The sequence below is a fragment of the Akebia trifoliata genome, chromosome 12 (assembly GCF_017979445.1).
Source record: "Akebia trifoliata isolate Shusen 1 chromosome 12, ASM1797944v1, whole genome shotgun sequence".
Taxonomy (NCBI): Eukaryota; Viridiplantae; Streptophyta; class Magnoliopsida; order Ranunculales; family Lardizabalaceae; genus Akebia; species Akebia trifoliata.
In genome coordinates this window covers 23,942,182-24,086,360 of record NC_141386.1, presented here as the reverse complement: position 1 = coordinate 24,086,360, position 144,179 = coordinate 23,942,182, and the positions used below count along the sequence as shown (strand labels likewise).

Here is a 144,179-nt window from a genome sequence, read left to right as displayed (position 1 = left end):
CAAAATTCTTTTTCAAAGTTCTTAGAATCACTACACAATCGCGGGGTTTTAGCGACAACATTTTAGCGACGGTCAAAATTCCCGTCGCTAAAACTCTTTTTTTTTTTTTAAGAAAATCAATTCTTCGCGGAAAATTTCCCAAAATCCTTCGCGCGTCGATTTGAACGTAGCTCTCTGCTCTCTCTACATCACACGAAAATTTTCTTTGAACATCTGTCTTTGCTCTCTCTACATCTTCTTCTTTGCTCTCTATGTAGGGTTTTCGAATCTAATGGCGAAAATTTGGCAGAAGAGGTATCGTCTCTATCTCTCTCTCTCTGTATGTATGTATGGCGAAAATCATCTCACTCTCTCTACTCCATGTATCTTCTCCTCTCCTCTCCAGCTAGGGTTCTAAGGTTTTCGGTATTAATGGCGGAAATCGATCTACTCTTTCTAATAGGTATCGTCTTCTTCATCTCTCTCTCTCTCTGTATCTTCTCATTCGATTATAGCGATTTAAGCAGATTGATTTGAAATCAGATGGTAATTTTCACTTTGGTTTGATTGGAGATCAAACTGATCTCAATTGTTCCAGTTTATAGATTGATTTAAATATCAAAATGCTCAAATCAATTTTAGATTTGCTTTTCCTTTAAATATTAAAACCTCCAAATCATGTTTCAGATTTTGATTAAAGATCAAAGAGCTCAGTTTGGTTTTCTTTGATTGAATTCTTATATTTTCTGTATATTTTCTCCAAATATTTGGGATGAGGAATATATGATGCTAATTTTCTACACTATAACAGAGTGGATACTCTATTCTTTTTGATAGTTCAACCATTTAAACATGTAGAACAAGTTCCATAGTTTATTCGTTCAACCATCTCGACTTTTTCGAATGTATTCTGCACTTGCCTTGTCCTTCATATTTATTTCCTTGATGTTTGAGTGTATATCTTAGATCAGCCCTTTCAATTTGAGTAGTTTTGGAAAAAATTTCTAATCTAAAGAGCATCAAATTATGTCATAGCATTGTGTTTATTATGAGGGCTTTTGAGTAGAGAGGGCTTAGTTCCCCATGGCTTAGAGTGCACTTATTCCTGATGCAGGGGGTAGTATAGGGGCTTTGTAGTGTGCTTACTGTCCGGGGTTCTTACTTTAGGACTTTAGGTGTTCTTATGAAAAGTGAAAGTAACTAAACATTCATGATTATGTATCTACGTTTACGCAAAAATTGAAGAACAAAAACAACTACTTATCTCAATTCAAAATGATGCAGAGGCTTCAGCACATAATGTAGTTTAGTTCATAACTTTCCCATTTACTTTGGTTGAAATATTTTTTTACTGCTAATATACACCTTATTCAATCAAATTACACAAAGGTAGATAAATCTTTCTACATTATTTTTTCTATCCCCACATCTCTCACGTGTTTCTCTATTTAGAGAGCCCGACAAACACCTTTTTTCACTGTACTTAATAGCTTTGGATGTCATTCCACTCGCTTACTGCCATTTCTAGTTTCATTCCATTCTTCACCAGCACATAATGTACCTTAGTGTTTTATTACAACACTTACAATTGTTAGCATCTACAAATGAAGTTAATTTGCCAACACTGTTTTTCTCTTGTTTATAAGTCAATGTGCTTATACTCAATTCTAAAGATTTTATAATGGTTCAATGATGAAAATTTTCAATTATTTTATAGAGACCCTCTACTCATCAGAGTCTATGTGTTCTTATCATTGATATGATAAGCTTGGTGTGCCTAGGCCAAGTTATCTATAAAGAAAGGTGCAGAAAGACTGTCCATCACAGCAAACTGCTTACATGAGATGGTTCACCTATGTAATCAGTTGTCTTGAAAGGCAAACTGCAGGCCTGTGTCCAGCAAACATTTTTTTTCCTGAAGATCCTTTTGTAGTGAATGACATTTTCTTGACAATCATAAACATTCTTATTTAGAAGAAAATTTTAAAAAGGAATATAGCAATCCATTATTATTTCAAAAGATAGACAACAAATCAAAGGGAATTATTTTTATTTTTATTTTTTTTTGATAAATAAAAGCTATCCAATCAAACTCACATAGATAAATTTAACTAAACTGAAAATCAAAACCAAAGAAACCAGATAACATAGGTAAAATGCCTTCCAATATAGACTACTGGCATCATCAATGTATTCTAAACATATATAACATGAACATTTTATGGGCTAGTGGTTGAAGGGGGAGGGGAGAGGAAAGGGATTGAAGGAATTGTGGTTGGGATGGTTGGAATTGTGGGCAAAGGATTTGCAGGCTGTGGAGGCAATGTGACCTTTGGAATTGTGGGCATTGTAGGCAATGTAGGGAGTGGAGGTAATGCAGAGTTGGGCAAAGAAGGCAATTGGGTGCTTGGCAATGGTGGCAAGGTTAGCTTGGGCAATGTTGGAATAGTAGGCAATTGGGTGCTTGGCAATGGTGGCAAGGTTAGCTTTTGACAGACTCAACAGTGTACCATTTTCAACTTTGCGATACCATTAACATCTATAGTCAAATTTTCTGAACCAAATAACTCCATTACTTCCATCCTAGCTTTCTCTTGCCAATCTGTGTTGAGGGCTAGAAGAAGAACAGTCCATGTGAGTAAAGTAGAAGTTGTTTCATGCCCAGCAAAGTAAAATGTCTTGCATTCATCAATCATGTCATCTATTGAAATTCTCTTGCTTTCATCGTCGTCCTGATTTGCCTTTACAAGTAATCCAAGATAATCGCAACCATAGTCATCTAATTCTCCCATCTTTATCTTCTCCTCCCTTTTGCTGGAAATGAATATGTAAATGAGATTTTAAAGCATGCAAATATGCAGGAAATTAATGCTAGTCCTTGTATGAGGTGTTAGTGAATCTAAATTGTTTTAGTAGTAAATAAAGCATAACTTCTTGTATATGCTTTTCCACAATTAGTACATAAAACATAATTATCTGAATAAATAATTCATTTTTCTGTTGCACGTTACATTTGCAGATGGAACCTGGACAAAGTTCATTTGGTGAGAGGACAAAGTCGAAAAGAAAAAGAGGCCGCACTCGATGCCTCTCATTACAGAATCTAAAGTCAGGAAAAATGTTTGAAATAATGCGAGATAGCCATGGACAACCTGTGGGGAAGCATGTGGCTAAGCTCCAAAGATACTTGGGTATATTGGCCCGCGATGGCCATATGTTTCCCCTTGACATCCTTGATTGGCATGCAATGCCAGAATCAATGAAGGAAAATGCATGGCAGACAACATTGGTATAAATTAATTATAATATAATATTAGATAATTATGAGTTTAGCATTGAACAATTTTGATTCCATAATTTTCAATTTTCAATTGATTTTTGATACAGGCCAAATTTGACATCCCGCCCACACTTAAAAAGTTGTGTTACAATCTATCGGCAAGAAGTGGAGGGATCATAAATGTAAGTTGAAAATTAAATTCTATGATAAATACAAAGATGATGCAATTCGATGTGCCAATCGTCCATCCTATATTTTGGAGGCTCAATGGTATTCTCTCGTAGCCTTTTGGAATTCGGAGGAGGGGCAGGTACATTTTATATTTGAAATTTATACATATTGAGTTTTAAAAAGTTGCAAACAAATTATAAGGTACTCTATATCTCATATATTTAACTTCTCCCAAATTATTTGATGTACAGTCTCGAAGTTATAGAAATAAGGCAAATCGTGCTCAACAGACAATGACCCATACGATTGGGACGAAGAGTATAGCTTGTATTAGATATGATGAGGTATATATATATTTTTATTATGTTGTCTATCAATTCCGTGCTCAATTATGTATATTATAAACTAATCTTGTTATCATTGTTTTAATGTGATGCACATAGAAATTAAAGAGTTCAACGAATACTGAGCCAAGTTGAGCAATCTTATTTCTCATAACACACAAGCCCAATGATTTGGCCATGACGGAGAAGATTGTAAGTTTAATTTTAGATAATTTTCATCAAGCATTAATCAATTATGTTAATATCTGAATTTGAAGATACTAAGAATTTTTAAAATATTTTGCAGGACAAGATAAAAGAACTTTTGAGTTTATTACCAGAAGACTCTCAAGATATTACAGGTCGAAATGATGTATTATCTCAAGTCTTGGGTCCTGATAGACATGGTCGTGTTCGTGGTGTCGGCCTGGGACCGACTCCTAGCAAATTATTTGCATCATATTCTGAAAATTCCTCTAGCGATTCTGTTGAGGTACATAGGTTGAAGAAGAAATTAGAGTCTCTAGAGCAACAACAAATTGTGAGAGATGCTGAGGTGGAGAGACTGAACGAATTGATCATTACTCTAATGAGAAAGGTAAATTCTCACTGATAATAGAATATGTTGTGTTTTAAAATATTTTATTAATAAATAAATAAATAAATATTTATTTATATGACTAATTTGATTAATGTATATGAATTGTAGGTTGATGAGCAGCACAATCAACCCGACAATAATCAGTGTCCACAACAACAACCATGATAGATAGCTTTTGTTTTTTGAGTGATAAACATGGATTTATAAGCATTGGCTCTTAATTCAATCGACTTATCATTTTGTTGTACTTGTCTCTTAACTAATTTGATTTACTAAGTAATTGAGTTTAATTGACAGGTTGTATAAAAATAGGTATTTAATTACAAATTTTAAAATAAAAGAAATTAAAAAAAAAATAAACAAATAAATCTTATTAGCGGTGGCCATTACCACCACTATAAAGCATTCAAAATTGTATTTATAGTTATGGTAAAAAACTAATTTGCGACGGTTTTTAACCATCACCATAGATCTTACTCATATCTATAGCGACAGTAATACACTATTAGCGGCGGTTTCTGACCGTCACTATAGGACTCACTTATATTTATAGCGACGGTAATACAATATATTAGCGGCGGTTTTTGACCGTCACTATAAGATCCACTCATAAGTATAGCGACGGTTATACAATCTATTAGCAGCGGTTTTTGACCCCCGCTAAAAACCTAAAATTTTGTAGTGAATCCTATCCTTTATAATCCCGTGGTATTAGATCATTTTTTTGGACGCTACAAATTGATGAGGTTAAGAGCCACTCTAAGGTATGTTGAGTGACAAATTAACTTGTCAATTTGAATTTTATGACATGGATCCCCAATTTAAGGATTTTTGGAATTTCATATTAAGTTTTAGTGGTGAAAACCAACATATAGCTAAACCTAATCATTAATGACAACAAAAAATGTTACCACTAAAACCTTATGCTTTTAGTCGTAAAAAAAAATTGTCACTAAATCTCTTCATATGGTCATTATGTTAACTCCAAAAATTTACAATCATAAATTAGTGATAAAATCTTATTCTCGTCACTAAAGATATGTTTTAGTAGCTAAAATCAACTTGTAGCTCAAATTTATCATTAATAACAACGAAAAATGTTACCACTAAAACCTTACACTTTTAGTGACAATAAAATAAAATTTGTCACTAAATCTTTTCATGTGGTCATGCATTTTAACCGCTACATTTGAGTTGTCACTAAATATTGTTACTGTAACACTTATAGTGGCGACATTTTGTTATCGCCACTAGAAGTTATTATTTAGTGAAAAGATATGCATCGTGGCTAAAAGTGTGGTTTTAGTGGCGAAATACAACCATAACTAACGACTAACCATTAGTGATAGAAAACATCTTGCCACTAAAATCTTATATCTTTAGTGGCACAAAATATAAATTGGCACTAAGGGTATGTTTGATTGCACATGGAAAATAGGGTGGAAAATCAATTTCCATGGAAAATGACATTTTTAAGTGTTTGATTGCACATGGAAATGGAAATTCATTTTCCACCCCATTCCAAAAGTCCACTAAATCATGGATTTCACTTTCCCACCCATATGGGTGGGAAAATGAAATCCACCCATATTTTCCATCCTCAATTCTTCCCTACCACCACCACTACCACCACCACCACCACCACCATTACACTAACCTCATCGTCGCCGCCGTCGTCATCTCCGTCGCCGCCGTCGTCACCGTCGGCTCCGTCTCCGACCATCTTCTCTCTCTATCTTCTTCTTCTTCTTCTTCTCCTTCTTCTCCATCACTCACCTCCTTTGGCACCACCACCACCACCACGTTTTCCCCCCATCTTCCTCACTTACCTCCGTTGTCGCCACCGCTACCGTTGCCGTCGCCGCCGCCACCGTCGCCACCATCGCCGCCACATCCTCCCCTTTTCCTCTTCCTTGTCATCTTCTTCTTCCTCTCCCCCTCCTCTCCTCTTCTTCTTTTTTCCTTCTCCTCTTCTTTTTTCTCATATTTTTTCCATGATTTTATCCAAGTGAAATCAAACAATGGAATTTGATTTTCCAACCCTACCTATTTTCCACTACTAATTTTCCATGGATTTCAAATTCCATGGAAAGTGACTTTCCATGCAATCAAACATACCCTAAATATCTTGATGTATAATCTTAAAGAGCGCAAAAATTTACATCCATAGCATTAGTGACGCATACTTTTGAGTTGTCACTAAAAGTTGACGTTATAATATTTTTAGTGACAACATATTAATTTTGCTATTAAAAATTACTTTTTAACTATGATATATAAATCACGACTAAAAAAATCATCACTAAAAATCAATTTTCTTATAGTGGGTGGAGGATTGGAACTTTCCTCCCACACCTCATCCACATAAGCCACAATCCAAGAAAATTTTCAAAGGAACAGATTTTAAGAATTAATTTCTTAGATTGTGACTTATGTGGAAAGTACTTTGGCATGGGGAGAAGGGTTTAAATCCTCCGCCCTAAGGGCATACCATCAAGTCTCAAACCACTTATTTGAAATATAGTTAGATAAGGAAAACTTCCCATTTATTCTCTATGTATTATGGTCTAAAAGTTTTATTCAAGTGAAATTGTTGTAGTGGAAAAACGTGTGAATTTCGAATAGCTCATGAACGTAGTGATGTGTGAAACATGAGCCTCGCTCAAAGATACGTGCACGCATACTTGGGAAGCTACGTCCTAATCTACCAATATATGGGCCATTGCCATTAGATTAAGGGTTAAATGGCTGCCCATGTGTACCTCAACATTAAAACGCCATATATTTCAGATCTTCATTAATAGTGTCCCCATTTAGCTTCTTAAAGTAGCAAAGGACCAACAAATTTAAATACAACCAAATCAAATGTATCTATGTTCTTAAAACACGTTCACCTAAACTTTCAACTCCAATGATTTAAATATCAAGTTGACTTTGATGTGAAAAGTTGTTTGAAACAACTCAATGAGTGAACTCAAACATTAAACCATAGTCATATTCTCCGGTTTGATTAGAATCTTGGCAAAGTTAAGTTTGAAAAGAGAGAAGTTAGTTTAACTGTAAATTTTATAGTAATATTGAAAGAAAGATTCTATTCGCACACCAACGTTTACTTTCAACACACCAATTCTTTTGAAATTCAACAGTGGTACCTAAAGATTTGTGTGTCGATAGAAGCTCTCTATTTAAAACAGGAGATGATCATGGACAAGCTCCAATAGTTTGCTCTTTCCCATAAAATATTAAAAAAAGTATATTATTATTTATTTTCCTTTGGAAAAAAATGGATTTTTATTTAATTATTTTTTTAAACTTTCTGACATTTATGAATATCATTGTATAATAATGACATTAAAACCTTTTTGCTACTTACTAGAACAAGAGAAAATCACACGGAATTCAAGATAAAGGCCAATAGGATCTTCTCAAGTATCCTCTTGTGTGTTACAAAAGATAATTGATTCATTCATTTGAGTTAAAAAAAACACAAACCAAATAGTTGCATCCCTGGGGTGGTGAAGGACATGGAATCTTGAGTACATAGTATCTTTTTTATTTTTATTATTATTGTTTGTAAGCTTATTTTTAAAGAATTTAGTAATTCGGTTATGACAAGATTTAAATGCAGGTCTCTAATATCATCACCCAAAGACTTTATTACCAACTAAACTAGTTGGCAGAATTTTTTTTTTTTTTTTCAAAAACAAAGTCCTCAAGCGTATTACCATTATTGAACTCATGTAATTCTTATGCATGTTGACTTGACAGAATTCTACTTAAAAACTCTAAGAATTGATGAGATGGCCAAGACTACACTCTAGGAAACCAAGGTTTTTAGCTCTAATCCTCCCCCTTAATGGTCACTCTTAGGGATTTATTCTAAAAATAACTTGGTATGTGTGGGAGGAGGGCACCGTTCACACCTTGAGAATTAGTTGGGAGTCTAGATATCTCAGTTCCAAAAAATAGAAGTATACCTAAAAGCATCGCATATTCGCATATTCATCGAATATGCACTTGACCTAAAATTTTATGAACATATATAATGGAAAAGAAACTCCCATGCCAACTACAGATCCCAATATTATAATAGGTAATCATATTAAAGAAGCGGATCCTCTGTAGCGCAACAATCCTGTAGCTGCTTGTAGCACTCTCTCCACAGATGAGAGAACATGTGTAAAAAAAAAAAAAAAAAAATCCTGATCTGCCTTTATTAGTCATGCTTTAGATCTGGTTTAAATTAAAAAAAAAAAAAACATTTTTTTTACTGATACAAGTCCTTGAAAATGGACAGCCACTGAACTCCCACAATTTGAATGGTGAAATTTAAGTGTGCTGCTGATGTGGTGCTCTTTCAATCATTTAAACCACGTTACAGGGTGCTATAGGAGATCCGCTTCCTCATATTAAAGGCAAATGTACATAATCTACACCATCAAGAATGGAAATTAGGACATCCGCTTTCTCATATTACAGACAAATGTACACAATCTACACCATCAAGAATGGAAACTACGTAATTTACAATTGACTTGATTGTCCGAATACATTTAGAGACTCAACCACACAATTAGATAGGAAGACTAAAAGTACAAGTCAGACAAATTAAAAGATCCACAGTTCCACACTATTGAAAAATTAAATATGATTATTTTTTTATAAAGATTTTTATAAATAAAAATATATTTGAGACTGCACAACAGCATTAAAAACTTCGAGTAATGCTAGAGTTACTTTGCATGACACTGCGTTCGACACTAAGCTGACATTATGGTATGCACGGGAACCATAGATGCTTTTCACTCTTATCTCAAGGAAAAGCATATGTGATTCTGTGCACACCTCCACGCCAATGCAATTTTGAACGCAATGTCGTAGGAAGTCCCTTAATTAGCATTTTTCTTAAATTATTTCGAAGGGTGAAACATCATCATCCAAGTCTTATCCCAAAGATTTGATATCTACTAAACGATCCATGTTCCTCCAAACATTTGAGATCAACTAAATCACCGAGTCAACTCAACTTGATAGACATCCGAGTCAAGTCGAGTTTTGCATAAATTACAGAACAGGGCAGAAAGAGCTAATTTCATTTTTCAAAGAGAACGCACAAGAACAAGTGAAAGACAAGCCGCTTAGAGACGACCACTACCCTTCCTTCCATAACAATCTTTTTCTTTTCCCTTAAAACCCTTCATTTAGAAGATCCACTCATCTCTCTCTTCTTCTTTTTCACCTTTAACTTGAGCACCTCTGGTAAAGTTATGGCGAAGATATCACAGAAAAAACTGAAGAACACTGCAAACAACAACAACAACAACAGTTCTGCAATAAAAATGAAAAGAACAAGGAAGAGTGTCCAAAGAGGTTCTCCTCCTCAAAGAAGCTCGATCTTTCGAGGAGTCACAAGGTTGAATTAATTTCATTAATGGGTTCATGAGAATTTAATTTCTTTGTTTGTTGTTGTTCGGTTGTTCCTCTTTTTCTTATAGAAGATGGCATTTGGAGTATTTCAGGCATCGATGGACGGGTCGATATGAGGCTCATCTTTGGGATAAGAATTGCTGGAATGAGTCACAAAAGAAGAAAGGAAAACAAGGTTCATGATCATCTTCTTCTTGTTTATTTACTTATTTTCTATTATAAATTAATTTTCAATGGTATTAATGTGTTAGTTTTTATTGATTCATGTTATTTTTTATTTATTTTTGTTATCCTTTATGGGCTTGCCATGGTGGTTGTGGTGGTCAAATCCAACTGAAGAACAGTTTATCTTGGTAAGCTTGATTGGTGTTTTTACCTTAATTCATTCATGTACAACTTCTTTTCTTTTTCATAAAATAATTTTCCTTTACAAGACACAGAAAAAAAAAAATGAGAAAAGAATTTTACACTTCTGTGATTTTGGTTCCTCTAGGGGCTCATGATAATGAAGAGGCAGCAGCACATGCTTATGACTTGGCTGCATTGAAGTACTGGGGTCAAGAAACCATCCTTAATTTTCCTGTACTTCTCTATACTCATTGCCTGAATTACATTTTATTTTAAGTTATAATGTTTCTTCTTTTTTCTGTTTTTTTTTGTTTTTTTGTTTTTTTTCATTTTAGAGAGATCTAACTTACCATAATTTTATGTCTGAAGTTAGGGACATACAAGGAGGAGATAAAAGAAATGGAGGGTCAGTCTAAAGAAGAATATATTGGATCTTTAAGAAGGTAATCTCAATTTTTTTGTAATCAGGAAAATCAGAAGGTAGGTGAAAATTTAAGGAAAATAAATAAGAAATTATCTATTTGAGGTAAATCAAAACACAATCGAAGCAAAATTAATACATTTTTAATGGCACCAGCTAGCATAGTTGGTTGTTGGTAGTTGAGACAGTGTCACCAAATTTGTTGAAATTTTGCTAAAAATAATCCCAATAATGGACAAGTGGATTAAATTGATGAATCAAGAAGCTGATTAATTGTCCCCTCCCTCAACCTCATGACTCTATCTTTCAACATTCAAATCTTAAGGACAAGATAAGATTTATTGAGAAGATGGTGTCAATGGTTTTTTGGTAAGATGTCCAAAAATTTCATTTGTATAACCTTTGAAATTATCTCAAATATTTCCCAAAACTTTAAGAGATTTATATGAATTGACCCCCTATTAACCACTTAGCTATGTGGTAAAGGCTTGAGGAGAGTTGAACCCATGACCTACATTCAAATCCCGTTGAACCCATTTTCACCTCCATTAGCCATTAATCCCTTGCTTACTAGGTAAAAATAATAATAATATATATATATATATATATATATATATATATATATATATATATATATACATAGGGGAATGCTAAAGTCTAACACCTCATGAGAACGATAGTATTGTCAATCACATTTTTTTTTTTCAAATAATATCTTTCTTCATTTTGTTTTTTAGTGAAAAAGACTAAAATGCCTTTAATATTTATTATGTCGATAAACATTTATTATTTAAAAAATTAACATACCATTGTCTTTTTTATTAAACGACAAAATGAGGAGGGGTATTATTGAAAAGTGAATTTGATGGACAATGCTAATATTTTCATGAGGACTTGGACGTTACCATTCCCATATATATATATACATTCTCCAACATTTTATTTTTCCAATAAAATCCCTATTCATTTTAACAATCAATGCCAACCTAATAATTACATTTATTAATGGTATCACAAATGTATTTATTGTGTAAAAAACTAACATGTCCTTGTCTTTTTCTCTAAAAGACAAAACGATGAGGGGTATTAGTGAAAAAAAAGTGTTGAACAATGCTAACGTCCCCATAAAGAATTGGACGTTAGCATTCCTCATATATGTAAACTAAAAAGGCTTATCCAATAGAAAGACAAAAAAATTTCCTCCCAAAAAGCTAAATATATTTATTGGTCTAACTTGCAGGAAAAGTAGTGGATTTTCTAGAGGAGTCTCAAAATACCGAGGCGTTGCAAGGTATATATTACATCAATAAATTATTAAATAAATTTCCCACCACGTTTAAAAGAATTTTGGTTATCCTTCGAAGGTGCCATACAACTTGCTAAATAAGTTGGTTAAAGTTAGTGAGTGTTTACACCATGACTTGAGGTACAAAACCCACCTTCACCTCCTAATTACCAACCACTAAATCACTTTAAAAATAAAAAAGAACATTAAGACATGAGAATTCAAAATACTAATAACTACTTTACATTGATTTACTAATGTGATCATGGCAACATGATGTGCTCTTATGCGCAGACATCATCATAATGGGAGATGGGAAGCTCGAATTGGCAAAGTATTCGGCAACAAATACCTCTATCTTGGAACATATGGTAAATTTTCCCTTCTCAATAAATTTCAACTTTTTTGTAGGTGGGAAATGATTGGAATGTGAAACACACCCAAAAAGAAATGTGGTTATGCAACTGTCCATTTCTATCAAATGTTGACACATCGATATGAGAGACATGCTTTATTAGTAAACTGACAGCTAGAAAAATCAACAATTGAAATAATAGATAGAATGATTTGTTCATCATCATCATCATCATTGAAGCCTCATCCCAAGAAACTTATGGTTGTCTGAATGAATCCTAGTCCTCCGTTCAATTCTATCTAAAGTCATCCCTTCCATTATTCTAAGTATGTTCATTAATTTACACTCTCAATACCTGGACCCATGTATTTTTGGGTCTAATATCACTTTTTTATTTCGAAAATATGTTATACGTGCCTTATTTTTATTTATTTTGTACAAAGCAAGCAAGGAAAACCCCCTAATAGATCACAAACAAAAATCTTCAATCCACTCTTGATTCCGTTACCATTGGAGGGTTCGGATGGGACCAAGATGTTCAATCTCTTCCTTGATATTCCCTTTTTCAATCTAGGAGCGACATCCTTACTCTTGAACTCAACTCCAATTAATCTCTTTCCTCCTAATCAAATATGATCCATCGTATAATGGGATTTGTATTCAACTTCCATTGCATGTGACCAAACCATCTTCTTAGGTTATGACATATTAGCATTACTCCTTTTCTTCTAGAAAACATGTTTTTCTTTTACGAAGGTTTGGAAAACTGGACTGATGATTGGACCGAAAATTTGTCTAAGTTAGCTGGACCTACTTAGACATGCCATCCTATGTTTTGCTAAATATTAGAGATGCCCCTCCATGTTTTGAAAATGATGACATGCATCACTTGACCTTAGTCTTCTACATAGACTAAGAGGAAAAGACTTTAACACCCTCATTCTCAATCTCTAGTCAAAAGCCCGGTTTTTTCTTCTAAAAATCGATCACCTTTAATCTTATTATATAAAAATTTTAACCTTCTTCAACTATTGCACGATTTTATTTATTTTAAGTCTTCAACCTTCAAATCTCAAGGTAGGAGAGAATTTTGAAAAAGTATACAATGAAGACACCTTGGGTTGAAAATCTAGGATTTTGTACGAAGAAGACAAGGTAGAAAATGATGGATTAAAATAAGGTTGAATAGGTTAAAGTTACCTTAGAAGTTGAAGAGCTTGAAGATGACTTATTTTGAGAAAAATAAATAAATTTTTGGAGAAATTGAAAATAATAAAATTTGAGGTAGAAATCTAGGATTTTATGTAAAGTGTTACTTCTAGGTAGAAAACGATGAATTGAAAATTAATTACTTGAATAGATTTCTATTCATAAAAATCTAGAGGTTGAAGATGAGGGCATTTGAGTCTTTTCCCTTTAGTCTATTTACAAGACTAAAGTCAAGGGATGCATGTCATCAATTTTAAAAAATAGTGGATATCTCTAATATTCAGAAAAATGTAAGGGTATATTTAAGTCTCCTTTAAAAAAAAAAAAATTAAGAACCGCCAAATCTGTTAGTTGGGAGAGGGTTACGAACTACCAACGGCTAAATTTTCAAATTTCAACCCTCAGCGGGTCGGCACAATATTTAAAGCACAAAATTAGAAGTTTCCAATCTGATAATTTCTATTCCAAAAATGACCCTAACAAATTTTATATTTTACCTACAGCTACCGAAGAAGAAGCCGCAACGGCCTACGACATGGCAGCAATCGAATACCGTGGACTTAACGCTGTTACGAACTTCCACCTAAGCCGTTACGTCAAATGGCTCCCACCCAATTCCAATGATCCGAACCTGTTTGACCCTAACTCGACTCCAAACCCGAATCATAAGTTCGGGTCAGGCTCCATCAACTACGAAAGCGTCCAACCACAGACGGTTGGAGTCACCACAACACCTTCTTCGACAGCTGTGGGACTTGTGTTTCAATCTTCGAAGTTCAAAGAAATGGTTGAGGTGACGTCAGCATCCGATTGTTCGTCAACGCCACCGGAATCTGACCCACCTCGGTGCAGCTTCCCTGAGGATATACAGACCTACTTCGAGTGTCAGTATTCCGGCAGCTATGCTGAAGGAGATGATGTTATCTTCGGTGATGTCAACTCGTTCTTGTCGCAGATGTTTGAGTCTGAGCTGTTGGACGAGTCAATAACATACTCGGCGATTAATGAGGAAATATAGATACAGTAAGAAACGAGTTATGAATCGGAAAATAATAGCGTTCGAGGGTCTCCATCAAACGAACACTTGAAATGTGATATTACTCCTAGGGATTCTCATCAAATGGACTCCGAATTTTTTTTCAAAAATTGGCATCAACCGTATATTTGATGGATAACCTTAAACAAAGGTCTCAAATTATTGACGTTAAGTCATATATGTTGGCTTGTACTTTTGAATTTTGAAAAGGAATATTTCTTCTTCATCATCTATTATTTTTTCTTTTTTCTTTCTTCTTGTAATTTAAATTAAATTTAGAAGTAACTATTACAAGGGGTGCAACTTGGTTTGGTTTGAGGTCAAATTGGAACCGAACCAGCATAAGTCGATTCCACTGTATAAGAACCAGAATTGAACCAAATCAACCCAAATTAAACTGAAGTTGGGTTGGCTTGGTTTGGTTTGATTCTACAGGTTGTCAATATTCTATAAATTATAAGTAATATTTTTTAATGTAAAAAACAAACATAAAATTTTATACAATAACTCACTAATCTATCTATAAAAGGTCAGTAGTTTATCCATAAAAGATCACTAATATGTGTCCTAACTCCTAAAATAATTCATAATAATAATTATATATATATATGGGTCCCGCTCACCAACAAACATTTTGACAAACATTTTGGCAAAACATTTTTCAAAACATGGGTTAGAGGTTTTGGAATGGGTTGATTTTTGGTGAGGATGATCTCTACGGTGAGGAGATCATCCTCACCAAAAATCAGCTCATTCCAAAACTTCCAGCCCCAATTTACAAGTTGAAAAATCGTGGACCGTCTATTTTTTGTAAACCATTTTTGATGGGGTTAGAAGTTTTGGAATGGGCTGATTTTTGATGATGATGATCTCCTCACCGTAGAGATTATCCTCACCAAAAATCAGCCCATTCCAAAACCTCTAACCCATGTTTTGAAAAATGTTTTGCCAAAATGTACGGTCCACGATTTTTCAACTTGTAAACTGGGGCTAGAAGTTTTGGAATTGGCTGATTCGTAGAGATCATCATCACCAAAAATCAGCTCATTCCAAATCTTCAAACCCATGTAGGACAAAAATGGTTGGCTAAAATGTTTGGTGCTGAACAGGACCCTATATATATATATATATATATATATATATATATATCTATATATATGGGTAGCGCGGTGTTCTTTTGACAAAATCCTAAACAACAATCTAGACAAACCATTTTGTCTTATATGGGCTAAATTTTTTGGAATGGCTGATTTTTTTGTGAGGATGATTTATATAATGATAAAATCATCCTTACAAAAAATCAGCAAGTTCTGAAATTTCTAACCTTAGTCTATAAGATGAAGAATCCTGAACCATCAATTTTTACCGTTAGTTTGTAACTACTTTTCATAGGGTTAGATGTTTTAGAATCGGTTGATTTTTTGTGAGGATGATCTACTAACTATAGATATCACCTTCACAAAAAATCAGTCCATTTCAAAACTTTTTAACCATATAAGACAAAACTTTGTCTAGAATGTTGGCTAGGATTTTGGCTGTTGATCCCTTCCCCCTATATATATATATATGGGTTGGGTTCCGTAGACCCCCATTACGACCCCCATTGCGGCACACCATTTTGTCTTATATGGGCAAAAATATTTGGAATGGGTTGAGTTTTTGTGAGGATGATCTCTATGGTGAGGAGATCATCCTTGCCAAAAATCAGCTCATTATGAAACTTCTAGCCCCATGTTTATAAGTTGAAAAATTTTAGACCGTCCAATTTTTGTAAATCAATTTTGATGGGGTTAGAAGTTTTGGAATGGGATGATTTTTGGCCAAGATGATCCCCTCATCACAGAGATCATCCTCACAAAAAATCCGCCCATTCCAAACATTTTTTCCCATATAAGACAAAATGGTGAGTCGTAATAGGGGTCGTAGGAACGCCATCCTACATATATATATATATATATATATATATATATATATATATATATATATATATATATATATATATATATATATATATATATATATATATATAGGAGGTTGATTCTCGGTTTGATTCGGTTCTATACAAGCTTGATTTGAGAATCGAACCAAATTGATTGGTACTCCATTTTTGTAACTTGGAACCGAGCCGAACCATCCCAAAACTATCAGCTCTCGGCTTGAACCGAACCAAGTTGCGCCCTTAACTATTACTATATATCTTTTTAACACAAAAATTTGATTATCTTATTAGGAATTTGGAGATTAAATAGAATAACACTATAATGGCTTTAAAATTCACATCGATTCACATTTATTTTTTTATGATGAGAATTTCAGACCTATAGGCCTAACTAGTAGGGGTGAGGCAATTGACCTCTTTGAAAATTGTAGATGCAGTTTTTCACTCTACCTCGAGATTTCCCTTGAAAACTCTCATCTCGGTGGGTGGTCTGCAACAGGACCACTCTAACGATTAAGTTAGAATAGTGCCAAACTAGTAAAGAGTTCTCAGAGTAGATTTTTTCTAACCTTTAATTTGAGTTGCATCCTGGTATTTATAGAGTTCCTGATTGGCGGATTTTCAAAATATTTTCAATGATTTCTTTCAAAGTTGTTGCACCTGCTCTTTGACCTGACAGCTGCAGGAGCTGTTACACCTGCCCTGTCAGGGCTGGGGTAGTTCCAACCGATCTGCCAGGTTAAGTGTTGTCACATCTATCTTGTCAGCGGTAGCATTGTCATGCCTGTCACATCTGCTCCAAGTGCACCCGACCTGTATTTATGAAGCTCGGTACTTCCCCTCACAGAAACTCGGTGGGTTGGTAGCTAAATCTCAGGATTGCCACGTATTAGGAGCTCCGAGAATTACCCTCCACAAGAATCACATCTCACCCAAATCCCTCAAGTACATGCAATACCTTACAAACCACACATACCATATAAGTAAAGAAAAGTCCTTGTGGATGGCCAACGAGAGGATTTGAACTCAAGACTTCTCCCTTTTTTTGAAAGGGACATCGATTCACACTTTACTGACGTGTACGAGTGAAAAACATTTGTGGTTTTGTGCACACCTCCACACCAGCAAAATGTAAAGTTTAAAGTCACTCCAACACGATTCAATTAAATAACATGATCAAGTATGGTCAATCATGATAGATGTGTTTAACCGTCTTTGATCATGATAGATTTGTTTAACCGTTGTTAACCTTGGTTATATAATTATGTAAAGGAAACTTCAAAATTCAGATTTCTTATCTTTCTATAAAGATGCAATGGTTTAGATTCACCAAAAGTATTTGTGTTCATCATGAAAAAGTGGAAATCTCTCATTTGAACACTTAGATGTAACATAAAAAATAAAAAAAAGAATTTATTTTTAACACTTTTAAAACTCGATAATGTGGTTTTATTCTCTCTTTGGTTGGACATAAACATGCAACAGGGATGATTAGGATTTTCACTTTAATATTTGTTATATTTTTGCATCTCCTTCTCTCGATTTTGCTAGAGCGATCGATGAGTTGGGCAGATCTTGATAGCACATCTTAGGAACTAATTGACCTATTATTAAGCGTCTAGGTGCACCGATATGATCATAATCACAACTAGTGTTAGATCATAGCTGACTTTCTTTAATTCTAGTACAAATATCACCATGGGTGAAATTGACAAGCTTTAAATGTTTGGCCTTTCATCGATTGGGTATCCATCAAAATCCCCACCACCTATGAGATTGCGAAAGGTTCATCAAAATCCCACCTTTTAATTATGAGAGAATGATGCATCCTTTCTTAGTAACATGCATTGAGCCTTCCACTCAAGAAAGGACATCAATTTTAAAGAGTCGTGATATTGACGCCCACCATATACGCTCTCATCGTCATCTTAAGAAATTTAATAAGTGGGCGTAAAGAGTATTATGAAAAATTAGGTGGGTGAAATGAGTAAATGGGTGCCAAGGGCTAATATGATTGGTGCAAGTAGCACGACTCTAATTTAAAACGTTCACAAAAAAATTAAATAATTAAAAAAAATGCCTATAATTTTTATTTAAAAAAAAAAAATTCTTTAACACATGAACATTGTGACTAGACAGATATTGAAAGATTTTACTTGATTCAATTTATTGACCAAATTAAAAGGGTATCGATCCCCTCCCACTTTTGGTCTCTTTTGTATGCTCCCCACTGGTATAAGTATAACCTGTCAACAATAAGGGTATGGTTGATTGCACATGGAAAATAGGGTGGAAAATGCATTTTTCATGTATTTGATTGCATATGTCCATAGAAATTCATTTCCCACCCTAATAAAAAAGTCCACCAAATCATAGATTTATTTCACTCTTCCACCCATATGGGTGGGAAAGTAAGATTCATCTAAATTTTTCATCCCCAAAATATCTTCTTCTTTTTCTCCACCACTAGACTCAACTTCACCGTCGTCTTCGCCAGCATCACCATCGTCGTCACTATTACTGGCCACTTCTCTCTCTCTCTCTCTCTCTCTCTCTCTCTCTCTCTCTCTTTCTTCTTCTTCTTCTTTTTCCCTTATTTTTGTCACCACCACCACCACGTCCTCTCCTTTTCTTTCCCACCATCACCACACAATCATAATCACCACCACCATCATCACCATAGTTGTCGGCAATGCCATCTACAACCACCCTCATCCTCCTTATTCTTCTTCTTCTTTCTCCTCATCCACCCCACCCATTTTTCACTTCAAGTTTTCTATGGATTTCAAATTCCATGGAAAATGACTTTCTATGCAATTAAACATACCCTAAGAAGAAAAATCTCGAGTTAGTTAAGATTCTAGCCCAACTACAAAGAATCAGCCATCGTCAAAAAGTTTGGATACGTGAAAATAATATTTCCTAGCCAATAAATAAAGATGCCATCAAGATGATATATTCCTCAAAAATCAAATCACAAAATGATGAAAGACATTTTTACTACTCCAACATATGTTTTTTCCTTAGTAAACCCCGTCGAGCTTTTGTCATCCTTCCATAAGCCAAAATTGAGACGTGCCACTCAAACTAGGGTATATTTTGAAAATCACGGAAAAGAATGGGAAAATCGTTTTGAAAAAAGAGAAAAGATAATTAAATAAGAAAAGGTAGTTCCAAATAGAGTTTAGGCATGGCCCTTGAACAGACTCAAAAAACCATTAGAAGAGTCCAACCAAATAGGTGAAAAGTGGAAGAAAAAAAGTGATATAAAATAAGCATATTTCTTTCTCCCCCTCACCAAAAAAAAAAAACAAACCTCCAATTCAACCTATTCCATCACGTCAAACTCCATAATTTTGATTTATACCATCAATTCATAAATGCACGCCAGCCTACATGTAGTCCTTCAAATTAAAATTTTGAGAAATTATTTAATCCATATTCGACATCATTTCATACGTGAACTTGTTGAAGATCACGTCATTTATCTAGAATATGTTCCAACCGAGAGTCAATTTATCGATATTCTCACAAAATCCTTGGATTCGATGCGATTTAAACATTTTCAAAAATTCATTGGGGTGTGCTCACTATGAACCCCCGATTCAAGATATTGGCCCAATGCTAGATAACACTCCCGAATATCCTCAATTTTTGGTTTTTCACCTAACATGGGCAAATTCAAGTCCTTGGACTCATTTCTTGTGCGTATTAGTTATATTTGAGGTTCTGACTTCCCTCGCGTGAAAATTTATTAAAAATCCTTTTCACGTCGTTTTCAGGCTTTTCGAGCAATTTTTCCGGAACTTGTGGGTATTGGTAGATTTAGGTTCATAGACCCCTCATTAGTTTCTTTTTAAGCTTTTATCAATTTCTTTGTTCATTTTGGCATTTTTTCTTTGTTGGTGGGTTTCATGGCTAAAAGAGGGCAACCCCCGCCAAATCCGCCATCTCTCCGCTCCGTTCACGCTAAGAAGTCCGAGGATGTGGCTTTCTCCTCTCGCCTCATTCCTCCATCTTCTCCTTCGCTTCTACCCTCTCAAATGCTTGACGAGGGTTCTGATTCTGGTGGAGACCAACATGAGGGTTGTGATAATTATATCACTCGGTGTTCATTTCTCAAGAAACGCTCGATTGTGTGTGAAATCAACGTTGAAGAAGCAACTGTAGACATGAGAAATGTTCACCTTTGAACCTCAATGCTACGTTGTTTGGAGTCGCCACTATTCTTTTTTGTAAATGGGTGTGAATGGCACCCGAATCGATTCTTTTGAAAACCATTTTTTATGGCATTGTAGTGACTCTCAATCATGGAAAAGGTATGGTCTACCTAAGATCTAAGTAAGGGGATTCGGTTAGAGAATGGGGAAGGTGTTAAGCACCCCATTCTCTCCACCTAAGGTGGTTACCTTTAGATTTGACCATTTTTGAAAATGATTAAAATAACAAGTAGAATGCATGAGATGCATGAAGTGGGTGGGTGCATATAGTGTGTATGTACCTCATTGGAAGAGGTTTTGATGTTAGTGTTGACATAAGAGATATCTTATGGAAAAAGACATTCTATGGAGTCAACACACTTTTGCATGAGTTGAAATGTTGGTTTATGATTTTAGAGAAGTTCCATGAAAGGAGTTCTCTTAGATCTATAACCTTAATGCATGCATGTTTAGCTAGAAGCTTAGTGTTTTAACCCCATCAAGAGAGTTACACATTTCTTCATCATAGCCAACATGTGTGATGTGTGTGCATAGTGTACATTATGGTGCATGATATGAGAATGGGTTTAAAAGGGCTTCAACCTCCATCCTTTCGACCAAACCGCCTCAAGCATTCCATGCCCAAGGTTGAGGTTCAATCTACTCGGGATGAAGGAGAGTTCTCCATTACATCCTAAGGGTTTCTAAAAAAGAAAAGAGAGGATTAGAATAAGAAGATGCAAGATGAAAGAAAATAACTAAATAACTACTATCCCACCTTGTCCCCTTGGAGGTCTTGAATGAACTTGAGCTTGAAAAGTGAACTTGAGAGTTAAAGGATGTAGTTGAGGGTGAGTTGAGAGAGTTGAAGGTTGAGAGATGAGAGATGAATAGAGAATTGGGTAGAGTTTTAGGTTGAGAGATGGGGGCTTGAGAGCATGCCTTGCTCATAGGAAATGAAGGTATTTATAGAGTTTTTGGAGAACTTTTGGGGATAAAGTGGTCCAACCCTAAAAATAAAGAACATGGACATGAGATTTAGGTTATTTCTTTTTGGATTTTTCATTTGTATGAGGGTAAAGATGACATTTGTGAAGAAACCCTAAAAGCATGCTTTGATCCTTGGTTTTTTGGTAAATAGAGGTGAGAGGACAAAAGTACTTTTGGGAGGGTGAATGGGGGAGTGACATGTGTAAAGGTGGAGTAGTAGGTAAAAAGTAAATCTTGATTTATTTGTAAATAACTCATAAAACAAGGGTGGAAGTGTAGTTTTGAAATTGACCAATGGGAAAACAAAAACACATTTGGGAGGGTGAATAGGAGGATGACATGTGTAAAGGTGAAGTGGTAGGTGAAAAGTAGACTTTGGTTCATTTGTAAATAACAAATAAAGCAAGGGTGGAAGTATAATTTTGAAATGGACCAATGGGAGAACTCCATGTATGTACTTGAAGATTCCCACCTTTTGAGGGTATAATGGGAAGTTCTCTCACCTTTAGGGATTATTACCAAAGACCAAATAACCTTTTTGATTTGACTAAACTTTTTGAGAAGGGCATTCTTGAATTTTCACAAAGGAAAAGTTGACCCTCCAATTAGATGATGCATTGGGTGTTGGAGGCTTATGAGATATCAACATGTGTCATCTTGTGAAGGGGTGAGAGAATGGACTTGGAGTGGGTTTGGTTTTGGGCTTAGAGAATGGATTTTGTTTTGGGCTTAAGTTAGGCTAGAAAGTAGATTTAAGTTATGGGTTTAGAGTGGCAATGGGTATAGGTTGGGCTAGGTAATGGATTTGGGTAATTGGGTTTAGAATGGCATTGGGTTTTGGGCTTAAGTTGGGCTAGGTAGTAGACCATGGTGAGGGTATGGGTGATAGACATAGGTTTAGGGACAAGGTATGGGCATGCGATGATATGAGATGATGCATGTATGCATGAAAATGATGCAAAATAGCAATGTGGGTCCGTCGAAGAACTTGAGTTCTAAATCGAAATTAATTCGAGAAAATTTGGATTTTCCTATGGGTTCGTGCAAATTGGGGTGTCTACAGCAACCACTCACAAATTCAACATGATTGATATGCTCCATCCTATGGGTTAGGAAGAAATGATCCATTTTGGTGGTAATATTTATCTAATGTGTGTGCTCAACTTATATGCTAATATGACAGAGTCAACATTCAATTCTCTGTCTCTCGTTGTCACCATCTTCCATCTTCGACCGCCTCTCCACACAGTGGTTACTCCCCATATCATTAGTAGATTATTATGGGTCCCTATCACTGATATGCCCATGCCTAAGTCGAAATCCTATTACTTACTTCGACAGAACCAACTCCAACAAGTGTTAGGTGGCGTAGTTGGTGGTTTATCTTTGTTGGATGTATTTGTCTTTATCTATGTCGGATGCTTATGTTTTATTCTTGTAATGGGGATATTTATGTTATGTTTAAATCAGTATGATTGACTTATTATCGTTAGATCATGATATTTTGGTTGTTTATAAGTTTGAATTTTGATATTTTATAACATATTTGAAAATAAACAGACTTGATAGATTCATCGTCAGATACATTTTTTATATCTTCATCATCGGAAGAAGAATTGATAGATTCATCGTCGGATGAGGACTTGACAAATTCATCATTAGATGATAGTCTTGAAATATTATCAATTGGTATGGTAGTAACTTAAATTTTACTTCAACGCGAACATGTTTTAAATAAACAACCCAAAATAAATTGTGATTTTACTGGGAAAGATTATATAAAATATATTTTATCAGGAATAATTCTATATGTCATGAACAATTTAGAATAGAGAAACACATTTCTTTAGAAGTCTCGTTGGCAATGTTCCTAATGATATTAAGACAAGATACAAGTATGAAATTGATTGCCAACCGATTTTAACATTCAGAAGAAACTATAAATAGGCATTTTCATAGAGTTTGGAGGTGGTTCTACATTTATGTATGTCTCTTATCGTGTCCTAATACTCGAATAAGATCCTTCCCAAAATTCAAACTAGTCGAAAATACTAGCATTTCTTTAAAGTATCTTATCACATTGTTTTATTAACACCAATATATATTTTTCTAATTCATGTATTTTCTTATGTGTTATTATTTCAATATGAAGAAATGTGTGAGAGTGATAGATGGTACACATATATGAGCATGTGTTCCAACAACAGATCAACTTCATTTTTTAGGTCGAAAGGGTATAACATAGAATGTGTTGCCTGTATGTTCTTTCGACATATTTTTTATATATGTCATGATTGGTTGAGAAGGACAAGCAAATGACTCAAATATATTGTTGAAAATCATCATTGACTCCAATTCAAGTTTTCCATACCCACCAGAAGATCAATATTTAAGGTATTAATCGAGATAGTACTTTATTTACTTAAATATTTTGTAATGATTGTAATTATTCATTTTGATTGTTAGATAAATATCATCTGGTTGACTCTAGATACCCATTGATGGACTACTATTTGACATCATATAGAGGTGTTTGTTATCATTTACAAAATTTTCAAAGAGATGAATGGGAGAAAAAGAAGAAAGAAATGTTCAATCATTTACATTATTTTCTACGTAATGTGATTGAACGGTGTTTTGAAAACGCAATGAAAAATTTTGCGTGACATACATTCGTATTCATTTGATACACAACGGAATATTATGATTGTTTGCGTGAAATTATATAATTTTATTCGAAAAGAAGGCTTAGCAAATGAGAAATTTGCCTAATATGATCAAAATGATTTTGTAAAAAAAAGATTTACATCTTTAGATCATAAAAATCTATTTGTGCATCCACATCATCAATCAAATAAGGTTATGGAATAAAATAGAGAAATAATAGCAGAAACTATAAAAGAGGTATATGATCGGGATGATATAATGTATAAGGATGACTTGTCTTAAATTTTGTATTTTAATTTAAATGTTGTAAATATTTGACTTGTTATTCATGTAAGATGTTTTAAATTTATCTATTGTGATTTTTCATGCATTTAAAATCTTTGATTGTAGTTTTGATGACATTTGGTTATTCGTGTAGTTGAGAGCTGGTTATTATTACTGTTAGAACCAAAGAAAACAAAGGCAAAAATTTTTATAGGTGTCCGTCTTAGAAGGTAATAATTGACAATAAGACAAACATAAATTTATCATATTTCCTTTACAATATATCTATTTTTTATTATAACATGATTAAATTTATTTCTTTTTTAATTTTATAATCAAACTAGAAGATTTTTATAGGCTGGTGAAGTTGAAGTTATTGGCGAAGTTGATGTGACTGATAAGCATGTGAAAAAAAATGAACAACAAAAGAACACCAAAGATTTATGTTTTTATGCATCAATATGATGCAATATATTACAGTTCATAACAATTTTAATTTTAATAATTGTGTTAATTATGATGTTATTTCTTAGATAGATAGATGTATATTGCATGTATAAGATTTATTTAAAGGGAACGGATCAAGGGACGTATGAAAAGACATATGTAAAAACAATGTAACATTAATAAATTTTCAAAATATGAGTTAGAAGTTTCGGATTGAGCCGATTTTTTATGAGGATGATCTCTATGATGGGAAGATCATCCGGAAAAAAAATCAGTCCAATCTGAAACTTCTAACCCCATTAAAAGTGATTTAGAATGTGGACCATTGATTTTTTGCCAAGTTTTGCCAATAATTTGTAAATCACTTTTGATGGATTTAGAAGTTTCAGATTTGTTGATTTTTTGTGAGGATGATCTTCTCATCATAGTGACCATCCTCGCAAAAAATCAGCTCAATCCAAAACCTCTAACCCATATTTTGAAAAATCATTGTTTTTACATATGTCCCATGAACCACCCCCTTATATATATATCAATCAGGATTTGGTATGTATGAGACATATTTTTAATATATATGGTAACTCAACAAGTGATAGGTGTAAACATCCAATTTTTAGGAGAAGTGCTATCAATTTGTTTTTTGAAATTTTGAGTATACTTGGGTTTAAATACACATTATATTAATATTTATTGTTAAAATATCTAAAATAATACAATTTGAAGACATATTGTGACACTAAAAGATAACAAACAGAAACATGTAGAATACAAGGATATTCTGATTTTTTTTTCAGAAGCCAAGATAAGTCAGTATGGTTCCCAAACACACTTCTAGCACAGAAGTATTTCTGCCAATACTTCACAAAATTGATTCCTAAACGCCCTTTCAGCGAAGAAGTACTTCTCCAGCTCTTTCACAGAGTATTCCAACTCCTACTCTTTGACAAAGTACTTCTGCTTTTGATATCCAAACAGGACATTTGAATCTTTCCCATATTTCAATTGAATCTTCGTATCTGAATCTTTTCAATTTAACCCACACATGAAACCAACTTTTCTGTTGGAAGGTTTCAAAAGAAAATCTATTCTTTATGACATTCACACCCTTGAATCCAATGACTGGTAACTACTCAAAATTCTAAGTAATTTGGATTTCCTTGAAAATGCTACAAAGGGTAACTCAAATATTCAAACAAATGTGAAGGGATATAAAGTCTAAATCAGAACCTATCCGACTCAGTTCCAATATAACAACTTCAATACATAGCTATGAATGTATAAAAACTCAAAGATCAGAAACCAAAACAAAAAAAAATTCAATTCAACTTGAGATACAAAAAATATAATTCCATGCAGAGAAATGTAAATCAAGGCTTTGGTAGAGTTAAAAAATAATAATTAGATTTGGTAATCTAACAAAATAATTTTATCAAAACTAGTTTGAAATCAATGATTTAGCTTTAATAAAATCTAGTAGTTAAGATTAAAACATCTAATTATTTTTGATAAATCTCTTTTAATACCATGAGAATGATAAGACTGAGGGGATAAGAACCTGTATGCCTGAATTTACATACAAAAGTAATAAAAATGTGAAGAAAGGGACATGATACAAGGCAACGAAGTCAGGCCAAAGCCTCCAAAACAAGGAGCTCTCAAGAGGCCACAGAGGTTCTAATTCATATTCACTAAAAACTTTTATTTGTTTACTTGGACAATTAGCAACAAATCAAAGCAACAATAAAAAAGAAGAAACCCAACTCACATCAGAAAATCTACTAAAATGACTACTACTCCTTTTGTAGATTTCTTCATACAAATCGAAAATTCTCACCATCATATTTCCTTCCTTGCTGCAACAGAATCAAAGATGGTAATGCGAATACGCCACTTCACTAGCTTTCTTTGCTCCTTAGTATAATACATTTACCTGCAACAAGCTTTGCTTGTCACCTCTCTTTTCTCTCTTTGCCGCCCAATCACCAACTCTACTTTGTGTGTTTCGGCCGAACGTTTGAGTTCCTCTTTTTATTAACTCGTAATCTCAACCACCTCAGCAACATCACCTTCACTATCACTGTAATCTCCCCAACACTTGGTTGGCTTTTTGATTCTTGTCTCGCTGCATGCATCTTTTGCAACTTCAAGGTCATCAGAAACACTAACGGGCGGAGTTGGATTTTGTTCAACATCGGGACTAGTTTTTTCACTCTTTACTGACTGATCTTCTTGCTCGTTCTGCTTCTCATGTTGGTCTTGATTGTCTTCCTTCCCTTCTTTTGAAGGTTTTTCAATTACGACATTTTCTTCTTCACCACCTTCTTTTTTATTATCTTCGACTTCAACAGTGACAAGTGTCGGAGATTCAAGTGAACTGCCAGGTGATGCTGGAAAACCATTAGGTGACACTGGAATACTATTTGGAGATGATAAAGAACCATTCGGTGACGCCGGAATACCATTTGGAGAAATCGGAACACTGTGTAGGGATGCCGGAAAACCATTGGGAACCCATGGTTGGCCAGGTACAAACTCGGCCGCATGCGGATTCATTACTCGAGGAGGACTAAAGTGATTCCCATCCCCGGATTGTTCACCATTCTGGAAACCGGGTTTGTTACGAGGGACTCGATTTCCAGATCTATAACCCCCTGAAAGCCGGGGACCATATGGAACCCTAGCTGTCGCCGACTGCAGGGGAGATTTTCGAATGGGATTAACTGTCAGCATTGGGGGAATATTCACTGGTGGGGGCAAAATTCCTACATGATCTTTAAAACCCGGTGTAGGAATCGAACCAAAAACAGGAATTATGGAGGGGCTGAATGGAGGTGCAGTTGCAGAAAGTTTCTTGATCGTTTCTTTCCCTGTTTCCCCTTCATCCTGCTTTTCTCCTTCCAATGTTAAAGAATTCTCATTTCTGCTGCCCTTGGATAAATCCTCAGGACTTTCACCTCCGTCAGCCACCTCTTTCTGAGAAGTTGTGTCATCTTTTTCAGGAAGCAAAGCAGTACCGTCTTTTAAGACAGATTGTGTTTCCACATTGGTGGAAACAATCGAGCATTGTTCAATGGTACTACCGCCTGCTTCCGAAACTTCAGATTCAGAAGAGATGGTGTTTGAAATGGAATCCTTCAAAGAATCCAAATTCTCAGGTTGCACCACTTTAACTTCCTCAGCTTTCTCTTCTTTTCCTTCAACAGAAACACTCATCACAGCATTCTTCGCTACCGTTTCTTTTTCTTCAATTATAGGACTCTTTATTTCCTCAGCAGAAACAAGAGGCGGCTTCTCTTCTTCACTGGCACTCTGAACCCTTTTCTCATCTCCATGTTTTACAGCTGTCTCCTCATCTTGAACAGGTTCTGTTACTGTTGTTTCCTTTGGCCGCTGTTGTTCTGTCACAGCCTTCACTATCGTCCCAGGTGGAGCCAATGCAACTTCTTTGTACGACAAGAGTTTTCCAGCCGACTGTACATTAACAGGACTAGTAATAGTTGTAGATTTGGGAGGTTGACAAGTGCGAGCAGGGCTAGATGGGGTTGACTTTGCATTAGCAGATTTCTCTACCCCGCTTACTAAGGTTGCAGTATTATTTACTTTCGGACTGAAACTTAAACTCTTGACCAACTTCTTCGGAATAGTAACAGGAGCAGACGCAGTGACAGCAGTAGCAGCAGAAGCGGAAACCTCATTTGGGAAAGTTCTTGGGGACGGAGAGTTGCTTGCCCTTCCCCTGTATCTTGCAGATTCTGGGGCATTCATGGAATTTGTGTTTAGTTTTGCTAGACTTGGTCTCCTTGAACCAGAAGGCTTACGACTTGCAGGTAAGCGACCCTTTGGAACAGCTTCTTGCCATCCTTCATCGGAGGTATCATCTTGTGTCAGGTCTTGCTGGTTTAATGTGGATCCATCCACTAGACCAACAATGGCTTTCCCATCGCCAAGTTCCGCTGATTGAGCTTCGGTTTTGTTTTCTTTATCACTTGAGGTCTCCGTCACAGGGTATGTTGGAGATAAAGCTTCATCCTTTTGATATTCGTCTGTGACTGTTTCCCATGGGTCTTGGCCTGGTCTACCTTTGATCTATTGTGACACAGGAGAAGAAGTTTTGATTTGTATAATTTAACTAAAAGAAGAAAACCAGGACAGTTAAAGGATTCTAAGGTTTCCTTTGAGAGAGAATACCTTTGCACGGGCTTGCTTCTTTTGAATATCCCTTCCTTTGAGATCAGTGTCTGGGTTTATGTAATCCAAAAGGTCCGATACACTGGTCCAATAGAGCAAAGGACCTCAAATCTCAAAGTAAGCAAATAAACCAGAAGACATCTAAAGGTGAAAGCTGTTTCTTCCAATTCAATGACCATTATTGTTGGCAGGTAAAGTTAAATATTTTCTTTTATAATAACATAAAAACCTAATTAACCATAAGTTCCCTTGGACAATAATGACAGCACCTTTGAGGTTAAATATCCATTACATAAATAAAAACAAGTAATTTCCGACGTCCTGTAAATTACTAAGAAAAAATAAAATAACACAGACCCATAGGAGGAGAAATAAAATATAAAAAAATCATTTAAAAAGCAAGGCCTACAACTATTACTGAAGACAAGTTGACTAGAAACCTATGAAGGGAAACTGATCACCTTTGACGTGAGCAACCTATGCATTGATCTTGATGCAAATAGCCCAAAAATCATCAGTCACGTAATATATATATATTACTTGACTGATGATTTTTGATGATGGGGAACCATAGGCCTGACTAGCAGGGGCGAGGAAACTGGCCTCTTATTCTACAGGTCAAGAATTAGAAATTGCACATCACTTATAATCATTACCTTAGGTGACCTTTACTGGCAATAGAAGCATCTGGCTTTGGAGTACCATTGCGTGCAGCTTCTTGCTGTTCTATGGCCTTGGACTCAAAGTACTCAAGCCATGCAGCAGCATCCTACAAGAAGACATTGCTAAGGTTATGTATAAAACTGAGGGACAAAAATCATTACAAAAACTTGAGATCTGATCAACAGGCTTTGAACTTGAGATTACCTGTGTACGGAGATCTTCCTTTCCGAGCTTGGACTGCAATATCTGTAGTGTGGTCTGCTCATGCTGAACACTTAATGAGTAGGCTTCCATCAAGGAAAGAGCAATCGCAATAGCATGATAACTGGCAGCGGTCTGTAAAATTAATTCGAGCAAAGCAGATTAATCATGTATCCTAGATAGAAGCTATTCATATCTGTTAACCATCAATTACTCCAAAAGACCAATCTGTTGGAGAGGGGGAGAACTATGAATATAAGAAGGCCATGGGGCTTAAATGGGGTATGACACACCCAAGAGTGGAGGAAAATATACACTCAACACTCCCCTCATCCATAAGGGTGGAAAGAATCAAACCCATGACTTATACGAACCTAGCACTCTGATAACATGTTAACTAACCCACTATTCCCAAAGACTGATCTGTTGGAGAGGGGGAGAACTACAAATATAAGAGGGTCACAGGGCTTAACTGGGGTATGACACACCCGAGAGTGGAGGAAAACATACACTCAACAATAGAGAGAGCGAGCAAGCGAGAGAGAGAGAGAGAGAGAGACCTGTATATGATCAGCTCCAAGCAGTCTTTGGTTACACTTGAGAGCCTCGTGCAGATATCTAAGTGCAACATGGATGTTACCCAAGCCTTCTTCCATCATAGCCACATTAATATAAGTGGCAGCCGTATTTGGATGAGAGGGTCCACAAGTTAAATGTAAAAGGTATAATGCCCGATTTACATACCTGTTACCAGAGAAAAGCAAATATGAGACGTATTCCAATTTCCATTTCCATTTTTGCTGAAAACCTTAAGAACAGCTCACTGATGTTTTGCGTTATTTTATTTTTTTAATATTCAATTGAACTTTTAACATTCTTGAACCTGCGGTTTGATGCTCTTGGGCTGCACAATTTACCGAGAAAAGAATAACAAATTCCAAGTTATGTAACAAGGAAATTCATTCTTCTGAAAATATGTCCATGTATTAGAAAACACTGAGACACTTATCTGAGTAAACTTTAATTTATCAAAATCTAGTTTCCATTTGTTACTAATTTACTTTGTTTTCGTGTGCAACCTGAAAAATGTTTTGTCAAGTACGTTATTTTGCATCAATTCATGTGCCTCAGCTACCTAAAGTTGTAGTAATATGGCGAAGTGATATATGTGATACCAAATTGGAGTTGTTTGGTTCAGTGCCTGACACTTACTAACTGTATCTAGCACTAATATATGAGTATCTAAGTTATATGAAGTACAACTTTCCTGCAGTTTATGCTACCGTGGAATTTTTCTTCTTATTCATGCAAACTGTTATAATGCAAGTATATTGTTATTGCATAGAAAAGCCAAGCTGACAAAATATTAAAGAAGGGATCTTAAGATCAATATATGAAGCATATGCACAGCTCTGGAAAGAAAGCATTTTTGGTACATTTTGAACTTTCTTATATGAACTTTAGAGGTTAGGATTTTTTAAACGCTTCCAGGTTTAGTATGAAAACCTTCACCAACTGATGCTTTATTACGTGAAACTAGAAGTTTGTAAGCTTTCACTGCTGGAATTATAATGAACCATAGAAATATACATAGTTAAGAATTTACAAGTAAAACATCAATCTATGTTCTTGATATTATTTCTCTAGAAGCACCAAAGTTTAAAGGGGACAAAACCTCTGTTTTTTTAATAAAGATAAGTGATAGGTAGAAACCACTAACATTGAGACTTGAGAATTCCAATATGCTACAAAAAAAATATATATCACAGAGTATGTCCCACTGTGTTTACCAATTGTGGAGCACTCAAGTAATAAGGTCGGATATACCCAGAATGTAGAAATTATCAGGTAAACAATTGTAGATAGCAAATTGTTACACAGAGAGAAACTTACTTCAAGGCCAATTCTGTGTGTTGAAGCCGATAGTAGAAAACAGCGAGATCCCCATAACTTTTCATTGTATCTGGATGATCGAGACCAAGTTCTCTCTCATTGATATCCAAAGCCTTTTGCTGATAGATGGTTGCCTGCTCAAAGAACATAATAACATTCATATATTGAATAATGGTGTGTGTATTATATGCAAAAGAGGCAATCCCATGCTAAAAAGCAGTCTTGAAGAGCTTCAAATCTTACATTGAAGAAATTAAAAAACAATGCTTGGAAGACAAAAAGACATGTAAGCAACTTTTTTTCTTGAATAAGTAAAATTTTCATTCATAAAAAGCAGTCAAGGTGATCAACAAGAACAAGCAAGACACAACCACAAGGGCCCACACAACCAGGATATTAATTGGATGAAATACAACACACCCAACGTTCTGGTTTGTGGAGCTTGATAGTACTGGTCAACAAGGAGGTACTGTAAATCAAGCCACACCTTTACAAGAGTATTTCATAATTTCACTAATATTATGCAAAACCCTAGTTAGGTTACTTGGGGTGTTTATATTCTCATTTTGGTGAATGAGTGTAATTTGTAATTGCGAGTTTTCTCTTCATTGTGGAATCGGTGTGATCCGTGGGCGTACCTCAATCTTGAGGGAACCACATAAAATCTCTGTGTTTCTTTGTGTAATTGCATCTTGTATTTGTTTTTCAATTCATTTTCTTGGTTAGATTGCACCTATTTTCTTAACAACTGGTATCAAAGCTAAGTTTTAGTTTGAGTGGGGGTAATGGCCGAAGAGAAGGTAAGAATCGAGAAGTTCAATGGTCCGAATTTCGAACTGTGGAAGATCCAAATTGAAGATGTTCTTTATCAGAAAGACCTTTATCGTCCTCTAATAGATGAAGACTGGGAGATTCTCGACAGGAAAACCCTGGGTACCATTCGATTATCTCTCGCTCCATCTATGGCTTTCAATATCTCCAAGGAGAAGACTACAACAGATTTGATGGCTGCTTTGTCAAGGATGTACAAGAAACCCTCTGCCTCAAACAAAGTTTTCTTGATGAAAAGGTTATTCAACATGAAGATGGTCGATGGTGGAAGCATGGCTGAACGTTTAAACGAATTCAATACAATCATAACACAGTTGGAATCTGTTGAGATTATCTTTGAAGATGAAATCAGGGCCCTTCTTATTTTATCTAGATTACTCAATGGTTGGGATAATCTGGTAATGGTTGTGAGCAATTCTTCGAGTTCCAATAAATTGAAGTTTGATGATGTTCTTGACGTCATCTTAAACGAGGAAACTTGTAGAAAATCCTCGGGATTAGCTGCTACTTTAGGTAATGCTTTGAGTACTAAGAAAAGATAAAGGAAGTCTAACAGGGGAAACCAAGGTAAAGATCGATCAAGCTCGAAAAGGGGCAAGTCCAGAACACCACTGACAAAAGGAAATGATTGTTGGAATTGTGGGAAGAAAAGCCACTTCAAAAGGGATTTTAAAGCTGTAAAGAAACATGCAGAGATAAAAAATCAAGAAGGTAAAGAATTTGTTAAGCTTTCTGATGGTAGTGATTCCGATGATTTGATCTTATCTGTTGCCACACATGATGACACGTGAGTAGTAGATTCTGGAGCATCATTCCATGCTACTTTCTATAAAACTATGTACAAGGTGATTTTGGTAGAGTGTATCTCAGGGACAATAAGCCTTGCAGCATTGTTGGTAAGGGTGATGTGTAAATGAATCTGTCGAATGGGAAGTCTTTACAGTTGAAAAATGTGAGACATGTTCCACAGTTGAAGAAGAATCTGATTTCAGTAGGACAACTTGCAGAGTTGGGGATACTCACCACGTTTTCAGGTGAGACTTGGAAGATGACCAAATGGTTTATGGTGGTAGCCCAAGGAAAGAAAGAGGGGACTCTTTATGTTACATCTGGGACCTACAGTTCTATAACTGTGACTTCTACAAGAGTGGATATTAATACTTGGCATCACAGGCTTGGGCACATTAGTGAAGAAAGGGATGAAGGTAATGTACTCCAGGGGTAAATTCTTTGAACCTAAAGGAGATGAACTTAGACTTTTGTGAAGACTGCATCTTTGGAAAACAAAAGAATGTGAATTTCTCAAAAGTTGGAAAGACTCCAAAATCAGAGAAATTGGAGTTAGTTCACACTAATGTGTGGGGGCCAACCAAAGTTTCTTCTCTTGTTGGTTCTCGTTATTTTATCACCTTCATTGATGACAACACAAGAAAGCTCTGGATTTATTTTCTAAAGCAGAAGTCTAATGTATTTGATGTGTTCAAGAAGTGGAAAGCCTTGGTTGAGAATGAAACTAGATTGAGATTGAAGTGTCTTAGGTCAGACAATGGATGAGAGTATTGCAATGATGAGTTCGAAGACTAGTGTGCACAAATTAGGATTAGAAGACAAAAAATCATTCCTAAGAAGCCTCAACAGAATGGGATCACAAAACGCATGAATCAAACCATTGTAGAATGCACCAAGAGTATGAGGGTGTATGCTAGGTTGCCTAAGTCATTTTGGGCAAATGTTGTGAACACTGTTGCATACTTGATCAACAGAGGACCCTTAGTTCCTTTGAAGTTTGTTCTGCCAAAAGAAGCTTTAACATGAAAAGAGGTAAATTTATCCCATTTAAAAAAAAATTATTATACCTCTTATGTCTAAATGGATTCTAATGAAAGGAGCAAGTTAGATCCTAAGTCTAAGAAGTGTATTTCATTGGGTATGACATTGATGAATTTGACTATCGATTTTGGGATCTTGAAAATCGAAAAATCATTAAAAGTAAGGATGTCATATTTAATAAAAATGCAATGTACATGAAGAATGTGGAAAGAAGAAAAGCTCATACAAATTCTAGGGATGATGGGCATGTTGAATTTGATAATGCACCATCTTGGGTCAGTGGATGAAAACAAACAAGAAGAAACTCAAGATCCTCTTACTCGGGTTCCTCTACTTGAACTTAAAAGATCTACTAGAACTACACAAGGAAATACTCCAGCTCGGTATATTTCTTCTATACATTATTTACTGCTGACAAACAATGGTGAACTAGGGTGTTATAATGAAGCTATGGAGGCTGAGACCAAGGTTAAGTGGGAGCAAGCAATGGATGATGAGATGGACTCATTATCCACAAATCAAACTTGGGATTTGGTTGAACTACCCAAGGACAAGAAGACTTTGCATAATAAGTGGATTTACAAGCTAAAAAAAGAACATGATAGGACCAAGAGATACAAGGCCAAATTAGTTGTGAAAGGGTTTTAACAAAAGGCAGGTATCGTTTATATAGAGACTTTCTCTCCTGTTGTGAAGATGTGTACCATCAGATCTGTTTTGAGTATTGTTGCAGCAGAAGACTTATATCTAGAGCAGCTAGATGTGAAGACAGTTTTTTCTTTTTTTATGGTGACTTGAATGAAGATATTTACATGAAGCAACCATAGGGATATGAGGCACTAGGAAAGGAAGAGTTGGTATGTAAGATGAAGAAGAGTTTGTATGGGTTGAAATAGGCACCTAGATAGTGGTATATCAGGTTTGATAACTTTATGCCTGGTAGTGGGTGTAATGCTGATCATTGTTGTTATTTCAAGAAGTTTGATGACTCCTACATCATTCTTCTCTTGTATATAGATGATATGCTTGTTGCAGGATCAAGCATGGCTGAACTAACAAAGTTGAAGGAACAACTTTCTAAGGAGTTTTCTATGAAGGACTTGGGTGCATTAAAACAAATCCTTGGTATATGGATCAACAGAAATAGGAAGAACAAAAGATTGTAGTTATCTCATACAGAATACATTGAAAGAATATTGAAGAGGTTCAACATGGATCATACTAAACCAGTGAGTACTCCTCTACCAAGTCATTTTCTGTTTTCAAGAAAGCAAAAAAGCGACTACAGATGAGGAGCGGGAATACATGTCAAAGGTACCATATGCTTCAGCAATTAGTAGCATCATGTATGCCATGGTCTGAACTAGACCAGACATTGCACAAGTAGTGGGAGTTGTGAAAAGATTTATGAATAATCTAGGCAAGGAGCATTGGAAGGTTGTGCAGTGGATTATGAGGTATTTGCGGGGTACCAAAGATCTATTTGCAGGGGTATGTTATGGTGGAACAAAGATCAGTATGCAGGGGTATGTTGATTCTAACATGGCAGGAGACCTAGATGGCAGAAAGAGCACTACGGGCTATGTCTTTACATTGGGTAGTGTAGTAGTGAGTTGGGTTTCAAAATTACAGAAAATCATTACTCTATTGGTCACCAAGACCGTTATTATTGAGAAGTTGAAGACTTGTTCAACTTCTATTGATCTTCAAGCTTGGAAGACAGGGATGATTCACACCAAGTTTGTTATGGAGGTACTTATTAGATGCAGCATATTTAGTGGGAGATATTCTTGATCAATATCCAAGTGAGATTGTTGTGGTTTGTGGAGCCTAATAGTACACTGGTCAACAATGAGGTATTGTAAATCAAACAACACCTTCACGCTTGTCGAGTTGATGGTAGTTTCGTAATTTCACTAATATTATGTAAAACCCTAGTTAGGTTTCCTGGGATGTTTATATTTCTCGTTTTGGTGAAAGGGTCTAATCTGTAATTACAAGTTTTCTCTTCATAGTGGAACAGTTTGATCCGTGGACGTACCTCAATCTTGAGGGAACCACATAAAATCCTAGTGTTTCTTTGTGTGATTGCATCTTGTGTTTGCTTTTCGATTCGTTTTCTTAGTTCGATTGCACCTATTTTCTTAACACCCAATCCCCAGGTCGAGATGTCCGAGACAGAAATTTCTTCTCTTCTTTTCTTGGTAGGCAATTGGGTGCAGGTCCCACTCAGACTTTACGAACTTACCAAGTTGGTACCTTCCAAGAATTTTAAAAATTAAAAGTTTTTTATTATAATTCCTCTATTGTATAAGCCTTGAGATTAATAGATAGGGACTCTTCTCATGAGATGAAACAGGGGCCTAAATTACACAGAAGAAAATCATGGCATGATAGTTGATACATGCAGGGAACTTCTTGTTGAACACACGATAGTTTATACTATATTAAACTGCGAAGTGCTTGACATTATTTTGGTTAAGTACATTGTAACACTCATGAAAAAAAAGTATGGGTCCCAAGTACATACCTGATTAAAATCACCAGTGTGGTAGAGCACTACAGCCAAAAGGCTATATGCTCCTGCTGTCATTCGATGGAAAGCACCACAGACTGCAACAAGCTTCGAGAGTGCCTTTAAATTCATTATGAAAAATTAGGGTTTTAAAAACAGGCAGACCACCTAAATAATTCTCCACAAAGATACAGACAATTCCAGAAGAAGGAAAAAAAGCGATGTTGAATACCTTAGTACCAAAGTTAACAGCATCTTCCAGCTTTCCTTTGTCCAAGGAAGTCTTGGATGATTCCAAAAGCGTACGCCCATCTGCCGATGAGCATGCTACATGCTGTAGTACAAATTTATAGTGGGTTAAAGCTTCCCACATCAATGCGAGTATAAACTATGAATGGCTAAACATACAAAATAAAAAAAACTGTATACTTTCTAATGTAAGCAAAACATGCTACCTTATAGACAGGGACCATGCTAACAATATCTGACTTCCTAAAAGGAGATGGAGTGTCCATATCATAGTCCCTAGGAATAAGCTCGAGTCCAACCTGTTCAAAGACATGTTTGTTCAAATTGGGCAGAAAGTAAATTGGCCTTAAGAAAGACCTAAATTTTGGAGAGAGAAAAAATATGAGATAAAGGTATTGTACTTTGTGGCAAAGCCCACGAAGAATTGCGAACTTTCTCAACTCTTGGCAACTTTCATGGTTCCATTGCCACCCAAACCTCTTCAAAAGGAAGGTTTCCACCCACTTGGATTTTAGATTATCATCATTACTTATATCAGAATCAGTATTTTCAGCGCCTTCAGCTCCCAGCAAGAAATTCAAGCATCCGGCAACTGATCCAGCCAAGTCAGCTACATCATCAACCGCTGCAACAACTGCTTGCAATATGTGCTTATAGGCTCGAACAACCATCTCATGTATGCAGAGTGACTGTACATGAGGGAGCTTTTCTGCAAGTTCAACCTAATGGGATGGAGGAGAAAAAAAAAGAAGGAAATCTTACATTAGAAGTTTCAAATAACTGAGCACCTTCTTAGTTTCAAATAATCTGCATGAGATGCACTACAGATATATAAAACCATCAAAAAAAGAGAAAAGAGAGAGATGCAACATAGATATATTCCAGGAGTTAAGGACACTATTATGAATGAGACTCGATGTGTGGGTGATTAGTCTGTTGAGCAGTGAATCTAGCAGTGTAACTGTAACACAAAAATAAAGTTCAACATCTAAAAAAGTAAAGATCCTTAGCTTTCCACAATCTCAAAACTCCCAAAAGAGATTTTTATTGACCAACAAGAGAATTTGTTACCAAGCTCTGTAATCTGTACAAGTGTTACAATTTTGTTTTTCACTATTTCTGATGATTCGCCAGCTGATATTTCCATATTAACTAGGAAAAGTCCAACTAATTAATATTTTATCCATAAGAAACCAGGAATATTCAAGATTTACAGGCAATTTAGCCATGTAATGTTATTTTTAAAATGAATATAGTATTTGAATCTCTCATTATTTACTTATTTCTCTTCCACATATCTTTTGCATTTGTAGCACATACCTCCCAAGTTTGTCAGTCCTACACTCCATGCTGTTTAACCACATATAAGCAAAGCACTTTTAGGTAGTTTACATCAACAATCACCTGGATATAATGGAGTGATGGTATGCCATGGTGTTGCAACCCACAATTCTACTTCAACAAAATTTTAATCAACTATAAGTTAGTTGATATTTTCCCATTGTAAATATTTGTTTGTTGAGTCCCCAGAAACACTACATAACTGAGAACCATTGAAAAGCTTTTGAAGAAAGCTTCCAAGAAACCTAATTTTTTTTATGAATGGAAAATTAAGTAAGAGTTATTTGATCTTGAAACTTGATGAAAAAAATAAAATAAAATAACAAAAAACACACATTAGCGGAAGATATTGAAGAATTTACCACACGTCCCAAAGAACAGATTTGCAAGCCCCTGGTATGCATAAAATCTGTCAATGTCCTCCCATCAACTGGTGAAAGTTCAAGGGAGCCAAAATCTGCAACCTAGTAAAAGTTGAAGCAGCACCCAATCAAATACACAAACTCCCCAAGAATCTCAAGGCCAAGGAATTTTTCACCATCAAGGGGAGCTAATCTTACCAGTTTCGGAAGTGCGGTGTCAGTATAGTATTTATGTGCCATATCAATCAACTCAATTGGAGACTGCCAAAATGCTCACACACAAAAAAAAAAAGTCAGACCAAAGATAAAATTGCAATAACATTATACTACAAATGATAAAGCAAGGAATATTTCTCCAATCTACACAAGGTCTACGAGACGAAAAAGAAAAGTGAAAAAAAAATGAGCATAAGTCGAAGCAGAAGGACAAACCTTAAGGTGAAGACCAGTTTCTGACTCTTTCAAACGCAGAAATGCTGCTTCATGAAGCAACTGCTTCAACATCGATTCATTTTCCAAGTATTGTTTTTCTAATTCCTTCTGATCAACAATATCAGAATTTTTGCTCATTTCAGAACCATTACAAGCAGTATTTTCCTTTCCCTGCTCGGTTTTTCTGCTCTTGTCATCTATCTTCTTCTTAATTTCCTTCAGTAGTCCACCTTGCTTTCCAAGACCCTTGACAGTTGGCTCAACTTTTGCTTCTTCAGCTTTCTTAGACTCAGTCTTCCCTGAAGCTTGGTTTTGCAAATGTTGCATCCAACATGCACCTAACTCCCATCTGATTGACGTCCTCTGTTTAGGGGTTTCACCTTGCAACTTCTCCAGACTCTCACCTACTACTTTCCTCACCAAAGACCTGGCGGACTGTAAATCTTCAAATTCTGCATTTTGTGTGCGTTGAACGATACTAGATGATTGAGGTGTGGATGACTTGTGCAACAGCATTCTCAAGCTGAGAAGTAATTAACAAAGTAAACGAAGATCGGTAAGCAAAGACTAAATTATCCTAAATTTGAAAATAGTGTCCAAGCTTTTGGAGTTCTCTAAACGGGTTATACCTACAATATTACATTTATTTTGTGTACAGTGAACTTGAATATGAAAAATGGGTATTTTAGGAATACCACCCTATTGAATTGGTGATATTAGTTTTACCCCCTTGCAAATGCAAGATTAGGTATACCCCTCTTGACATAAGGTTGCTTTTTCTTGATGATTTAACAGAGAAATTTTAATTTTTTTTCAAAATGCTCTTCAAATACTTGAATTACGAAATCAAATTTTGGAAAAAGTCCAAATTTTGCTGTTAAATCATCAAGGAAAAAAAAAAAAAGCAATGTTGACTTACGGTCAAGGGGGTAAAACTACTCTTGCATTTTGCAAGGGGGTAAACCTAATATCACCAATTTAAAAGGAAGGTGTTTCTAAAATACCCAAAAGTAATCTATGTATAAGGAACTCCTGAAGTACCATAAATTCGATAGTCTGGTTTATAGTGATATCAAATACCTATTGACGTTCAAGGCATTGGCTCCTCCCTCAGCCTGATCCTCAATGTCAATGTCCTGGGGAATAGGATGCCCCTCCCAGTTGACTTCAACAGGAACTTTAACAACAGCTGTGTATCCACAATGTCTAACAACCACAACACTTAATGTAGCAGTATCCTGAAAGATAAATACACTACTTAAGGGTTTAAAATAGTTAAATCAGAAACTCGATTAACAAAATAAAATTAGAGGAGAGGAGAAGAAGAAGTAGAGAAGAATCAAGAGAAAGGAGAAAATAGACAAGGGCCGAACTAGAATGGTTCGGCCCCTCCTCAATATGATTTATTTATATTAAAAATATTTGGGATCCACCTACACATAACTTAAGCAGTGGGCCCACACTCCCCCTCAAGCTAGAGTATACATATCAAAGATGCTCAGCTTGGAACATAAAGAAGAGAAAGGTGCACAAGTTAACCAAACAACTACTCCAAAAGACCAATCTGTTGGAGAGGGGAGAACTATGAATATAGGAGGGTCACTGGGTTTAACTGGGGTATGACACACCAGAGAGTGGAGAATAACATACAGTCAACACTCCCCCTCACCCATAAGAGTGGAAAGAATCGAACCCATGACCTATACAAATCTAGCACTCTATACCAAGTTAAATCGGAAACTTAATTAACAAGAGAAAAGTAGATGAGAGGAGAAGAAGAAGAAGAAGAATCAAGAGAAAGAGGGTCGAACTAGAATGGTTCAGCCCCTTCTCAATATGTGGGGCCCACCTACACTTAACTTAAGCAGTGAGCCCACAACTTAACAAACACATACGAAAATAATAAAAAGGACTCTAACAAACATGAACTGCTTCGATAATTCAAAATACAAAGCATCTAATATATGTTGGCCATTTTATATTTAGAAAAGAAAATAAACAATTTTACGTACATGAACTGAGGCACTTTCATCTGCTGTTATCCCTTTAAGTAAATTCCTCTGAGCGAGCTCCTTCGGTGACATTCCCGGGCTCTGACTTCCATCATTTTTACCATCTAATTTTGCACTTGCATCAGGAACATCTCTTGTTACCGTAATCCTTAAATCTCCGATTTGTGCTTCATGCAAGATTGAAGCGGTAGCACAATTTTTAGAATATTTATTACTGTCAATAATAGACTGGATTTCTTTAACGGCTTTAGATACCGAAATGTCAACGAATAGACTGTGAAGTAGAAAAGCTTTCCTATCTCGTATTTGTCTCTCCTCTGCAGTCTTACAAGGCATAGCAGCCAGAATCGAGAATTCTCTTGCCCAATTCCTGTAATCATGCTTCCCATTTTTTCCTTGACCCCCACCATTTCCTCCCCAACTTTCATCCTCCGTGGGAAGTAGTGGAAAAACAGATGGGTTATCAGCGACAACAGGAGGGGCAACCCACGTGTTTGCCCGGAAACCGTAAGGAAGATTCCCAAACTGAAATCAAACAAACATAACATAGATTCATCTTCATTGAAAAAGATATAAACTTGAGAATGTATAAGCTTACCTTATTGTGCTCTGTGAAAGCTTTCATAAGTGATTTATAAGCCTGAAAAGTAAATTTGAATCAAACAAACACTTAAGATACTAAACAAAGAACAACTGAAAGAAACAAAAAAATTCAGCATAATCTCACTGTGTCGAAGGCGCGGCTTATCTGCTGTAACAAAGTGACAAGGGAGTGACTAAGGAGAGGCCTCTTTGAAGCAGGGTAAAACCCTTTGCGGGAGGCAACAATTGTCAATGGTTTCCCATTGCAAACTCGAACCTGTACACACGCCCATAGTAACCAAATTCAGATTTGGTAGTTATCAGTGGGGTTCAATTTGGTTAATGCAGATAAATTCAGGAAAGTTTTGGAAAAAAATTGGGAAAATTTTGGCAATGTACAAATGATTTTTTGGGTTTCTTACCAAAGACCTGTCTTCTTCTTGAGATTTGGATGTTGAAAAAAAAAAAATTGAGGATAAAGAATAAAAATGTGACCATATTTATTAATCGATAAATCACCCGTTCATTCTTCGATTCACTGATTTAATCAGCTAGTCCCTTATTCCGAGATTTTACGAATTTTTCACCTTTGTTCCTACCCCCCAATTCATACATTAACACCACTACCAGCCAATTTTTTTTTAATTTTTTTTTTTTTTTTAACTTTGAAATTCAATTCTTACCAACCACCATTAAAAATAAAAATAAAAAACAATTCCCAAGAACTAAAATGGGAAAAACTCACATCGATTTGAAAGAAATCGGCATCAGTTTTATCCTCAAGGAACGGACGTGACGACCTCCGAATGTCTACAAAAGAAGAACCCATAACACAATTAAACACAGAAAACCCAAATTTAATACCTTTAAAACATCAACAGTGTAAGGTGAGGAAACCCACATTGAACAGGAGGCGTAAGATGCGAAAACGAGAAGAAATCGTAGAATTGGCCAAGCTTTGGTGGAGGATACATTGAACCTAAGTCACCCTTTTCTGTAGCCTCCTTAACGGCGTCAATTGCAACTGAAGCTTCAGACTTAACGTCTTTACCGTTAACTTTAACGTCACTCCGTCCTCCTCCTCCTCCTCCTCTGTGGTTCCCATTATCGGTGGAATTAGATTTCTTGGTCCCAGGTTTGTCTGCGAGCGAGTCACCAAATACTTCCCCATCGGTCGAACCGGGTTCTTTTGGGTTCGCTCGGGCGACATTTCTTGGAGAAGAAGAAGAAGAAGAAGTGAAGGAAGTAGTGCAGGCAACGATGTCTAGAAGTCTTCGTACGTGATCAATGGCGAGCTGTTCAGTGTATTCTTCTGTAAGAATAGAAAAGAAAAGAAAAGGTTTTGTATTTTAGGATTTCGGCCGTTGGATTTCCTGTAGCATTATATTAAATTATGACCGGATACATAGTAACATTTCGGGGCCAAATGTTGTTAGTTACCTTCGACCATGGAAAGAAGAGGAGGTTTGAGGGAGACGATATCAACGGTCTCTTTCAATCTGGCCCCACGCACCTGTTTGATGAGGAGAGATAGTTAGTTTGTAGGAAATTACTACTTTGCCCATTCGCTATTCTGCGCTGATTTGGGTAATTGCTAACGTCCGCTGAAATCTTTTAATACAAAAACAATTAAAAAACTATTAAGCAATGGTACTTTATAAATAGAAAAAATTGCTTAATAGACCCTACTTTAGGGATGTCTTTCTAAATACACCCTGAGTTTTGGGGCAGTATCTTAAATAAGCAGTTAGTAAAATATTTCTTTCTTAATACCCCTCATCCTGACCGTCTAGATTGATGATTCAAATGGTTGAGATCAACCATTGAAATCATAAATCCCTACCATTTTGAATGTTTGGATCGATGATTCATCTTCAAAATTAAATGGACCATCAAGTTACCTTGAAAAATTACGAGGATCTAAAAAGAAGTCATTCCTGTAAAGTGCATTAAGTAATTTTTCCTTGTAAATAATTTCTTAGAATTTCTTATATTTACAAAAATGTCATTTTTTAATAACCTAAACATCTAGATTGTATAAGTGCAAGATCCTAGGATCAAGATTTAAGTGTGTCTCGATAATATATATACTACTAATAATTATCTCAAGGATATGTCTCTATCATTGGAGTTTGTACTTGCACAATCGAGCTCTTATGTCATGTGTTAGAAATAGGGTTGTAGCCTGGGTGTGTTGGCCCGAATTCAACCCGATTGATGGGGTGAACCTGGACTAAGTTCTGTAGAAAATGAGTTGAGCCTAGTTTAGAATATCTAAACCCAACTTCAATTCGGGCTAAGCTCAAATGGAGGGATCGAACAACCCAACTCAACTTAAATCTGATGCTTATTTACTAATATACAAATGTTTTCATAATTATTATATATTTTTAGACTTGATGTTTTGATTTTATGGATTTAATCCTTCGAGAAAGTAGAATAGTTTATCCTTTTTGGACATGTCTCGAATGTCAAGTATTAGCGTCGAAAACAACTTGACATAATCGCACATCATGTCAATTTGGTGGAGTTGCCTCAACTTTCTTCAGGTAATAAACTCCACATTCTCGGGAAAGAGCTAACTCTTGAGGTCACGCTTAAAGTCGTCCCATGAGTTGATGACGCACTGACCATTCTCAATCCCGGCATACTTGGTGCATCACTATACCTTATATATTATTAATGTGAACTTTGATTAAATATGATTTATCTACATATTCTCAATGATGGATTTGGAGGTTGTATGTGATTTTATTTACTGCTGGTTTTGCTTTAGATGTTATATTTTTTTTTTTAAGATATAAAATTTATTTATAAATTAAAATGAAATTAAGGATATTCAACAAGCCAACCTATCCAACCTGCCCAAAATTACCAAATTCAGGTTAACCCAATTTTAGAAGATCGAGTTTGGGTTGACTTTGAGTTAGTGAGCTCAAGCTCAATGGTCGGGTTGAGGATTCTACCACTAGGATTGAGCCTGGATTTACCCTCTAACCCAACTAAGTTGCCGTTCTAGTTGGAAACAAAGGCATCTCAAATATTCACCAAAATATAGAGGGATACTTCCAAATCACCCATACGGATATTCCATGTTCGATATCTTTGATAAGAAATTAACGTTACTTTTATTTGGTCTAACATTGCCAATGAAATGAGAAAATGGCACATGGGAAGAGAGGTAAAAAAAACAAGAACATAAGAAAGGAAGGGAATCAATTGCATAGGTAATAATATGTGTCGTAGTCCCACATGTCACTAGGACACAATTAAAGAAGGTACATAAATTTCATCTTTAAGACCTAGAAAGTATCTATTGTTAAATATTCATATAAATGAAATTGGATCAAAATAATCCCAACACTTGCGTACTCAAAAAAAAATAAAAAATGAATAGCATTCCACCCTAAACTTAAAAAATATATTGAAATCTAAATTCAAAATTATTGTCTTTTAGGTTCTATTAAGTTTTTGGTATGTAGTTTATTTTTCTTTGAATAAAGAATTTTTCTTTTTTGTTTGTGTGTGTAGAGAAGTAATAGTTTTTAATGCAGACCAAACAAAGTTTTGGCAAACTGAGGAAGAACTGATGGTCCTTGAGATTCACCTACTCATATCCCAAGGACCACACTACTTGTATAGTGTGGGCCTCACTCGCACAATTATGGCTAGGCAGAAGGCCAGTGAAAGTGGTTCCTTTAATTGTTTTATTCATCGAATGTACAAAATTAAAAGAGCCTTTCCCTAACTTAGGGCTTCAAATTATCATCTTCTTCATTTTGAAGATTCCGAACCACTTTTGAACTCTTGTCAGATTCATTAGTATTTATAAAAATAAATAAATAAATAAAAGGAGAGATATGATAGATATATATTAGAAAAGATAAACAATGATAAAGATCAAGCTTCAAAAATTCTCTTTGGACTCTTTTGAATATGTGAACAGTGATATACAGACGAATTCTTCATTATGAAGCCCAGTTGGAATTTGGTTCAAAGGTTTCCAGTCTCTAAATATAGAGATTTAAAGTCCGGAGTGGCTCTTAAAAGCAACTCTAGTGTAATTATTATTTTTATTTTATTTTTACAAATGGTCATTTTATTTCCTTATACTTTTTGAGTGAAATAATAAATAGTAAACAAAAACATATCCAAAGACAGCTTATCATGGTTAAAAAAAATTTGAAAAAGGAAACTTGTAAATCTATATATTTTGCCAAAATTACTAAACCAATCATGTTATTTTAATATTTATGAAAATGGTTATTTATTAATTTTCGTAATTATTATTTTTACTAAAAGGTTTATCTGATGTATAATTAATTTACGAATAATTTAATGAATTAACCTTTATCCCCTTAAGTTTCATGAAAAAGGTATATAACTGAGTGTAAACTGTGACAGTAAAATATATATCCATTTTGAAAGAAAAAAAAATTATAAAATTTTGTATGACCATTTTTCGTAAAAATGACAAAAAAAAAATACTGGTTTAGTAATTTTTGCAAAAACACACTTATATTAGTAAAAGAACATGGTATCCAAACACAATCCTATGGTAGTGATGGGCTTATCTCTTGTTCATCTAGCTTCGCTATTATAATGAGAGAGGGTGATTATTGTTGATTATAGTTCACATTACTTAATATTTTTAAATTGTAAAAGTGTCTTTCATTCAATAAATTTATTGATGTATTTGAAATATTATAAATACAAAAAGATTTTCATATTTTATTATTGTATTGAGAAGTAATAAAATGTAGAAAAACACATTCTTTTATTTTTGAAAATTCTATTTCTAAGTAACAAAATATACATCAATGGGAATCTACATTTTTTTAGGAGCCATGTATCCCTTCTTTAATATATTATAACAAAAATTAAGACCAATGAGAGTTGGGCACAGGGGCTAAGGCATCCCTTAGAAAAGGGAGAGATCTTGATTTCGAGCTCACCCGTTGGCCATGGTATGTGTGGTTTGTGTGGTATTGGATGTACCAGAGGGATTTGGGTGAGATATGGTGCTTTAAGAAGCTAGTTGCCTCTCCCTTGTTAGTCGGGCTTACAGGTCCGAAACCCATCATCAAAATTAATAATAATAATAATAAATTAGCATATAATTTATCAAATGGTTCATAATCATTAATTATTACCTTTTTCTCGAAGTTTTGTTCTATTATTATTATTGTACTTCAAAACTATCAGAATGTCGGATCTTTTAATAGGAATATGGTTAAGCAATATGGCGTACCTCGTGAGATAAGGAGTAATTGGTCATGTGACATGTCTCAACATGGACAGTTAAAAGCTTCTTCACATCCAGGATCCTATCTGTCGATATCCCCTGTGGTCCACAAAATAATTAATTTTAGCTTACTCTCACAAATTCTCATATTCCAAAACAAAATTCTAGATTCTAGAACCAAATGGCTTAGATGAGTAAATACTTCCTAGGGATTTCATATACATCATACCAAAATTCTCCATAGTTTTCCAAATTAAGCCAACGTATAATTTGATGATTTATTGATTAGTCACATAATAAGGTAATAACAATGTTACTCTTCAAACTCAAAATTATATCTTCTTCAACCTTCAAATCTCCATGATAAGATAGGGGTTTTGGGAGGTTTAAGATGATGGATTTTGAGAAGATACCCAAAAATCATCATCAATTTGATTTCAAAATTTTTACAAAACCTTCTTGAATTTATCAGAGTGTTTTATGAAAGCAGCTCCAGTATATTACAAAGAGTCGTGCTGGAGTGACCTAAAGATTGTACCTCATATCGAACATCCTCATGTGAAAGTGTACTTCTTTCCTATACAGTTTCACGTCAGGATGTGCGATATGAGGTCACTCCAACACAATTGTTCTACAAAACATATTGAATCAACCATAATCTTTTTAGCATTTATGAAAAATCATATATGTAATTTGATAATTATTTTACTTTTATAGGTCACATTTTCCCTTTATAACATTGAGTACAAAGGGTAAATAAGTACATAACAAATGTGACTCATAACATATATCCGTTTATGTAATTTCTCCACGTTGTTGTGTCACTGTTAGCTGTGTAGTCTGTAGATGAGTTCGTACCTTAAGCGTGAGTTGAGAGTAATCCGGAGTCTCGACAGTTATGTCAAGTACAGTAGGAAGAACTGTAATATTTGGAGAGAAAATAAAAATTATAATAAAAAGGGAAGAAAATTATTACTGAAAATTAGAGAAAAATATTAGAAAAAACGAATTTGAAGAAATGTGTTGCAGAGCAGAGATGTTACCTTTCTCCTCCTTTTTCTTTTTCTCTCCCTTCGTTTTGTGAGGTTTCGTTTTTCCTGTTTTTGGAGCCATCGCAGATCTCCCACGCGATTTTCTCCAATTAATTCTTCAAATTTGAAGAAATTTTAATCCAAAAAACTCGAGTTGGAGCTATTTTAGGATCGAAGATCAGCTCTGTAGTATCTAATTTCAAAATTTTGATCCAAAACCTTTCAGAAATCTACCAATTCGATATGAAATCAATTCTCCTTCAGAACACAAATGGAGAAGAAATTAGCTAATTAACAAGAGAGATTCATCCGAGAAGCCATAAGATTCAGAAGTGCTTGATTTTGAGTTCTTGTTTGTAATTTGTAAATGTAACTGAATTGAAGTAGTTCTCAGTTCTCACACTATTTTGTTGAAGTAGAGAGAGAGAGAGAGAGAGAGAAGTACAGAAAGTGGGGTTTTGGAGGGAGAGCGAAGGATTGTGAGAGAGAGAGAGAATGTGTAACAAGAGATAGTGAGAGAGGATAGATAGATGGATAGGATAAGGTAAGGTACCCACAAGGCCACACCCTCTATAAACACATGAGAACGTGAGATTAGAGAATTGAGGCCTCTCGTTTCTCTCTTCTTATAGATCACATGTCTCTCTCATTCGGATTTTTCTAACCCCAATACGACCTTAAGTTTTATGCACAACTTTAAATAAATGGTCTATATAGAATGAAAAACACAAGCTTCCTAGGGATTAGTATTTGTAGGAATATCGTTCCATCTCGTTTGAGACTAGTTTTTTTTCTTTCTATAATATGATCGTTACTCTCGAACAATTTTTCGACATAAAAGCCTTGAACTAATTTTAGAGTATTGGTGATTCACACATAATACCACATTTGTTAAAGATATTTAGTCAAAGTGATTGTTGTTACATGTATTTGTATTTAAATTTCTTTTGAAGATGAAATGCAATTAGCTAATTATCAATCAACTAAAATTATCCCAAAAAGTTAAGATGCATGATTTGATTCCCCACGAAGTGAATAAGTTGTGCTTTATCTTATTGTTTATAATAGCCATAAGAAAAGGAGTGCATGTATCAATTTGGTATCAAAGCCATTCAAGAACATAGAGGATCCAAGATCAAAGTCAAGCTATGAGAGAGGTTCTATAACAATTAGCATCCCCCAATGTCAAATACGAGTAAATGATAACCAATCAACGGTCTGAAAGTTCTCCAAATCACCCAATGAGAGAAGAAGTTGGTTCATTTTGTCCAAGGTAGATTTTCCCGATTTGGTGGTGGAAACCCTTCTAGATGTATTTATCAAGCCGAATATTTCTTTAACTATCATCAAACCACTCTTGATCAAAGGCTTACGATCGTTTGTTGCAATTGAAGGACCAATTATGGAGCAATGCCCAAATATTATCATCGAGGAAAGGTTCATCTAAGGAAGGTGAATTAATGCATGCATACATGTTGTTTGTGTGGGTTATGGGTGGTACCTTGATTAGGCATGATTAAGGGTAGTTTAGAGGAGTATTTTAAATAATAAGAAACTGAAATGTTGGACTAAGGAATCGGGCATTGGTAGTTTTACTGTTTAATAGGTATTAGTAGGGTTTTATGCTATGTGTATATGTATTGAAATTACTTTTTTTTCTTTGATTGATAAGTATGTTTTTAATGAGTTAAGTGACTTGATGTTGGCAGGATTTGAACCTAGGTTTCTAGTATCATCACCTAAAAACATTATCAACTAAGTTAATTGGCACTTGTTGTATTTAAATTACTTTGATGATGGAATGAAATTAGCTAATCATCAATCAACTAAATTGCCTCCAAATGTTAATAGGATTTGGTTCCTTTGAAGTTGAAATCGCCTCGACCCATTTTTACTAAATAACGAAGAGGGTCCGATTGGTAAAGGGGGATTTTTTGATAATTAAGAGTCGCCACTTAGTTTAGGTCTAGGAGTCAAAAATAACTTCAAATGGATATGGACCGGTCCACGGATAAAAGAAATGGATAAGGGGTCAGATTATGAGTTTCGGAAGGTGTTAAACACCGAACCCGTCCAATCAAAATGATTGGTCTCTACTACGATCTAAGAAAAATCCTCAAGTCAAACAGGGAAGACTATAGTCAAGACTATGGTCCAATCATCATTATCAATTTATATCAGATGTGATAAACGAATCTTACGACTAAAATTCTTCGATTGTTATACGATTTATCGAATTTTGCACCAAAAGAATTTATGAAAAAACCTGAATCTCATCCCATATTCTAGAGTTCACATGGTAATATTTCCAAATCATCTAAAATAGAAACTCACGAAAAATCCTCCGAATAGGAAAATTATAAATACAAAACTGCTAAATTGAAACTTATGAAGCTTCTAAATTAAGAATTTAAAATTTCCTAAATTAGAATTTGAAGAATATATAATGAATTCCCAAATTAAAAATTTATAAAAATGAATTCTCAAAAATAGAAAGTTTCAAAAAATATAAATTTCTAAATTAGAAAATCTCAAAAATTCATGAACATGAAATTTCTAAATATGAAAATGTAAAATCTTCTAAATTAAGAAATTACTAAAATGTGAAATTTCTAAATTAGAAATTTATGAATATATATTTTTTCCAAAATAGAAAATCATGCAATTTCATATTAAAAAGTTTCAAATATGAATTTTCCAACAATTTGCCAATACAACTTCCCAAAAGAAGAATTTTATGAATATGGGATCCCAAATTAAAAAATCATGAATTTACAACGAATCACCAAGTTGGAAATTTACAAAATAACAATAAAAATATATTTTCGTTATTATGCTTACCAAATTAGAGATTGACAAATATCAATGCATACAAAATTTTCAAATTTGAAGAAAGATCCACATTCATCCAATTCCTAAAATAACCAAACGGGCATGCATACACAATTTTCAATTTTTTCAAAGCAATTATCATTCAACAACATGCATATTTACCAAGTCAAGAAGTGCATTAATTATATGGAATAACCTCAAAATAATACGAAGAGCTCGAATATCATCATAAATCAAGTAAATCTAATTCGAGCATAATGATCGTAAAAATAAAAATTAAAAAAACAATTAAAAAAACACTCTCCAAACCCTATCAATATGTGAAAATAAATAAAAGCATGAACACGATGAAGTCTTTTATTTATATTCCTCCCTTTTATACAGATACACTAGCTTCACCTGGTTGGAAGTTGGTAATGGATAATGAGATGAGAGAATTCCATGACACTTAGACATTGAAGCTTTCATCTATACTTCCTAATAAAATAACAGTAGACTGTAAATGAGTCTAGGCCATCAAATATCTCCTATATGGGTTAATTGAAAGGCTAAAGGCAATGTTAATATTTAAAGGTTATATTTAGACTTATGGATTTGATTATGTGGGGATTTTTCCCCTGGTAGTTTGCCTTAATTAAGTTAGGATACTATTATCTATGGTTGCATGTTGTGATTGGCATTTTTATCAGTTAGATATAAAAAATGCATTTCTTTATTGAGATCTACAAGAAGCAATTTATATGGACCAATCCCCAGGATATGTAGATCCTAGGAAGTCATAATTGGTATGCAAACTAAAGAAGTCCATTTATGGACTGAAGTAATCTCGTAGAGGTTGCTTTTTGACAAGTTCAACTCTATGGTATTGGATTATGATTTTTAGAAATCATATTTTGATCACTTAGTCTTCATTCAGAAGATGAGATGTGAGATTGTAGTGCTTATTGTATATGTTGATGACATAATCATTTGTGATAGTAACTTTGCAGGGATGGCTGAGTTGAAAACTCGTCTAGCTAAGCATTTCATACTAAAGATTTGGGGATCCTTCGATATTTCTTGGGTATTGAGATTATTAAATTTAAATATGGGATTAATTACTATTAGAGAAAATATATGTAGAATTTGTCGTTTAAGATTGATATACTTGGTTCTAGAATTGTAGATAGCCCTATGGATAGTTTGCTCAAGCTTGATGGTAAACAAACAGAGTTATTTGATGACCCTAGAAGATATAGACACTTAGTTGGTAAGCTCATTTGTCTTACATTAATTAGACCAAATATTATCTTGGTAGTAGGTGTTGCGAGTCACTCAAGCTTGATGGTAAACAAATAGAGTTATTTGATGCCCCTAGAAGATATAGACACTTAGTTGGTAAGCTCATTTGTCTTACATTAATTAGACCAAATATTATCTTGGTAGTAGGTGTTGCGAGCTAGTTTATGCATATTTTACGCCATCCACACTAGGACGTTGTGATCAGGATTTAAGACATCTTAAGAGTTCACCAAGCATTGGGCTATTGTACAGACCATCTAAAAATTGACAATTACAAGTTTTTTAAATGCAGATTGTGTTAGTAGTCACATTGGTGGAAAATCTACCTTGGGGTACTATACCTTTTTAGGAGGTAATTTAATTACTTAAAGGAATAAGAAGTAGACAGTAGTAATTTTACATTATTTATTAATAAGATAATGTATTTTAATATATATTACTTACATGTAAGTATATGGTTGTTACAAAATGATGGATCAATTCTTATTATTCAAAAGATTGTCATTTGTATATAAAGTTAACCATATAGTTCTCTACCATGTGAGCGAAATTGGAGTGTATTTAAAGCTAAATAATAATAATAATAAAAAAAAGAAATAGATTAACACATGCTATGCTAGAAGATTTAATTTACATAAGGACGAATTCAAAAATGAAGATAAATTGTGATGATCTTGAAAAGTGTGATACAAAAATAATTAATCTTCAACAACTTCTAGATTACGTGGATGATGGTTGTGAAGATTTTGAAAAAGAATATAAAGTTATACTAAATCATGAAGATATTCTTTTTGACTAGTTATTTGGATTTTAGCCATCTAGGTTGTGTCAAGAATTCTAGAAATCACTAAAAAAAAATATTTTTTTAATTTTGATTTATGTCATGGGACATATGTTGCTTTTGCACATTTTTTTATTTAAGATGTTTGAATTCAAACACATCTAGTTACTAGATTAGTAGATGTAACATTAATTAATATTAAGTTTTATCTATGTTGGTTATTAGATGGATTGTAATTATTTTTTTAATTGTGAATTTCTATTAATTGGATGAATGTGATTACAAATTATTTAGTTGTTTAAATATTTATAATTTAATTAGTAGATTAGACTTGATTTATCATATATATATTGAAATTTTAATTTTAATTTTTTTTAACTGTTGGATCTAAATTATACTTGAATTATTTCTATATTGTATTTTTATTGTTCTCCATTTTATTTTATTTTTGCAAATTTTTAAATGAACTGATGAATTACATTTCAGATCATTCTTGATTTATTTCCTTAACGTTTTATTGCCGTATACCGAAGTGCTAACTATGAGATGAATTAGGGTTGATGTCGTACTAATATAAGCAATAGAAATGAGTAGAATTAGTGGCTATGATACCATATTGAGTTCTATGAAATGACTTAGTTAAGGAGAGAGAAGATCTCACTTGCCTTTATATTAATATAAGAATGAAATTACACAAAAAATCTTACATACCCTTTACCATCTTTTCACCAACTAAACTAACTTACATCCCAATAGAAATAATTACAATTAGTCTTTTTGGGATATCTAATAAACAAGTATTTTCATACCATGTATTCCAACTTAATAGCTTCATCTTGTGAGCATATGTTGTAAGCATTAATTTGGTTCTACATTCATGTGCCTACATAATCTTTTACACAATCTAACATAAATCATGATGCGGAAATTAAATCGTTAACTATTCATGATTGCTTAAGATCAACCATGGATTTATAAATATTTACCTAGAGTTATTCAACATTTACATACCTACCTAGAATAGTGGTAGTAGTAGCCATTAATTTGATTGTTATGACGAATGAAACCCCTTTGATGATGATCTTTAGTCTCTTGACTCACCTTCTCCTCTTTGATCTTTCCTTCTATGGATTGTATCTTGATCAATGAAATTTAGATCTCCAATGTACTCTATACCTTGACACGGCTTTGACGTTAACACCATATATGAGTTCTGGGAAATCTTGATTTTCTTGATTGAGATCTCATTGTAATAGGGGAGCCGATCCATACATAGGAGTAGAGGGCTTAGATCCTCTGTAAATTAGAAACCTACCCATCATAAAATTCTAATTTTTCCCTTACAGGGGTTTCCCAAATTTTAGAAACTCTCAACCGACCTATATGTTATTGACTTAACCTTATAAGAAAATCCATCACAATTAAAATACATAAAGCTGTGAGGCTTAATTGGGCATCCAAAACTGTGTAGGTTTAACATCTGCATGATAACTACATATATTTTCAAATATTGTAAACTAGGCTTACGTCTTATGTGTAACTTATAAAGAGTCACCAGAACCAACTAAGATGGAACTCGATTTAGGATGTAAATGGTCGTGTTTAATGCATATGCCCACAATTAACCCGGAACATCTGTTAGACTTAACATTGGATGAACCATAACCAATAAGATTTGATTTTCCCTTTTAGTGACATTTTTTGTTATGGTTTACGAAAAGTGGTACACAAAGAGATAAACTTATTATTTTTTTAATTTATTTATAAAGTAGCTCATTTGAAAGGTATTTGTAACCTAATTTCGCTAAAGTGTCTTAATGAATTTCTCAAATTGTTTCTCCATCTTTGATTGATTTTTTAAAAGAATCAGACTTAAGGGATAATAGATAAGTATAACCATATCTAGGGAAACCATTAGTAAAGGAAATGAAATACATATATTGTTATCTCATAGTGATGGTCAATAAACTAGATACTAAGGCCCTGTTCGTTTGGGCTTTCGAAGCCGACTTTTTGAGCTTTTTGAGCTTTTAAGCCTAAAAAGCCATTAGATGCACGTTCGTTTCGGCTTTTTTAGCTTCAGTAAATTTTAAAAAAAAAACGTAAAAATGACTCTTTTTAATAGTCTCTCTATGCCGGCTTCTTCATTTGGCTCTTGCGCGAAGCTTGTTACCGAAAAACGGTTGAAGTGAAATTATAGAAATACCTCGCACCTTTAATTAAATTTACAAATGAGTTATAACCTAAATTCGACAGAGAGTCGAACCATTCTCTCTCAGCTTCGTCTCCTTCGATCGACTGTCACTCTTCTCGCTTCTCTCATCTTCGTCTCCTTCACCCGATCGACTGTCAATCCATCTCCCTTATCTCATCTACCTCTCTCACGTTACAAGAATCGAGAAACATTTACGTTTCTCGTCTTCTCCAGCAAGTTCGACCAAACGATCGACGATCTCATCTTTCGTTGTTGTAGAGATCTCCTCCCTCTCTCTCATCTTTTTCTCACAAACGAAAAGTCCTAACAGTAGACAGCAATATCGTCTCATTACAGACTTCGATTAGCGACCTCTTCTGTAACAGCAAATCGAGTCATTTGCTTTCCGCCATTAACGACCAAGTAAGGTATCAATTTTTAATTTGTTTATTTATTTTTATTTTTTTAAACGGAATTGTTTAATTTGTTTATTTCAGATGAGTTCTGATTTTGCTGTAAATCGACTTGATGAGTTCTTTTTATTTCGGATTGTTACCAATTCCTCCTAATTCAATGCTTAATTTGTTTAATTTTTTTTAAATTTGTTTATTTGTTTTTTTGATAATTTGTTTTATTTGTTTATTTCGGATGAGTTCTGATTTTGCTTTGAATTTTGGATAAATGTGCTTGCTACCTCACTTAACATGAAAATAGCTTATATTATTATTTTTCCCACATGTTTGTCTGCATTGGATGTCAACATATATTCTATATATTTTTGTGGACGTTTTCTGATTATGCCCACACAAAACACAAAATAAAAATTGAAACATGGGTGATGTCATAGGGCCTTTCAGTATTGATTTTGTAATGGTTTGGATTTGGTAATTATTTGGTTGATACAGATAAATTCTGAGAAAATTTTGTAAAAACTCCAAGCCTTTTTTTTTTTTATGCCATATGGGCACTCTTTTTATGGCTCACTCTAATTTTTTCAATTATTTTCGGATCCAATTGAAGAATGAAATCCTAACGGATAAATCATTTTCCAATGGATTTACTTTATAAAGTGCACTATTTGTGATTTGGCCACGTGATGTAAAATCGTAGATCCGGAGTTACATTGTAACCCAACTCCTAGTAGTATATGCTTTGCATACTCCCCCGTTTCTTCTGGTTGCTTATCTTTTTCCCCCAAGCTCTAACAAGGAGAAGTTCTGAACCAAAAAAATCAAAAACTCGCTTCGCATTCCAACAGTGCTCAATTTCTCCAAACAGAAATCCTAATAGTAGTGATAATCTGACTACCCCACGTGGCACACTCAATCAACTCTATTGACGTGACAAGTTCAGGAGCCACAGATCTGTATGCCTCTGGATACACGGTTCCCTCAGGATAGAATTTTTTATGGGGAGGTGCAGTTGTGTATGCTGAGGCATACAGATCTGCGACTCCCGAATTTGTCATGTTAAGAGAGTCGATTGGGTGTGCCATGTGGGATACTCACAATTCATAAATCTATTGTGGCAAAAACAATTCATATAATATGTATTTGTTTGAATGTTAATGTGTATGGGATATTATGTAGATGTCGGATTGTGTATGTGATGTTATGTGGATGTCGGATTGTATATAGGATGTTATATGAATGTCAGATTATATATGAGATGTTATGTGGATATAAATTGTGTATTATGCAGGTATTTTCTTTATTAGAAAAATTTCATATGTCCATTTTTAAGATGAGGTGCTGTCGAAATTTCGATAAAATCATAAAATTTATACATTTATTTAAATTGAAAATAATTATTTTAATCATTTTTTAATATAAATTGATTATATATATTAGTATAATTATATATTTATTGTATTTTGGTTATTTTTTGTGCATTATCAATATTAAGGGTATTCTAGTCATTTTACCAGAATCCAGCAATAAAAAGCTATAAAACGAACAGGCTTTTCTGACTTCTGTGCTTCTGTAACGAACAAGCTTCTGCCGAATATGGCTTTTCAGGCTCTGGACTTCTGGAGCTGAAGCTGACTTCTGTAAAGAACAGACCCTAAGTACTAATTCTAACTTCTCTTCTAAACTTTTTTGAGAAAGAGTTTCTTAGTTATCTTAATTTTGAAATAAGACATACAAGTAAAGAATTGTTCAATTTTGAGATAATCCAAGGAATCATCCTTCATTAACTTTTTAATCTTATCTAGGTCAATGTAACTAAGATACTAGTGCAAAAATAGGTGGAGTCATTGAACTTGTTCTTAGTGTTCAATGTATTGAGAATGAAAATGCTTATGTCGATGTTTTACATAACATCATTATTTTTAGTAGGGAAAAGTGAGTCTAAACTATAAAATAAGGAAAATGTTCGGCACCCAACTATTTGCCTTGTGTCTTTTGTCCTACACGGGTTAAAAGTTTTGGAATGGACTGATTTTTGATGAGGGTGATTTCTATGGTGAAAAGACCATCCTCACAAAAATTAGCCCATTCCGAAACTTCTAGCCCTATGTTTATAAGTTGAAGAATTGTGGATGGAGTTAGAAATTTCGGAGTGGACTACTTTTTGGTAAGGATGGTCTCTCCACCATAGAGATCATCATCATAAAAAATCAGCCAATTCCAAAAATTTTAACCCATGTAGGACAAAACACGTAGGGCAAAATGTAGGGTAAATAGAAAGGTGCCAAACATTCCCCATTAAATAAAGTGTCATTGCAAACAAGTTGGTCAAGCAGTTGGTTTTATGCTTTTTTAATTGTAAGGTTCTAGGTATTCATGAGTAGTGATAATAACACATTTGTTGATCTTCTACAACAACTCTTAATATCCATCATCCATCTAAGTCTAAAGCACCTCTGGTCTTCTGCAACAACAAAACTTTGATCTAAATTAGTCTAACCATAGTTGGAGTTGTAGTTGTGGCTTACAAAATTTGTATGGTGTGGATCATTCATATTGTGTTGTTTGGTACCAAAGGGATAACCTACAGGTTGATGGAAGGATGATTAGAATAACTTTGATTGCATTTGTTCATAGTATTGTAAATCATCAATGAGAATTGTAACATTGTTATAAATCGTCAAAACTATTGAAATTAGACTAAAATTCATTTTAAAAATATGAAAATTCTATTATTTTGTAGAAACTCATATTCCTTTATATCGAATCTTCATATTTTCTTTATTTGAAAATTCAAAACGAAGATCATCTAAATCGACTTCAATGGTCAATCTAACTTTTCCTCATTAGGAACTAGTTGCATTGGATTTTTATTTTTATTTTTATTTTGTTTTGTTTTGTTTTGGAAAATGTAGACGCCTTGTCAGTCTTGGACAGTTTCATAGCCTTATTCATGGTTGGCATTTGTAACATGGTTGGCATTTTAGAAATTTCTTCCCATAACTATGTGGTTGCTTCGACGTCAAAAGTACTTGATACCTTTTGCAACCATAAATCTTGAAAGCCCGATCCAAGGGCATTTTTTGACTCAATGCTTCAAATCTCCGCATGCAAAACACAGAAATATGACAAAAAAAAAGAAGCATAAAGTTACAAATATATATATGGGTGGCGTTTGGAGGCACTACTAAAGAGAGCCAAACAATTTTTCAATGTATGTGTCAGAGGTTTTAGAATAGGTTGATTTTTTGTGATGATGATCTCTATAATGAAAGAGATCATCCTCATTAAAAATCAGTTAATTCCGAAATTTCTAATCCCTATTTTCAAAAATGTTTGGCACAATATTTGACCCTCTTCAAGGTTTCCGGACGCTTATATATATATATATATATATAAGTTGCGTTCTTTTGACAAAATCCTAGACAAAACATTTTATCTTAAACAGATTAAAAGTTTCGGAATGGGTTAATTTTTTTGAGGATGTTCTTTATGGTGAGAAAATCATCCTCATAAAAAAATCAGTCAATTTTGAAATTTCAAACCCTAATTTATAAGTAGAAGAATCGTGAACCATCTATTTTTTACTGTTAGTTTGTAACCACTTTTCATGGGGTTAGAAGTTTCAAAATTGATTGATTTTTTGTAAGGATGATCTACTCATTATAGAGATCATCCTCACAAAACATCAGTCAATTCTGAAATTTTTTAATCATATAAGACAAAACTTTGTCTAGAATGTTGTCTAGGATTTTGTCAAAAGAACGCTACCCCCTCGTATAGTTCATAAAAAGTTCCATGTTTTTTCTTCTTGTTTGTCTATATAAAATGAAACTTGAGCTAAAAAATGTATAAAATAACTCACTAGAGAGTTCTCACCTCCACCCAATTTACCATGACGAACCAAAATATTGGATCTTAACCTTGAAAAACCAAAATCAAAGTTATTAATGTCAAATATTCAAATCAATGACTCTAAGATAATGACAACCTTGCTCCTAATGCAAGATCTTTCAAGAACAATCAATGATGAAACTTTAAGTTTATGGATGATAGAAACCCTAGGTTCATCTTCTTTAAGAAGATGAAGTTTAAATCGGATAGATTACATTCGTTTGATCCAATGGTTGTAAATCTTTTAAATTTTTTATTATTTCATTTGAGACATAGGTGTAATCAAGGGTATTTTCGTAATGACATGTTTACGAGAATATTTTGGACATTTTATTTTCTTTTGTAACCGAGGCTTTAGCTTTTAACAATTTGACTCGTCAATGATGAGGTGAATTGGACGAGTCAACTCGGTCTCCATGTGGTAAGACGAGACGAGACGAGACGAGACGACACACATGCCCGTTTCACAAATCACAATTCAAAGTTCAAATACCATGCATGGTGCACCCACCTATCCCCCAAATTAAATCGCAAAGAAACAGACCTCAAAAACCCTAACAATGGCGGTAGGGATCGAAGTTGCAGATAACTTCCAAATCCACAGACTTCCTCAGTCGAAATATATAGACGCCCTTCGATGGCTTTCCCCTCTCTCTGCATTCGACAAATACGTTGCTCTTGCGCTCCACGACTCTGATTCAGACTCTTCTTCCATTGAAATCCAATCTCTTAACCTCTCAAACTCACCAAATCTTCAATTCCACTCCTCATGGTCCTCTCCCTCCAGAATTTCCTCTCTTAGGGTTTCCCAAAACCCTCAGAAGCCCCTTATTGCCGCATCAACCTTCGAAGGCTCTCTACATTTCTTATTCGCCCATCCTGTCAACGTGTCTCTCGATTCAGAGCTCTCGATTTCTGAGAAAGCTTTCCACATTGGACCCATTTCAGGAATTGATTTGTTGGGTAATGGGTCGGATTGTGTGAGTGTTGGTGAAGATGGGAGAGTGAATTTGGTTAGTTTCAGTGATTCGAGGCTGAATTATCGTCGAATCTTTGATAGTAAAGGTTTGGTGTCTTACACTGCTGCAAAGTGGGCTTCTCCAACTGAATTTGTTACAGGAGGATTAGGGTTTAGTCTTCAATGGTGGGATCATAGGAAACCTGATGGAATGGTTTCTCAGTTCAAGGGCATTCGGTAAGAATTTTGTAGGTAATAAATATTTAAATCATTAACAAATTAATTTTTGACTTGGTTGGATTTTGGTAACTCGGTCGGATAGTTGAAAATATTGGATGAGTCATATTGGATCTTGGTCGAGTCAAATGTTAAAGGAAATTTAGTATTCGCATTTCAGGAATAGGACCGAAAATAAGCGAAAAATCAATGTGTAGACTTTTACATTGCAAACTTTGTTGATTAATTTCTTTTCATTGAACTTAGATTTTTGTAAATAGTTCAATCAATGGTTGGTATATTCATTTTCCTTAATTTATCCAGAGTTCTTGATATAGATGATGTTGCAGGGCTCATGGTAGTACGTCTGGAATTGTACACTCAATTGATATTCATCCCTCACGAAAGCATGTCTGTGTGGTAAGTAAGGACTGCTTCTCTTTTACTAATTATGAGCAATAAATTCATGTATCAAATGTTAGTTGTGTGCTGGTACTGGTAATCAATTATGGAAGGTTTTAGTATGGTAGATCCTTTGGATAGGAATATAGAAGCACCCAGAATTGGGGGTTTCTTTCAGTGCTGAAAATCCACTTAAGTTGCTGATGTGTGGCAGTGTTGAATAGATTGTGGAGCAACTGCTGACCAATATGATGGTTTATTTTTTATTTTTATATATAAGTAAATCAATTATATTAATAGAAAAACAGACTGATTGGGATAACTAGTAATAATACAAGAAGTAAGCTACAAACATAAACAAAATTACAAAGTACTGCGGAACGCAACTGATGATGATAATTACTACAATTTTATTTCGCTAGTGGCAAAATCTTCCCAACTGAGGAGAATTGATGGGGACATCAAATCTTAAAGAGTAGAGTTTGGTTTTTATTTAGATTTCTGTTTTAGGGCTTTATTTTTATGTTTTTGGACTTATTTTGATGTCTTATTGGCCCATGGTCTTAATATAATATTTAGGGGCAATTTAGTAACTTTACTTTGTCTTTTATTTAAGTTCATTAGGATTTGAAAATTTGGATAAAGAAAGTTACGAAAATTAGGTTTATTTATTTGGTATTTTAGTTTGATTAAGATTCTTGCTTTATTTTCTTTATATAGATTATATTAGGTTTTTTTTTATTAATGAACAACGAAGATTTTGATGAATAAAGAATGGGTTTCTTTCATAGAGTGAAGTGAGTTCTCTACCATTCTTGGTATGATTCCAAGATTCTATCTTTCTATCCTTTTTTTTTTTAATTATAAATATTTTCCTTTTAACTTTCTTGATTCTTGATTATTGAAACCTACAAAACTCAACCCTTAATCCTGTCCCCATTTTCTTTAACCCTTATTTCATTAATCTCTTTTCCAAATCTTTGACCTTTTATTATTTCCTTACCCTACAAACCTTTAATCATTTTTATTGGGATTGTGGTCATACTTGCACACGATTATAATTAAATCGTAAATTCAATCTCAAATCCTTAATCCTTACCTAAAATCTTAAGTCAAATTTCTTAAAATCTCCTTATTTTCTTATCTCCCCTAATCGTCTTGCATCACAAAGATTCCCCATCTAAGCACAAAATCATCAAAGAACACTTTTTTGAATTCCGATTCCAATTTGCTCCAAAAAAATAGGAGACCTAACACTTCCAGAATAATGTCTTGAATCTCCCCGGCCCGCCCATTGGAAACTCTTCTATTTCTTTTCCGCCATGATACCCAACACACAACAAAAGGGGTAATGGACCAAAGGTACCTCTTCTTACTTGCAAACACATTTTGGTTCCACACTTGAAAAAGAGACAAGACCGAATTTGGGAACACCCATGAAAAATTGAATAGATCCAAGAAGTCACTCCAAATTTTATGCACTAGTGGACAAAAGATCAAAATGTGAGAAATCGATTCCCCACTCCCTTTATAGAAAGAACAAAAATTTGGCTCAACAAAATCCTTAATCATAAGATTATCAAAAGTTAGAATTTTACCAGAAGTAGCTAATTAAACGAAGAAACGACACCTTTGAGGGGGCTTTGTTGCCCCAAATGGGATCCACATGAAAGAAAGATTAGCCTTGTTGTATTAAAGAATCTTGAAATGAGTTGACTGAAAAGTATCTGTCCTTCGTGCCCCGACCCCTCCACTAAAAATTGATCTGGTTTGAAGGTCAACTCTGTCAAATCCTGAATCTCCCAATCATTAAAGTCTCTTCTAAAACTAAAATCTCATGAAGTCCCAGTACTAGAATTGTTCAAAAAGTTAGCAATTGGATATTTTTTTTCAAAGAAAGCGCATAAAGCCTCGGGAATTGAGTGGATAGGGGAGAACTACCACACTACTTGTATGATGGTTTATGAGAAGCATTCCTTAGATTTACCTTTGAGGAGCTATTTAAAACAGGCATGATTGAACCAAAATATACAAGTATAGGTATTGGTGTTGGATTATCTCTTGGAGGATTGTGATTTCTAGGAAAACCATGTTATGGTAAGCTCGAAATCATTATATTATAACAATCCAGTTTGTATGATAGAAGTGGAGCATACACCCTTGGTTCTAGACTTACCTATAGAGGGGGCAAGTTGTATTAGATGTACCTAACAATCAAGCCGATCTAATTTACTAACTATATATGTGAACCAATTGTCTACTTTTGAGCTTTAAAAAAATTACTTACTTTTGAATGGTTAATAAAGTAATGTGATACTCCAGACAATAAGTCCTTTGGCCATATGGTTAAGGATTGAAAACTATTGTTAGTACTTAAATAACTATATTGTGGGATTGTGATGAATTCCTTAGGACTGTTTTGATTATCACTTGGATTCTTTTGCATATCCATGAATGTATGAGCTCATGATTTATATTTGCATTGCTTATGTTAATTCAATCTGTTCTTAGATTATTCATCCTAGGGTAACATTCACGGTCCTGCATAAACTCTGATAGCAAAGTTGATGCCCTAGGATAATAAATGTGAGATTAGAGTGAATTAACATAAGCAATGCAAATATAAATCATGAGCTCATACATTCATGAATATGCAAAAGAATCTAAGAGATAATCAAAACAATTCTAAGGTACGTCACAATCCCACAGTAATAGCTATTCAAGTACTAACAATAAGTTCCAATGGAAAACGAGCATTCCTCTCGCCTAGGATTTCAGTTAGATGTTCAAGATAGATTTTCAGGCTCAAATTCAATGCAAAAATAGTCAAATAAATAGTGCTGATTTTATGGGTAGCAAGTTAACAAGGTTTGAAGAAGTTGTAGACTAAAAAAACGGAATGTGATTAGGTTTTTGAGTGGTTTGGAATGATGCGGTTTGAGTAGGGAAAAGTTAGGTTGGGTTTTTATGGGTATTAAGGTTAGGTTCAATGGATGAAGTAATTTCGATGGGGTCTTGGTTATAGAATGGATTGGCTAGGGTTTATGGATGGTTTTACAGGTGTAAAACAAAAATTTAAGAAAGTGAGAAAGAAGACGTTAAGAAAATAGTAAATACCTACCTCAATAGAGAAATACATAGAGAAAACGAATGTTACATTGGATTCACTCCAAAATGGTCTCACACCACACGATTAATGGGAATATCAAAGCTCCAATTTCAATTTTATTCATCATTCTTTGTTAAAAAAACTCTAATACAGTCTATATATAAAGAAAATAAATCGAAGAATCCTAATTAAACTAAAATTCCAAATAAATAACCTAATTTCGTAACTTCCTCTCCTAATTTTTTAACCCTAATAAACTTAAGTAAAATACAAACTAAAGTGATTAAATTACCCCTAAATATTATGGTAAGAGCATGGGCCAATAAAACATCAAAATAAGTTCAAAAACATAAAATTAAAGTCCTAAAACAACTCAAAACTAAAAAAAATAATTAATCTAAAATTATTTTGAACAATAAAACAATAAATCTAAATCCAATTAAGTGAAAACCTAAATAATTACAAAATTTTCATCGGAACCCTTAGCCATTGACTTGATTTGCATTCCACATTATTCTCCCTTGGTTGGAGAAAACTTTTCCTCGAGTTTTAAAGTGCTTGAGAATGATCATGACAATTTGTGGTTCATTCTTTTGAACGAAGATTCGTCCTTGTAGAAAAATTGAATTTATTGAGAATTCTTGGATGATCATTACAAATGCCCCAATAGTGGTATTTATAGACCAACTATCCTATTACAAGAATAATCTAGAACTTCAAGAATATTCTAGAATAATAAACCAACTATCCTATTGTAGAACATTACAAGAATATTCTAGAAAGTTAAGAGTAATCAAGAATAATCAAGAAGAATATCCTATTTTCTTGATTCTATGAGATCAGATTTCCGGATTCTTCTACACTCCCCCTCAAGTTGGTGCATAGATGTCAATCATGCCCAACTTGCTTATCAGATGTTCAAGTTAGGTCTAGCAAGCCCCTTAGTCAAGATGTCGGCTGTTTGCTGACTAGAAGGCACAAACGGCAAGCAAACAGTTCCAGCTTCAATTTTTTCCTTAATGAAATGTCGATCAATCTCAATGTGCTTCGTCCTATCATGCTGGACAGGATTGTGAGCAATACTTATTGCAGCCTTATTGTCGCAGTACAGCTTTAGAGGAAGTTCCACAGTCATCTTGAGTTCTTCGAGGATTCTGTATATCCACAATACCTCATAGATCCCTTGAGCCATTGCTCTAAACTCAGCCTCTGCGCTACTTCTGGCAACAAGATTTTGCTTCTTGCTTCGCCAGGTAACCAAGTTTCCCCACAAAAAGGTGCAATACCCTGAAGTAGATCTCCTGTCATTCACTGAACCTGCCCAATCTGCATCAGTAAATACCTCAACACTCCTTTGATTTGTCTTTTTGAAAAACAGACCTTTTCCAGGAGTAGACTTTAAATATCTCAAAATTCGGTAGACCGCCTCGAGGTGTTCTTCATAAGGTGCGTGCATAAATTGACTAACAACACTGACAGAGAAGGCAATATCCGGTTGAGTATGAGATAAATAGATTAGTTTTCCAACCAATCTCTGGTATCTACCAGTATCAACAGGAACACTTCCCTCTTCCCAAAGCTTTACATTGGGATCCATGGGAGTCTCAGCCGGTCTGCAACCACTTAACCCGGTTTCCTTCAAAAGATCAAGAATATACTTTCTTTGAGAGACAACGATTCCTTTCCTTGAACGAGCAACTTCCATTTCAAGGAAATATCTTAGTGCTCCCAAATCCTTGATTTCGAATTCTAAAGTAAGGCTCTTCTTCAATCTCTCTATTTCGATCACATCATCACCTGTGAGAATAATATCATCAACATAAACTATTAGCACAGCAACCTTTCCTTCATGAGAAAACTTGAAAAACAAGGTATGATCAGCTTGTCTTTGAGAATATCCTTGTTTTTTGACAGACTGTGTGAACTTCTCAAACCAAGCCCTTGGAGACTGTTTGAGACCATACAAAGACTTTTTTAGTTTGCATATTTTTGAGTCAAACTTCTCCTCAAAGCCCGGTGGACTATCCATGTACACTTCTTCTTCCAAGTCACCATTGAGGAAGGCATTCTTCACATCTAGTTGTTGCAAGGGCCAGTCCAGATTAGCAGCAATAGATAAAAGTACTCTCACCGTGTTTAATTTTGCAACAGGAGCAAAAGTCTCAGAATAATCAATGTCATATGTCTGGGTGAATCCCTTTGCCACCAACCTAGCCTTGTATCTTTCCACTGAACCATCAGAGTTGTACTTCACAGTGAAGGCCCATTTACAACCCACAGTGGTCTTCCCAGCTGGCAATGCCTCAACACTCCAAGTATTGTTCTTCTCAAGAGCTTTCATCTCTTCAAGTACTGCTTCCTTCCACTTTGGAACCTTAGAGCCTCCTGTACACTATTAGGAATTTCTACACTGGACAATTGAGAGGTAAAAGCAGCAAGAGATGATGACAATTTCGAGTATGATACAAATTTAGACAGTGGATGACTAGTATAAGATCTAACCCCTTTACGAAGAGCTATAGGAATGTCTAAATCAGAAGGCTTAGACTGACTGTTGGAAAGAGAAAGATAATTACCTGTAACAGACTCAGATTGTTGATTCGTCCTTGGTTCAGAATCATGGCTGTGCTGTAGAGTCAATTCGTCTTTCCTTTTCTTATGATTCTTCTTCAAGTAAACAATCCCTTTCCAAGTTCGGTCACCATCCTTGAATCTATTATCATGTTGTGACATTATAGTTGGTTGTTCCTTATTTTCGGTTTCCAAAATTTGTTGTTCAGAATTCTGATTTTTAAATTGTTTTTCAAATGTAGGTCTAGACTCAGGGGAAACATCACTCATAATAGGAGGATTTTCAAGGAATGAATCTTGGCCATTTACTGTAAGTGCAGAGATACTAGATTCAGATTCTTGCAAGAGAAACACATCATCTGAGAGAAAAACATTGCCCGAGTTAAATGAATCTTCCTTAAAAATCTCCCCCTGAAGATGAATATCCTTAAAATATGGTTGTTTTTCAAAAAATGTAACATCCATTGTGACAAAACATTTTTTCGATATCGGGTCAAAACATTTATAGCCTTTCTGAGTTGGGGAGTAACCAATGAAGACACATTTTATAGCTCTGGGCTCAAGTTTTCCAATTTTTCGATGTTCATGAACAAAAACCGTACAATCAAATATTTTTAGAGGTAGATTAGCAGAAAGTCTAGTAGTTGGAAAACAATTTGTGAAAACTTAGAAAGGAGTTCGAAATTGTAAAACTTTGGAGGGCATTCTGTTTATTAAGTACGCAGCAGTTAAAACAGCCTCTCCCCATAGATACTTGGGAACTTTAGTTGTAAAAAGTAATGCACGAGCCACCTCCAACAGATGTTTATTTTTTCTTTCTGTAACACCATTCTGTTGGGGTGTATTGATGCAAGAACTGTGATGAATTATTCCTTTTTCAAGAAATTTTTTTTCCAAGGTCGTGTTAAAATACTCTTTCCCATTATCACTCCTGAAAACTTGTATGTTAGTTTGAAATTGAGTCTGCACCATATTGTAAAAATTTTTAAAAATGCGTTCGGCCTCTGATTTTTCTTTCAATAAATACACCCAGCAGAGTCGAGTATGATCATCCGTAAATGTGATGAACCATCTCTTGCTAGAAGGTGTACTTATCTTATTAGGACCCCAAACATCACTGTGAATAATAGTGAAAGGTTTTGATGGTTTATATGGTTGTGAAGGAAAAGATGTACGGTGGTGTTTTGCAAATTCACATATTTCACAATGAAACATAGATGGATCTTTATTGCCAAACAACTTAGGAAATAAATGTTTTAAATATTTGAAACTTGGATGACCTAATCTTAAATGCCATAACATAATATTATTATTGGAAACAGAAATAGATTCAAAGCAGGAACTTATTTGTTGAGATTGTCGTCTCGATTCAGATCCATCATCAAGGAAGTAGAGTCCTCCACTCTGTTTAGCACTGCCAATCATCCTCCCCGAGGTCAAATCCTGGAACACACAATGAGTTGGGAAAAAATTAGTTTGACAATTTTGATCACGGGCTAGCTTGTTGACAGACAAAAGATTACAGGAAAGTTTGGGAACGTGAAGAACATCGTGAAGAGTGAGTGATGGAGATACTATAATAGAACCTTTTCCTATAATGGCTGAAAGAGAGCCATCTGCAATCTTAATTTTCTGATTACCTGCACAAGGATTATACGAAGAAAAAAGATTTGACAACCCTGTCATATGATCGGTTGCACCTGAATCGATGATCCAGGTGCGATCAGGGTTGACACTAATGAGAGCTGTTTTCAGGTAATTACCTTTTTGAGCCAAAGAACAAGTAGGATTTTTCTGAGACTCGAGAATCTTGTACAGTTGGTCTATCTGCTCCTTGGTGAAAGGAAACGAATTTGAAGAAGACTGCTGCTCTTGATCCGAGACACTGGCCTGAAGTGCACGCCTCGCTCCACCAGACTTCTTCTTCCAGTTTTGAGGTTTGCCATGAATTTTCCAACAGGTTTCCCATGTGTGCCACGGACGTTTGCAGTGATCGCACCACGGCCGTTTAGAACGCTTACCATCATTCTTCACCTCCTCCTGAAAATCTCGAGTTACAAGGGCAGAACTTTCTACTTCCGAGTTAGTAGTACTAGGAACCGATTTGTTGTTAAGCATCACACTCTGCCGTGCTTCTTCTCTCCGAACATCTGAGAAGGCCTCACGAATTGTTGGCAGAGGAGTTTTCCCTAAAATTCGGCCCCGCACCTCGTCTAATTCTTTGTTAAGTCCTGCTAAGAACATAAATACATGATCATTCTCCTGTCGTTTCATGAACCGGACACTATCATTCGCACACTCCCAGACATCATCATAACAGAGGTCTAACTCCTGCCACAATGTCATCAACTCGTTGTAGTAGGAGGTTACATCTCGGTCACCCTGTTTCGCGTGCCAAAGTTTGGATTTTAAACCAAAAATCTGCGAAGAATTTTCTAGATCGGAATACGTATCCCTGATTGCTTCCCAAACATCTTTGGCCGTCGGTAGGAACATGAAGGACTTGCCAATTGCGGGTTCCATTGAGTTCACTAACCACGCAATAATCAAAGAATTTTCTGATTTCCAGGTCTTGAGAGTCGAATTTACATCGGCAGGTTTTGTCACTTCTCCTGTCAGATATCCAAGCTTTCCCTTGCCTTCCAAAATCAAACGAACGATTTGCGACCATTCCGTGTAGTTTTTTCCATTTAGACGGTGGATATTTAATTGGAACGAATTCGTGGACCCTTCTGAACCACTAAATGAGATGGAGGAGTTCAGGTTCGGACTTGTGGTGCTTTCCCCTGACACCACTGAGTCCTTACTAGTCGCACCGGTTAAAGCCGTCTTCCACGGATTTTGACTTGCCATAGGTAATCCCTAGATCAGAACCTAGTGCTCTGATACCATGTAGAAAAATTGAATTTATTGAGAATTCTTGGATGATCATTACAAATGCCCCAATAGTGGTATTTATAGACCAACTATCCTATTACAAGAATAATCTAGAACTTCAAGAATATTCTAGAATAATAAACCAACTATCCTATTATAGAACATTACAAGAATATTCTAGAAAGTTAAGAGTAATCACGAATAATCAAGAAGAATATCCTATTTTCTTGATTCTATGAGATCAGATTTCCGGATTCTTCTACAGTCCTCATAACTTGATGTTATGTTGAACCATTAACTTCAAATTGCGATATTTTATCTTGACAAAGTCTTCATTGTACCCATTTAGGATGATTAAGTCTCTTTGAAGTAGTGATAGAACAATTGCACCATGAACAAAACCTGTAGATGTTTCCAAAAGATCTTCCTCGGACTCTTTTGACGTATTTTCCATTTCATGGTCTTGTTCTTGCGTTGATTTTGGAGCTGTAAGCACACCATCTTCTGAAGTTGATGTGTAATCTGTCTTTTCTTCAATCTGCTATTGGATAGATAGTACCTCAAGAGTTGATTTCCATGAATATATCTTGAGTAGATATTGTCTGCCTAAAGTAACATGTAAATTATTTCGTTCCACATCAAACATAGCTTGTACAATCTGACAATCTTTTACAAGAAATACCTTGCACTTAGCACCATGGATAAAATTTTCCTGACGGAACTGAACAACAAAACCTTCATCTTGATATCCATGATAGCTCCTATCTTTAACATTCTGTAAAATCTTCTTAGAAAAACTTGTTGAAACCAAAATTTTCTTATACTCATTGCACAATACCCTAAATGACTTTCTGGAAGGTAAAAGAAAATCTAGTTTTGACTTCCAATACCATCTCTATTTATTCCAAGTTTACCTCTGATACCAAAATTAATGCAGGATGGTTGGGAAAGAAGAAAAAAAAGTGTGATTAGGGATCTGATTTGGGATTTGGAATTGATTTAAGGATTTGGGCGACAATAGGAAAAAGGGTTTCCAAAATTTCAATTGGTTATTGAAATGCAAAACGCAAAGTTTTATAAATTACGAATTTTCAATAGGGTAAAGGAAATGATTAAAGGTTAAGGTTTGTAGAGTAAGGATTAAAGGTTACAATCATGAGGAAAGGATAAAAGATTGAGGAAAATATTAAAGATTGTGGGAAAGATTTTCAAGAATTTAAGAATCAAAATTAAAGAATTCAAAAATTCAAGAAATTGAAGAACAAAGAACTAAAATTAAGAAAAAATAAAAGATTAAAAAAAAAAAGGTGGAATGCAAATCAAGTCAACGATCAAGGGTTTTAACGAAAAATTTGTAATTATTTAGGTTTTCACTTAATTGGGTATAGATTTATCGTTCGGCATTATTTTAGATTAGTTATTTTTTAGTTTTGAGTTGTTTTAAGACTTTTTTCACTTAATTGGGTATAAATTTATCGTTCGGCATTATTTTAGATTAGTTATTTTTTAGTTTTGAGTTGTTTTAAGACTTTAATTTTATGATTTTTGGTCTTATTTTAATGTTTTATTGGCTCATGGTCTTAGTATAATATTTAAGGGCAGTTTAGTAATGTTACTTTGTTTTTTATTTAATTTTATTAGGGTTGAAAAATTAGGAGAGAAAGTTACGAAGTTAGGTTATTTATTTGGAATTTTAGTTTGATTAGGATTCTTAGATTTATTTTCTTTATATATAAGATTGTATTAGGATTTTTCTAACGAAAAATGATGAAATTGAGATTAGAGCTTTGATATTCTCATTAATGGTATGGTGTGAGGCCATTTTGGAGTGAGTCCAAGGTAACATTCGTTTTCTATATCTATTTCTCTATTGAGGTAGGTATTTACTCTTTTCTTAACTCTCTCTTAAATTTCTGTTTTACACCTCTAAAACCATCCATAAACCCTAGCCAATCAATTCTATAACCCAAAACCCCATCAAAATTCCTTCATCCAATCAATTCTTTCTAAATGGGTTGGCTAAATGGATCATGTTCCTCCAATCAATTCTTTCTAAAGTCATGTCTTCTACTATTGCGATTGTGTTCATGTCCACCCTCATTACCTCAGTTGGCTTTCTTTTGGGTCTTCCCCCGCTTTCTTAAAGCCTTAAAATTGCTCATTCTTTCTATCTATGATTGTAATTGGTCTTCGTTGCACATAACCAAATCATCACATCGACTTTCTCCTAATTTATCACTTATTGGGGCTACTGCTCTATTTCATGCATGCGTTCATTTCTAATTTTATCTTTATTAGTTTTTCTATTAACATGTTGCTTCTTTATCATCCAACATTTTTCTGCATAAACCATAACCAATCTTAATGCCTAACTGAAATTTTCTTTTATTTTGATTAGGTTGCATTGGTCTCATTGCACTTCATAAGCACACCCACACTATAAGCTATCATCTTTAAGTCTATGGGCATCATCTTCTTTAATCTCTCTATTAATATAAGTGGTCCGAGGTAGTGAAAATGGTCGTTTTGGGGTATTTCTTGACCATCCAGTTTTACTGGCCTTTCCTCTCTGTTAGTGTTGTTACTAAAGTTGCACTTATATAATGCGTCTTGGTTCAACTTATTTTAAGGCCCTTGGACTCCAATGCATCACTCCAGATCTCTAGTTTTGTGTTGAATCCTCTTAATGCCATACACCAACTCTGCATCATCAATAGATAGTATACACCAAGGGACGTAGTTTAGAATATGAGCAGTTACTTCATCTATAAGTAGAACTAGCTGATACGTACTCAAAGTCAATCCCTGATCTAAACCAATTGCGTATGGGTACTCGTTTGTTTCTTTACCATTTGTTCTTATTACAAGTTATGGCCTCTCATACTTTTCGTTAATTATATAACTATGTCCATTTGGATCTTATTTTATTCTCAATACCCACAAAATTAAGCCTGAAGGTGCCACCTTGGTTTGATGGTAAATTCTTTATGTGGTGATACCACAAATCTGGGATGAAGACACAGCCTTCACACTAGACCCATCAAAATAATGATACCCACAGCATTAAGTCTCACATGGTATTTTGTCATATGATTTCTCTAAATCAAATAAAGATCATATGGCACTTTCTCTCTTTTATCTTAACCTCTCCATTATTTCTATGTAGAAAGATTGTCTCAATGGTTGATCTCCCTAGCATAAGACCAAATCGGTTCTTTGATATCTTTGTTTATTTTACTAATTTTTGTTCCATTACTATTTCCCATGATTTCATGGCTTGGCTCATAAGTTTGATGCGCTCCAATAGTTAGTGTGGTTGTGTAAGTATATTTTATTCTTATATATAGATGCTACGATAGTAGTTCTTCATTCATCTGACATTTTTAGTGCTCAAAATATTATTAAAATTGTTTTAATTAGGAAAATTTAATACTTTTCAAACAATTTGATACTTCCATCTGAACACCATCTGATCTGAAAAGTCCTACACATCTTCAACTTTGCTTCTGTTGTTTTCACTTCTGGAACCCTAATTCTACATGAGTATGCATGTTCTTGGATCTCCCATTTGTTTCTTCTTGGATCCTAAGTATCTTGTGTGGTTTTCACTTTCTAATTGTTTGAAATAATTCCATAAATCCTCTATCTTTTCCAAAACCATGTCATCTTCTCTTTTAATGCACCTAACATTCTCTTTGTTTCTAGTTTTCCTTTCTCTAATTTGTTCCAATGCTTATACATCTTTTTTACTTTTTCTAACATCAATTTGTTACATAGATCATCATATGCCTTTTGTAGTGTAACTTACCAATCTTTGTTTCTTTTTAGCTTCTATATCTTTTTAAGTTTTCTTTGTTTCTACATCATTATAGACTCTTCCTCTAAGTTAAACATTTCTTCCTTCAAAATTTTATTTATTTACTTTTTTCGTTTATTTATAAAGATTGTTCTCCTTTTAGATTCCATAGCTTTATTCTACGACATCCTTAATTTTTGAACCACATCTTTTATCTTTTTATGTAAACATTTAACAGTACTAGGCTATGTTGCATAGTTAGACTCTCCCTTCTAATGTCCCTATTGTCTACATATTGAATGCTTATTTCTTCCAAGAAAAAAGTCTTTGGTTTTTATTGATTCCAGTCCTCAAAGTAATTACATGTTCAATGGTCGCATTTCCCATATCATTTATTTCTTCAAATATAAGTTCCCCATGTTTGCTTGTTTATCCTCTACTTTTCTTCCACACATGGGCATTTAAGTCCCCTTGTACAAGTGACCTTTTACCATTGAGAATTCTTACAACAGAAATATTTTAATCAATATATTCTTATGTATATATACAATATTTATACTTATAAATGAAGTTATCCAATACAGGTGTACCCTTTTTGAAGTATTTGTTCTCATAAGACCGGTTGATTGTTCCAGGCAGGTGGTTCTTCAGGCACTGTATTTGCATGGGACCTTCGGTGGCAACAACAACCAATCTTTCTCTCTGGGACTGGAATTGGTGAAATGACATCCCATTCACCCTCTGAAAGTGAGGTTTGGGAGGTTCAATACGATTGCTACATGCCCTCGTCAAACGTTAACAATGTGTCCTCTGCACGAATCCTACCTGTAATGATGTGCTCCGAAGATGGAGTTCTTGCTGTTGTTGAACAAGGTACAAGGGCTCTATTTGTTTGACTTTTTAGTTTTGATATAGTTGTCACTTTTTTCATGTATAAGATGAGGCCTGATCAAAATTTACAGTCACTTGGTCACCAACAAAGGAGTCCTTGTATTGATCACATTTAGTTGCTGTTGTTTTGATGAATCCTAATGATTTCCACTTAAGGATTCATAAAAAAAAAGGAAGAAAAAAGGGTACACTGGCAGAGCAATCCATAATCAACTGGTTTCAGTACAAATTGTATTTGAATTTGTCAACAAAGGAGTCCTTGAATTGATCACATTGGTCCTGATTGATGGCCCCATGCAAACCATCAACAAAATCCCTGTATGAAGTGTTTGATTAGAAGATCTTCTTCCACAAGAAAAGCTGCGAAGCTTCTTGAAAATATATTTAGCCCACATAACAGATAAAGATGTTTTGACTTCACAGGTGAAGAACCTGTTGAGATTTTGGCAGAACTGTGCTCAATCAACAGCTTTGATATCAACCTCCAAAACCCATCTGTAAGTGAAAAATGTACTGATTATTTTTGACAAATTTGTCTTTTTTGGGCTATTAATACAATGCTGAACGTTGATTTTGTTGCTTTCCTATGTAATTCAGGATGTGATTTGTAGTTTGGAGTGGGAGTCTGTAGCCTTTATAACAAGACAATGACACTACAAAGAAACTCACGGACATATGAGAGCTCTTTGGAATTTTTTCATTGTGGTTGTGATTCTCGAGACTAACCACTAGTAGTGCTATTGGGGTGAGGATAATTTCCCATATCGGAACAACTTGGCACAAAATCTTGGTTCTTTTTGGTTAGATCAGCACATTGAGCTTTGTTTTTTTCCTTTTTATTTAGTGTGTATTGTTCTTTGATTATGTATGTATTTTACCGTAACATCAAGTATCCCGAGTCATATTTTTAGGCGACTAATGGGTTACATTTGAGTCTGTTTTCACTTCAATCTCTCTTCATATGCTATCTTTGCCTTGGCTTTCTGTTTTTATTAGTTGGTACATCTCAGTTTTGAAACTACATATGTATTGGAATGCCAAGAATGAGACTTGCAAGCAATCTGCATTTGGCAAAACGCTTTGAATTGCAATGAACAACCAATTATTTACTCATTGAGGAAATTAGTAGGGGAATTTTTAATAGAAACAATCCGTGCTGTTGAGTTTATGATTAACTTGCATTTTGTTGGAGTTTTAATTATGGCTTTGACTTCGATTTACTGGAATGATTGAACAGTCTGGTTCATCCTTGGGTGTGATCCTGACCCTTTATCAGGGCCATTTAGGTAACTTCGTTATCCCGATCTATTATTCAGAGGAAAATCTACTCTTTCCTTATCTTTATGAGATTTTTTCGCTTCTTAATTTGAAGTGGTGCAGGTATCATTTAATGTGAGGTTCCTCCTAGATTTGAAGGATTTCTTCAATATGTTTCTTGAAAATTACCGCAATTCTTCTTTATCGACGAATTTTTTTTTTAATGGATTTTTCTTTAAAAAAGTCTTTTTCTGGTTTTCTCCAGTTCTGGTTTCTGATGTTCATTTGAAGATTTCATTCTTGAGATTTGGACTTCGTTCTTCTTGTCTCGTCTTCCTTGTCCAAGCCATTCTAATTAATGGGCCTTTTTGATTGAAAGAAACAGCCCATACTGCTGAGATTTCCTCATCACCTTCTCAACAACTCCTAAGTGAGTGTCATGATCTCCCATTTTGCTAAATTCCTAGAAATTTATTTGTTAATATTTATTTGGCTATTTATATAATTTTAGGTTATGAAAAACTCAAAAATAAATCTAGTAACTATCTAGAGATTTGTTCCTTTTTGTTGTTGTTGGAATTATTAGGCATGTTAATGGACCTTAGGTATATTTCCCTTGCAATATTATTATTATTAGTATTATTGGAACATGTTCATTTGTAAAAGATTAGGGGTGTCAATGGGTCGGTTCCGGTTTGGTTCCTAGGGATTTTGAAACCAGAACCATCATATATTTTTTCGGTTCTTATTCCAAATTTAAAATTCGTGGGACGAGAACTGGAACTGCCAAAATTCGCTGATACCCATCAGTTCTGATTCTTAACAAATGGGCAAGACAAAAAATAATCTCAAGTAATGATAGTATTCAAATTTGTTTATATGCAAATATTTTTTAATCATAAAATACGAAAACAAGATATTATTTACAAATTATAACAAAAAAATTTCTTTCAAGAATACAATATATCATATATATAAAAGCATTAATAACATAATTACAAACAATTATAACAAATATATGATTTTACTTATTTTCAAAAACTAAAATCCATATTTTCTTTACTAGTAATAAACTTAGAGGAAAGATGGACATTGAAAGTTAGAATACATAATTTATATGAAAAAAAATATGTATAACTTTGAAAGGTATGGAAATCTTCAATCATTTATAATATGGAAAAAATAATAAAACAAATTGGTTTGGGGTACCCTGCAGGTACGCATCGGTTCCGGCTCCTTTCATATCCTAGTCTAATCGGGTCTTGAAGATAAGGATCCAAAAATGGGGTTTTCGATTTCAATTCCGGTTTGGTTCGGATTAAATGGGTACCCATTGACACCCCTACTAAGAGTAGTGCCATATTGAATTATTGCTTCATTGTAAGGTGGATTAGTATTTTTAATTTGAGTAATACATGTATTGAATAAGTTAAGCATCACAGGATAATTTTACGAGAGTCGTGATAAACGAACTCGAAAAAACACTCTCAATTAACTCAACTAAGGTGGACAAAGATCAATGGAATGGACTAAAAGATTGTTTAGTGTTCTATTTGTGTATAATTAGGAAGTATCTTTGGTTTTTAATAAAAACCTATACTGGGTCAAAATGTATCAAATGATACAATTGTGAATAAGATCTTCTCTCAAAATTCGTGTCCCTAACAGTATTCTCCGGAGGTATTTATAGAGTTCCAAACACCCCTTTCAATGTGATTAGTCCACGTGTCTCAAAGGACTGTCTTTAATGACAGCCACGTCTGCCCTAGTTTTCGAGTATCCCATTGGAGGATGAGAGCGAATTATTTCCACCAGGAGTTTTATTCCCCCACTTGGATGATACTGTGCAAAATTGTATCCTCGAGATAAGTGCGTTGAGTATCCATATTTTGATGTTCGGTCAAAAGATAAATCATGCTTTTCAAGAACCATCATTACTTCTCTTGCCCATGTAAAGTGTCTGGAATGGCTATTCTTTTTTCATTTTCTTCATTTATCTTGAGTATTTTCTCTTCTTTTCTCTAGGGTTCTTCATTTAAGCACCTCTCCCTCATCTTTATTCTCCATCTTCGACCTCATCCTCGCGTAGACAAGGAAGATAGCGATGGTGGGTTGAGGTAAAGTTTTGGAGACCATTAGAGAGAGTATAACATCATTGTCTTCTGTCGATGTGTGAAGGCTATGCACAATGACACTTAAAGTTAGGTGTAGTTCGCCCTGGAATCACCTGAGAGCACCCATGTAAATTTATGTAAGGTTCACATATGAAGCCATATTATCCCTGTGCCAAGGCATTTTAATTGGCTTAATGACATTTTTATAATAAAAGAGTATGACTAGCCTCTATTTTTTATGTTTCCTTTTAGAAATTTAGGAAATACTTAATATACTCTTTGTAGGAAGGGTATCTTTGATCCCAATCCTCGGCCTACACCCACATTGACTTTGAGCCTACACACAAGTTATGTGGCATCTCACATGTACTAGATTATCAGTTGCTTGTAACACACCTTATTTACTTTTATAATGTGTTACTCTGTGTAATTGCATACTATATCAACAAAGTTTCCTCCGGATTTTGCTTCATGTTGCTCCCGTTCTTTTATATTGCTAGCTACGTTTTGTGTGTGTGACATATTTTTGACAGACTTGCTTGCGGGCTATAACTCTAAGTGCCGTACGGTCTCGTTTCAAAAGAACACTACCGTGACAGTTGGTATCAGAGTCCTGCTTTTCCTTAGTTCTATGTAGTTCACACGAACAATGGCAAGAGGAGAAAAAAGCACCGCGGACCAACCTGTTCTAACTACACCACGCTCACGTACAAATAGGAATATATAGAGCTACTCAAAGCTTAGATGGCCTAGTTATCTGGTGTCGTTGATGATATTGCTCAACTAGGTAATTGCCAAGACATATTGGATAACGAATCCGTGACCCTCAACGCTAGATTGATTGACTTCGAGGAAGATACCCGAGGATCCCTAACATAATTACATGAACAGATCACAAAGCTCACTACTAGGGTAGGTTTCTTGGTAAGAGCCGTAGCTAATGTACGGCCTACCGGTGGTGAAGCTCCTCCCTCGCACATGCGAGTCCCCGAGCCATGAGCCTTTAATGGTGTTTGTAACACGAAAGAGCTTGAAAATTTCTTGTTTGATATGGAACAGTATTTTTGTGTGGCTCACCCGGATTCAAAAGAGGTAAAGGTCACCACGGCCTCCAAGTATCTGACAGGTGATGCCAAACTATGGTGGCATACAAAATATATCGAGATGGAAAATGACCAATGTTCCATTGATCCATAGGATGACCTCAAATGAGAGTTGAAAAATCAGTTTCTACCAGAGAATGTGGAGTTTATTGCTTGTAGCAAATTAAGGTAACTGCCAGATAGGTACTGTACACGATTACGTCAAGCGGTTTTTTGCCTTAATGCTTGATATTCATGAGATGTTCGATAAAGGCAATCTATTTTCATTCCTAGAAGAGCTTAAGCCTTGGGTTCAAACTAAACTCCAAAGGCAACATGTATAAGATCTTACTTTTGCTACTACCGCAACCGAGCAGTTGACTAGTTATACTCCCATAAATTGGGGTAAACAGAAGGTACACCCTCAATCAAAGGAGTACTCCCAGCAACGTGAGCACATTTAGGAGTCCTCTAAAGGTAAGAATAAAGTACCCATACTTAGTTTTACCAAGGATCCCAACAACATTCCTCCCTTTCGAAGAACACACATGCTTCGTCTAACAATCATCGCAACAAGTTTAAATGCATTTTGTGCGGTGTTCCTCACAAGACATTCAAGTGCCCACAACGAGCCAAGCTAAATGTGCTATTAACCTTCTAGAGTAACCCCAGTCATGAAAGTACAAGTGGGCGAGATGATGACAAGTCTCCTCACATGGGAGATTTGCATCTACTGAATACACTCAAACAAACCTCTGAGACTCATGCATGTGGACATCGAAATTGGTAGTAAGACCACCCAAGTAATGGTCGATACATGAGCTACACAGCTTTATTTCTCATATAAAGGCAAAATACCATAATATTTGGCTTGAAAAAGAATTTAGCCGCATGAAAGTTATTAATTCCCAAGCCACTCTTATCCAAAGGTCGGCCAAGGCCGTATCCATCAAGATAGGTACATGCAAGGGTAAGCTTGACTTGCTCACAGTTCCACTCAATGAATTCAGAGTCATCATTAGAATGAACTTTTTGTAATAGAATATGGCCGTTCCAATGCCATTTGCCAACACACTAGGCATGCTAGGTGAATGCCTAAGCTTTATTCTTGTGTCCACAAGCAACGAAGAGGGAAATATGATCTCAGTCCTCAATTGAAGAAAGGGTTAAAGAAAGGGGAGCAAACTTACCTTACTACTATACTAGTTGAACCTGATGATTAGGACCATCATTCAATTCTCCCTCTAGTTCGACAAGTATTGAGAGAATTTGATGATGTGATGTTGAATGAGCTTCTTAAGACCTTACTTTCATGTAGGCCAATTGACCATCAAATTGAGCTAGTACTTGGTACCACACCTCCTACGAGGGGGCCTATAAGATGAGTCATTTGGAACTAGTTAAGCTACGCAAGTAACTTGATGGACTTCTATAGTCTGGGTTTGTCAGACCTTCCAAAACACCTTATGGGACGTCTATTTTATTTCAGAAGAAGCATGATGGGTCATTGCGATTTTGTGTTAATTACCGAGCATTGAATAAGGTCACCTTTAAGAACAAGTATTCTATCCTACCGATTGTCGACTTATTTGATTAATTTATGACAGTCAAGTACTTTTCAAAGTTGGATTTGAGATCAGGTTACTATCAAGTTCGGGTTGTAGAAGAAGCTGCTCAATTACTTCTCAAGCATGTCATCAAGTATTGGGGTGTGCCCAAAAACATTATCAATGATAGAGATTCAAAATTCACGGGGAAGTTTTGGACTGAATTATTCGGATTACTCGGGTCTCAATTTGACTTTTCGATCAATGGGCATCCTTAAATAGATGGGCAAACAAAACGATTCAATGCCATGTTAGAAGAGTATTTAAGGTATTTTGTCAATGCTCACCTTAAGGATTAGTTGAATCTTCTTGATGTCGTGCATTTCTGTTTAAACCTTTAAAAGAGCTCTTCCTCCAACAAGAGTCTTTAAACTTATTACTGGCCAACAACTTATAACACCTCACACTATTATTCCAAACTATTAGAGACAATGTCTAAGGGTATATAGGTTTGCTAAACTTTAGCAAGACAACAATGAAATATTCAAGTCTTACCTTGAAAAAGTGTCAAAGTGGATAAAGAAATGGGCTGAATAACGTCGTCGATCAGATCATTTCAAAGTTCGTGCTTAATTCTTCTCAAGACAGATCATTTTAGAAGGTTTAATCGAGTTCAGCAAACACATAGAGGCCCAATACAACATTATGAAGACCCAATGCTCATCCTCTCTTGAGTTGGCAAAGTCTCCTACAATTTGAAGTTACCGCACTGGTTCGCAACATTCACCCTTTCTTCCACATAATTAGTAAATTCGCAATTGATTCACGAATTAGATGTATATCAATCGTAGACACGAATTAGACGTATATTACTCTTCCCGATCAAAATTGTCGTTTGATTCAAAGATTCAGATTAATTCGCAGATCTTTAAATCCCAATGACTAAATTGCGATTTGTACTTATATTCTATAAGTATTTTATTAAAATAAGTCGTATTTCCCTATTCTCACTTCAAAACTCAAGACTTAAGAGAATGAAAAAAATCGTAAGTTGAAAATCACCCCCATCAACCCACCGTGGAGTTTACTCATTGGCTGTCCGTCGTCCGGTGAAATTTTTGTTTACTTCGCAGTAATAACATTTTAGAAACGACAAGAATTTTTTTTTTGAATTTAATTAGGTCATGGGACATGATGATTTTGGCATTAATTAGTATATCATGTTTTATACTTTTCATTTACATTGATTATTAGATAGATTAAAACTAAATCTTTAATTACGAATATATATTTTATTGGATAAATGTGTTATTTATTTACATAAGATATTTTTAATTTAAATATTGATAATTTGATTAGTAGATTAAAATTATTAGGTCATATCATATGTTATATATATCTGAATTTTTGAAAGTTTTAAAAATTATTGGATCTAAATCATTCTCGAACTACTTTTGTATCTTATTTTTATCGTCCTACGTTTTTTTGCCGAATTTTCAAGTGAACCGGTGCATCACTATACTAAATGGTACCCGATTTATTTCATTACCATTTTTTTTCCCATTCACCGAATTGCTAACTAAGGTTTTCCATGCCAGTTGTCTCAAGCCATACCATGCAGATCCAACAGATCTCATACACAACATTCCACCATGTATAGATTCTCATTCAACAGTTCAGCTAGAGTTTGTTGTCAACAAGGTATTTGAAGAGCGTCAAGTCAGCAGCAGTTCAAGTAAGCAGCATCACGTGGAGTAATTTGTCAAGTGGAAAAACATGCCAAAATGTGAAGCTACTTGGGAGAGTGCAGAGAACTTACTACCTTTCAAGCAAAAGATTGAAAAGTTTTTTAGGGACAATGCAACGAGAACGTCTACAGAATAGGTGGAAGAGACTGTGAAGGCCATGAATTACGATACTTAGAGTTAGGTGTAACTTATCTTGGAGTCACCCGAGAGCACCCATGTAAAATTATGAAAGGCTCACATATGAAACCATATTAGCCCCATGCTAGGGCATATATGTTAGTTTAGTGGCATTTTTATAATAAAAGAGTATGACCGGCCTTTACTTTTGATGTTTCCTTCTAGAAACCTAGGAAAGACTTAGCGTAATCTTTATAGGAAGGGTGTCTTTGGTCCCAATCCCTGACCTATACCCATGTTGATTTTGAGCCTTCGCCTAAGCTACATGGCATCTCAGGTATATTAGATTATCAGTTGCTTCTAACACACCTTATTTACTTTTATACTATATCAACAAAGTTTTTTCAGGGCTTTGCCTCGTGTTGCTCCCATTCTTTTGTATTGCTAGCTATGTTTTGTGTGTGAGATATTTTTGGCAGACTTGCTTGCGGGCTATCACCCCAAACGCCACACGACCTCATTTTGAAAAAACACGGCTGTGATATGGTGGCATCCCTTTGGGCCACAACTACCCCCATTCAATCGACAACTTCGAAACCATGGCTGACTCATTGGTCTTTGAGACAACGCCATTGGTTCATGAGTGCTTGCTTTTGAATGAGGCTGCCATTCTCTCGAACAAGGTTTTTCTCGTTTTCACCACTTGATTCCCCCTTAGGCGTTGATACTTGACGTCGTTCCCCATTTCAATACCTTCCCATTCTATCCTCTCTGAACATTGGGTGGTGTGGGTGCATCACGTTATTTTAAATGATAAGATGACCCCCAACCTTAGGTCATCTAAGATCTTCGATGCCTTGTTTATTTCGACAAAGTTGAAACTCGAGAAAGATATGCCAAGTCTCATAGTCTTGGCATCGAGGTGGTGTAGTGCGACAAACACCTTTGTTTGTTCATGTGGCGAACTCATCTTACACATGAGGATGTATACTTCTTGCTCGACCTTCCCATAATGGGTGATTTGGGGAAGGCGGTGAAAGCACCTCGACACTTCTTACCAAATAATGAAAAACATTTTGAGATAAATTGGGGATTTTTAGAAAATGAGGAGTCGTCACCTAGTTTAGGTCTAGGAACCATAAATAATTTCAAAAATGAATTTGATTGGTCCACGGGTAAGAGCAAAGGTAAGGGGTTAGATTACGGATGTTAGGCACCAAACCTACCTGATCGAGGTAATCGGTCTCTATTATGATCTAAGAAAGTCCTAAGGTCAAGAGAAGAGACTAGAGGCCAGACTATGGTACAAGCATCATCATTATTTTATTCCCAATCAACCAACCAAAAACTATGGATGCAATTTCCTCATATTGAAAAAAATCATTGTCTGCGCAAGTTTGACTCTAAAGAATCTTGAAAAAACCATAATTTCCAAATAAGTTCTCATGGCATGTATCCGTAAATCAATTTGCAAATTAATTCAAGTCCATGAAAAAAAAATCAATAAATCAATTAATTAGCCATTTTATAAAATCAAAATAATATTTTGCGTCTCATGTACATTTAAATCACCGAGTCAACTTACGTGTATTTATAAAGAGAAATTTTGACTTTAAGACATTTACATGCACCAAAATCAGTGAGTTAACTCATATATTTTTAATGAGCTTACTCGAGAAGTTCAGAGTTGTTTTTGCATGATCTTATGAGGATATGCTAAGTGTAAGTATCAAGACTTCCCAACCCTAAATCCTGTCTAAATGATTAATTAGTTAAGAAAGGAATTTCACCTTTGGGTACACAAGAATCCCTAGAATCAAAGGTTACCTTATCAATTCAAAGGGACATCTTATGACAAATGACCTCAAGTGGACTATGGATAAAAGGAAGGAAAATTCAAGCCCAACTGAGGTAGACCATTCATATAAGGCAAAATGATCAACCAATCTTGACTAGATTATGAGAAATCACATTTAAGGGGGTCTTCCTTTGGTCAATTTATTTTCCTACTCATTAACATTTCAGCCTTACCACTTTTCTCAACTGTGCCCTCAGACAACATCTATTGTCATGCATTTGATCTCGCACAAGGTCTACTTGCGTTTCTCCATTCTAAAGAGAGCCTGACACCATTATTTTTCTTCTTCATCGAAGGGTAAACTGTAGACACCCCATTTTTGCATCCGCCTGATTAATCAAGTCGTCAACCCGATCGCAAAGGTTCCCAATGATGGATGTCTATTCCAATGCTTTATTTTGTTATCAGATATGTTTCAGAAATCCGGATGAGGTATCTCGAACTGACAAAACTTAGAAACCACGTTACGCTAGGAAAATACTACCCCAGAAACATAGAAATCATCATCCTGCAAATCAAAAAGAAGCTTCACGATAAAAATCACTAAAAATGATCAAATTACGAAAATACCCCTCATAAAATTCACGACCATTTCACACAAAAAATTTCATAAATGACAAAAACCAACATTCCCATTGAATTTCTTACGAAAAACTGATTTCAAAACATCCTGGAACATTGAAAAACGACTTAAAACGTAAAAAATCCTCTCCGAGGGCAAAATGATAATTTCATAATTTTAATAATTAAAAAGTTTGAAATTAATAAATAAATCATTAAATAATGTAAAGTGAAACATTAATAAAATTAATTATAAAATTTAAACTAAAAAATTGATTAATCAGGCTTTCAAGAAAAATTATTGATGGTTCGCAAGATATTTCTTTAATGACCCCTCCATTTGGGGATCCAAAGAATCAAAGATATAATAGAGGGGGGTTCTCCAAAAATTTAAAGTCAATCAAGCAAGACTAAAGTCAAGATATTAAAGTCAATCAAATAAGACTAAAGTCAAAATTAAAGTCAATTAAGTAAGACTAGAGTCAAGTATTAAAGTCAATCTCATAAGACTAAAGTCAAAACCCTAAATCAAAACCCTAATCTAAACTAATCAAGTCAATCTCATAAGACTAGAATCAAAACCCTAATCTAAACTAATCAAGTCAATCTCATAAGACTAAGGTCAAAACCCTAAATCAAAACCCTAATCTAAACTAATCAAGTCAATCTCATAATACTAAAGTCAAAACCCTAAAACCCTAAAGACTAAGTCAAAACCCTAATTGAAACCCTAATCAAACACTAATGCTTCTAAAAACTTTATAAATAGGAGCCTCCACACCCTATTTTCTTAAAAAAGAAAAAACCCTAAAAAAAATAGGTAAAGAAGCCTCCACAACCCCTCCAAAACCCTAATTTTGGAGCCCCAACTTCTTCCCTAACACCCCTACTCCGATTTTAGCCTAAAAAACACTCAAAAACCTCTCAAAAATATCCTAAAAATCCACAATAAATTCGAAGCACCCAGATCCAAGAAGGAGATACTTTACCTCAGAGATCAGAAATCAGATCTGGAGATAGAACGAAGTAAGGAACACGGTACAAGGAGCCGTTCTCACCAGATCTGAGGGAATAACACTTTTGCAGATCAAAGGTAAGCTTTTCTATTTTTTATATCTAGGTTTGTCATTAGCGATGTAGATTTATTTGGGATAAGTAGAGACCGGCAATGGCTGGGCGGGGTTGGTGCCTAACACCTTCCAACCCCATAACATGATCCCCGGATTCGGATTTTCTGTAGTAGATTAGTTGTTATCCATTTTAGAGTCAGTTTGGTTCCTAGACCACAATAACTAGGTGGCGACTCCCTAACCTCAAGGGTCAAAAGCGGATCCGCCCACCCCGTGGATCGAGGGCGCTTTCAGTGGCGACTCCACTGGGGACTATTGAGGATCAAACTTGAAAAACCCCAAGTATGTGAGCATTGCCAAGATGACCTAGTTTTTTTTTATTATTTAGTTGGATTTATTTTATTTATTTTTTCTGTTTATTTATTTTTTATCTTGATTGTAGATGATTTTGGGTATTGCATTTTTTTTTCTCCAATTAAAGATCACTTTTTGAGGACCCCTAAATAATGAAAGATTCAAATTGACCTATGAAAATGATGGAATGATGAAGGTTGGACAGAAATATTAAAACATTTTTAGAGATTATTCTAGTGAGAATTAAGTCTGGGAGCCTTTAATAAAACATAGATCTCGTCGAATAGATTAATTTAGAATCTGAGTTCACTCAATTTCGTTATCGGAAGCCTTAGATATCATCGATGCAAGTTCAATCTGTAAATCTGGAATTATTTCTGAATGAAAGTTGGGACAGTAACGTTAAAACTTTTTTACAGAACATTCTAGTGAGAATTAAGTCTGGGAACCTCTTAATAAAACGTAGATCTCATCGAGTAAATTAATTTAGAACTTGAGTTCACTCAATTTCGTTATCAGAAGCCTTAGATATCATCGATGCAAGTTCAATCTGTAAATCTGGAATTGTTTCTGAATGAAGGTTGGGATAGCAACGTTAAAACGTTTTTACAGAATATTCTGGTGAGAACTAAGTCTGGACACCTATTAATAAAATGTAGATCTCATCGAGTAGATTAATTTAGAACTTGATTCCACTCGATTTCGTTATCGGGAGCCTTAGATATCATCGATGCAAGTTCAGATTGTATTTTCCTAATTCACAGAAAATCTGAATTTATCTAATGTTGGCACAATTAATGTTCTTGAGAGTGAGCTCATCTCAACCATTGTCATTCTATCATCAATGTAACACCTATTGGAATCTCGATTTATTTTTGGATCACCCAAAAGTGATCATTGATTGGACCTTAAAAATTCTAAAAATTATGCCTATTGCAATGTTTGTTTGATCAATTATTATATGCCATGCTCATTAATTGATTTGCCATGATCTTGAAGATATATTTGTGATGGGTTTGATTTCATCTTAATTTCGATGTGATGGGTTTTGGATTATTTTCTTGATCAATATTCATTTGATATCCATATGTGATGACATAATCTGGCCCATGGGCCCACGTGTTTGAAAAAGGTCCCGGGCACACCCCACCCTATTTTGCACACACCACAAGCACGTTTACTGTTTTACCCACTTACACGTCCCATATAGCCAACGTGGCACTAGTGCGTGGCCCGGTCTCTTCGGAGATGCGACGTCATTCATGAAAACCACAACTCCAGTCACGTACCTTAGGGTATATCAAACTGGGGGCATCAATACCGTCTGATCAGGTGATTCTTAGAGGTATATTGATGCACCCAGGCTGGAACGACCTGAGCCTTTAACCTATTGTGAGCCACACAGTCACATGTCTCGATTGCCAACGTAGTACTAGTACGTGGTCAGTCCCCTCGTGGGATGCCAAACCATTTATGAAAGCTACAACCCTTGACTCGTACCCGTAGGTATAAAAGATAATCTAAGTGTATCAATTGCACTTCTTGGTCAAAACCGGTGCCTAAACAGATCTTGCCCCGCTGTACCCTACTGTACGAGGGGGATAGACTACGTCTATTCTAGACGAGAGGTATTTAAGTGGGCCCTTGCTCAGCATTGTGCGCCACCTCTCAACTGGAGATCAAACTGGCTGTTTTTGGCTTCAGAGAAGTGAATTGAGGTTTTAGATTATCACCTATAAGGTATATCAAACCAAGTCACCACGTATCGAAAGGTATATAGGTGTGCTTGGGCACGGGTGGCTAGATAAAAATGCATTGCACGTAGTAAGCTTATAGTCTAGAAACCTTCCCAGTAGGTCACGACTCGAACTTATCGTGGGTGTTCCCGGGTTGTTTATTAAATGGAGCCTGTTGATTGATGAATGTATGTGAGTGATGTGAATGGTGTAGATCAGAGTGTATGATTGTCCTCAAGGATCAAATGTTGTTTTTGAAAATTAAAATGGGTGCACCGACCCAATAAAGAATCTATTCTTTTACAATAATGACCCAGTCCATCTCGATCCAACGATCATTATGGGCCGAGCCATTTGAATCAAAATGAAATTCAAACTTCTTCCTGATTCGGATTTTAAAACTATTTTAAAAGAAGAAAAATGTTTTCCAGAAGAAAAATATTTTTCAGAAGAGAAATGCTTTTCAAAAGTGAAATATTTTCCGGAAGAATAAGATTTTCCAAAAGGAAATGCTTTCCCAAAATTTTTCTAAAAGAAAATGTTTTCTAAAAAAAAGAAAAGAAAAAAAAATATTTTTCAGAAAAAATGATTTACAAAAAATCTATTTTTGCATGAAAAATTATTGAAATATGTTTGCGGAAGTTGTTATTCAATGAAAACATTATTTGTCAATATTTTCCAAGAGTGCAATAAAATTATTTTTCTGAATAATCATTATATTAATGAATTGTTTAATGGATTGGTGCACAAAATTCAATAAAATCTCAGGGTTCATTTAAAATGTTATCAAGGAGGTGACACTGAAATTGGTTAAATTCACCTTCAAAGTGGTTTAACGGTTATCATTGTGTCTAAGCTCAATCGTCCATCGTCTAACTAGGGTTGTAAATCCGGTCAGTTAAAGTAAACGTCAATATCAAATCAATAGTCAGAAATGACCTCAAAATTTCTCAACATCGTCCAGTTGTTCTTTGAAGATCATAGTGCTTCAATCCTACCGGTTATAAGTAATATCTGAGTCCTCAGTCCTAATCACACTCGTCTGGGTACTTGTCTTGAGTTTTCATGAGTCATTTAGGTTAGCTCGAGTCCTTTTTTCCAGCAAGGTTATGTCTTCCTTAGATTGAGTCTACTCTTTCCTATTGAGTCAAGTTAGTTCATCGAGTTTTTAGAGGTGTCTGTTGCCCCATCTAAAATTGATCGGATAAAAGAAATTTTTAAATACCTCGAGCACATTAACGAATTAACTAATAATTTGATAGATTTCGTTTCTGAACAAGAAGATAAGAGTCGGGCTCAACCTTTAATCGAGAAAGGAAAGGTCTTTGACCTCGAAACAAAAAATAATTCCTAAAGAGATTTAAATAGAAACCATCTTATCCCGAAAGGAATACGAGGGGATAATGAATTTACTCAGAAATTTTAAAAGACTTGTTCGTGTGATCATATGAGGGTATGTTAGGTACAAGCTTGGGTGTTGTTCAACACGGAATAGATACTCATCTATATCGATTGAATTAAAGAAGATGTTATAAAATGTATCAGCACTATCCTTACTACATCTTGAGTTTCAAATCACATATTATCAGTCGATATGGGGGTACCTTTTGAACTGATCTCTGATAATGGGTCGTACTTCAAAACATAATCATTACTCTATGTTTAAAGTTGAAGATCCGGAAGCACAAATCATCCCCCTACCATCCTCAGATCAATGGAACGGTTGAAGCAGTTATTAAGAGTCTCAAGACTATCATCAGGAAAATATGTCAATTACATCGAGATTGGTTAGAAAAATTATCATTCACGCTATGGACATATCGAACTTCAATTCGATCCTTTACTGGAGCTACTCCCTACTCCTTAGTGTATGGCATGGAAGTAGTCATGCCAGTTGAAATGGAAATTTCGTCTCTCAAGGTTTTGTTGGAAAATCATTTGTTAGAAACAGATTGGGTTCGACAGCAGTATGAAGAATTAAACTTGATCGAAGAAAACGAGTTAAAGCCCTGTACCATGTGCAAGCTTATCTAAGAAGAGTCACCCGTGCATTTGACAAAAAGGTCAAAGCTCATCATTTACAAGTCAAGGATTTAACTATCAGACTTCAAAGAAAATTGAACACTCCTCCTCGACTATAGGAGAAAGTCTGAACCCAATTGGAGAAATTCATTCATTAAGGAAATACTGTCAGGAAAAGCTGTCAGACTTCAAGATCATAATGGAATCGAGTTACCAGAACCAACTAACCTTGACCAAATCAAACGGTACTACATTTAAGGAGGTCATTTTTGGCCGAATCAATTTTCTTATTACCTAGTTCTTTATTCTCCTTTCTCAACCCCTTTTGCAGCCTGTTCAAAAAGAGAAAAATTGTGCCTTTTATTTCTTAGCCCGATCACCTAACCTAGGGGAGGGAATATCCGAACTACGTTTTGGTCTGATCCCAAAAATTTGGGGTACGTAGGCAACCTGAGAAGTTACTTCAGGCCCGACCACATCAAAATAAAAAAATATATATAGATTCCCCGACAAAGGAAAAATCTAAAAAGAAAAAAATTCAAAAGAAAAAGAAATATCATCCAAAATGGGGAAGAAAGTTCAAGAAAAAAATTTTAAATGAAATGCCACACAAGGGGCATTTGGGTTTTTGAGCCTAAAAATTCCTTTCTTTTTATGCCTAGTCCCAAGCCTACCTATAAAAGTCCTCCTAAGTACCGTGTGAAAAAGTCAAGGAGGGTAGCGAAGCATGATCAGACAGTAATTCTAGAACTTCAGAAGAGAAGAAAAAGATAAAAAAAATGATGAAGCCTGCTAAGTTGAAAACCCAAAAAGGGCAACTTAGGCAAAAATTAAGGCAAACTCGCAAAGTTGAAAATCTGAAAGGACAACTTTGGCAACAATCAGAGCCAAGAAAAAAGAAAAAACTCGTTAGATTGAAAACCTGAAAAAGCGATCTAGGCAAAAGTTAGAGCAAGCTCGATAGATTGAAAACCTGGAAAGGCGATCTAGGCAAAAGTTAGAGCAATACAAAAAAAAAAAAAAAAAATCCCAAGCTGAGAGCAGTTCGAGCTGAAACATAAGAAATCCGAATAATCAAGTTCAATACTCAGCTTAAACCAGACATAGATTCAGAAGTCACAAGTATCTTGTCTACGATCGATCTGAAAATTCTTACTTCCCCAAGTGAACCAATGGAGAGAATGGTGAATTCTATGATGAGTCTCAAAAGGAAATATTTTGTTCGCTTGAGCCTGACTCAAAATCTTTAATAAAATTAATCAAAATTAAAAGTTTGATCTTTATTGCGCTTGTGGTAATCAAATATTTCAAACCTTCATACAAGGGGCATTTTTTCTTTTTCCTCTAGATATGTAATTTCCCCCCTTATACAAGGGGCATTTTTTAATGATGTGTTCAATTATTTTTGAGCAATGTTAATCCTAAAAAAATAATGAGAACTTCAAATTTAAGGTTACCCTCTTGATAGCAGTTTTTCGAAATAACTCTTGAGATTTAAACTCAGGTTTTAAATTCATAAAACTTTTGGATAAATCCTTGAGGTTCAAACAAAAGCACTTCGGATCTCATATTTGACTGTGCCCAGAGATAAACTAATATGGTATTTTTTTCATTCCTAGATCCAATCATTCTTGGATTTGATCATTTCTCTTCCAGATTCAATATCTTCTAGATTTATTCAATTCACTCTGATCAGTCTTTTCCAAATTCATTCATTCTTTCCCAAAAGTCCTTCATTCCTTCGCCAATTTTGCTCAGATGCCGTCAAGGATTATCTTGGATTTTGCTCAGTTGCCGCCAAGGGTTATCTTGGATTTTGTTCAGATGCCGCCAAGGGTCATCTTGGATTTTGCTCAGATGCCGCCAAGGGTTATCTTGGATTTTGCTCAGATACCGTCGAGGGTTTTCTCGGAACTATGCTCAGATGCCCCCAAGGGTTTTCTTGGAATTATGCTCAGATGCCGCCGAGGGTTTTCTTGGAATTATGCTCAGATGCCGCCGAGGGTTTTCTCGGAACTATGCTCAGATGCCGCCAAGGGTTTTCTTGGAATTATGCTCAGATGCCGCCAAGGGTTTTCTCGGAACTATGCTCAGATGACGCCAAGGATTTTCTTGGAATTATGCTCAGATACCGCCGAGGGTTTTCTCGGAACTATGCTCAGATGCCGCCAAGGGTTTTCTTGGAATTATGCTCAGATGCCACCAAGGGTTTTCTTGGAATTATGCTCAGATGCCGCCGAGGGTTTTCTCGGAACTATGCTCAGATGCCGCCAAGGGTTTTCTTGGAATTATGCTCAGATACCGCCGAGGGTTTTCTCGGAACTATGCTCAGATGCCGCCAAGGGTTTTCTTGGAACTATGCTCAAATGCCGCCAAGGGTTTTCTTGGAATTATGCTCAGATGCCGCCGAGGGTTTTCTCGGAACTATACTCAGATGCCACCAAGGATTTTCTTGGAATTATGCTCAGATACCGCCGAGGGTTTTCTCGGAACTATGCTCAGATGCCGCCAAGGGTTTTCTTGGAATTATGCTCAGATGCCGCCGAGGGTTTTCTTGGAATTATGCTCATATGCCGCCGAGGGTTTTCTCGGAACTATGCTCAGATGCCGCCAAGGGTTTTCTTGGAATTATGCTCAGATGCCGCCGAGGGTTTTCTCGGAACTATGCTCAGTAACCGCCGAGGGTTTTCTCGGAATTATGCTCAGATGCCGCCAAGGGTTTTCTTGGAATTATGCTCAGTTTATATTTACTTCATGCTCAGATTTGACTCATTTCCAACTCAAACTCTTTGAAATCTATCTCAGATTTTGAGCCCACACACTTGCACAGTTGTTACATCAGTTAATGAGAATTTTTTAAAAAATTCAAGGATCTGACACTGCCAGTGAGAGCTCGCGCTCAAGGACCAGACATTTTTCTAGTTCGGGGAGAGTTTTAGGCTCAATGATCCTAATACCCCGACGAATTGTTAAATCAAGCTGCAAAATGAACTGTCAGTAGCTTTGGCATTCGGATATCGCACTATCTACAAAAATAGATTTGCTATCTAGTTTGCTTCAACCCTCTGCCAAAGAGGGGCATCTGTAGACACCCTATTTTGCATCCGCCTGATTAATCAAGTCGTCAACCCGATCGCAAAGGTTCCCAATGATGGATGTCTATTCCAATGCTTTATTTTGTTACCAGATATGTTTCAGAAATCCGGATGAGGTATCTCGAACTGACAAAACTTAGAAACCACGTTACGCTAGGAAAATACTACCCCAGAAACATAGAAATCATCATCCTGCAAATCAAAAAGAAGCTTCACGATAAAAATCACTAAAAATGATCAAATTACGAAAATACCCCTCATAAAATTCACGACCATTTCACACAAAAAATTTCATAAATGACAAAAACCAACATTCCCATTTAATTTCTTACGAAAAACTGATTTCAAAACATCTTGGAACATTGAAAAACGACTTAAAACGTAAAAAATCCTCTCCGAGGGCAAAATGATAATTTCATAATTTTAATAATTAAAAAGTTTGAAATTAATAAATAAATCATTAAATAATGTAAAGTAAAACATTAATAAAATAATTATAAAATTTAAACTAAAAAATTGATTAATCAGGCTTTCAAGAAAAATTGTTGATGGTTCGCAAGATATTTCTTTAATGACCCCTCCATTTGGGGGTCCAAAGAATCAAAGATATAATAGAGGGGGGGTCTCCAAAAATTTAAAGTCAATCAAGCAAGACTAAAGTCAAGATATTAAAGTCAATCAAATAAGACTAAAGTCAAAATTAAAGTCAATTAAGTAAGACTAGAGTCAAGTATTAAAGTCAATCTCATAAGACTAAAGTCAAAACCCTAAATCAAAACCCTAATCTAAACTAATCAAGTCAATCTCATAAGACTAAAATCAAAATCCTAATCTAAACTAATCAAGTCAATCTCATAAGACTAAGGTCAAAACCCTAAATCAAAACCCTAATCTAAACTAATCAAGTCAATCTCATAATACTAAAGTCAAAACCCTAAAACCCTAAAGACTAAGTCAAAACCCTAATTGAAACCCTAAAAGAAACCCTAATCAAACACTAATGCTTCTAAAAACTTTATAAATAGGAGCCTCCACACCCTATTTTCTTAAAAAAGAAAAAATCCTAGAAAAAGTAGGTAAAGAAGCCTCCACAACCCCTCCAAAACCCTAATTTTGGAGCCCCAACTCCTTCCCTAACACCCCTACTCCGATTTTAGCCTAAAAAACACCCAAAAACCTCTCAAAAATATCTTAAAAATCCACAATAAATTCGAAGCACCCAGATCCAAGAAGGAGATACTTTACCTCGGAGATCAGAAATCAGATCTGGAGATAGAACGAAGTAAGGAACACGGTACAAGGAGTCGTTCTCACCAGATCTGAGGGAATAACACTTTTGCAGATCAAAGGTAAGTTTTTCTATTTTTTATATCTAGGTTTGTCATTAGCGATGTAGATTTATTTGGGATAAGTAGAGACCGGCAATGGCCGGGCGGGGTTGGTGCCTAACACCTTCCAACCCCGTAACATGATCCCTGGATTCGGATTTTCTGTAGTAGATTAGTTGTTATCCATTTTAGAGTCAGTTTGGTTCCTAGACCACAATAACTAGGTGGCGACTCCCTAAGCTCAAGGGTCAAAAGCGGATCCGCCCACCCTGCGGATCGAGGGCGCTTTCATAAACCAATTTATCTATCTTTAAGGTAAGTCAAGTTGACTCATTGACTTTTTGCTAGATAGGTTTTTAAAATAAAAAAGTTTTTTTAATCCAATGAGTCAACTCACTTTAAAAAAAAATCCATGTTTAGAGATTTAAAAAAAAATTATTTTTCATGGGCTAAACTTGATTTTTGTCAGATTTTAAAATGGTCTGAGTCAACTCGTTGATTTTGACAATTTTATCAAGATTTCATTCGCATCTTTTTTCGAACTACATTCGGTCTGATTCCAAAAGAGATCTGGGGTACGTAGGCAACTTGAGAAGTCACTTCACGCCCCGATCACGACAAAAATAGTTTTTTATTTATTTCTTAGTTTACTTTTCAGTTATTTATTTATTTATTATCATGAGTTGACTCGATGATTTTTTGTATAATTTGATGATAATTGACTTTGACTTCGACTTCGACTTAAGTTTTCTCAATTTGACTTTGACCTTGAAAATAATCCCCTAGTTGACTTTAGGCTTGAATGTGACCCTTAGTTTGACTTTAGTCTTCATTCGTTGACTGTAGGATAGTCTTAGATCGCAGTAGAGATTGATCGGGTGGGTTCAATGCCTAACACATTTTGAAAACTGTAACTTAACCCCTTACCCTAGTCTCTTTCTCATGGACTGACCCAAATCCTTTTGGAGTTATTTTATGGTTTCTATATCTAAACTAAGTGATGACTCTTAATTCCCAGAAGATCCCCTAATTATATACTTCTTTTGGCATGAAAAAGTTTGTGGAGCGCTTTCAATAGACCACTATGTAGTAGACATACCCGTAAAAGCCCTATCTTCCTTCTTTGCCTTTACTATTTGTTCCAATGGCATTGGGTTAAGGGAGGCTCAAGTGTGGACCAACGCCCATAGCAGAGCGACCTAATTTTTCATGGTTGTTACATAAAGAGACTTCGTATGGTTGATCACTGGTGGAGTGTCCATTTCTAAGAAGTAGATGTCTGTTGTGCCCATCCGGTTCTCACGACTCTTCATTGATGTCTCTATGAAATTCGCATGCTCTTGGGTAGGGTCGGAGATAGTAGCTAGGGCAAATGATGATTCGTAACATATCTCTTTTGAGAAACTCAGCTCGTCGAAATTTGCTTAAACAACAAAGTATATTTGAGCTTAGAAACAATAACATTCTGATCATCATCATCTCTTTGTGCATCTTCGTCGATGGCGGTAAGGCTAGTCATCGTGAATACATTATGTCCACGTGTATCTTCTCCTTCACCATCGCACTTTTGCGACTTGCTCATGGCAGTCCATGCCTAAATCTTTGAATCTATGTACATAGTTATTCAAGTTTTATCCTTCACTCTACCCCATCCTTTCAAGGTTAGTAAATGTTACTTGTGCTACAACAAGGAAGCACTTGCAATAAAAGAGTCGACCATTTACCTCCATGTATGGGCTGAATTTGTAGCTAAGTTATTGTATCATGTGTATGCACGTGCGGTCAATGAATTCAAGAATTCTCCTAAACTACGATCACTATCTCCACAATGTCCGCCTAAGGCCTCAATAAAATGGGAGACATGTTCTCACACATTTCTTCTTCCATTGTACATTATGAAATGATGTGGGATGTATCTCGTTGGGTAAGGGCAATGTTGGAGCTTAGTTGGTTAAGGTGGGCCATGTCCATACATGCACTCATCATTTTTATCCCGTTCTCTTTAACAAGCAGGTAAAATCTATCATCATTACAAACTTTGTGGTCTGATTCATTGGTGTTGGAGGTTCAGGTGCTCGCTTCGGTCCCTATAGACAGTTGAGGGATGTATTGTAGGATTTTTCCCATCGTGTTTGAAGTATCTTTTGGAGTTACCTTTTATGGTACTATTGATGCATTTTTTGGATCTTGGCCAAGCTTGACCCCGACTTTCATAAGAAGGCTACGATTTCGTTTTTTGTGGCTGCAAACCCGAGTATCACTTCAGCCAAAGGTTTTAACGCCTCACATGTTGCCTCTGCCAACCCCTCGTTCTCTTTTAGGGGCGAGGGTCCAGTGGGAGCCATGTCTGTGACCAAGATGTGTTGTCCCTCACCTAATCCACTCCATACACCAATGTTGACTTGGCTACAGGATGTCCCCGCATGCCCTCTAGGTGCTCTGATCATCATTTCCTAGCTTAAATTGATGTAAAAGAAGATTCAATGCGTATTGGAGAGTGATGTGCAAAATCAGTTTCACTGACGACTATTTCCTCTTGAACGTCTTTGAATATGTGATGTTACTCCCCATCATAGGCGCCAAAATGTATTGGGTCAAAATACATCAAATGATACAACTGTTGATAAAGTATTATTCTCTTAAAATTTGTGTCCCTAAGAATATTCTTCAAGGATATTTATAGGCTTCAAAACGTCCCTTGCAATGTATGAATACCCCCCCCCCCCCCCCAATTAGTCCACGTGTCTCAACGGAACTGTCTCTGAATGATTGCCATATCTGCCCTAGTTTTCGAGTATCCCATTGGGGGATGAGAGCGAACCATTTCCACATAGAGTCTTATTCCTCTACTTAGATGATACCTTGGAGGTGCACATCACCATTAACGTCGTCCATACACATCATCCATATCATATGAATTTGTTGCTTCAAATGGAAGCTTTGATGTGGTCCACCGTGGCATCCTCCTTCCATGTCATCATTGCCACATTGTCCCATCAATTTACGTCATCCACAAAACCTTATTGTGGAAAGGCAATGTAATTATCAATTTAGTTATGAATGAGTAGATTTAGTATTTATCACTCAATAACTGTTTTCAAGATACAAATTCTAGTAATATATCTCTTTCTAGTAAATAATTCTAGTATAAAAATTGGGGTTGCAATAGAGAGGATCTCACCTTGTTATCTAAATCAATAAACAACTCATCAACTCCGTAATGATGCAAATGTTGATGATGCGAATGTAGGGTCTACATTGAGGAAAAAAATGTGGGGTTACATATTTTATTTATTAGATAGACAATTTGATGAATTTATCTTTAGGCCCTTGAATCATGGTTTTAAAACTCGTCTAAGACTGAGATGTATCATTTGAGTTAACTCAGTATCATGGCTAGACAAGACAAACATACAAACCCATTTGAGCCAACCACGTATCGCAAGATAAACGAGACATCTTGGACAAGATTTTGCAAAATATCGTCCAACACAAACAAGACAACCTAGACTACAACTTATCACAAGATAAACGAGATTCTCGTATGAGATTTTTCAAAATCTCGTCTGAGTTAAACTAAACAGTAGGTTTTCAAGTTTGACACTCTATACTCTCACCCCCAAATTGATTTTTCTTTCATCTTCTGTTTTTTGTTTCATTTTTTTTTATAAGAATCATTTTTAAATTTTTTTTAGATTTTTTAAATGGTTAAAAACCATCGTGTCAATGTTGAATGAGATAAGACGTATCATCTGAGTTAACTCGGTATCTTGGCTAGACGAGACGAGATGTGAAACCAATTTTTCAAACCATGCCTTGAATTGAATGTGAGTTGACAGGAAAAATAAATAAGTGAAGTGCAAATATGACCATACATTTAATAATCATTTTCGAAACGACCCACCATTTTCATAAGAGTTTGAAGTGACCTAACTAGGTGAAACTATGAGGTATATCGGTAGTTCAGGCTAAAGTGACCTAAGCCTTATCATAATCTAGTCTCAATCATATAGTAAGCCTAAAAATTCAAACTAAGTGCGGTCCTATTAAGTCACGACTCAAATCGACTATGGGTGCTCCCAGGTTGTATTCTTTTAATCTAATCAAAAGGTAAGTGGGTGGACCGGTTCATATCACTGAAATTAAATCCACCATATCGATCCAACCCAACAGACTTAATTGATGAGACATACCGAACAATACCCCTTAAACCAGTTGACCCAATTGGTATATAGATCTCATGGATGGACATGTAAAATGGTTGGACCAATCAACTTAAGGTGTAGTAGATGAGATGGTCCAAGTGAATTATTCAGATCCATTGGGTCGAACTAGCCCACATTCAATTTAAATGGGTACATAGTCCCAACATTTTATATTGATCGATTTAATCTAATGGTTCATAGCTAATCAATTAGTCCATTTTGGACAAATATTTCAATACTCTTACAAAATTAAATGGACCAATAGATTACGAGCAAAGAGATGACTAGTTCAACCCATTAGATCAGGTCAGCCTAAATTTAAATCAGTAACCTAATTAGGTGCGTGGATTCATTCATGGAACTAATCAAGTCAATAGGTTCTCAATATCTTATTCCGACCAGTCTAATCAGATCATTTGAACTAGCCAACTCACTTTGCATTTTGACTTTGGTCATTCTATTAATCTATTCTGTAGGTAAACTTGTGGATGCCTTTAGACTCAATAATGAGGAAAATATTCTATTCAAGTTAGTTGAAATTGCTTCAAGACATTTTGAACCATCCTCTTCTTTCTTGTATGTCGAGTCTTTCCAATAAACTTCTACCAACCCAGTTATTTTTGCAAGTCATTAAACTGATCATCTAACATAGTCTTCCGTTGGGATTGTTCAGTTAAATGATTTATTTTTTGTCGTAATCTCTGATTTATGTCTTCGTATCATCAATTTTTGACATGGCTAATCTACGTCAACTCTGCAAGGTTTCACGAAGCAGATGAATCCATATCACCAATATCATTCAATTATGACTAATCAAGGCAATGAAGGCAAACATGGAGGGGATTTAGCGATTAGGATTGATTTTTGAAAGGAAAATCTATCATTAAACATGACGAATTAAAGTACGATGGAACTTCTTGCCCAAGAACTCACCTATGAGTATACGACGGAGACATGAATCTTTGAGATTGGGGGGGGGGGGGGTAGATAAATGACACAATAATTTTGCACTACCCTTGAAGGATCAGCTCTTAAATGACTTATGTCTTTAATACAGTTTGACTTTCACACTTGAGAAGAAATCATGAAAGAATTTGTGAAAATTTTTAGTCCAAAAATGTCATCAGATACAAACCCAACTCTAGCACGACCGGTAGCTCATGTTGTTACTCTGCCCAAGCCTAGAAGGAAATTTGACCATCTCGAAATGACTTTGAGTAGTGCTCTGAAGATATTAACAGAGAAATGACTAACCTCACCATTGTAGCCTAGACTTGTAACCATTTCCATTCAAACAATCATGCAGGCGACCAGATCTACAAGTTTCACCAGATTATAGATTATCACATCGACAAATGCATATCCCTCCGCCACATCATTTAGAACCTCATTAATAAGAGAAAGATAACCTTCAAATGAAATGTCAAATTTTCTAAGAAAAAAAGTAAAACATCAGATCATTTGTCTATGTTTCTCTTCTTTGTTTCTCACCCTTTTGTATTTAGTCCATCTAGTCGAAGTCAAATTAGTCTCTAAGTTGTGTCAAGTTTCAAGAGTAATTTTGTTTGTAAGAGTCTTTTTTCCAATTTATTAATTGACTCTTTTTTTCCAACGAAATAAAAAGAGTCTTTTGATTATCATGTGTGCGACAAATTTATTTTTTATACTCCTGAATCTAAAAGGGAATTAGGCTAACATTAAGACTAAGGATAATTCTCAAATGATGTGAATCAAAACTGTCTAATCTTCAGGGGTACATAAGAAAATAATGAGCTTACCAAGAAGTTCAGAGATGTCTTCGCATGATATGCCAAGTGTAAGCATCAATACTTTCCGACACTAAATCTTGTATAAATGATCGATTAGTTAAGAAAGGAATTTTACCTTTTGGTACACAAGAATCCTTAGAATCAAAGGTTACCCTATCAATTCAAAGGGACATCTTATGACAAATGACCTCAAGTGGACCATGGATAAAAGAGAAGAAAATTTGAGCCCAACTGGGGTAGACTATTTATAATCAAAGAGATCTTACAAGAGAAAAGAATCAACCAATCTTGATCAGATCATGCGACATCACATTTAAGGAGGTCTTCCTTTGACTGATTTATTTTCCCAGCCATTAACGTTTCAACCTTACCACTTCACTCAACCGTGCCCTTGGACAATCTTCATTGTCATGCATTCGATCTCGCATGAGGTCTACTTGAGTTTCTCGATTCTGGGGAGAACCCAACACCATTAGTTTTCTTCTTCATCAAAGGGTAAACCAATTTATCTCTCTTTAATGTGAGTCAAGTCAACTCATTGAAATTTTTCTAGATAGGCTTTTAAAAATAAAAGGTTTTTTTATCCAATGAGTCAACTCACTTTTTACAAAATCCATGTTTTGATATTTAAAAAAATATTTTATAGTCTAAACTCGATTTTTATTGGATTTTAAAATGGTCCGAATCAACTTATTGATTTCGACAATTTTTTTTTGAGATTTATACATATCTTTTTTTTAAATTACGTTTGGTTTGATCCCAAAAGAGATTAGGAATACGTAGGCAACTTGAGAAGTCACTTCAAACCTGACCACAACAAAAATAATTTTTTAATTCATTAGTTTACTTTTTAATTAATTATTTATTTATTTATTATTATGAGTTGACTCGATATGTTTTGTATAATTTGATGATAATTGACTTTGACTTTGACTTTGACTTTGACTTCGACTTAAGTTTTCTCAATTTGACTTTGACCTTGAAAATAATCCCTTAGTTGACTCTAGGCTTGATTGTGATCCTTAGTTTGACTTTAGTGTTCATTCGTTGACCGTAGGATAGTCTTGAATCGCAGTAGAGATCAATCAAGATGGTTCAATGCCTAACACCTTTTGAAACCAACAACTTGAAGCCTTAACCTAGTCACTTGCCCATGGACCAACCTAAATCCTTTTGGAGTTATTTTATGGTTCCTAGATTTAAACTAGATGTCTACTCTCAATTCCTAGAAAATCCCCCAATTACATACTTCTTTTGGCATGAAATTTTTTCAAGGTGCTTTCAATAAACCACTATGTAGAAATCATACCCGTGAAAGCCTTTTCTTTCGTTTTTGCCTTGACTATCTATTTCAGGGATATACCCACGACTTCTACTATTGCCAATGGCATTGGGTTAAGGGAGGCTCCAGTGTTGACGAATGCCCATAGTAGGGTGACCCCGTTTTTCATAGTTGTTACGTAGAGAGACTTCGTATGGTCGATTACTAGTGAAGTGTCTATTGGTAAGAAGTAGATGTCTATTGCGCCCATCTGGTTCTCTTGACTCTTCTTTGATGTCTTTATGACATTCGCATGCTCTTGGGTTGGATCGAAGATTGTAGCTAGGGCAAATGATGCTTTGTAACATATCTCTTCAGAGAAATCCAACTGGTAAAAAATTGTTTAAGCAACATAGTATTTGGGCTTAGAAGCAATAACATTCTGATCATCATCATCTCTTTGTGCATCTTCGTCTGTGGCGGTGAGGCTAGTCATTGTGACTGCATTATGTCCACGCGTGTCTTCTCCTTCACCATTGCATTTTTGCAACTTGCTCGTGGCAGCCCATGCCCAAATTTTTGAATCTTTGTACATAGTTATTCAAGTTTTATCCTTCACTCTACCCCATCCTTTCAAGGTTTGAGAATGTAACTTGTTCTGCAACAAGAAAGAGCTTGCGATAAACGAGATCTACCATTTACCTCCATGTATGGGCTGAAGTCGCAAGTAAGTTACTGTATCACGTGTATGCACGTGCGATCAATGACTTCAAGAATTCTCCTAAACTAAGATCACTATCTCCACCATGTCCGCCTAAGGCCTCAATAAAATGGGAGACATGTTCTCACACATTTCTTCTTCCATTGTACATTACGAAATGATGTGGAATGTATCTCGTTGGGTACGGGCGATGTTGGAGCTCACTTGGTAAAGGTGGGCCATGTCCGTACATGCACTCATCCTTTTAATCTCATTCTCTCTAACAAGCGAGTAAGATCTGTCATCATTACGAACTTTGTGGTCTGATTCATTGGTGTTGGAGGTTCGGGTGTTCGCTTCGGTCCCTGTCGACAATCGAGGGATGTATTATAGGATTTTTCCCATCGTGTTTGAAGTAACTTTTACCTTTTCTGGTACTATTGATGCATTGTTAGGATCTTGGGCCAAGCTTGACCCCGACTTTCATAAGAAGGTTACGATTTCTTTGTTTGTGGCTGCAAACCCGCGTATCACTTCAGCCAAAGGTTCTGATGCTCACATGTTACCTCTACCAACCCCCCGTTCTCTTATAGGGGCAAGGGTTGCGTGGCAGCCATGTCTATGACCAAGATGGAGAGTGACATGCAAAATCAGTTTTACTAAAGGCTACACCTTCCGTCTATTTCCTCTCGAATGTCTTTAAATATGTGATGTTACTCCCCAGCATATGCGTCAAAATGTAGTGGGTCAAAATACATCAAATGATACAATTGTTGATAAAGTATTTTTCTTTCAAAATTTGTGTCCCTCATAGTATTCTTCAGGGATATTCATAGCTTTCAAACATCCCTTTCAATGTATGAACAACCCCTTGATTAGTCCATGTGTCTCAACGGAACTGTCTCTGAATGACCGCCATGTCTGCCCTAACTTTCGAGTAGCCCATTGGGGGATGAGAGTCAACCATTTCCACCTGGAGTCTTATTCCTCCACTTAGATGATAACTTGGAGGTGCACATCACCATTAACATCATCCATATGCACCGTTCTTGTCATATGAATTTGTTGCTTCAAATGGAAGTCTTGATGTGGTCCATCGTGGCATTGTCCTTCCATGTCATCATTGCCACGTTGTCCCGTCAATTTACGTCATCCACAAAACCTTATTGTGGAAAGGCTATGTAATTATCAATTTAGTTATGAATGAATAGATTTAGAATTTATCCCTAAATCACTGTTTTCAAGATACAAATTCTATTAATAGATCTCCTTCTAGTAAATAATTCAAGTATAAAAATTGGGGTTGCAATAGAGAGGATCTCACCTTGTAACCTAAATCAATAAACAGCTCATCAACTCCGTAGATGATGCAAATGTGGGGCTGCATCTTTTATGTATTATATATAGACAATGTGATGAATTTCTCTTTAGGCACTTGAATCATGGTTTTAAAATTCGTTTAAGACTGAGACATGTCGTCCAAGTTAACTCAGTATCATGGTTGGACGAGACAAACACACAAACCCATTTGAGATAGTCATGTATTGCAAGATAAATGAGACGTCTCGAAAGAGATTTTGTAAACTATCATTAACTCAATATCATGGTTGGACGAGACAAACGCACAAACCCATTTGAGACAGTCGTGTATTGCAAGATAAATGAGACATCTCGAAAGAGATTTTGTAAAATATCATCCGATACAAACGAGACAACCCAGACAACAACTTATCGTGAGACAAACGAGATGTCTCGAACGAGATTTTGCAAAATCTTATCTGAATTAAACAAGACAACAGGTTTTTAAGCTTAAAACACTATACTCTCACCCCCAAATCAATTTTTCTTCATCTTCTACATATTTTTCGTTTCATTTTTGAATAAAAATCTTTTTTTTTTTTTTTTAATTTTTCATATTTTTTATATGGTTAAAAATCATTATCTCTATGCCAAACGAGATGAGACATATCGTCCGAGTTAATTCGGTATCTTGACTAGATGAGACGAGATGTGAAACAAGTTTTAAAACCATGCCTTGAATTGAATGTGAATATACAGGAAAAATAAATAAGTACAGTGCAAATGTGACCATACATTTAATAATCATTTTCAAAAAAAAAAAAAAAAAAATTTATGAAATCAAGTATACGACCCACCATTTCCGTAAAACAAAAAGAGACAAACTCATGGAATTTAATGTTCTAGACATTTTTTTCGGAAAGAACCAGAAAAATGTATAATGCATAGAAGACGTGACAAAGATCCAAGTACTAGATTAGGTAACATTCCAAATCCCATGAAACCCAAAGAGCAGTGGATCTCTTTTTACTAATAAAACTCTTGTAAGACATTATCAAGTCTTGAGCAACCTAAGCTACCTTAAAAATTAAAATGCATAAAACAGGGAAGGTTAATTGCAACTCTTTGATTACACCAGAAACCAAAAAATATATTTTACATTGAAATAGAAAAGAAAAGAAAAGAAAACAACAGAAGCATTTTATGAGAAATGCACATTTGAGTGAAGAAAGTGAAGCTAAGGTAAGGAGGGTTATTTAATTAGGAGAATTCAGTCATTTTGCAATGTTTGGATTTTGTAAACCAATCTGATACAGAGTGTATTTATTTTTCATAAAATAAATATTCAACTGTTCTATACAAATTTGAAAGACAAAGGATCAGACACCACAGTACCAAATGTAAGAAATTTCCAAGTATTTGGTTTACCATGATCTGTGGATATAAGCTTTATCCTGTACAAAAGACTGGAAAACAAAGAAGTTAAAAATCTTTATCTGAGGCTTCAATCATATTCAAATTTCAAATAGACCCTTCAAAAGAGACCTGAAGATGTGCAGATTTGGGTGGTGGTTGGACTGATGCAGTAGCAAGGCCTTTAAGTAATTTGATGACCTCAACAGTATCATCAAGATAGTACTTCGCCATACTCGGCTTCTGCCCTACTGTGCACGCAAACACTTCGGCTATGGCTGGCAATGATGGGTTGGAAACAGCATTTGCAATGCTTTCAAACATGTCTTCATCGGATCGATCGTCCCCTATGCACAATATGAAATCAGGTGGCTTTCCCTGATTCAACATGGTTTCTATGAGGCTTTTGACAGCTATACCTTTACTTATTCCCTGCAGGTTTCCCAAAAACAGGTCGCTCTTTATATATCTTTCACCATAATCACAAAATCAGAGTACAGGTCTAAAACGGTAAGGGAAAACTCCGGAAAAAAACAATGAAATATAATAAATAAAAGATTTATTAAAAATTATGAAAAAGTACATGTATCTAATAATACATAAGACATTTATTTTAATTTATTCTATATTTTCAATATAACATGTTCTTAAACATAATTACACATGTTATGATGCAAAAAGAAAAAAAGGTTTACTCATCAACATATCTTTTATTCCAAATAATACACAATCGAAATAATGAAAAATATAACATCAAGATATTATCATCAATTCCGGAATTTCTATTTTTTTTTTTTATACATATATTTCCATATTTATGAATCCAAAAATTCCTATTATGTATCAAATCCCACATTTAAAAAACATTTATGAATAAAATCACAACCGACTATAACACTACAAAGAAAGTATTTATGTTTAAAGGTGAAAAAAATCTTGTTCAAAACATAAAAAAGGCGTTTAAACACACACACACACACACACAAAAGCGTGACTTTAAAAAAAAACATGTGTTTCTTTATCATTTTAATCGTTGGAGGTCCAAGACGTGTTTTAAACACCATTTTTTTTTTTTAAGTTTTTTTCGTTCCTATGTCTATCACAAGCTATAATCCACATTTTTAAAAGGAACGTTGAGGATAATTGTTCTTACCTGTGTTTTCACTTCCACGATGTGTTGGCCTCTTTTAACAACCACGGGATCATTAGCAAGCACACTCTCCAAGTGATCAAGTAACTCTTTTGCCTGACATGATCCAAAGTCCGGATCGGCTTCTTGATGGTGCCACACCAAGGCACTCTCCTTCTGCTCAATAGAAGACCCATCGGTTGTCTCTGTGTAAAGGTTCATTACAGGTAATGCAATCTTTTTCCAATCAAAGTTCGCTCCTAACAAACATGTCTCCCATGAAGAATCCTTACTCCACCTACAATGAGACCAAATTTACTCATAAAACAGCATAAACTATTTAGGGGGGAGTGATGTTAATGAAAAGGCTTAGTATTACCTTGTGAAGTAACCATGTTCGGCCGAGAGACCAAGCTTCTCGCACGGGGAGAACCACTTGGTTAGCGAATCCTTCCCCCTTCCGCTAACTATAAAAACAGTATTCTTCGGATCACTCGTTAAACTATTCAAAATAGAGATAACTTCATTGCTGGGGGCTTTATAACCCGAGGCCTGCGACATCATCGTCCCATCATAATCCAGTAGGATTATTCTACTATTTGTCTTTCTATAAGCAGAGGCAATGTGCTCGACCGAAAGTTTCCTAAAGTTTGGACCCAAAGAAACGACCCTGAAGCCCAAACCAAACCCAATACCCCAACATCTCCGAAGAAAGTGATCTCTGCAAGCTCTCTCTAAATCCTGATTGAAACTCTGTGTCCAATAAGCAACATCATGAGAACTAACATACTTATAATGCTTCTCGTGGCGTATTTGTTTCTCTGCCTCGGGCATAGTGATGGCTAAATTCATAGCATCAGAAACTGCATCGATGTTCCATGGGTTGACTCGGATTGCTCCACTGAGAGACGGGGAGCACCCGATGAATTCGGACACGACTATCACGCTCTTTCTTGGTGTGGCAGACCCGTCGATGCCCAAAGCCGTGTCAAGAACAGGGCTTCCTTGCCTGCAAACGGTATACGTGTACGGGACCAAGTTCATTCCATCCCTCACCGCATTGACCACGCAACATTCAGAAATGGTGTAGAATGCGACCTTGTCTTGGGTCGAAACAGGACCACTGATGAAAACAATTGGATTGTATCCTGGCCCGCCATACTTCTCGTTGATCGATTTTGCAATGAGTTCGGTCTCATCTTGAACTTCCTTAACTTCCTTACCCTCACTCCTGGCAGGGTTTGCAATCTGAACCAAAACCAATTTCCCTTTCAATTCGGGGCGAAGTTCTAAGAGATTCCCCATTGCAAGGAACTTCAAGCTGATACCCTTAAACATATCCATGTCGTCAACACCCAACATCACTGTTTTCCCCTGAAAATGTATTTTCAGCTCTCGGACTTTCTCGGCCGTAGCCGATAGAGACATAACAGATTCAAGCTGACCCATGTGGATTCCAACTGGGAGGATCTTAATGCTAACTGTTCTTCCATAATACTCTAACCCAATATACCCCCTTTTTGATTCATAATCCAAACCCAACATTCGACTACAACATGATAAAAAGTGTCGGGCATAATCAAAAGTATGGAAACCAATAAGATCCGAATTCAATAAAGCACGAAGGATCTCATCTCGAACTGGCAACGTCCGATAAATCTCCGATGAAGGGAAGGGACTATGTAGGAAAAATCCAAGCTTTATCCGAGGGAATCGTTTCCTCAAGAACGTCGGCAAAACCATCAGATGGTAATCATGAACCCACACATAATCCTCATCAGGGTTTATCTCCTCCATTACCTTATCTGCGAAGATCTTATTAGCTGATAAATAAGCCTTCCATAGAGTTCGGTCGAAACGAGCCCCATGGTTAGCCGAAATTGGCAACATATAATGAAAAAGTGGCCATAGATGTTGTTTACAGAATCCATGATAGAACTTATTCTGAATATCTACGGGTAAAAAGGTCGGTACACATTGGAATTTCTCAAGAAGCAATTGAGAAATTTCATCTTGTTCGGCCAAATCAATATTAACTTTCAATGATCCAATAAACAAGAATTTCACATCGGCCGAAAACCCGTCTTTGAGTTGAAGAACTAATGCGTCTTGATCCCAATCGAAACACCATTTGTTGCTCTCCGAATCACGATGGGCTCGTAAAGGTAGCTGATTTGCAACAATAATCCATCTTTCTTGAGAAACAACATCGGATCCACCACTATCACTCCTAGAATCATCCTCATCTTCACCACCATCAAAATCAGAAATTATTCCAGAAACAGTCATCACTCTTGGAATCCGATTAAGGGTTTTTCCAATTCTAGAAAAATCCTGACCAGAACCCAGATCCAATAAATTCGTACACGATCGAGAAACCATCTTTATAAATCAAAAAGTTCAAATTTTTATTATTTTTTATTGTTTTTGTGTGATTTGGAACGTAGGGTTTTCGAAAGTCTTATCGTTGGGTGTTGCAAATTATCAGAATGAATCGCATGGATCAAAGAAGAACCATAAAAAAGCAAAACCCATGTACGTTAATCTTTGATTTATGTTTAAATAAAGAGAGTAACAGAGAGACAGACCTGATTAAAACAGAGAAAGAGAAGAGAAGAGGAGGGTATTTGTGTCTTTTCGATGAGTTCGACGAGCTATCATCAATGGCGTTCACACTGTGTTCAAACTTCAGAGGGAAATATATAGCTGGCTATGGCTGCTGCTCGTCTCTATCCACCAAGACCAGTTTATATATACCTATATATATATATATACACCGGTTACTGGCAATAGCCGGTCATTTATATGATTTATGAGGATTTGAGTTTCTATTTAGGGAAAGGAAATGACTAGAATACCCTTATTACGTTATGAATTAAAAAGAATGAAGAATCACGTGGAGACGAAATTCTGGAATTTAATGAGGAAAAGTTTCAATTTTGGAATTTCGTTACTAAATTTTATTGGATGACAAATCTTTGGATTGTTGTTTAAATTAGGATGGTATAGACGTACTCCCCAAATTTCAGTAAATACTTGACATACCCCTATGTTTTGAATATGGTGACATGCCACTTGAATTCTCATCCTTATGACATGGACATAAAATTATCTCAATGTCACTCTTTTTTTTTTTTTTTCTTTTAATATATTTTTATTTAATAAGATTGGTAATTCATGATGCGAACTAAATTTAGGTTTAAGTTTACTTTTTCATCATCAACAGACGTAATCGATAATGATTGTTTTGCTCATAGAATTTCTCATCACAGTGTTCATAGACTCTCTAATGCATGCTTGTCAAACTCTCTATTTAAAAAAAAATCGAGAAGAAAAATTAATTTTTACTGTTGAATTTGAATTTTAATTTTGAGAATTCAGTAGTCATCAATTTTCAACACTAACCATCAAACTCAATTGTTTTTTTCCTTTTTAATCTGAGTTTTTCCATAAAACCTGGAAGGCTGTATTGTTGGATTGTTAATTTGATAATCCATGTGAGTCCAACGACCCTTAGTAAGATTTCAAATTTAATTAAATTAGTCATAGTAGCATGATTCGTAAAAGAAAGATTTATTCAAATAACAAATTTATAAAGTAAAGGAGTTTTTGTAATAAAATTACAACAAATAGATCTACCCAATAAATCTCTCTTTATTTATTTTATTTTTTCTTTAAAACAATCATCTTCAATCTTAAAATTCTGTTTGTCTCAATCTATCTTTTGAAAATATAATAATAATGTTAATAGAAAAATCATGGATTTTTTGAGAAAAAAGTAAAAACAAGTTGAAAAACAATGGATCAAAGATAAGTTCAAATGGCTTGATGAAGACAAATTTCTTGAAAAAAAAGAAAAAGAAAGCAAGAATGATGTTTTTATACTATAGGTCAAAGATGATGGTAAATAAATCATTTGCCATTAATTTATTAGATTACCAAAGTCAAGGGAAGCATGTCTTCAGTTTGGAAACACAAGGGTATCCAAAATATTCATTAAAACTTAGAGGGGGTATGTCTAAATCACCTTATTTATTTAAGTAATAAAGAAAATATGGGTATTTCAGTCATTTAACATACATAGATATGGCAGGTGAATATCTCAACTGCCGTAAAAAATCGGTGTCCCAGTCACGCTATAGGATAAGCTCCAGCTGGAGCGTATCTCGAGATAACGATACAACACTTTCTTCTCCGTGAGACTATTTCCTTTCTTCTCTCTTTTAATTAAAAAATCTCGGCCCCCTTATTTGAAATATATGACGCCACGTGTCTAATTCAAGAAGAAAACGTGGCGTATCAAAGTCCTTCAACCAAAGCGGATCTAATTCTTAAGTCGGCTAACTTTTGACTAGCTGAGCTGGCGACCACGGAAGCTAATCTATTGGGGCACGTGGCACGGATAAGTAGTCACGTGGGGAGAGTTGTAGAAAATTTGAATCTTACATGGTTATCCATAAACTCTACTTCTGCGTCTAATGATGTGACACGTGGCTTGACTTTTTAATATAGTGGGGTCCACTTTATCTTTATAACATTACCTAGACCTAGACCTAGACGTGGGTCTCATCCTTAATTTTTTCACACAGTTGGGTATAATATATGTCTGGTGGGGTCTACCCACTAAAGTTTTGGATCGAATTTTGATTTGTCTTAGGAGATTCATTGAATAATCTACACGTATTCCCCGGACTTACATTAAATAAATACGTGTGGTTCAGGCAACTATAAATTAACTTTATTAACTAAAGTAACTTTGTAGTTTAAAAATGGATTTAAAAGTAGGTGTTTTTTTTTACAGGTTGTTATATACCTGATTTTGTAATTATTTGTTTTTATCAAAATGGTTATACATTTTTTACAACTTTTTGTTATTGAAAGATTGTGTAAATATGAAATCCAATGGTTGGGTTTTATATATCACACATCTTAAAAATATTTATCTCGAAGATAAATCTTAATTATTGGATATTTTGTTTAACCGGTTGGGGTCATCTATTTTTTTTTTCCATGAGTGGTTTTTTATGAGTCACTAGAACCTAACCCCAACTTATTTACCAATGTTGATGATCATACATGCATCAGATAACCATTTTCTTAAAAGATAATAATCATGAAACAAGTTTATGTAAATATTTTATAAAGACGATAGTGTTTTACAAAATTTATTGAAGTAGACATTTATTTTTAACTATTTACAAAATGGTGTATATTTGATTTTTTAATTATTTATTTTTACTAAAATGATTATATATTTTATCATCACTTTTAGTAGGTGGCATGTGCAAACATGCATTAATTATACTTAAGTTGAAATTTGTCTGTGACTATCGACATGATCATCTTCTTTGAGGTTAGGGGATAGAGGAGGGAAAGCAACAAAGTTGGAGTGGTGGTGTTATTGAAAAATTGGTACTAAAAGAAAGACAATGAAGTTGGAAGGGCATGTTAGTTCCACATTTTGTTAATCTCGATACTTAAAGTATGTGTCGGGTTGATTTACAATTGAAGACATGTGAAGACCTTGGTAAAGTCGTTTAACCTCAAGCACATTAACAAAACGCTCATAATGTGTGTGCATAAAACCTTAAAGGTAATGAGACCATCTAAATAATTTCCCAACACCTAGATGATTGTTAGGTCAATTCATATTAGTAAGGAAATCATATACCTCGACCCATTTATTCATCGAAGTTTTTGAGAGCCTTAAATGGTCATAAAAGATATTTTGGTAATTTGACCACCCTTAAACTATGACCCATACTTGGTGAGTGTTTAGAGATCTTATATAGGCAAAATCAACTAAATTCACAAATCATTTAATCACCCAACTTCCCGAGAGCTCAATTTGACTCAAAATGGCTAAAAGGGTATTTTGATAATTTTACCCACTTAGGCCATGGCCCATCCCTTGGTGAAGTTTGGAGACCTTCTATTTAGTAATATTTACAAAATCCCCAAGAGATTTGTTCAACGGAGCTTCCGGGAGCAAGATAGAGCTCAAAATGACCCAAAAGGGCATTTTGATAGTTTACCCGACGTCGCAAGGTAAAATGACCAGAGCCCTTGAAAGCAAGGTCCATATTTCACCAGAGCCGCTGGGCTAGTCACCAGAGTTGTCGGGTGAATCACGCCAATGGTTCGAAATTCAAAAATATGATCATTAGAACTCTGGGTGCCACCGATAAGTATTTTTTATTTTTCAAATACCTTTAAAACTCAGGACTTGAGTTCATTTGGGGGTTGGATCAAACCTTAAAAACATTTAGCTTTCCCCTTTCCACACTTAGATAGCCTTCTCTACTCTCTTAAAAGTCTTAGGTGACCCATCAACCTTCTTAGACCTTTCATTTAATTCCATTACAAACATCAAACCTCATCTTGCATACACATTAGTACATTCATGAAGCAATGAGTAAAGGGAAAAGATGGAATGAGTGATCACGAGGAGTCTAACTGAAAGCTTGATTGGAAGATCCAACCGTCGAGACGCACTTGTGAGCTCAAGGACTCGAAAAACTCAAGATCACCATTGACAAACATTAAGAGTTGAGTAAGTCCTTATTATTTTGATTTTTTATTTCCAAATCCATATATGAGGTTACTTGGTTCAACCCATCAAAAATCAAGCTCTTGTTAGAATCTAGGATTCTTGACAAAAGAAGATGTTCGTGAATTTTTTATAAATAAAATTCATAATTTCAAGAAGATACATTTATGTAACACCCCAGATTTTCAACTCATATCTCGAGGAAAGTAAATGGTGAGATTTGGAGGGAAATATCGAATGAAAGACTTAGAGTAAAATACTCGAATATTGCTATGATTAATTTTAAGGAAAATCGACTTCGCCATTAGATTCAAAAGGATCGAAATATATACATTAGCGTATAAGCAAGTTCGAATTCGAGTTCGGAGGAAAAAGTTATAAAATCCTCGAATTTCGCGTTAAGTGGGACCCAAAATAGAAAATTTTCGTTAGAGGGAGAATCAAGAAAATTCGACTACACCATTAGAACCACAACGAAAAATTATTTGAAATGGTATATTCGTTTGCCACTTTCCGAGTCCGAATAGTTAAGTTATGATCGAAACTAGAAATGATTGGGTAAATTACAAGTATACCCTCAGCCCTCTTATAAAAGAGAACTCACTTTCTTTTATTTCATTTCACTTCTTCACTCTTTTCCAAAGAACTCAACTCAGCCATCTTTTAGACCTAGGGTTTGAACCCGTTCCTATCAAGATCTATCCCAATCAAGTCCGAGTTGAACCTCGACGAAGAAGGCAAAGTCGTCGGCGTTGTCGAGCTCTACGTCCTCACCCCATCCAACCTCCATTTCCTCTTCTTTCTCTTGGTCTCCCACAAGAATCAGCAAGTGGGGTTTTGTATAATCACTTGGAACTTCATCCAAATCATAGGAAAGTCGTTGTTGGTCATTAGGAAGCGGGGAGAACACCTTCAAAGAGGGTTTCACAACCAACCGCTGCGTTGGCACCCGAATTCAACCACTTTCGGAACTTCGAGCCACCTAACATTGATCCTTGGTGTTGATTCATCACCATTGGCGTCCACAACCAAGTAAGGGACTTCCAATTCTTATTGGTAGCTTTAGATTTCCGAAATGTGCATTTAGGGTTTTGAAACAAAACTTATTGTTTGCATTTAAATCGTAGAAATTGGTGTTTGATTTCAAATTCATGGTAGAAGTAGGTGTTTTGTTTATGCTTTATCGAATTTTGATAACAAAATCGTGGGTGGGTCGAATGGTTCGAAAAATGGAAGAAGAAATCGAAAAAGGGATCGAAAAACCCAAAAATCGCGAGTGAGGTTCAGGCTGTAGGTGGGAAGGGTCGGTGCCACCGGCACCTACCGAAGGCATTCTATCGGTCCCACCGACAGAATGTTGCTTCTGCCACCGACGAAATCAAGAAGCCGTCGAAAACTTTGTTCTGTCTGCAGGACCGTCGGTCCCACCGACACCTGCCGATGAGTAAACTGTCGGTTTCACCGACAGCATCCTGGTTCTGCCACCGACAGACACAGTTTTGATCAGAACAGTGTTCTGACTCTTGGCTTGACTTCCTCACACCTTATACACTATTTCTCACCCTTTATTTGATTAATAACATTTAAGTAAATGTCCTCTTTAATTTTTACTTTCCATTTACTTTAAGTTCTTTAATGAAATTAAGGTTTTACCCCCCATTTCGGAACAATGGGAATGGTTTTAAGATTCAAATCTCAAAGGATCAAAATCCGAATTTTGGTTTCAAGAACAAAACGTAATTTTCGACGTTTTCGGCAAGTTTTCAAAATGAAATAACTTTCGCGTTCCTTTGAATTAGATTACAAAAACTATATGGTGTCGAATCTCATGATCAAGACTTTCATTTCGAAAAACCCGTTTTTAATTTCGAGAACTTTGAAAAATTGAGTTTCTGACACTTAGCCAAATTTTCATCAGCTTTCATTATGTTTAACAACTTTGGTCCCGAGCATCGCTGGGACCTTATTTTTGAATAAACTTCGGTGGTTTTCAATGGAAAGATCAAAAGAATGACTTTGGAAGATTGAAAATGAATGATTGATTTGAAAGGATGAAAAATGAGAATGTTGAGAGAATGGGAAAAGGGAATGAACGGTAAAATGTCAGAATCACACCCGAGGGGTGATGTCTGCATTTTACATTGTATGTTGTGTGTAGGTTGGTGAAAGGATATTCAGGTTATTAATGAAAGGGTTGCATGTTTATTTCTGATTATGTTAGCGCTTGCGCTGAGTATTGTTATTTATTTTAGGCCGATTGGCCACGGTTGCATGGTAGGAACTGGATATCCGTTCTCAACCCTGTTATGTTAATTTCTCTTTTGTTTTAAATGAAAAATCATATATGTACATAACTATTTTGTAAGCTGTTAAAGGGTTTGTGAATGCCTGAAGGGATAGTGTGTCACATCATCCGGAGGGGTACACTATCCTGGGATGTACGGTAGGGACCACCAAGCTCATACGTGGTATGAGACGCGTATGAGAATGGAGTCACAACTGGAATCCGGGTCCATTCCTTTCTTATCTTTACCAGTGAACGTGTATTGTAAAGGTGGTCGTATACGAGTGGAGTGTCATTTGGGAATCACATGCACGCCTGATAGGCATAGACGAAGATGATTAGTCAGTGATCACTAACAATCTAGTAGTAGTCGAACGTTCTGACACATCGAAAAGAGACCCATTGTTTACGGTCACGTCAAACGACCAGCCTGAGCTGGATAAATGGTTCCGCAAGCGTGGTAGACACGACCAGCCACAAAATCAGGAACTACGATGTTATTGAGGAATATCATGTCCTGACTGGGAGCGATCCAGTCGTGAATCCCAACTCTTTAATTCCAATACTCCACCACTTGTATTATGCATCTGTTGTTATATTTCGAATTACAAACTGAGAAGCATGTCTATTATTTTAATGTTGTCAACATTATTTGCATAAAATGAAAAATGTATAATGAGTATGGATAATTGATGCTATGTGTAATTTTTAAAACTGTTTAGTTACTCATCCCTAACTATATGTACCAGTTGATCGTATTTTATCTTGTAAAACCTTGCATGTATTAAAATGTTCAGTATGCTTTATTCGATCATACTTAGGAAGGGTTATTAGTAGGAATTGGCTGTGGACTTACTGAGTAGCCATTGTTACTCACCCTTTCCTTCCTATTTTTTTTAGTTTCAGCACTTGCAGCTACCGAGACAGGCGTAGAATCAGTATTTGAGGAGTATCTGATCGGTCAGATCGACGATCAGAGTTTATTGCCTGGTGAGCACTAAGGCTACATCCGTTAGAATTGCCAGTTTCATCCATGATGTATGTAGTTTTTGGATTGAGAGTTTAGGCCTATGTTAGAGTGAGAGTATTTTGTAAGCCTGTATATGATTAAATCTTCCGCACTCTAATCTATTTACATATTAGATGTAATTAGTCTTCCGCTGTTATTTTCCTGTATCTGCATCTTTATATACAGGTTTTGTTATAGATTGGTTTATCAGGTTTGTGTTCCGTGAAACGCTGACATAAACAGAGGAGATCATGCTGAAATTTCGAGGTGCCACCTAGTACCTTGAGGTTCGGCATTGGGATTTGTGTTAGCGTTTGGCGGGGCGCCACATTTATCTTGATCTTAACCTAAGTATAAAAATTCTATGTAAAAGGTTCAAGGTGAACCATAAATTTCTTTGATAGTGAACACCAAGTTCATAGGTAAATGATTTTTTGGGACGATTCATAATTGTTTAAGTACTGCCCAAATCAAATAATCTGTCAGTGTATTTTTGATCATGATCAGAAACATATATTTGATTTTTGCCACAACCACGCTTGTGGTGGTCACTTTGGAGGTAAGAAAACAACAGTAAAAGTACTACAATGCGGTTTCTACTGGCCAATGTTTTTTTATGACGCCCACATTTTCGCTAAGTCTTGTGATCGATGCCAACGTTCAGGTAAGATTAGTCGAAGGAATGAAATACCCCAACAACCCATTCTAATCATCGAAATCTTCGATGTTTGGGGCATCGACTTTATGCGACCCTCCCCCATTTCGCATGGATTCGAATACATCCTAGTTGCAATTAACTACATGTCTAAATGGGTAGAAGCAATAGCGTGCTAGATCAACGACTACAAAATCATTGTAAACTTTCTTAAAAATATCGTATTTGCTCATTTTAGTATTCTAAGGACAATTATTAGCGATAGAGGTAAGCACTTCTATAATCGAGTTTTTGAAATTCTCATGCGTAAATACACTATTATTCATAAGGTCACCACTCCGTATCACCCTCAAACGAGTGGACAGGTCGAAATATCTAATCGCGAAGTTAAAATCATTTTTGAAAAAATAGTAAATATTTGACGAAAGGATTGGTCCTTGCGATCAACTGACGACTTGTGAGCCTATCATACTGTTTTCAAAACTCCGATCGGTATGTCCCCCTATCGTCTCATTTTTGGGAAAGCCTGTCACCTTCTAGTAGAACTCGAACACCATGCCTATTAGGCTATCAAACATCTCAATTTTGATCTTACTAAAGCTGGAGAGCACAAAAAACTTCAACTCTCTAAGTTGGAAGAATTGCGTAATGACACATATGATAATGCTAAATTATACAAAGATCGTACAAAAGCCTAACATAACAAATACATTCAGTAAAAGTCTTTCCAATTAGGTCAACAAGTATTACTCTATAATTCTCGTCTCTACCTCTTTCCTAGTAAATTAAAATCTCGATGGACAGGACCTTTTGTGGTCCATAAAATTCATCCACACGGCCACATCGAGATTCTCAATACATCAGGTGACAGTATTTTCCAAGTCAATGGTCAATGACTCAAACTGTTTCTCTATCTTCTACCCCAAGAAAAATATTCATTTCCAAGGGATCCTGTGTATCAGGATTAATCTCACGTCCTTGTCTAGCTGAAAATAATAAACTTAGCGCTTTTCGGGAGGCAAGTCTTGATTAGAAGACGTACAATGTGTTTTTACGATCACGTAGGACCCATTTTTTTTTTCTTTCATTCTTTTTTTTATTTGAACTCACCAATAAGGGTTAAAAAGGGTAAAAAAATTTACAAAATTTCAATACAAAATTTTCTTGAAAAATTTATTTACCAACTTGAAATTTTTCGAAAAAAAATTATTTTTCATGGATTTTCCAAGGTGGAAAATTGAGCAACATCTTTAAAATAATAGCCCTAATCCTTATCTCTTCTCATCTTCTCCCTTTAGCCTCCATCTCCATTTTTCTTTAACTTTCAAATGATCTCATCGACGAAAATCAGACTGTTGAAATCTCAATCTGATTGGCCCATTGCGTTCTTCCAAGCAACACCACCATCCAACCGCGCTTCCATACTTATTCCTGGCTTCACGGTGATTGTGGACCCAAACACTCCAATTTTTTGTGAAGGAGGATCACCCCCAGGGGTGGAATTTGATGAAGAACTACCGGAGAAGGATTGTACTCCGAGTTCGGATTTTGAGAACATTTTCTAGTTAGATTAGATACCCCAAATAGGGTACCGCTTTGCCTTTGGGAAAGTTTTCAAAGGGCTTAAGAAGGTTAATCAATGTTACAAAGATCTGCAAACTGGTTAACAATAGACACTGACCTACATTGCGGAGAAGAAGGCACGTACAAGTGCACGAGCCGCTGGGAGTTCAGATTCAGATTATGATGAGCTTAAATTTTAGATTGTAATGTTTTTAATTCCTTAATTAGGTTTTTTTTTTCAATTATTAGGTAGGATTTCATTTTATGTATACCTGTTTCAAAAATTATCATTGTTATAACTCCTACTTTTTTCAGAATAGTTGCAATAAAAGTTTGCAAATTAATGCTCAATTTGTTTCAGGTGTGATCTAACCTTTTGTCTATCTTTCTTTATTGCTTCATATTGAGGACAATACTTCGTTTAGGTTTAGGGGTAGAGGGCTAGCTCACTATTCCATTTTATTTCTAGTTTGTTACAAGTTTATTATCATGTTTTTAGAAAAAATTAAAAAAACTAAAAATATTTAATACTTGCAAAATAGTTTCTTCAAACTCCTTGTATGTAGAGTTTACATATGAATTTCAAATCTTAGGTTCATGTCTGAAAAAATTTTGAGCATGCATTCTTTTTTGCTTCTTATCAAGAAAATCAAAAGATTGCTTTGAAAATTTACAACATTTCTGATTGACCAAAAATAAGATTTTATGTAACAATAATTGACCCTCTTCTCTATCTAGAGTGTTAGGGGACACCGAATCTAGTGAACTACGACTTCCTTATCCTTTAGTTGGCTGGTTAAAAAAAATATAACTAAATCTAATATAACTTAGACACCAACCATAAGATTAGACTAGGAATCTTGAAAAGGGTAACTTACTTTTTGATAAAAAAAAGAACACCAAAAGAATAGTGATCTGCGAAAAAGTTATAAAATAAATTAGAAAGATGTGAAAATAACAAAATCAAAGCAATAATGCTAAAACTGGAAAAATATAAAATGAAAAGAGTCAAATGAGGCCAAATAGTTCAGTAGGGTGTAAGCCATCAATAGTAAAAACGTAAGTTGAAATATCATAGATAAAGCCCTTTAGAGGTATTAAAGTGAACATCCACACCTCTCACATTCCAAAACAGGATGCTTAGTTTCGAGTTAGAACGTAAGTGAACCGATCATTCTTAGCAATTAGGAGGTGAAATCTTGTTCCTAAAAAGATATTGCTTTTAAAAAAGAAGAATCACAAAAGCACTCAAGTTATTCTTGAAATTTTCAAAGTGAGCAATGAAAGCTAAAACTTTGCTTAAATGTAAAAGACATGTGATTGATTTGTAAAATATTGTTATGTTTGCCTTACATCTATTTAGTTTGAGTTTTATATTTTTGTGAAGTGTTATAATTTTGTGGGTATATTCTTTGCAAACCCTCACGATTCAAACTCGTCCACTAGAGGTAACCTATGGGTTTAAAGACTTGCTGCATTTGCTAAATATAGTCCTGTAACCTACAAAAGTGATTTATACTTTAATTTTTATTTTATTGTACTCAGGACTAGCAAAATCTAGGTTTGGAGGTATGATCAGGGTCTAGAAAGTGATTTTTACAACCCTTATTACATGAACTTTACGGATAAATTGCATACTAAATCCCCTTATTAGACATAATGCATGGTTAGTTCATATTTATCATTGATTTTTATCAAATAATGTATTTTGGAATTAATTACTATTATTTACATGTAACAAGAAATATTCGTAAAGTTTCAAGGCAAATCAAAAAAATCTGAAGTTACTACTGTAATCCAGAATCCAAAACAAGACCAATGACCAAAATTCAAGACATTTGGGCCCACTTAGACCGCGGTGCCTGGGTCAGCGGCAGTAGCACAGTCAACTCAGACAGTCCTGACATGAAATTCGTATTAAAGATTACGGGCTAAAAGGCATTCGCATTAGATTAGGGTTTTAATATTTTTGCAATCACAGAACGTTTTCGAAACCCTAATTCCCACAAGAAATCCTAATATGATCTCTCTATAAATAGGAGACCATACCAAGAGTTAAAGGCATCTATATCTAGAGAATTAGTAGTATTAGTTTTTATTTTCTATTTTCTATTTTTTTTAGTATTACAAAAGTTGTAAGGAGATTCTACCAGTTTCAAAATCAAGAAGTAATAAAGAATTCATTTTCTCTCATCTCTACTCTTTCTTTCATGTTCTTTTTGCTTTAGTTTTTACTTTATTGTTTTTGCGATGACTATTGGCTAAACTCCTCGTTAGATGGGTTAAGGAAGCCAAAACAAGACTTTATGAATATTTTATTGTTCTTGTAATTTCTTCATAGTTTATTATGATAGTTGTTAGGTAATTATTATTAGATTAAACATTAAATGCTTTTTAAAGTTTTGATGGTTCATTTTTTTATTAGTTCAAGATGAACCATGCTTTACAGAAAATAGTTAATGTTTATCTAATCTTGACTTAATTTATCTTATACTTTCGATTTCATTTTATTATAACTGTTTCATATTCTGATCCACAAACATTAGCATTGTTTAGTGGATCGAGATAAATAGATAACTATAAATCATTGATAAAGCTTGTGAAGGTGGATTTAACTGATCTACATCTCCTCATCGTATTTTAAAGCTTTTTATTTTATTACTTTATTTTAGATAATTTCTCTCGAAAATTATTTTTAATCGTTTACATAAACTTGAATTGGATTGGAAGTAAAAATACTTTGTATTAACATTGTCTTTGTGGTTTGACTCTTACTTGCCAAGGTTTTTTTTAGTTTTTTATTTTATCATCTACAGTTCGAACACTATGTCAAGTAAGGAAAGTGTTTCATAAACATGAATGGAAAAATCGTGTAGTGATCGTGCAGGACACTATGTTATACATTGTGCTGACATGGAGGTCCACGCAGAACCGTAGATGATTTTCCTCAATAGAAGAGTTAAAAATATTTAGGAAAATGTTGGAGTAATTGAGTTATTCATTGCATTTCACACTGTGCTGATGCGGAGGTATGCACAGATCTATAGATGATTTTCTCGTGATACTAGTGAAAAGCATATATGGTTATATGCATACCTCTATGTCAATGCAATGAATAACGTACTCACTCTAGCACAACTCAAAAAAGAATAATGATTTTCTAACTATAAAGTCTTTACTTGGTCAATACTCGACTGACTTTTACGAACATGGAACCATAGATATATTTTCTTGGGATACACAAATGTAACTCCCTATAAAAATTGAATTTGTATATTCCAAGGAAATAGATCTATGGTTCCATGTCTATAACACGTCAACCAAGTATTGACCGAGTGAAGACTTTCTAGTTAGAATATCAGTACTCCTAAAAAAATCTATGATTCTGTGCGCACTTTTACATTAACACAATGTATAATGCAATGTCCAAAGCAGTCATTATAGCATGACTCGTATCTAAATCATGCATTTTTAAGCTTTTTGACTAAAATACATAGAAAAATCGACTAAAACCTTTAGATAATGACTTGTTTAAATGATTTCAACCCAAGAGAACCATTATTGATAAATTTTCATCTAAAAACTAAGAAGAAAAAAAAAAAAGTGAAACACCTAGTTTTTTACATACATCTTCAAAATATTTTAAAAAAACCCTTGAAAATGACTTCTTCTTTCTTACATAATGGAGTCTTCGAAACTCGATTGAGGTGTCAAAATTCAAGTTTTGAATGAAAATGATAAGTTCACATTGTCAGGGCATTTAATCGTGAGAAATGTGGGAGATGAGGTACAAGGACTATTTAGAAAGAAAAAGTTCACTAAATGTGTTGCCAAGCAACCACTAAAAACTTAGGCCCCATTTGATATAGTTGTTAGAATCTACTGTTAGATTCTGTTGTAAGAAGTTGATGTTAGAAACAGCTGTAAAAGGCTTAAATACTATAAAGCTTGTTTGATAGAGTTTTGTAAAAGTATTATGTTGTTTACCAGAATCTGGAAATTATTGTTTTGTACAGCTTCTGGATTCTGCTACATTAGGGTAAAATGACCAGAATACCCTTAATGTTGATAATGCACTCAAAATGCATAAAAAATTATCAAAATACTCTTATAAATATATAATTATATTAAATATATATATAAATATAATAAATTTATATTAAAAAATTATAAAAATAATTATTTAAATTTTAAAAAATTTATAATTCTATAGAAATTTCAACAGTATCTCCTCTTAAAAATGGACATATAAATTTTTTTCGATAAATAAAATACCTACATTATATGCAGTCTAACATCCACATTACATTGTATATAGATAACACATTCACATAATATCTCATTTATATTCTGACGTCATTTAAACTTAATAACCATAGTTAATATAATAAGTAAAACTAAAATAAATAAAAACATGAAAAATATATCGGGTATTCAATTAGATTATCGAATACCTGATAATATTTGATTCAATTCAATCTACATTAGAATTTTGATTTTATTTTTCCCAATTTGAATTTGAAATCCAACGGATGTTACAAACTACATCGAATGTTATCGAGTATTCGATTAGATTATGGAATACCCAATAATATTCGATTCAATTTATCAAAAAAAATTATAAATTTATAAATTAGATTATCGAATACTTGATAATATTTGATTCGATTTATTATTATTATTTTTTATAAATTAGATTGTCGAATACCCGATAACGTTCGATTCAATTTATAATTTTTTATTATATAAAAGTATAAATTAGATTATTGAATACATGATAACATTCTATTCAATTTATAAATTTATAAAGTTTTTAACTATAAATTTATAAATTAGATTATCGAATACACAAAAACATTCGATTTGATTTATAATTTTTTTATATAAATTTATAAATTAAATTATTAAATACACGATAACATTCAATTAGATTTATAAAAAAAAAAATTATAAATATATAAATTACATTATCGATTACCCGATAATATTTGATTTATTAATTTTTTTTTTATAAATTTATAAATTAGATTATCGAATACCTGATAATATTCGATTCGATTCATAAAATTTTTTATTATAAATTTATAAATTAGATTATCGAATACACGATAACATTCTATTAAATTTATAATTTTTTTTTTATTATTTTATAAATTTATAAATTACAGTATCGAATACCCGATAACATTCGATTATCAGTCAACCAAAACCATTAAGATAAAAGAAAATTGAAATTTATAAGAAACCTCAACTAAAACCCTTGATTTTGAAGATGAAAATCAAGGGTTTCTTTGACTGAAGTTAAGGAGAGAAAGAGGATACCTGAACGATCGTCGGAGGTGTGTTGTGTGAGGCTCTTTCGAGAAAGGAAAATTGGTGTCCAGATCGACTGCCGTTAGGCGTGCTGTGCGAGGCTTTGTCTAGAACAAAATGTGTGCTGTGTGAGCTCGAACAGAAGAGCAGAAGAGAGCTGTGCATGTTTGAGCTTCTATCGATAGCGAAGAGAAGAGAAGCAAACGAGAGATAGATCTATGAGAGAGAGAGAGAGAGAGAGAGAGAGGGAGGTAGGGTTCTGTCCACAGAGAAGAGAAGATCGAGGGGCATTTACGTCTTTTTACCTGAATTATTTTTTCGGTGTTTGCTTCTCCTGCAAACTCAAAATAAAAAAAAATTTAAAAAAAAAAAAAAAGGGGTATGCAGAGCTTCTCATATTTTGCATTTACAAACGTAATTTTTTAACGCAACTTCTCTAATCAAACAGTGATTTGCAATGAAAACGCAGATTTACAACGCAAGCACTATTAAAAGTGCATTTAAAAGCATTATCAAACAGCCGCTCAGCGACTACTAGAAAGAAGTCCCTCCATGAGGGTAACATATGTTTCGAAAGTGTTTTAAGGACTACTATGATTTTCCCAACATAAATGGGCCAACCACACTGAACGCCTTGAAATACATACCATGGTGACTCAAATGAATCATTTTGGTATCTCAGACCTTTTTTTTTTTTTTTTTTCCTCCTTGTGTGGTCAAATCTGCATCTGCGATGTTCATCATGGCATCTCGTCTCCATCGTGAACAGGGTGTAAGGCCGGGCTTTTTTAGGTTCTAAAACTCAGCCCGAATCCAACCCATCTAATGGTCATGCTGGGCCAGATCGGGCCAATTAATAAATAGTAAAAGTCCAAGTTCGATCGGGCCCTAGCCCAACCTGCCTGATTTTGGGCTATTTGCGGGCTGGCCCGTGTATTATATAAAGTAATTTTTTTTTTAATGTTAAAAACCACACTCACTAAAATTCGAACCACAGTCCCCATACAAACCATTTGTTTTTCACAAGTACTTATTATATACATCTATGGCATACAAAACATTTTATATATAAGTAATAGGGCTAACTCGGGCTACCCACTGAACCTAGCTCTAAAACCCAGACCTGACCCTAACCATGAATTGTGCCGGGCCCGATAGCGATAACAAAACAGGCCAAATTTCACTACCCAAACCTAGTCCATTCCATTATGATCTTAGTCAGACCAAATCAGGCCCATTGAGCCTAGTTTTAAACTTACCGAGATGACTCGGGCAACATTTTTCACCTCATTCATGAATGATCTTAGTGGGACGATTTTTGAAAGGGAAAATTACTTTAAAATAGGGACTTCTTTTTAAATACCCCTAACTTTTGGACAGTAAATTAACAATCTAGACCTAGTTAGTAAATAATCTCTGGTGTGAATTTCTTATTAAATAAAGAAGGTAGGCATAAGTGGTTAAATAACTACACTAACCATATAAACATCATTTGATGCAACTCAATTCATCTTAATACATGACAACATGACTAATATTTGAATACCCTCCCACAATCCCACGTTCCTTTGGATAAGGAATGTTTGATTCTTGAGATAGTGATTTAATTGTTGATTGCTGGTTGAAAATGTCCGATCGTACTTTCTGAAGATCATTACTTGTATGTTGACCAATCTGATTGCCAAGTGTAATCGTTGGTTAATATTTGAGTACTAAAGGAGAGTAGAGATGTGGAGATTGTGAACACTAGGAGAAGGAAGGTTCATCACACCAAAAAAATGACAGGAGTTGATAAGAAAGAGAGAAAATGAGTGACAAAAAATAAACAAGTAGAGATGAGGAAAATATGGATAAAATTTGGGAAGACGGTTTTTTTTTTTTTTTTAACAAACAAAGAAAAGATGATTAGATTTAGAGTCTGAACAATATGATGGGCTTAGGCTTAAGAATAACTGAGGTTAGATAATTTGTATGTAATTACCTAGAGATTTGAATTTCAGATTGTCGATAATAAATTTCAACAAATCTATCTTGAGATTCGTGAAATAAGATTGCAAATGATTTTATTAATTTTGATAAAAATGAGATTATAAATCTCAGTATTTTCCCCTGATTAGCAATCAAGTACAAAATAGTGACGTATTTAGCTTTTCTTCTTTTCGAACCTCGCATTTTATCGATTGAGAAAGTTGCTTTGCCGATGACTTTGTTTGTGCTTGATCTTTTATAGATTTTCTTCTCTTCGGACTTCGTGTTTTACCAGTTAAAAGGATTTTCTCGACTTTTAGAAAATGACTTTATGTTTGATCTTCTCTTTAATCAGAGTCCGGATCTCTGAAGAACTTTACTTTATCTCTAGAGGAGGGCTTGAGAGCTTCTTCTTCTCTATAGGGAGACCTTCTGCCTTTTGAGAGAGAGTGATCTCAATCCCCCTTCAAATGAGGGAGCCTATTGTATTTATAGACTTAAAGATAATTCAACCTTCCAATTATGCCCTAACTTAAAGAACTTTGATTGATTTGTTTAAAGGCTAAACTCGTCCAAATCCAATTTTAAGGATTATATAGATTGTTATTGGATCAAACTCATTTATTTGGGTGTAGGGCCTAATATTTAATATATGGATCATTTGAATTTGTTGGATCATAGGCTTTATCTGCGAAAACCCAAGTCCATGCCATAAAGGCAATTTTTTTATATTAATGAGCCCTATTTTGGTGTAGGGCTCATTAATAGTTCTTAGAGACACTTTTTATAGAATAAAAGGGATTATTTGTAATTTTTAAGAAATTTAAAGGCTAGTGAAAATTTTTTTGTATTTACAAAGATGATCATACATGTCGTAAGAAATTTCAGTTCTAGAGAGAAAGAGAGAGGGCTCTTCAAGCAAAGACTTGGAGGAATGGGCCCAATGACATGGAAATAAATTTTGGGCTTAAAGCAAGTAAAACATGGATCTGATTTTTTTATTTTTAATATAGGCTTCACCAAGTCACCAACAAAGTTTAACTAAAGTACAATATATCTCTGCTTTGAATGAAGTACAGCCAGGTTTTCACCTTATAAAGAGGAGGAAATTCATCCTTACAACAAATTGAAGATGGTTGTTGCACAAGACATGTTTGATGAAAAATCCGCTTGATAAAATTTTAATATGAAATATTTGGACTAAGATCTCGGAGAGTTAGAAGGCCAACCAAATCATAGGCTCAAAGTTGGTCATGGTTCTGATACCTTGAAAGATTTCTGATAATTTGTAAACCCAAATCAATAATCTCTGGTGTTAATTTCTTATTAAATAGTGAAGGTGGGTACAAGTGGTTACATAATTACCCTAACTATATATAAATGATTTGATGCAACTCTATACATCTTAATACATAACAACATGACTAATATTCTAATATCTTAGTTAAGGAATTTGACACTTGGACTATCAAAAGTATAAAGCTCGAGCTTGGGCTCAAAAATAACTTCGAGCTAGACGCTTGTGATCGACAATAACCTCTTTCAAATAAGGACAATCGTCCGTCACTCGAGAGCTCGTCACATTTGATTTTTAAAACCAAAAAGTTGTTTGTGGAGATTCATTCTCGTAAATGGAGATCGAAAATCATCAAAGAATTGAATTTTGAAAGAAGTCCCAATTTCATAAGTAAGAGCTTTGATACATTTCTGTTTGGATACACTTAAAAACCTAACTTTTTTATTTTTTATTTTTATTTTTCATACCTGAATAGTTAAAAATAAAACTTGGGCTGTGTGATTGAAAATAGCAAGTGTGTGTGAGGGAGAGTGGAAAACTTGCACGATCAAGAGTGGTGATAATTTGACTATCCAACGTGACATACTCAATTGACTCTCCTGACATGATAAGTTCAGGAATCGTAGATTTGTACTCCTCACGATACATAAAATGTGGTTCAATATCCCAACGGATATAGATCTACAGTTCCCGGACTTATCATATCAAGAAAGTCGATTGGGTATACCACTTGGGGTAGTAAGATTATCACAATTTTTTACTAAGCAATTTGTGTTTCATTATTGTTGGTTGCCAACTCATGAACATTTTAACTCTTGGGTTTTTTTGGTATTTCAACATTCATCCCCTAGGGTGAATGTTGTGAACACTCAGTGCGTGTGACCCAAACACTCTAACTTTGATTACAAAAAAACTATCCCACATTTTTTTTCCTTCTTGCTCGTGTTATTTTCTCTGAAAACACCTTTCCCTATAATTAGCAAAGAGATTAAATTTTTTTTCCCATCAAAAGATCGAATAAAACTTAGTCGAATTTGCACAATAACTCATAAATCTAGAACTAGAATAGACAAGATACAAAAGGAAGCTTTGGGTTTGATTGCTTCATTTTTTTTTCCTTTTAGTGGCAAAAATTAAAGAAAGAAATATGGAGGTAGAAAGACCAAAAGGCAAGAAAAAGAGTCTGCAAAATTTATATCTTAAAGAATGGGTTATTTATGGCCATAGATACACTCATAAAGGTTTGAGAGAGGGTGTCACATGGTGAAAGAGGCCCACTACAAGAAAATCAATTTACAACGACTACGACGGCTACATTTTAATCGTCATTATAGAGGTATTTAGCGACGGTCAACAATATCACCGTCGCAATAAAGTGTCTATTTTTCTAGAGTTTTTTACTTGGAAATAAAACTTTATTAGCGACCACACATAGTGAAGGGAACCTCCTTGCCCGTCGCTAATTAGTTAATCACCGACGACCATACTAAATGCTCGTCGCTAAATAATGAATCATCGACGACCACACTAAGTATCCATTGCAATATGATTTTTAATCTTTTCAAGATTTTAATTTGCTGGATTTTTTTAACACATAGAGTTACAGCCACGGTGTCACGGCCCTATTCTTTTGAAGCGGGGTCGTGCGGCGCAAGGGGGTCAAATCCACTTGCAAGCCTATAAAATGATCGTACACCACACACACGTAGCTAGCAAACAAGTAAACGAGGCAAAGCCCGGAGGCAACTTTGTTGATATAATATTAAATTACACGGTGCAACGCGTTACAAAAGCAATAGATGCGTTACAAGCAAATGATGATCCTATGACACGCGGGACTTCCACGGAGCTGGGCTTCAAGGCTTCAACAACATGGGTGTAGGCCGGGGATTGGGATAGCACTGACACCCTTCCTACAAAGTGTATGCTAAGTCTTTACTAGGTTTCCAGAAGGAAACATCAAAAGTAGAGGCCGGTCATACTCCCTTATTACGAAAATGCTACTAAGCTAACAAGTGTGCCCTGGCACGGGCTGACACGTACCCTAAACTAACAGATATGCCCTGGTACGGGGGCTGACATGGCTTCATAACGAGCCTTACATAGTATTACATGGGTGCTCCCGGGTAGCTCCGGGGCGAGCTTACACCTAACTCTAGGTGACAGATGATGTGGCCGTTACACACGGGCACCCTAGTAAATGTCGCAATATGTGTTTAATTTTTTGCGATTTTAATTTAGCAGGAATTCAAATTGATGACATAGATCCCTTGACCATTGTCATTAATGAGGGACTAACAAAAGATGACATTTAGGTAAATAAGTACTTGTCAAAAGACTTAAATACACTCACACTTTGAAATACCTCACACTGAATTCATCCGTGAATCAATGCCTTTTAAATTTACTGAAATACCCTCATCGTTACTTCATTCATGAATCACTTGAGGAAAATTAGTTGAGTGGTCATGGGCCCACATGGACTGCCAAGTTGGCAAACAAATACGTCAATTTCTAGAGTTATTTAGGTCATAAGTATATTTTTTTTAAAATGGTAATGGGCACATGGATTGCCATGTTGGCAAAATAATAGTTAAATAATAGTTCAACTAGAGGGTCATTTAGATCAAATCGTTAAACAAATGAACTGTTGTAATCTTGATCAAAGACAATGAAAATCTAACCGTTTTTTTTCATTATAAATTTTTAAAATTTTGAAATATACAAGATTGTGGCATTTGATCATCTTTTTGGTTGCCACAAATAGATGTGGTTGGGAAATCTTTCCCCCTATCCTGAAAAAGATCGAGTTGACTCGTCTTGAGGCAATTAGTATGGTACAAGTCAAACTATTATAAATAATTACATTATTTACATATTTAAATTTTTATTTAAGATAATAATCATTAATTTTTGACTGCAAACAAAATCCTCACAAAAAATCAGCTTATTCCGAAACTTTAACTCATATAAGACAAAACAATTCAACTATGATGTGGTTGCCCTTATTAATTTGTGGGTTGCTTTTATAATTGTTCTTTCCACTAAGCTAGTTGGCATACAACCATCCTATACCAAATAGCCTGAAAGCACCCTCCATTCGTGGGGTGCACGGATCCGCTTTTGACTTTTGAGGTTTGGGAGTCGCCACCTAGTTATTACGGTCTAGGAATCGAACATCGACTCTAAAAGGATAAAACAACTAATCTACTAAAAAACTAAGTCCGGGGATCAAGTTACGAGGTTGAAAGGTGTTAGGCACCAATCCCGCCCGACAAACGCCTATCTCTACTATTTTCCAAGAAGACTACTTTGCTAAAAAGACCTAAATAAAAAATAAAAAATATTTACCTTGATGATCACAACGGTGACTCCCTCAGAGCTGCCGGAAAGATCCTCTTGATTAATATTCCTTGCTTCGTTCTGTTACCCAATTTGCTTCAGATCTCTAAGACGAAGTACCTCCTTCTTAGATCTAAATTTTTTTGATTTGTTTATAGATTTTTGAGTATTTTTGAAGGGTTTCTGGGTGTTTTTAGTGCTAAAGTTGGGGTATGGATGTTAGGTAAGGAGTTAGGACTTCAAAATTAGGGTTTAGAGGAGGCTAGGGAAGTTTTTTGACCTATTTTTCTTAGGATTTATTTTGACCTACGAGATTAGGGTGTGGAAGCTTTTATTTATAGATTTTTTAAGGTGTTTTTTAGATAGAGTTAGTGTTAGATTATAATTCTTTTATATAGAGTTAGTGTTTGATTAGAATTCTATTAGGGTTAGGGTTTGACTTTGGTCTTATTAGATTAATTAGGGTTTTGACTTAAGTCTCACTTGATTGACAAGAATTTAGGGGTTTGACTTAAGTCTTACTTGATTGACTTGATTTTAGGGTTTTGACTTAAGTCTCACTTAATTGACTAGATTTTAGGATTTTGACTTAAGTCTCACTTGATTGACTAAATTTTAAGATTTTGACTTAAGTCTTACTTGATTGACTTGACTTAAAAAAATTTAATTTTAATTAGGATTTTACTTTACATTAATTAATGTTTTAATTATTAATTTCAGAATTTTTAATTATTAAAATTATAAAATTACCGTTTTGCCCTCGGAGATGACTTTTTTGCTTTTTAAGTCGTTTTTCAATGTTTCATGATGTTTTAGAATCAATTTTTATAAGGAATTCAATGAGAATATTGGTTTGTGTCATTTCTAAAAATTTTTGTGCGAAATGGTCGTGAACTTTATGAGGGGCATTTTCATAATTTTGTCGAATTTTGTGACAATTGGCGAAATGGTTTATTTGGTTTCGATTTGTTGTTTTATGTGTTTGAAAGGGTTTTTCTAAGTGTGATGTAAGATTTAGGGATATTTTGATGTCAGGAGTATTTTGGTAATTTGATAATTTTTTAGTAATTTTTATCGTGAAGCTTCTTTTTGTTTGAAAAATGATGTTTTCTCTATTTTTTGGGGCACATTTTCCTAGCGTAGCGTGATTTCTACAGTTTTATTTGCTTGAGATACCTCATCCGAATTTCTGAAGCATATTTGGTAACAAATGGGGTGTCTACATATGTGGTAACCATCCAAAAACGTTGGGAATCGTTGTGATCGATTTGACGAGTTGATTAATCAGGCAAGTGCAAAAATAGGGTGTCTATAAAACCACAATAACTCTTTTTTTTAACATAAACTGAGTTTCTGTTTAAACATAAACACAATTAAAATAGAAGTACAATTAAAACACATAGAGGGTAATGTAAGCTAACGTGACTACCTAGTAAGATTTCAAATCTTACCAAGGTTGTTGGGCCCACTTGAATCACCACATTGGCATTCCAACACCATAACACCCTAAAATTCATGGAAAAACTTTGATAAAAAAAAAACTAACTAAAAAATTGATCTTTTTGGGTTGATCAATGGTGTTGAAAATAGACTACTACCGGCTTTCCAAATTTAAAATTAAAATTTATGGGGAAAAATAAGTTTTTTTTTTTTTTTGAAAATTTTCTTTTCAAAGTTCTTAAAATTCTGTTATGTGCAACCATGTGGCATCGAATCGTATTTTTGGATGTCACAAGATGATGGGGTTAGGAAATTTCCTTACTAACTTAGTAAGGAAAATGTTTTTCATAACATATTCACCTTCTCCAACTTTTTTTTTTTTTAAGTTAACATACTTTGCATGCTACAATTTAATGGTTGCATCAGATTTAATAAATAATTTTAAAAAAGGCCTAAAAAAGGAATGGGTAATGAACTTTCAAATTTTAAATCAAAATTTCAAGTGAAAAATAACTTTTCTTTTTTAAGAAAAGATACAAAAACTTGAGATTTTCAACCATTATCATGATTTTGAGATTACCTTTGATTGAAATAAGATAGTAAATTGATATTAACTCTTCTATATTGTGTGATTCATGTAAAGAATGAATAGATAATGATCGATTTTCTCAAGGGTTTTAGTATTTATGAAAATGAGAGGTTGAAGATGATAACAGGCTTTCTAAAAAAGAAAACTCAAGACTTTCAATTTTGCACCATAAATTCGACGTTCCACACCAATTTTGATATTAGAGATCTTTATTATTTTACTAGATTTTAATTGCGAGGGTATTTTAACCTTTTGACAATTTCTTATCCTCCCAAACTTAAATGTGGGCATGACTTAACAGGAAGGGTATTTCAGCATTTTGACAAATAGTTATTCTCTCAAAGCATGATTTGTTGTTGGTCTCTCGTTAAGGACAATAGTCAAGGGATCTATGTCATCAATTTGAAAATGTGGGGGGAGGGGTATCTCCAATATTCATCAAAAGATAGTGGGTATGTCAAAATCACCCATATTTTTTTTTAATAATGAGATATAATGACAGTCTCTTAACGTCTTGTCACTATGTATCACCCACGGAGACCAAAATGATTTAAATTTGCAATAGAGCTTTAATAAAAAGAACGCCATCATTGAGGCCTCAACCTTTACTTATCACACCCCAATTTCTTAAACTATTTATCACACCCCAATTTCTTAAACTTTTACTTACTTTCTTTCTTTATTTTTAATTGGAATGCAATAATCAAAAGTTTGGATGCCAATAGAAGCTTTCTAAAAAGAAATTGATATGTTCTCAATTCTCTTTCTTTTTCACTTCGTCCCCCTGTGCACAAACTGTCCTCTAAACATCTCCATTCGCACACACACACACACACATGTTCTCTCTCTCTCTCTCTCTCTCTCTCTCTCTTTCAACACCGTTGACGTCAACACTCCTTGCTATTGCCCACCATCATTGTCGATGTCCCTCCGGTTGTGCTCACCTTCTCTGTGTGGTAAGGTAAATGCTCGTATTCTTTATTTTCTTTTACATTCTTTAATTTAGAATTTTTGAGTTTGAATGATTCAAAATCAATGATTTGTGCATCTTTGGTCCAAATGCCATTGATCTAGGATTTTTTTTTTTTTTGTTTAAATTTCATCTTTTATTTTCCTTGTAAATTGTACATTTTGATTTAGGGTTTCTTTTTTTGCATTAGGATCTTATATCAATGTAACCCAAATTTTAATAAATTTTCGATCTCCCTTAATGCTTTATTATCTTGGGTATTATCTGGATTTTGATTTTCATATTACCAGTTGTCTTTGGATCTGTTGTTTTCTAGTAAGATAATTATTATTTATAGTTTATGTATTATCTAATTAAAAACATGATCTTGTAACTAAGCATTTGCAATTCTATTTTTCTTTTGTAATTATTTACATATAAGTATACATTTAAATAATTGTAATATGTGCTAAATGATTTTTGTCTCGGATAAGATGATTCATCCTAGATGTGAAATAATGCTCGACATATCATCTATTATTTTCTACTAAGATAATTATTATTTATAGTCTATATATTATCGAATTAAAAGCATGATCTTGTAACTAAGCATCTCCAATTCCATTTTTTTTTAATTATTTACATTAAGTATATATTTAAATCATTGTAAACTGCGCTAAATGATGTTTTTCCTAGGTAGGATGATTCTTCCTAGATTTGAAATAACGCTCGATGTAGCATCTATTATTTTCTAATAAAATTTGGAATACATTTAGGTCATTTTTTTTTGTTTTTTTTGTTTTAATGATCAAGAAAATGTTTTGGCCTTTTTTTTTTTTTTTTTTTTTTTTGCATTTTTTAAAATGATTAATGATATACTAATGATTGATCTTTTTTTGTTTTTGTTGGACAATCAATTTGTAAGTATGAAATAATAAGTATAATTTTTCAAATTACATAATTTCCTTATAGGAAATATATAAATTAAAGTTCTCATAAGTCAAAACATCAAATTTGATTGAACACTAAGCTATTATTTGTTTGCAAAAGCATTCTCTTAGAAGTTAAAGGGAGTAAAAGAGGAAAGATAGTAAAATTGACCAACATCAACTTAATAGCACACTATTTCGAATCCTGAAATTGACTATCAACTTCAATCACATTGTTGGAGTGACACAATTAATTATGAAAATTTAATAACATTAACTCATTTTTCATATCAAGGCACATGCTTTGACTGAAGATATGGCTTAAGATAGGAAAAATGCGATTCATGTTGCCAATCTCATTGTTGGAGTGTCACAGTGAAAGTGTTATGCCATTCCTACCTATGATAACATCATCGTGAAGTAGATATGCCACCAATAGATAAAAGTTGGATGTTGTTGACTAGTCATATCATTGAGTATAAAGCCAGGGTCAAATTTTTGGATTTTGCATTTGCTCGTTCCAATTTTGGTAATAAGATCTATTGTGCATGCATCAATTTTCTTAACGTGTTTGTCAAGAATCAAGGAATCATGTATGGTGATTTATTATGACAAGGGATAAATAAGAAATATACCCATTGGATCAAACATTGAAAGATACTCGAAATTAAATATAATAATAATGATAAGTTAGCTGAGGATGATGATATGCGAATAGTGTTACAAGATACTTTTGGAATGTCAGGCTATAATCCTAAAGAGGTTGACGAATTGAATGAGGATGGTTTTGAAGAACCCCAAATAAAGATGCAAGTAGGTTTTATGAAATGTTAAAGGATGCTGAGAATAAGTTATACCTGACTATACAAAATTCTAAAACGTATCTTTCATTGCCAAGTTGTTACACATGAAGTGTCTCAATGGAGGGAGTAATAAATCATTTGACATGTTTCTTGAGATGTTAAAAGATGTACTGACTTCTAATGATCAGTTGCCTAAAAACCACTACAAATCAAAGAAAATTCTTCGAAATCTTGGTCTACATTACACAAAGTTAGATGTGCATCTGAATGAATGCATGTTATATTAGAAGGAACATGAAAATACAAATGCATGTGTTGTCTGTGGTGAGTCCAGGTGGAAATTGGTTGGATGTCAGTCAATTGAGGAACCTTCTAGTGCATCTAGAAAAGCCAAAAAATATTGCAAAGATTTTGCGTCATTTTCCATTGAAACCAAGGTTTAAGATGTTGTTTATGTCTTCGAATACAACCAAGAGAATGAGATGAGAAATCGATGGTTGTACAAAAGATAGGGTGAAGATGCATTGACAGACTCTATGACTTGAGAAGCTTTAGATAAGGAGTATTCGACATTTGGTTATGAACTTCGTAATACGAGATTTGGATTGGAAAGGGATGACTTCACTTCTTTCAGTTACATGAGTAGTCCACACAACACATATCCTGTTGTTCTAATTTCATATAACTTGCTTCCATGTATGTGTATGAAGCATATCACTTTTATGTTGTTGCTCATTCTTGGTCCTAAGACTTTTGGGAATGATATAGATGTGTACCTACAACCATTGATAAAAGAATTGAATGGATTGTGAATAGATGGAGTTGAGACATACGATTCCTCGAGAAAACTAATATTTTATGGACTATCAATGACTTTCCTGTATATGTGAACTTGTTTGAATGGAATACTAAAAGAAAACTTGCTTGTTCGTCTTGTCAAAAAGACATTTATTCGGTCAGATTGCAAAAAAGAAAAAAAAATGTTATTTGGGTTATCATCGATTGCAACCTATTGATCATAGACATAGATTGAATAAAAGTTTGTTTAATGACAAAAAAAAGTTGATACTTATGTCGAAATCGTTGACTGGACAAGATGTGCTTAATTAATTATGAGATTATGACCAAATCATTGTTAGTAAGGTCGATAAGGATAAGATGGTGAGGAAGAGAAAACTAAATGATTGCAAGTTGCCTAAGAATTGGAAGAAAATGAGTATTTTTTTTTTAGTTTACCGTATTGGAAAGATTTCTTATTGCACCATAGTTTTGATGTTATGTATATTAAAAAGAATGTGTGAGATAATGTCATTGGAACAATGTTAAATATTGAGGGATCAACAAAAGAAAACTTGTTCATATTCTTCAAACAGTTGACGGGGAAAGTTATAACTGTCTGCATGTTACACAATATCTTTATCTGAGATAAAAAAAAATTTTTGTGAATGTTTGAAGGAGTTTCAAGTTTCAGATAATTACTCGTCGAACTTCTCAAGATGTGTTCAAGTCAAACAATGCAAGATCTCAAAACTTAAGAATCATGATTGTCATGTTCTTATACAACAATTTATTCCACTTGCAATACGCGGACTATTGTCAAAGAACTTGTGTTCAATTTTGATTAAATTGTTCATATTCTTCAAACAGTTGTGTTGCAAGGTATTGAGAATGGGGAATCTATTACGACTTGAATCTCAGATAAATCTAATAATTTGTAAAATGGAGATAATATTTTTTCTAGCTTTCTTTGATATTATGATCTATTTACCTATTCATTTAACTAGTGAGGCAAAGGTAGTTGGACTAGTGCAATATAAGTAGATGTATCCAATAAAGAGGTACTTGCACAAACTAAAGTCATATGTGTGTAACAAACATCATCCAGAGAGTTCTATAGCAAAAGGCTATTTTTATGAAGAATCACTCACTTTTTATTCGAGGTACTTGCAAGGGATCAAGACAAGGTTCAACCAACAAAAATGGAATAATGATAGTGTTGATGTTGAATCAATTGGAAAGCTACTCATTTTCATTGAAAATAATCGTACTTTAGAGAAGGCAAACTCACACATATTGGGAACGAATGAATGGGAACAAGTTCGTTTCTACGTGTTGAATAACTGTAATGAAGTCATTCCATTGTTTCAGTAAGAGCAATTATTTTGAATCCCTTTAATTTATATACATAAGCGAGATTAATCCTTAATCAAATCATTTATTGTACAGATATCACAAATAATTGATTAAAGACACTCATAATCATATGAATGTTAGGGATGTGGAATGAAAGCATATTAAGGAATTTGTTGAATGGTTTAAACATCACGTATGTATTAACTATTTTGATTACATTTTTTATTAAGTACATTCAAATATAATTCATTAATATCATTCTTTAATTATATTAAGTTTCACAAATGCAAGTAGCTAGTGAGCACGTAGATGAATATATCGAACATTTAACTTTAGGCCCGTCACATAATGTGATTTGTTTTAACGGGTATATCGTGAAAAGTTTTAGGTTTCACACAAAAGAACGAGATTAGGGTGGAGAATGGGTTGTGTCGGCCCTAAATATTAACAGGCCGGGCTACAGGCCATGGAAGGATATTAAATTCCGACCTTGCAATATTCGAGCCGAGCTTGACATTCGGGTCAATGGGTGAGCTTATGAATAGACTAATGGGTGGGCTTATAAAAAACTTGTGGCGCCCTGCCAAACGCTAACACAAATCCCAAGGCCACCTCGAGGCACTAGGTGGCGTCTCGAAATTTCGGCTTGGTCTCCTCTATTTATGTTAGCGTTTCACGGAACTCTAAACTTGATAAACCCAAATCCAAACAATCCTATATAAAGCACATACCAACAATGAATAAGAAGCTGAAGACGAATTTTTTTTCAAAACATCATAAGCGAGGTCAGAGTTGCACAAAAGGGAATTAAAGATATACAGGATTACAAAAGTTTATCCTCACTCTAACATAGCCCTATCACTCGGCTCAAAACACTGTGTACATTTCCTAAGACAAACAAGCTCCTAAGGGAAATAATCCCAATGCTCACTGGGTAATGGACACTGGTCGTCGATCTGACCAACCAGATGCTCCTCGACTGATGGCACAACACTTGCCTCCCCAAGCACAAGTTCTACAACTAAAAAAAAAGATAAGGAAAGGGTGAGTAACAATGGTTACCCAGTAGGTCCACAACCAATTCCTACTAATAACCTCACCTAACGTGATCGAATAATCATACTGCATTATTTCAAAACATGCAATTGAAACTACGAATAACTAGTACATATAGTCACGGATGAGCAACTAAACAGTTTAAAAGTCACACATAGCATCAATTATCTATACTTATTGTACATTTTTCATCTTATGCAAATACAGTTGACAACATTGAAATGATAAACATGTTTTTCAGTTTATAATTAGAAATATAATAACAGATACATAGTACAAGTGATGGAGTAATGAAATTTGAGCGTTGGGATTCACGACTGGATCGTTCCCAGTCAGGACATGATATTACAATATAAATTTGGCTTTTAGTTCCTGATTTTGTGGTCGGTCATTGCGCTTACTAGACTGGTAACCATTTATCCGGCTCAGGCGGGCCGTTTGACGCGACCGTAAGCAATGGATCTCTTTTCAATGTGTCAGAACGTTCGACTACTACTAGATTGTTAGTGATCATTGACCAATCATCTTCGTCTATGCCTATCAGGCGTGCATGTGATTCCTAAAATAACACTTCACTCGTATACGACCACCTTTACAATACACGTTCACTGGTAAAGATAAGAAAGGAATGGACCCGGATTCCAGTTGTGACTCAATTCTCATACACGTCCCATACCACGTATGAGCTTAGTGGTCCCCACCGTACATCCCAAGATAGTGCACCCCTTCGAATGATGTGACGCACTATCCCTTCAGGCATTCACAAACCTTTTAACAACTCACAAAATAACTATATATATATATATATATATATATATGATTTTCATTTAAAACAAAAGAGAAATTAACATAACAGAGTTGAGAATGGATATCCAGTTCCTACCATACAACTGTGCCCCCTTGGCCTAAAATAAATAACAGTACTTAGCGCATGCGCTAACATAATCTTAAATAAACATGTAACTCTTTCGTTAATAACTTGGATATCCTTTCACTAACCTACACACAACATACAATGTAAAATACAGACATCACCCCTCGGGTGTGATTTTGATATTTTACTGTTCATTCCTTCTTTCATTCTCTCGACATTCTCACTTTTCATGTTTTCAAGTCAAACCATCCATTTCCAATCTTTCAAAGTTATTTTTGATATTTCCATTGAAAACCATCAAGGTTTATTCAAAACGAGGTCCCGCCGATGCACGGGACCAAAGCTGTTAAAAACAAGAAAAACTGGTAAAAATTTGGCTAAGTGTCAGAAACTCAATTTTTTAAAGTTCTCAAAATTGAAAATGGAGTTTTGAAAATGAAAGTCTCGATCACGAGATTCAATATCATATAATTTTTGTAATCTAATTCAAAGTAATGCGAAAGTTATTACATTTTGAAAATTTGTCGAAAACGTCAAAATCTACATTTTGTTCTTGAAACCAAAATTTGGATTTTGATCCTTTGGGATTCGAATCTCAAAACCATTCCCATTGTTCCGAAATGGGAGGTAAAATCTTAATTTCATTAAAGAACTTAAAGTATAAAGAAGACATTTACTTCAATATTTTTAATGAAATGAAGGGTGGGAAATCAAGTATAGGAAATAGGGAGGTCAAAGCAAAAATCAGAACTCCATTCAGAAGAGAATTTTTTCTGTCGGTGGCTATCGACAGCAGAATCAGGATGCTGTCGATGGAACCAATAGAATGCTCATCGGCAGGTGTCGGTAGGACCGACGGTATCTGCCGATAGAATAAAATTTTCTCGCAGTTCTTGATTTCGCCGGTGACAGAAACCTCATTCTGTTGGTGGGACCGACATAATGCTTTTGGCAGGTGCTGGTGGCACCAACCCTTCCTGCCAACAGTCCTGAACTTCATTCGAACCTTCGAGTTTTCGATCCCCTTTTCGATTTCTTCTTCCATTCGACCCACCCACGAGTTTGTTATTAAAATTTGATAAAACCCATCAAACAACTACATCTACCATGAATTTTAAAACTAAACAAAAGTTTTTTACGATTTATAACTACAACACACTTCAATAAAATCCCTAAATGCACATTTTCAGAAATCTAAAATTACCAATAGGAATTGAAATTCCCTTACTTGGTTTGTGGACGCCAACGGTGATGAACTCGTACAAGGATCAAGGTTGGTGGCAAGAGAGTTAATGTTGAGTTGAGTTTGATGCAAAGTAAGTGAGGGTTTGCAACTCCTTTGACGACGATACTCTTCTTTACTTCTACACTAGAAGATGAGTCTCTATTAACAAGGTGAAGTTCCAAGTTTGATGATACCCTAATTTACTTGTCGATTTTTTATGGAGGGTGAGGAAAACGAACATGAATGGGTTAACAAGGAGGGTAAGGTTGTAGCTATCGTCGTAGCCGACAACTTTGTCTTCTTCGTCAGGGTTCAACGGTTTTTCCTTCTCAATGAATCTCGAGGTGAAAATAGGAGAACCTAAATTTGAGAAAATCTGATTTTTGGGTGCTTTGGAGAAGAAAGAGAATGACTTGAAAGAAAATCAACTTTCTTTTATAACAAGGGCGATGGCATACTTGTAATTTCCTTATTATTTCTAGTTTCGACCGTAACTTAACTATCCAGACTCGAAAAATGATAAACGAGTATACCATTTAGAATAAATTTTTATTGCGGTCCTAATGGTGTAGTTGAATCTTCCTGATTCTCCCTCTAACGAAAATTTTCTATTTGGGATCCCGTTTAACACTAAATTCGAGAATTAGTTAATTTTTCCATCCGAACTTGAATTCAAACTTGCTTACAGGCTAAAATATATATTACGATCATTCTGAAACTAATGGCGAAGTCGATTTTCAATAAAAAAGAATATAGCCTAATCCGAGTAATTTACTCTAAATTATCTTTTTAGAATATTCCTCGAATTAACACTATCTAATTTCTTCGAGATACGAGTTCAAACACGGGCTGTTACAAAACTTAAGTACAATGTAAATAAATAAAATTTGTACTTAAAAATTGAAATCAGCCCATTAATTAAAAAATTCATATTTTTATTTATTTTTATAAACTGTATATACAAAATGGTCATGTACACTTATCATTACATCAATGCAAATTGAATATAAAAAATTAAAAGTACTATTTTATAAAATAATTGATTATAATTTAAGTAAATAAAAATTTATTAAAGGAATAGAATTGCATCACAATAGGTTGAGTACATTCCAACTAGGCTGGCACCCATTCACCTATCTATCATTTGCATAACTCTACCAAAAATTAAATAGTTCTAATGTAACAAAAAATAATTACAATTTACATAATTTTTATTCATTCGCTGTATTGATAGTATTAGTATATAAATCTACTTTTTTCATTTTTTTTTCGAGAATTTCTTGATTGATAAAAAATTAAGTCATTTTTTATGCTTGGTACTAATCCTTCAAATATACAAAAGCTTTCAATGTCTTTCGTGTCTTACGACTTCGATAATTATCTAGTACATGTTTTTTTATGCTAAAAATTTCTTCTGATCTTATAGTAAAAATAAGAACGATTAGTAAATCACGAGCCATGGTCGAAATAACGGGATATCTAACCTCTTATCCTTTTCTTTAGATTGAAATATCAAATCATTATCTTCTTTTATGTTCAAGTAGTCTAGATAACAATTAAATTCACTATCCATGTTTGATGATGATTGGTTAATCTGTCCCCTAAGTAATTTTCAAATTTCAATTGATTGGGAAGAATTAGAATTTGATTCACTAGATCTTACATTATTACTTAATGCAGTATGGTTTCTTTAAAAAATTGATATAATATAAATTTAATTTCATTTATATAACATTAAGTTAATTGAATATTTGTATCATTTAGAAATTGACTTGAAACTTTTACTCCTAATTTGAATTTAGGATACATTATAGATGTTAATCCAAAAGTTAATAAGATTTTCACCTAATATTTTTAAAATTTTATTTCAATTGCATTACAAATCTCCACAAAATCTAGTTTTTAGCGATAATCATTAACAATTATCATAATATTAACTAAATGACTAAGAACTTAGGACAAACTTACATAATAAATACCAAAAAAATAAATAGTTGCATTATAAAAAAAAATTAAAAATTTTAAATTATAATTGCATTATTCCAATCATTCTTACTTATAATAACATTAATATTTTCATAGAGATGTTGATCAATTAAATTTTGATACATAATTATTATATTTAACATTTTGTAAGTTAAATTTTATCGATGTTTAATGTCAATAGGAAATTTCTTACATTTTACATTACAAGCTTTACAAAATGATCTAAATTCTTATTATTTAGATAAAAAACTAAAATTATTAACTTTGATATTTCTAATTAATACTAAAGATGATTTAATTAATTGCAAACCATCTTGTATAATTAAATTTAATGTATGATAACAACAACGTACATGAAATAATTTTCCATTACAATTAGGAAGTATTATTTGATTTACATAATCAACTAATCCATTATTAAGTGATGCATTATCTAAAGTTATTAAAAATATTTTATTTTGTCTTTCCCAATTTCTAAGTGTTTGAATTATTGATGCACTCATTATATAACTAGAATGAGGTTATTCAAGCAAATAAAAATAAATTATATTTTTTGTATAGTTCAATTGAAATCTTTAAAATGAGTTATTACAAAAATATAACATAAATCTTGATTAGATGTCCATATATCCGATGTTATACAAATTTTTTCTAAAATATTTTTAAATAAATTAATTAGATTTTTCTTCTCTTCTTTAAATAATTTCACTGTATAATTTCGTGTAGTTGTACTTGAAAATAATTAAAATTGTGGACCAAATGAATTATAATATTCATTCAATAAAATATGAACAATCTACTGAATTAAATGGTTTCTCTTTTTTAATTAAATACTTTACAATTTATTTCTTAGTCCTATTTTGATCATAATTAAATGTAGATAGGGTCCTTAATGTTAATCTATTTATTTGAGTTTGTTCACTTTTATATTTTTTACTAGTAAAATTCTTAACATGCCTATTAAGGTGGTTAGTGCCACTTGAAAATGATGTAATTAATGAAACACCACTATATTTGTAGCATGCTTTAACTAACAAAGTTTGGGGATTATTAAGATTAGGAAGTTCAATTTTTTTCAAAATGATTCCAAACTCCTGAAATTTGTCTATATTTTTTAAATGAATTTCTTACTTCATTAATATTTTTTGATCCTACTAACTCAAAAAGAGGAATTCTAGATACATATTGAGGGGGGGGGGGGTAGAGATAAAATCAAATAAAAAATAAAAATTAAAGAGAAAAATTAAATTTATAATTTAACAATATGTAGTAACCTTAACTTTTGTAAAAATTGAAAAGAAAATTCGAGATTGAAATTGATGTTTGATTCATGAATTTGGAAGATGAATGAATGTTTAATGCTTGAAATTTATAGGTTAATTGATGCTTAATGGTTGAAGCTTCATTTTAATCTTTGATTTGAGATTTGAGATGGTAAGAGACTAAGAATTTATAGAGTAATTAATAAAATGATAATATTGAGATTTGAGATAATGAAATATTATATTTATAGGAAAAATAATGTCAAATGACTTCATTTACCCTTCAACTACAAAATAACAATAAGAAAATAAGGGTATTTAAGTCATTTGACGTCTTTTATAATAAATTACATTCATTACCCTTATAACAATTAAAAAATGATCATAAAATAAGGTCAAATGTGTCTTTTTATTAAAATATATGATTTATATAAATATTTTTATTTTTTTAAAAGGGGGTGAAAAATATTATTAAAAAGTTTGTGATTGGATTTATTTAAAAATACATAAATTTAAAATATGACATGACAATGATGTCATTTCTTATATTTTTAATATTTTAAAATATTAAATGTTCTATAGAGTAATCAAAAAATCATGTGTAGCTTGCAGGTTTCCTAGCATACAGGCAAACTTTTCAATGGAGCTATACGGGTGGGCCAAATGGGCGTGGTTTGAATCAAGCTAACTAAATCAAAGCTCACTAAAGACTATAGCGGGCTAGGGCTAGGTTTTAACCCAATAAAATTGGGTCGAGCC

The 144,179-nt window shown here is 34.6% G+C and overlaps 5 protein-coding genes across 10 annotated transcripts; 3 read left to right on the top strand and 2 right to left on the bottom strand.

The window, feature by feature from the left end:
• The first annotated feature begins 2,415 nt into the window (after nucleotides 1-2,415).
• LOC147389109 (uncharacterized) lies at nucleotides 2,416-4,582 on the top strand. Of its 2 annotated transcripts, XM_086418906.1 has the most exons (6): nucleotides 2,416-3,268; nucleotides 3,367-3,569; nucleotides 3,682-3,774; nucleotides 3,874-3,966; nucleotides 4,061-4,351; nucleotides 4,463-4,582. In XM_086418906.1, the coding sequence occupies exons 4-6, from the start codon at nucleotides 3,952-3,954 to the stop codon at nucleotides 4,517-4,519; spliced, it is 363 nt and encodes a 120-aa protein (XP_086275032.1). In that variant the 5' UTR covers nucleotides 2,416-3,268; nucleotides 3,367-3,569; nucleotides 3,682-3,774; nucleotides 3,874-3,951; the 3' UTR covers nucleotides 4,520-4,582. The 2 variants fall into 2 exon arrangements, with proteins under 2 accessions (XP_086275032.1, XP_086275031.1); XM_086418905.1 differs by having other exon boundaries at nucleotides 3,367-3,774.
• Nucleotides 4,583-9,436: 4,854 nt separating this feature from the next.
• Nucleotides 9,437-14,664, top strand: LOC147389108 (AP2-like ethylene-responsive transcription factor At1g16060). Of its 4 annotated transcripts, XM_086418898.1 has the most exons (8): nucleotides 9,437-9,767; nucleotides 9,874-9,956; nucleotides 10,126-10,134; nucleotides 10,275-10,363; nucleotides 10,499-10,572; nucleotides 11,791-11,841; nucleotides 12,130-12,206; nucleotides 13,903-14,664. In XM_086418898.1, exons 1-8 carry the CDS (start codon nucleotides 9,622-9,624, stop codon nucleotides 14,415-14,417), a joined length of 1,044 nt encoding a protein of 347 aa, XP_086275024.1. In that variant the 5' UTR covers nucleotides 9,437-9,621; the 3' UTR covers nucleotides 14,418-14,664. The 4 variants fall into 4 exon arrangements, with proteins under 4 accessions (XP_086275024.1, XP_086275025.1, XP_086275026.1 ...); XM_086418899.1 differs by lacking the exon at nucleotides 10,126-10,134; XM_086418900.1 differs by lacking the exon at nucleotides 11,791-11,841 and having other exon boundaries at nucleotides 10,121-10,171.
• Nucleotides 14,665-26,489: 11,825 nt separating this feature from the next.
• LOC147389107 (Tetratricopeptide repeat (TPR)-like superfamily protein) lies at nucleotides 26,490-48,852 on the bottom strand. The gene is made up of 23 exons (XM_086419902.1): nucleotides 48,329-48,852; nucleotides 48,144-48,205; nucleotides 47,292-47,384; nucleotides 43,481-43,553; nucleotides 42,942-43,352; nucleotides 42,786-42,850; nucleotides 42,186-42,317; nucleotides 42,057-42,098; nucleotides 41,459-41,983; nucleotides 40,527-40,684; nucleotides 39,447-39,969; nucleotides 39,213-39,275; nucleotides 39,015-39,116; nucleotides 37,713-38,033; nucleotides 37,518-37,610; nucleotides 37,295-37,396; nucleotides 37,078-37,182; nucleotides 31,887-32,020; nucleotides 30,554-30,737; nucleotides 29,997-30,128; nucleotides 29,786-29,898; nucleotides 29,130-29,211; nucleotides 26,490-29,027 (listed from the first exon to the last, which is right to left on the bottom strand). Exons 1-23 carry the CDS (start codon nucleotides 48,396-48,398, stop codon nucleotides 26,973-26,975), a joined length of 5,640 nt encoding a protein of 1,879 aa, XP_086276028.1. The 5' UTR covers nucleotides 48,399-48,852; the 3' UTR covers nucleotides 26,490-26,972.
• An 11,317-nt stretch (nucleotides 48,853-60,169) lies between these two features.
• LOC147389106 (Transducin/WD40 repeat-like superfamily protein) lies at nucleotides 60,170-75,518 on the top strand. Its single transcript, XM_086417801.1, has 5 exons — nucleotides 60,170-60,903; nucleotides 61,233-61,302; nucleotides 74,273-74,510; nucleotides 74,952-75,025; nucleotides 75,126-75,518. Exons 1-5 carry the CDS (start codon nucleotides 60,269-60,271, stop codon nucleotides 75,177-75,179), a joined length of 1,071 nt encoding a protein of 356 aa, XP_086273927.1. The 5' UTR covers nucleotides 60,170-60,268; the 3' UTR covers nucleotides 75,180-75,518.
• A 29,441-nt stretch (nucleotides 75,519-104,959) lies between these two features.
• LOC147389105 (putative alpha,alpha-trehalose-phosphate synthase [UDP-forming] 9) lies at nucleotides 104,960-108,926 on the bottom strand. 2 transcript variants are annotated; one of them, XM_086417907.1, is made up of 4 exons: nucleotides 106,573-108,926; nucleotides 106,218-106,491; nucleotides 105,197-105,496; nucleotides 104,960-105,117 (listed from the first exon to the last, which is right to left on the bottom strand). In XM_086417907.1, exons 1-4 carry the CDS (start codon nucleotides 108,573-108,575, stop codon nucleotides 105,076-105,078), a joined length of 2,619 nt encoding a protein of 872 aa, XP_086274033.1. In that variant the 5' UTR covers nucleotides 108,576-108,926; the 3' UTR covers nucleotides 104,960-105,075. The 2 variants fall into 2 exon arrangements, with proteins under 2 accessions (XP_086274033.1, XP_086274034.1); XM_086417908.1 differs by having other exon boundaries at nucleotides 104,960-105,496; nucleotides 106,573-108,925.
• Nucleotides 108,927-144,179: the final 35,253 nt, after the last annotated feature.

Excerpts from the sequence above, each read along its gene's own strand:
- LOC147389107 (XM_086419902.1), bottom strand. The coding sequence starts at position 48,398 with ATGGCTCCAAAAACAGGAAAAACGAAACCTCACAAAACGAAGGGAGAG. Across the intron at positions 39,276-39,446 it reads AAACTGGTCTTCACCTTAAG|TCTCCAATTGAGTTGATTGA; the intron begins GTTTGTCCTTCT and ends GCATTTTGGCAG. Across the intron at positions 38,034-39,014 it reads TCTGTTCTTTGGGACGTGTG|GTTGAACTTGCAGAAAAGCT; the intron begins GTAAATTCTTCA and ends CCATCCCATTAG.
- LOC147389106 (XM_086417801.1), top strand. The coding sequence starts at position 60,269 with ATGGCGGTAGGGATCGAAGTTGCAGATAACTTCCAAATCCACAGACTT. Across the intron at positions 60,904-61,232 it reads TCTCAGTTCAAGGGCATTCG|GGCTCATGGTAGTACGTCTG; the intron begins GTAAGAATTTTG and ends ATGATGTTGCAG. Across the intron at positions 74,511-74,951 it reads TCTTGCTGTTGTTGAACAAG|GTGAAGAACCTGTTGAGATT; the intron begins GTACAAGGGCTC and ends TTGACTTCACAG.
- LOC147389109 (XM_086418906.1), top strand. Across the intron at positions 4,352-4,462 it reads TCATTACTCTAATGAGAAAG|GTTGATGAGCAGCACAATCA; the intron begins GTAAATTCTCAC and ends TATGAATTGTAG.
- LOC147389105 (XM_086417907.1), bottom strand. The coding sequence starts at position 108,575 with ATGGTTTCTCGATCGTGTACGAATTTATTGGATCTGGGTTCTGGTCAG. Across the intron at positions 105,497-106,217 it reads TCGTGGAAGTGAAAACACAG|GGAATAAGTAAAGGTATAGC; the intron begins GTAAGAACAATT and ends GGAAACCTGCAG. Across the intron at positions 105,118-105,196 it reads CCAAATCTGCACATCTTCAG|TCTTTTGTACAGGATAAAGC; the intron begins GTCTCTTTTGAA and ends TTTGTTTTCCAG.
- LOC147389108 (XM_086418898.1), top strand. The coding sequence starts at position 9,622 with ATGGCGAAGATATCACAGAAAAAACTGAAGAACACTGCAAACAACAAC. Across the intron at positions 10,573-11,790 it reads TATATTGGATCTTTAAGAAG|GAAAAGTAGTGGATTTTCTA; the intron begins GTAATCTCAATT and ends TCTAACTTGCAG. Across the intron at positions 11,842-12,129 it reads AAATACCGAGGCGTTGCAAG|ACATCATCATAATGGGAGAT; the intron begins GTATATATTACA and ends TCTTATGCGCAG.